Here is a 144,179-nt window from a genome sequence, read left to right as displayed (position 1 = left end):
CCAAGTCAGTGTATTTCAAGATTGATATCAGATTTACCTGACAAAAACTGGTATCTAGTTTCTGGTATAAAACGGACAAATACAGGGTAACAAACTGACAATATCTTAGTTACAACCATTGTATTTTCAGTGTATTACCCTATGACATTTAGACTATTACCAGAATTGTTCAGTTATTGCAAGATATCTGACATCACTCTGGAAATACAATGACATTATATTGGTTTGTCCAAAATTCCTCCTATTGCTAGTGTATTGGTAATTTATTATCAGCTGTTCTGTGTTGTCAGTGTATTACCATATATTCTTCAGTTAAATGCCAGTTTCGCAGTCTGTCTATTGTCATATGAGTCTTAAACTGCGTTGATAAAGTGTACTGAAATAAAAATATTTCATTTATGCATGATTAAATAGTGTTTTGCATATAGTGTGTTTTTAGTTACTTGTCAGTTTAATGCCAGATCATCGTATGCTGTTACCAGGTCTGGTACTACACTGATAATAAACTCAATACACACTGTGATAACTGGTGATAACAGAATAACAAGCTGGAAATTAGCTGGAAAAAAAACTTAAAATACAATTTGGAATACAATAGTAACACACTGACAAAAAAAAAACTGGATTTACAATGTACACAATTTTGGTAAGGCAGTGGACGTCGCTTCAGGTACATGAAGTGACTCAACAATAACGGTACATTGTGTGCTGTCATAATAGAAACTAGGTGTGTGTCCATAGGACAAAGGTCCCCCACCCAACTCCCCAACCCTCGTGCCACTGTAACATGGTTTTATGACTCAGGTTAAATAATTTTTAAGATGCTTGCAACACAAACTTTTAAGAACCTTATGTGTATTTTTCACTTAGTTAGCCATAACTCTGGCCTAGTTTAGTAAAATTTTAAAGAGAACTCTTCACAGGCCATAAAACAATCCTCTAATGTTTTATGATTCTAGGTCAAGTACATTTTAACAATCATGGTTCCCTTTTTTTGAATAAGTCTGGACACGAAGTCTGGTCTCGTGTAATGAAAAAAATAAAAAAAAATAAGTCAGGGGCCATAACCCTACACGACTGAATGAATTCGGACGCAAAACCCCAGGTGCACAACTACACATGCTGACCAATATTTCTGTAAAGTTTTGTGACGCTATGCCAATTACTTTTGGAGCTAGGCGCGACACAACACTAGAATGACCAATTTTTACAGTCAGGGGCCATAACTCCTACACGACAGAATGAATCCGGACGCAAAACCCAGGTGCACAACTACACATGCTGATCAACATTCCTGTAAAGTTTTGTGACTCTACGTCAAATACTTTTGGAGCTAGGCGAGGGGGGGGGGGGGGGGGGAGGGAGGTTTCACAAAAATAAAACGCAAATGGGGCAATTTCAAAAGTTAAGTTGCCAGTTGGTCAACAGAATAAAGCATAATTTCCTTTTAAATATTCTTTTATAACATGCTGTTGGTTTTGTCTTATTTGTTCATATTATAGCTTCATCCATTTCATCATTAGAAATGAAGGTTAAAATTATTTAATTCTTGATCTAAAGATCATAAATCCTCTGATAAATATGTAAAAGCACATTCCTGTTATCTGATCAGCCAATACAAGCTGAGGGCAGGTCATAAATCGGTAAATTAGGTGCAGCTCATTAAATGATGGTTAGCACATGAAACCCCTAGGTAACACGTCACAGTAATAGCAGCTGATTGTCACTGCAAGAAATTTAAATTAATGGGAATTTGTCTCACAAAATTGTGAGACACTGGTTGCCAACTTTCACCAGTCCCTATGTTCGGAGCCAGGGGCAATAAAAATCTCAATGTAGAAACAACCTTCTGGAGTTACTTCCCTCTTAATGAAGAAAACTGACATATGTAAATAAGAACAAACATAGGGACGGGAGCCAGTCTAGATATCCAGCGTCCGTCTGTCGTCTGTTGTATGTCTGTCTGTATGTCTGTAAACATATAGCTTGTGTATGCGACAGTAGCTTTATTTTTCAAAGAATCTTCATGAAATTTTGTCAGAATGATTTTTGATGAAATCTAGACCAAATTCGAAAATGATTTATCTGGGGTCAAAAGGTAGGCCAATAGGACCAATCAATTTATTTATTTTATTTTGTTGGGTTTAACGTCGCACCGACACAATTTTAGGTCATATGGCGACTTTCTAGCTTTAATGGTGGAGGAAGACCCCAGGTGCCCCTCCGTGCACAATTTCATCACGAGCGGGCACCTGGGTAGAACCACCGACCTTCCGTAAGCCAGGTGGATGACTTCTTCACGTGAAGAATTCTACTCCCCAAATGAGGTTTCGAACCCACATCGATGAGGGGCAAATGGTTTGAAGTCAACGACTCTAACCACTCGGCCACGGAGGCCCCCAGGTCCAATCAAACACAAATCTTGTGCATGCATTAGAGGCTGTATTTTTCCATTGATCTTCATAAAATTTGGTCAGTATGATTGCCTTGATAAGATTAAGTTTGAATATGGATCATCTAAGGTAAAAAAAGGTCACTATGTCATATCAAAGCAAACACTTAAACTCAGGGGACAACATTTTTGGTCCAATTCTAATGAAAAATGGCCAGAATATTTGTTTCCATGAACTCATCACCAAACATGTTTACACTGTTGCAGTGTGTTTTTCAGGTGAACGACCTATGGCAATCATAAATCAGTCAGAAAGTCATCTTGAAACTCAGATGTTCTCTTAAATCATTGGCCAATTAGTATAATATGGGCTTATGTAAATACCTTACATAATGTAACTTTACAAGTTTAAATATATTCATTAAAATCTACATCGAGGACATTAGAACATCATCAATAAATATGATTTGATGATAATGTCCTATGAGTGAATTGTAATATTTCAAGAGTCTCACAAAATCAAGTATACTGATACAACCGATATTTTGCTATACTTTCTCAGTACTTTTTTAAATTAAAAATTCCATATGAAGAAAAAAAATCTATGGTAGAAAATATACAATTAGATTACATAATTATGTTTATGAGTAATAAGCCTTTATTTATTATTATACTGTAATCTGGTAACCAAATTTGGTCAGAAATGCAAAACATTTCCTTTTTTTACAAATATTCAAAGACAGCCATGTGTTTATTCAATAAATTATGTTCAAGTGCATATTTTTCAAATTAAATTACATTTTATCAAATTTAAATACCAAAGATTAAATGTAATTCAAATAGTAATCAAACAATATCAGATTTTTAAATTCTAACTTAGTCCGAAGTTAAGATATATTTCAATTATGAGGCCATTGATTAGACGTTTTTAAGAAATGACATTTTTTCCATGAATCTGAAAAAGAAACGTTAAAGGAGACAACATGATTCCATTTTAAGGTGTCCAGTGTGAGTTATTCTATTTATATCAAAGACACCTATGTCATCTTGTCAACACCAAACTACCTGGATCAGACAGTTGTCATTTGATACAGAATCTTGAGAAGGCTGGCTGTTCAGGTGCTATCAGAGGTCTTCTACCAGCATTTATTTTTACCGTGTACTGTCACTGAAAAATAGAGAAGTGAGAGAAGTGAGAGAATAACAATCTGTGTTTTATTTGACTAAATGGGATTAGCTCTCCCGTTAATATATTGTGACATCATGTAAATTGTTAGAACTACTGATCTTCTACAACCTAGCTTGAGGGTTTCCTCTCACAAATTTGAAAGATTGAAATTTACATATACTATTTCAATCATTTAATTAATTTTATGTAAATAAATGTATAACATATATATACATCTTTCATTTATTCTTTTAATGAAAATAATTTATCACATATACCTACACCTCCTTGAAATGATTTTAAAAGGAAAAATTGCATAAAATACATTAAATACTTAAGACGTTATTACACTTAGATTAAAGATACATGAAATTCTAAACAAAGTTCTAATCTAAAATTCTGTCAAAAATAACATTCAATGAAACATTTAAGATTTGAAATCAGACCTGATCAGATAATAAAACAAACTATAAATGAAATGTATATACCTTCGTTTTATTCCAATATAAGGATGATGATAATCATTAATTCTTTGAAGAATTAGTCTGGAATAATCACAAATCAAACTTAAATGGTTGCTACTGTTGTTACATTTTGACGAATACAGGATTTAATGATCCTTTTGAACATTATGCTGACCACTTTAAAGGCAAAATTTGTTTTATATGCACGTGTATTTGGTCCTTTTCTGAAAGGGGTATGTCATATCTTAAGTTTTCAAAACCTTATTTATAGATAATACAATACAATAGAAAAAAGTGGAAACTTCACAGATTGCCCAACACGACAAAAACGAAAATGTTGCAGGCTCGGTTTGATTGAGCCTGTTCATGGACGGTAGTGGAAATGCATGCTACCGTCCACGCCCTCTAGCCCCGGGTTGAGCAGAACTCAACATTTACTCATGCTAAAAGTACAATGAGCAATTTAGAGACATCCGCAGATGTATTCAAACGGCGGTGAACATGGAACCTTCAATGATACACGTGTTGAGGCGTGTAATTCCATGAAGAGCGGCGTTCGGTCCCCAGATATAGTAAAGGGTTTGCCCAAAACGAGGAAACAATGGGCAGAACTAAACAAACTGGAATTTAGAAAGGGGATATGAGGTTATGTATGTCAATCTAAGTTATATAAAGTCCTTCTAGCTATTCTTGCATCATGGATTGGGAGGTCAAGGTTTCATGCTTGTCTGAATATGGGCATGTGGGGTATTTAATTTTTTATTTAAATACATGTAGGCCTCTACGGTGTAAATATTAAACAAAACATAATAACTTGACACAATAAAACCATTTACATTCAGTATGTATTTATAAAACAGTTAAAGAGGCATGTGCAGATTAAAACATGTTGGCTTACGTGTAGCAATGGATACAATTAAATGTTGTTTTATTTCTTATTTTTCAGCATTCAGTGAGTTTCTATTTCAGTAAGTTTATATTTCTACAGGTACTACGGCAAACACCTTACAGTATGGCAAATGACTTCATTATAATTACCTCTCTAGAACATCCACTCACTTCATAGTTGTTTGAAACTTTGTCATCAAGCAGTCATTTAAAAAATAAATCGTTAAAAATGGTAAGGTTAGACTTCTCAGAAGCACAGAGACTAACAAATATTTGAGACGGGTTGCTTCAAACATCCAACAAGCACATATTAATTTATGCTAAATACATATGGAGGGGAAGGAAATGGTAAACGGCCAAATGGGACCGGGAGAGGGGAAAGAACCCCGAAGGCGAAAGTTGAACAAGGACGCATAAGCAAAGGGAAAGCAACGTTCATAATAACAGTTATACTTTAACGTAAACCACAACAGCGCAAACACTCATGTGCCAAAGTAAAACACACAAACACACCCTTCAAAATAACATAGAAAAACGAACAAGATAACATAAGAAATAGTAGAACATTGATTTAGATTCACAAGCATACAAACGCACCCACGCAAGTAGGAAAAACAAACAGATCGTATACCATCTTAAGATTCCGGCAGCATAAAAAAGGGTAGCCACAAAAACTTACATAAAGGAGGAGTGAAGGCAAAAAGTAGCGTAATTGCAAGGAGAAAGGAGAGGGCAATAAGGGGAGTGATGTGTGTGTTTGGGGGGGGGGGGGGACACGTAAACAAACAAGAAAACATACGCAATAGACAACACAAAACAGACAAACAACGTTGAAAATAAGGGCACCGCCTTTGAACGGTCAATAACCAATAAAAAGAAAACTGGGGATTTAAACGCATTTTGGGCATGCCAACCTCGCACTTACCCTATTTTAAACATGTTAGACAAGACAATATTAATAAAAGCCAACATCAATGCTACATACGCAGCACCAAATACAACACGGATAGTTAATAAATGCCAACATCAAACAAGACATAATACACAACACAAAATACGAGACGAAGCAAGTTGGAAATAGGGGCACCGCCTTGGAACGCTCAGTAACCTAAATAAAAGTAACTGGGGGTTTAAACCCGTTTAGGGCATGTCAACCTCGCACTTGCCGTATTTTCAAAAAGTAAGGCAAAACAATGTAAATAAAATCCCCGCTGAGAAAGGCTCTAACATTAGTGTTGTAACAATTTCTTGATGATATGAATATTTCTATCATTAAAATCATCTAACTTTGAGCAAGCACTTACAAAACGAACAAGTTGTGAAAGATAGACACCGTATTATATTACTCAAGGGACATCGTTTATATACTACTATTCACAATTGTTCAATTTAAATCCAAAATGACGCTTTTGAATTGTTAAATTGTAATTCTTTTGGGTAAAAAAATATTTAACCATTTCTGAAAAATACTGGTTGTCCATATTTAAAATATTATCAAGATACGTTGTGGTTTCATTAAAAGCTTCAAAAATTTCAAACAACACAACTCACAGAAATCCATATTAATCTACCTTCCATAAAAGGAGGTAATCCCGAAGAAAAAATGTATGTTTTTCCAAATTTTGAATTTGAAATTCCCAAATGTGTTACCTGATATAAGTTTTTGATGTTTTAGATTAGTTTTGTAACTTTGTATGTATATATAGGTCATTAAATCAACATTTATAGTGTTGATCAATTTCTGAATGTAGTCCATTAATATTTAACACAATAAATATATTTAATAAATTTTGGTAATTTTGAAAATTTATACATTAGACAATTTCTGAGAGCATTTTCCCAATTTCACATGTGTTGGTGCATAGTATCCCCAAAATGATTAAAACAACGCCTGAAAGAGTTATCTTGGTAAAATAATAGAAATGTCTGTCCAATGTTAAAAACACAAAAAAAAACTCTGTATGGTTTTTAAATATGTTATCGGATCTGAGCAAATATCTTGCATATCTTAAAATGTTTACACGTCCGTTAAAACATAGAATATTCTGATACTCACCTGATTTCATTGTAATGTTATCTTTTAACAATTATCGTTCAATCAGTTGATACAAACTTCACTTATAAACAGACATAATTTATTTTCACAGGTTAAACTCTTTTCTGCCAGAGAATTTTTCTCAATATAGCAAATTTTAACCGAGGACTTAGTTTGAAGGGGCACGTTCAAGCATCACATGCCTATTTGTCATAAAATCTCTGACTGTCATTATATTAATATACTAAAACTTTGCAAAATCATAGTAGATTTCAGCATAAAAAAACAAAGACAAATATCAAACAGGGAATGCCACGCACCAAAAACGCAGCCTTCTCAAAACGAAACCCCCAGCACGCATTTTGGTTTCCTAAATAATGAGCATCAATTGGAGGCAATAAAATAGGAAACATACGCAAAATCATAAGTTTTGGCCCAAATCTACAAGAATGTGTCTGAATGGCCCACTAAAATTTATGTTTCTTTTTGAAATATCATCTTCTCTTTATACAAACAAATATACCTTCCTGCTGAGACCTGTGCACGTTTCAAGATGAAGAGTACAATAGTATGATTATGATTAGCTCCATAAATATTTTTTTTTCCTGCATCAGAAAGTCTAGATCATATATACAAGTTCAACTAAATATTTGGAAATATTAGTTTGATATGAAACCTTGTTAATTTGCCTTTAAAATTTACAAATACGAAAAGGGCACTTTCTAGTATTTTCCACATAAGAAAATAGGCATGCACCCTGATTGTTTGAAAATTAAGCAAGTTTTGGATTTGCATCCTGTTTTAAATGGTAACCAGGACATATATTGAAAAAAAATGAAATACAGGATGTTCTTGATATTGCATCCTCTTCAAAGAAAATTCAGTTTTAAGGAAATCATTTACTATGAGTTTTCCTCTTTTTTGTTCTTACAGAGAACAGGTCTTATATTCTTAATGTTTGAAATATACTCAGCGTCACTGAAAGTTACCACCCTAATGGCCCTTATATTATAAAAATCGCATTGGACTGTGTTAAATACATAACACGACTGCATTTTTGACGCAGCTGAAACGTCACTGGTGTAAAGATTTGTCAAATTCGATTAACTCCATTTGAGGCACGTGCTTCACGTGCAAAATGACTTTTTCCAGCAATGTCGACATGTACGAATTTTCTATCGCAAATCATTCATCGCACATGAAAGTTAGTCGACAGACTAAAAGGAATATGTGAAAAAACAACAGAGTATCCTTGCTAAGAATGCCACGTTTAAGGCACGATCAACCTTTGGCATGGTTGACGCCGAACTTTCATGTCACGACATTGCACGTCGTATGTGCTGTTTGCACCAGACAGTCATGAAATGGGATAGGAGACATGATCAGACAGGGTCTATGAGTAATAGAGCACGCACAGGTCATGACAAAGTGACGTGGATATTGTATAAAATAGTAAAGAGGTATATATTAGGTAGTAACTTTTCAGTGACGCTGAGTATATTTACAGGCTTTACATGGACATTTATAATACTGATAAGATTCTTATCAATGGTTAAGAACAGATATATGTGTGTTGTAACTGAACGTTTTAAATGCATATCTGATACATTTTGATAAACATTCACGTGTATGCAAATGAGCTGAAAATCTTTAATTAATATTATTGTAGAACATTATACAAAAATGAAAACAACTTACTATCTCAAAAAATGGGTAATATGTGACATGTGTAAAAATTGTCAGTTTTATAACACGTGTTTCATTAATTATTGATTAATTATTCTGACAGTATTTACTTTTGCAAACAATAATTAATTCTCCAAACAGATAAATATTTGTATAAAATAATGTTTGGAATGTAATTCTGCTTATTGTTGTCTATCTATAAACACAAATAGTGAAGATCAATAAATGGCTAAAGATACAAACTATTTTATGTGAAACACATGAATATATGCACCAAATGACCTTTAACCTCGTTTATTTCACTATAAATGGCCTCTCAAGGGTGACTAAAGGGCAAGTATTTCTTGTGACACCTATTAGAAAACGTTTAACATTGTGGCCATCCATATTCAGAGAATGCCTACGCAAAAAAGAAAAAACCAAGGAAGAATATCCAAGAGGGAAAGCCACGTTCAAAAAATCCAACCTCCCCAAAGACACACACGAACAACACTTGCACACAATACACAAAAATGAACACAAAAGGACAAAACAAACAAATACAGGGACACAGTGGGGCACTGCCTTGGAATGGTCAGTGGCTAAACCACCACTGGGGAGCTTAAACCGGTTTATGGTGCACCTAACATCACTCTTACCCCCACCATGTTCCAAAGTCACAAGACAGTGTAAATAAAAGTAATCCCCGCCAGGCGAAACCCTGACATACGTAAAGGCAACAGAAGGTATGTAATGTTAAACACAAAGGTGCCCTTGTAGATATAATATAAAAAGGCAATCCTTAAGAACCTAAAACGCATGTACTCAATGTCTTTGCAGAAGACAGAGCAACAAGGGAAACACCCTTAAGGGCCCGACGGAACAGGCCAGAAGACGGAATTAGCTCAGTCCTGGTGGGATTTAAGAACTACTAATCATAGATTCATCCACCTGATCCGTCAGACACAATCAAAGAAGAAAGAGTAGCATCCAACTGTAAACGGGTTGAACACCAAACATGCGGTGTGTCTCAAAACAATTGGGTCATAACCTCTTTTTCATAAAACGTTTAATTACTTTACTAAATACAATTGGAAAATTGCCATGACCCAAAATCTTACGAAGTTTGTAAACCACATCCCCATAAAAAGCGGGTTTTGATATACCTTCCCGCAGACGTGATTTTAAATTGCTATTGTATTTTAAAACCAAATCTGAATTACGATAGTAAAATTTAGAAAAGCATTTTCGTAATTTATAACAACGGTAGCCCTGTTGAAGGAGCTTTTTCGTAATAAATAAGTTACGTTCATTGGAATCTCCAACATGACTACACGCTCTTGCAAACCGAATTAACTGAGAAATATATACCCCATAAGATTTAGCCTGGGGTACATCTCCATCCAAATGTGGGAAATTTACAATACTGAAATTAAAATCATCCCTCTTGTCATAAATTTTGGTATGTATGAAGTTGTCGTAAATAGAGAGATGTAATTCTAGAAATGAAGTAGTATTATCCGAGTTGTTTGTTTTATTACCTGCAGTTCCCTGGGATATATATGTTCCACTAACTGATCAAAAAACAAATTATCCATATTAAGTATATCACCCAGATAGCGTGATGTATTATTAAATGCAGTTATAATGTCTGCCTGTGTATCTTGAGAAAGGCTCAACATAAAATCTCTTTCATAACAATATAAATACAAATCTGCAACAAGGGGTGCACAATTTGTTCCCATTGCAATACCAATTACTTGTCAAAAAACCGCATTCCCTAACCTGACGTAAATATTGTTCAATAAAAAGGAAAGGGCTTTACAAACTTCGTCACAGATCCACATAGTAAAATTCTTTACAATGCAACTAGTAAAAAATGCTTTATCGAAAAGTAGCATTTTCCCTGGCAAAAGTCTTTTGAATTAGGGCAGTAAGTTTTTCCTTTATAAGGTTATGAGGTAAAATGGTATAAAGAGTTGAAAAATCGAAAGTACTGACTGAAGACTCTCTATAATTTTTAAATTCTAAATTTACCTAGGATTTCGTCAGAATTTTTTACCGACCAAAATAATTTTTTACCCGAGTTTTCGTATACTTTGTCACAATATCTTTTCGCATGGGCTTTAACAGAAGTAAGGCATGAAGTTAATAACTTGGAAATATTTGTGGTGGTACAGGAGCTTCTATTGGCGATAAAACGAGCTTTATATGGCTATTTATGTAATTTTGGAATCCAGTACATAGTAGGAAGTTTAATTTGCTGGTCATCTATACAAACTTTCAAATAAGAAACTTCAGTGATGTGAACATTGATCAATCGTTTTTCATCAGAATTACTCGGTGCATAAGTTCTGGTACTATTTAGTTCGTTTTGTAAAACATTTATATAATGTAAGCGTCAAATGATGATAATATTGTTAGCCGCCTTGTCTGCTGGAACTAAAACGTAATTAGAATAAAATTCTTGGATTTCTTTTTCATATGTCTTAAAGTGAACTTGAGCTTAGGTGGAAGTAGGTGCACATTTGTTTTATAAAATGTAATACGGGAATCGACAATTTTAAAGATATTTCGTTTGCAAGAGGATAATGCATTTGAATCAGCATTTTCACCTCGGCACCATTTTACACAAAAAGTTTCGATGGATTCTGCAATCTGACCGTAACATGCATCAAAGCCGATATTTGAAGGAAGTTTGTAGTTAGGCCCTTTAAAAAAATACGAATACGTTTGTCTTTGATAATATCAAAATTACCAGTGATGACATGGTCTGCATCTGGATAGCAAAATTTTAAGTGTTTACGATCACAGGAAGTTGGAGTATTAGTATATATTTATCTAGGTCTGAGACAATTTATTGTAATTGAATATAATACTTCTCACAGGTGTTTTATATTTATAACAGATAATCGGTACTTCAGTGTTTCTGAAATATTTTGGCATAGAATCGATGACACGTTTATCCCGAAATATACTAGGTACATCGATGAAGTCAATACCTTTATTTACAAAACATATTTTAAGGAAATGTCTGTCATGGTCAGATTGAGTGTCGATATGTGGACGGAGAATATTCAAGTTACAATTTTGAAAACTCTAGGCATACTAACACTTAAAACTGTGTCTGCGTTTGACATGTAGTCTGCTAATATTTATGAAGTCTATCTTAATGATGATAAGTGTCAAAGTCTTTTAGTACTTTTTAGTCATCAAATTTTAATATATAAGTTCATCAGCGTCGTGTATAAGTTCATATTCTGTTAATGCGGTCCAAGGGAACTAATACTTGAAATGCGAAATAATGGCAGAAATACAATACCAGTAGTTTATCGTTAATTCTCAGTCAATCAAATAGACCTCATAAACGAGTAATGTTTATTTAAATTACATATACAACGATTATCGAACACTAGGAACAAGTGTTAATGGTTTTATTAACCCTTAGCCTGCTGGCTGAAAGTGATTTTGCATTTGCGACCAGTGCAGAGAAAGACCGGCCTGCATTCCCTTGCAGTTGATCATGGTCTGCACTGTTCGCTGTTTAATGAGTGAATTTTTAGTAAACACGCCTTGGAATAATAAGTGGTACTGCCCGAAATGAATTATGGACCAATCCATTCTAGAAATATAACAGGGCAAGGGTTAAATATTAGCCGTTATAATTCCTTTTGAAATGTGTTATTGGTGTTGAATACGTTTCTACTGACGATAAGTTAATGGGAGGATATGTTTTATGCCGATCCGCTGTATTGCTTGCATTACCTCCTTAAAGAACTTAAGGGTTTGTCAGCATTTCGTTTGAATTGATCATACATAGTGTGACAGTTTAACGCAGGTTACGTGGTAGACTGTAAAATTTGCCAATAATTAAAACCGTGGCAATCAAACCTAACCAGATGTAACTGAAAACCCAATAAAAGATAATAGGTAAAGGTAGATTTCTCGGAAGCACAGAGCAGCAAAAGCACAGCCACAGAGCCAGGCATATGTAAAGTAGGCCTACAACAACAAAAAAAGCTGTAATGGAAAAACATATTACAAACGGGTTGCTTCAAACATTTAACGAGTATATATTAGATTATGTCAAATATAAATAGAGTGGAGGAAGTGGTAAAATGGTGGTTGGGGTTGGGGAGTAATTTGAAGTGGAAAGAAGAACAATGATGAATATACAAAAGGATACGTTCCTTCATAACAATCATACTGCACCGTAAACCACAAAAGTGCAGACACTCATGTACCCAAATCAAACGCACAACCACCCACAACTAAATAACATAGAAAAGAGTAGAGCACCGTTAAGCCTCACAATCACACAAACGCACCCATATAAGCAGGAAAAAACAATTCTGTTCCGCCTTAGGATTGCGTCAGCCAGAATAAATGGTAGCCATGAAAACTAACACAAACTACACGGAGATGGATGCGAAAAGTAGCGCAAATGCAAGGAAAAGGAGGGGCAATAGGGGAGTAAGGAGGTGGAAGAAACACTTATAACAAAAAAGAAAACAGACGATACAAAACAGAAAGAAAACGTTTTGAAAATAGGGGCACCGTCTTGGAACGGTCAGTAACCTACAAAAAGAAACTGGTGGTTTAAGCGCATTTAGGGCATGCCATCCTCGCATTTACCTTATTTTCCACAAGTTAGACAACACAATGTAAATAAAATCCAAGCTGAGAAAGTATTTGAGCTAAAGTCACCAAAGTTTACAGGAATGTTGGTCAGCATGTGCAGTTGTGCACCTCGGGTTTCGTGTCCGGATTCATCCAGTCATGTAGGATTTATGGCCCCTGACTTAGTAAAAAATGGTCATTTTAATGTTGTGTCGCCCCTAGCTCCAAAAGTATTTGACCTAGAATCACCAAAGTTTACAGGAATGTTGGTCAGCATATGCAGCTGTGCACCTGGGGTTTCGCGTCCGGATTCATCCAGTTCTGTAGGAGTTATGGCCCCTGACTTAGTAAAAAAATGGTCATTTTAATGTTGTGTCGCGCATAGCTCCAAAAGTATTTGACCTAGAGTCACCAAAGTTTACAGGAATGTTGGTCTGCATGTGTAGTTGTGCACCTCGGGTTTCGTGTCTGGATTTATCCGGTTATGTAGGAGTTATGGCCCCTGACTTAGTAAAAATATGGTCATTTTAATGTTGTGTCGCGCCTAGCTCCAAAAGTATTTGACCTAGAATCACCAAGGTTTACAGGAATGTTGGTCAGCATATGCAGCTGTGCACCTGGGGTTTAGCGTCCGGATTCATTCAGTTATGTAGGAGTTATAGCCACTGACTTAGTTAAAAATGGGTCATTTTAATGTTGTGTCGTGCGTAGCTCCAAAAGTATTTGACCTAGAGTCACCAAAGTTTACAGGAATGTTGGTCAGCATGTGCAGTTGTGCACCTGGGATTTCGCTTCCGGATTCATTCAGTATTGTAGGAGTTGTGGCCCCTGACCTGGGAAAAAATTGTCATTTTAATGACATGTAGTGGGGGCATCTGTGTCCCATGGACACATTTCTAGTTCTGAACTTAACGCTAATAAATACAGACAGACAGACGGACGGACATACAAATTATTGACGTAAACTGTGTTGTTTCTTTTCAAACAATATAAACATAATTATACATTTAAATATTGCCATGTGATTGTGTACAAATAACGTAGAGAGTAAGCATTTTTCAATAAAATATTTCTATTTTCATACTGACTGTATCTGACAACATTTGTATTTAATTAAAAATATTCGGGAATTTGGCTGTTAACATAGACGCAGTGCTTCCGCTGCTATCACCAACACACTAGTCCCCTAATAAAAAGTGTTAATAAGCGATAAACATGCAAAAAGATATTGATTGGTAATAAAGTTCTCTGCTTTCTGCGGCTGTCTCAGGCGCTCCGAAAACAATTTACTCAAAATGTTGCATTATATCAACTCTTTATTGCATCTCCTTAGGACGGCCAGCACATATTTATGCAATCTCGCCAGGCATATATATGTTTTTGACAACATAGAAAATGACGTCACTCGACCTTCAGCTATTTCCGGAAGTAAATAAAATGAAAGTAGAAATGCTAAACTTGAAAACGAAAGCCGCATTTTGATTCATAGATAGTCAGGGGTCACGCGCAGGGATCGCCCCGTCTAAATGTATGCGCGTGGACTTTTTCTTTCTTTTTTTTTCTTTTTTTTTTTTTTGCTATTGGGGAGCCAACGTTCAGCACCTTATTACAAATTGAAATTACCTGGGCTTTAGTATAGCATATCAGCTTTTAATCTATGAAAAAGTATTTGAGCTCTGGTTAAACAGAAATCCCACAGGGGTCCGTAACGGACCAAGGGTACATTGATAATTTTGGAATTTCATCAAATCGCTCAAAATGTCATTTTTAATGTCGCCTGAGAGTGTCAGTATATGCCTCAGATGTAAGATATGACCGTATTTGAGAGCTGCAGACCTAGACATTTCAGAAATATTTTCAAAGTAAGTTTCTTGTAATAAATGTTGTTTCTACGGAAGCGTGAAAGGGCCATCAGACGCTAATACGTTTTAGTACGTTAAGGCTGTCGAAAGGATAAATGGCTAAAATTTTAGGTATATAAATAAAACAAAATTATATAATTATATATAATTGTGTGTCAAAATACGAGACAGCTATATCGTATTTTTATTTAAGAAGAAACAGATATAATCTATAATGGATATAACAGACTAGTTTGGCTATATGGAAAGAAACAGATATTATAATTCACTATGTGTAGCAAAGCTGATTATCAAGTAACTATCTACTTGCAAAGTACATTATATGTTATGAAATATAGCCATTTTTATTTATTAACATGATACGTCAGCAGTGTAATTTTGAAATAGAAAAGATCGATAAAACGTTTTCCGTAAACAACAGACATGTATTTTCAATATTTTAGTAAAACTGACTTAAAGTAAATAGTTTGTATTTCATATATAATTTTTGAAAAGTAGTACTACAAATATTTTACAACGGACAATATTTTGTCCAAACGATTCTCAGGCGAAAATAGTAGACTACTAAATAGGCAGTGTTATCTATGGCGAAACAGGAGCCGTGACGAGGCATCTAGTATTAGGGCGGCATGAGACATTGACAGGGTGGGTATGCGAGGGGTGTCCCCTCCGAGGTTGTGGGATTTTTTTTGCAAATTGCACCATAATTGACACGATTTACTTGCATTTAAATACCTTATAACCAATTATATCAAGACGTTATTTGTGCCAACTTTATCAAGAAGATCTGTTTAAGCAATGCTTGAAATAATTCTGAAAGACACTGAAATTTAAAAACGTTTCATTGTCTATAAACTGTAGAAAATGTAAAACGGCGCAACTGTATCAATGTGTTGGAAGCTTATAACATATTTAATGAGTTTTTCTCGTCAGGTATCAGTCATCGTCAGAAAATATTGAAGCAACGAACCATTCATTTATAAAAGGGTAAAACACAAGAAAGAGTGATGTGAAAGACGAATGTTGCTTGTTTCTTTTTTATCAGATGTTATTGCATATATATTCTGCATCTATATTCTACAGATAATTAACAATTAAAATATTCTTATTAAGCCTTTACCTGCTTTTGGTATAATACCTGCTTCAAAATGTAAAACTGCACAATGCATAAATGTAAGTCTGCATATAAAATCTGAGAGAATAAAATATATGGTCAGACGTAGGACTCGAACCCACACTCCTGATATTAGCAGCTAAACGCTTTGTCCGCACAGCTACTGGCACATGTGACAGTATATCAATTAAGAACGATATATGTAGTATTTAGTTATATCGATATTTATGCTCGGACACCGAAAATCAATTCACGGAAATATACGGAATATTCATGAGTGCCAGGTCAATACTTACGGACAATACTAATAAACTTTGATAATATGGCAGTTGACCTAAATCAAGCGGACACTGTTTATTTTCCAGTACAGGTAAATCCATATTTGTTTTGGAATAGATCAATGACGGATTATCTTTGAACATCCCTGGACTTACTGGACTCAACTGCCACATTATCAAAGTTTATTAGTATATAATGTATCTAGTTGTGTTTTGATTACGCTACGCTGTGCATTTCACTAGGAACTATTCAACCCCCTATTTTCTTTTCATTTTTTCGTTAATTTGTGATAGAACTCTTATGAAAAATTGGTGTAGGAAAAAGTGATGTTCTCTAAAGATATGTAAAGAGGACATGAAGTTGTCTTTTTTGTTATATGAAACAAAGAAGGATTTGAATTACTGACCTTTAACCCATATGTCCCTAATACTTATATAAAATGCTGGCCTAACTTTTACTTAAAAAAATAATATTTTGAATATGATGTTTCTCTTTTTATTTCTTTAAGTATTGTTAAAAGTCGTATTGCATTTAATTCTATACTGTAGATGTATCAAGTCAGATACTGGAATTAATTTGTACCAGTGTTATCATACAACAACAACTGGTATGGAAACATCTCTTTGTGTCGCAGATTTTAAAGATCTTGGTTTTTGGAATATTGAATTCAGGTGTAGACAACTGAGACTGAATCATGTCTATAAGATTTTCCATAACAAGTCTCCCAGTTACATGCATGAACACTTTACAAAATGCAGTGATATCCATTCTTACGGGAGCAGATCACATTTAAATTTTTACACGCCACAAGTCGATGGGTTTACAACAAATTTATTTTATTATAATGCAATTAAGGACTGGAATAAGTTACCAGTTGACATAAAATCAGCAAAGTCCAAAGCTACTTTTAAGAAACTTTTAAAGAAACATCTATTAACAGAAATGGAAAGAGATGAGAAATCTTTATATATATATTTTAACTGGTTTTGTTTTTAACATTTTTATGGTATTTTTATGAAATCAGTGTTTAGTATTTGTGATATCATGTCAATTCGTGTAGAAAGTTATTAGACTCTTAGTTTCTGCATACGTTTGTATCATCGTGTCATTGATTTGTAAGTCCTATATAATATGTTTATGACACATACACCTAAATCTTTAAAGTCACCCATAAGATCATGACTTGTTAACAACTTCGTATTTAAAAAGGAATACTGTTTTAAAATGGAATGTATCTACCACTCTATAATATGACAACGTAAGATCATTAGTAATCAGTCACTTAAGATCTAACTGTGACAGCATGGACCCCGTTGGAAATAAGTTTTTGCATGTAAATGCCAAAGCTTTACGGGCAATTCAGTGCACCATCTTCATTTTGAAATTATACATATTGGTATTACAACTATCAAGAGGTGATATCAATATCTTTTACATTTTTTGTTTCAATAATTATATATTCAAAACAAGAATAACATCCTGTGATAAATTAAAATCAGTATTATATGATAGATGACTTTACTATTACAACTGTGATATCTGTGAAATACTAGCTGTGATAATGTATTATGCTAAGTAGATTCTCTAATTTGTATTGACATGAAGTGCACAAATAAAATTATTATTATGAAATCCACGAATCCGTCCGAAGGCTGTGATATTGGATTATCGGTTTTTATTGATTTTTGTGATAGGCAAAGACGTCTAGCTTTATCGGCTAAGAAATATTAATAAAATTTCGTAATGGCGATTTCACAAAATAGCCTACTTTGGAATATAGATAAGAAATATACACACAACAAATATATGTTTGAGGTCTGCACGTGTTTTATTGCACGGCATCAGAAAAACAAACACTAGCACAAATTATTGATCGGTGAATTTTATAAAGAATCATGTAATATTATACGCTTACTGAATGGAAGTGGCTATGCGCCCGGTAACTCGTACAGGACAGGCTGAGGTCCGGTAATCAATATGAATAGCGAGAGAGCTATATGTTTTATCTTTAATATGCGATTGTACTTTTCCCGGGATTAAAGAATTATAAATACATGTGTTTCCTGTAACTGAACCATTCAAATAATCGAGGAAAGTATGAAAACAAACTTTTTGTATTCATTTTTTATTTGTTTACGTCGCGCTGCGTAGTTATGACTGTTTCCAGTCAAACTAATCAATCGTAGGCCCAGCGAGATTTGAATTTTGAGACCCATCGCCAGATACAGGTCGGTGCCTGGACTGAGTCCAAAGAATTAGATCCATATGATATAGTAAAAGGGGGACCTTAATCCAAGGCCCAGTGTTATTTTTGAAGCATGTCTGGGTCTGGGCTGGAGTATTTATTGTTTTTGCATTGTTTAATTGTTGTATCCCCGTGAATTGTGTCTAAAGTGCCAAAATAATGAATAGATTATGAAATATATGATTAAATTTATTAAATTTTGTCATCCAGGGTAAGAACCGCGATTACCTTTCTTACACTCCTGAAACGCCTGAGAAAAACTGCCACTGACCATGAACTACACCTATACTCTACTGCTTTATTTTATTAACCATAAACTTTAAAAACATTAAAACTTTAAAAACACATATGAGTCGTGCCATGAGAAAACCAACATAGTGGGTTTGCGACCAGCATGGACAAAGACCAGCCTACGCATCCGCACAGTCTAGTCAAAATCCATGCTGGTCGCTAATGGTTTCTCTAATAACAATAGTCTTTGAAAGCGAACAACATGGATTCTGACTGGATTCGGATGCGCAGGCTGTTCTGGATCCATGCTGGTCGCAAACCCACTATGTTGATTTTCTCATGGCACTGCTCATGTTATACAAAACATTTATATACGTCCGATTGTTGTCAGTACACAGGTTATTTATAGATTACACGCCACGCCTACTGCATAATCGTGTCATATCGATAAATATGCTTATTCTATATACTCGTAAACATTCAATGTACTTTACCGATATCTTTTTACTCTATGTTTTTAAATTGCTGTCATTTTGTCATTTTTTTAATGCTTTTCAGATCTGTTCTTTTTGCACTTTATAGTCCAAAGTCTAAATTTAATGATTATATCGGTATTAGTTACTTTACTTATTGTATAGAAAAGATATTTACGATCGCGCTGTATGAAATTTTACGGTTAATTTTATCAAAATTCGACCGTTTCTATGTGTAATTGCTTATTTTAATTATATTATATTACTAAAAATGCTCTAGCATTATAGCTATATATGTCCTTTAGCGATTCTGAAAATTTGAAGATAAACTATGTATTAATAAATGTTATACACGCGAATCCTGTGCACCCGACGTCTAAATTACGCGTGAGAATTTTTACTTAAAATTTACCTTTTTACCCTGTTGTTTGTTTACCATTGTCTGTTTCCGTCGATCCGTTTACTGGTCATCATTACTACTGGATTTTCCTATGGTGTCGTCTTTCTAGTACATGTTTTCTCGGACTGGGTCTTAAATATATTTAAAACTAATTTAGTAAAACCTGGTGACCTTCCTTGCCGAAATGTAAAGTGGCTGCAAGGATATGTCTCTTAGTTTTAAAATCATTGTCTAAAATTAGCCTAATTATGGCTTAAAATTACGTATATGTTTAAAATCAGAACAATTTAAAAGATACTGGTTGGTAAGAAACTATTTGGCCTTTTGATTATAATAAATAGAACAGTAAAAATAAGATATGTATATATACATTTCAACATATTAAAATTTAAATTAATATAATAGAAATTATAATATTAAAAACTCTTATTTCGGGCTTCTATTCATTGATATGCTCCATAAACAGTCGGCTCCTGTTACTACGTTGTTTCTAAAATTATTTCTTGCTATTCATAGTTGTGGCCCGACCCTAGCAACTTTAATAGATAGCGATTTTTACCTTGAGGATATATCGCTTGTATTGACCGCACCAGTGCCGTTAAGCCTTATATGGTACCACCAGACGGGGTGCATATACAAGCTCAACCCCCTGATTATTGACGCCATCTCTTTTGAACGAAGTTTAGGATTTTAATATGTTTATACACGTTTCCCCTGAGATTATATTTTCTCACTTATCGGACAGAAAAATCTCTATTTTTAGAAGTGCTGGAAAATCTTATCTCACATGGGTTATCCCACACTCCTGTGACGGACTACTTCATGCACTGAATATACATATTATTTATGTAAAATGGTTAAAAATCAGGTACCTTTATCTTTTCTCTCCGTTTCTTATAATGTATTTCTCGATTCAAAATTCATTACTTTATGATAAGAACGTACAGTTACGCTACAAACGATAAAACTAAAGCGGAACTTTGTTATTGTGCGTCACTGAAATGGCACGACGTTACTTCTGCTTACGGACGTCAATTTCCCGCGTTTTAAATAGTTTCATATTTTCATACTTATTTTTATTGTTTCTGTTGTGGTAAGTGAGAAATAATACAAGAAAAGTCTCAGTATCTATAAGGATTACTAGATCTCTAGCCTGCCATGTACGGGTTGTCAGAAGGCCAAGTAACCAGACATCTAGGGACTCAGGGTCTAGAGGTCTGGTTACCGGATCCCCAGCCACTACCTTATTGAATGGCATGTCGGCTAACAGTCAAAACTATTACCCGAGGTCCACGCAGAGTGCAAATAGTTTTGACTACTAACATTCAGAAAGCGTTTACTTTACGGCAGCAGAAGTAGTTTTCACATCATTTTACTTCAGGTTTTGTCTTTATTTTAGTACAATATATTATTAAAATATGCGCAAGACAAATACACAAACAATCTAACAGTGGTTTATATGTATTTGGAAGAGTGTAATAATCATTTTATGTTAAGCAATCCTGAAACAGAAAAAAAAAAATAACTGACTAACTTAACGATCATAACCTCGCTTTTATGCGCGACAATATTCGAGAAACAGTCCGTCCGAAACTATGTTAAAGACAAAATTTTAAGTATGAAAGACATGAAAAGCAAAAATGGTCTATTTTCTAAATGGTCTAAATGGTCATATTCTCTACATAACATCAAAAATTGTCTGGTAAATGTCCCGCAAAATTTAAGTGCATGTACAGAAATCGTATATTCAAGAAAACAAACCTGCATAAATCTCTAAGCTCCTTTCTCACTAATTATCCGCTTAAAAGTGACACAAATAACAGTAACGCTGTGATCGCGGCGGGGTATTTTTGACCTGAGGCGCTTGGCATGCGCATTGTAAACGCGAGATTATCTCTTGTTGCCATTCTGTGTATTGTATTAATACGTTAATTGCAGAGCATTCTCATCCATCAGAGGTCCGTCAAAATCCCGAGACGAACATCCGGGGAACCACGGTAGACCTCTGGTATGCGAGAATGATTGCAGAGTGGTAAAAGATAATGTTGAAAGAATTGCTATTATGAACTCATTAAAAAATTGCTGTGATTAGCATGCAATATGGCTGTCTTCATCAAGTGAATACTTTTTATGTTACAATGATTACATATACACATTCTACGGAATATGTCCTTTTTGTATCAGAGATAGACAAAACAACAACAACAACAACAACAACAATAATAATAATAATAATAAAGAAATAACAGAAGGAATATGATTGAACGCACGTCTCCAGCGTTTTTGTATTGATATAGCAAAGCAGGCGGTGCATACTCGTATTGAAATGAAGTAAAATACAGATTACAGTTTTTGTAGTATAACTGATACTTTATAAAGTCAAAGTCAGTGTATCTTTTCATCTTTAAAGATGAGCTTATAACCATGAAGTCACTAATTAGTAACATTTGAAAACATGGAATCCTGGTTATATAGAGCATCTATAAAAATTTTAAATAGTTCATTGCCATTTGAAGAACTTAACGATGGAGCGCATCCCTCTATGTTCTTTTGTATGTATTTAAATACTTCTTCGCCTTTACTGATGTATATTTACTGATTATTTGTACATTTATATGTTTTTAGTTCAAGTTTAATCCCGAATACGTATAATTTACTGTATAAGTTTAAAAACAATAATGATGTAATGTTATTTCACTAATCCGACAACCAACTGGATACTCCTGTTTTACATTCTTATTTTGTTGTTTTTCTTTATTTCTGTAACTCTTTAGCTCTCATTATATCATATGTTTTGAAGAATAATTTAATACTTGACAAACCTCTCATATGACCTAATTTTATGGTCAGGAAGCCTTGATTTCTTGGTACAGGTTTGTATTTATTTACAAAATATCTACCCACAGCATCCATTTGAAAAACTTATTATAACGTTTTAGAGGATAATTATTTTCTTATGTTCAGGTCAAAAAATTTTCACCAACAGAATACCATAAAATTTCGTAAGCATACAAATAATTAATATGTTCTGTACTTTTGAATGATAGTTGACAAGTTAAATCACATTTCATTTCATTTACGATGATCCATAAATAATTGATTGCGTAACTACATTTTAAATAAATAAACTTTCTGGGTACGACAATAGACAATACACAGACTTATTTCCGTTGATTTCTGCCGAATTATAACGGGTTAATTACACCTGTTACGACTTGCCTAGAGGTGTGACTTACTCTTTGTCTTTTGAACCTGATTGGCTGAAATAGACAACTTTATAAGCAGGGGAGTGGCATGCTATATCGGGTCAATCATAAGTATAGCTATTTTGCGTAAGTATTTACCTCGCAGTCATTGATCTTAGCCATTATTTTTCCGGCGTTTTCGTTAGTTTACGCAATATTTGTACCTGTATTACTAAAATAAATACTAGTATATTATAGTTAATTAACCGATGAAGTGGTAAAGTGTCAGACTTCCACGCATGTTATCTCGGGTTCGAAGTCAACTCAAATACATTTTAAAAACTGTAATGTGATGTTATCAATATTGCCTTTACTCTTGCATTATTTTATGTAACATATTTCACAAATTTTAACGATTTCTCGTGTAGTATTTATTTTCTGGGAAAGCTGGTGACCAGTAATTTGTCTTTTTATTTAAGACAGTAAAGACGCTTTTTAATCGGCATGTTTACTGATAAAGTTTGAAAAAAGCAAGATTTAATGCTTGATTAAAAGTTGCAATTATGTATATGTACATACGTAGAATTTAGTAGCCACAGAGATCAGTTATTTTGCTAATGTGTTTATATGTGTTTACTTGGATATATTCAATATTGTCTGAAATTGCATTTATATGTGTAATCTTCATATATATATGGAGGATATTATATAAATAATACGGTAAGACGTAAGTCTCGAATCCATAATCAAGGCAGGTAAAGATTTTGACCACACAGCTAACTGCACATGCAATATGATGTACGTTCTATCCCCCATGTATGAATACGGTTAATGCCACATCAAAGGGCGACACACTACAATGAATGCGACACACGAAACGACACACGAAATTGCAACGCGACGGACAACAAAGTACAACGACACACGACGTTTTAACATTTGAATGTCTCATTGTCGAGCTAGGGTTTGGCAGTAAAATTGAGTGTCGCGACACACGACAATGAACAACGACACTCGACATTATATAGCGCAAATGTAGCGGAATTGTCGCATGTCGAAGTAATTTTATTGAGGGCGAACACGAAAATCAACGCGACACACGACACGACGCATGACATTCAACGTGACGGTCGACAATGTAAATGAACACACGACATTTTAACATTTAAGTGTGTGTTGTCCTGAAAACGCGACACACGGCATTAACCGCGACACACGACAATGTACAACGACACACAACATTTACCACGACACACGACATTCAATGCGACACACGACAACGGGATTCAAGATTGAAGATTCAAAGTTTAACGGGCAATGACACTCGACAGGAATTGTCACATGTCGAGGTAATTCAGGTTAGATGTTGTTAATGTATTCCTTTTTTCAAAAATCGGTCATTTTCAAGTATTTTAAGGTATCTTAATAAAAGTTACATGCATTTGTAGAACTACTATGGAACTATTTCAAAAAAGTATAGCGCAATGCTCTAACGCAACCCTAAGGGTCGTTTGGGCTCGAACATGGGTGTCATGATGTAAAAAAAGAAAAAATGCATGAAAATACACCTTATTTTTCCTACCAATCAATTAATTCTATGGAAATAAATAGCTTAGGTAAGTTTTGTCCGTCTGTACGATCTGCAGACTTGCTATAGGGATTGTATAATGCTAATCTGTTTTCGAAAAAATATTAATTTCATTTTATTGTAAAAAGCGTTAAAAATAAGGCATCAAACTGACAATTCTTTTAATAAGTAGTTGAAAATATTGTCTAATCGAATATGAAAAAAACAATTTTCTTCTCCGACGGACACGCCGTCGGGAACATTTGCTGAACTTTGCCATTTTTGGCTAAAATATTCGCCGTAAAATGAGGAAAAGTGCTTATAAAATATTTATTTATATAAATATATATATAAAATACGAGTGGGAAACGAGGCTAAAAATGGCGGACATGTTGTTTAAGTTTTACAGCGAGCAAAATTATAAGATTATGTAGTCGTAGCCGATCTTTGAATGATGAAAATGTATTGGAGTACTTGCTAATATGTGCCTTTTTAAAATATGATGTGACTTTGAAATTTTGGATTGTGTATGGACATATAAATAAGCTGATACATAATGTATAGTTGGAATGTTACGGTTCGTGAATTCCGTTCAGTGTCAAGATTGAGGACAGGTAATAACTCTGTGCAAGTTCAAACTTTTTCATTATAATCAGAGCGTTATGAGTGTCAGTGTTTCTACACCAGAATCACCTGCAAGCAAAAAGAGAGACTTATCTTCTCCTGAAGATTTATTAGTTCCCAAGAAGAACAAATTAGTTAATCAATCACCAAAAATCATTGATTCTCCAGTGACCACTCCGCCAGTCATGGATACTTCAGTATCGCCTCCAACTACCCTTAGTCTTGATGATGCTGCAATCCAAGCTATTGCCTTAACGTTGAAGGCTTCTATTCAGGACGAATTAAACACTATGTTATCAGCCACAATTGAGTCCGTGGTTAAAAATGTATTAAATGGTCTAAAAGCTCAGATTAATTATCTGCAAGCTGAAAATGAAGCTCTCCGTCATGAGAACTTGGATCTTTCGTACAGGGTCGATATGCTCGAGTTCCAGGCTGACGCGGCTGAGCAGTACAGCAGACGTGATAACGTTAGAATAACAGGTATTGCTGAGTCTGACAAAGAAGACACGGATCAGCATGTTCTTAACATCAGTTCCGCTGTTGGTGTTCAGTTAACGCTCCAGGATATAGCTGTGTCGCACCGAGTCGGTAAACCAAAAGCTTCTGGCAAGCCACGGGATATACTAGTGAAATTTGTGTCCCGTCGATCACGAAATGCATTCTATCAAAAGAGGGTATCGCTAAAATCTAACGGCTACAAAGGTACCTTCATCAATGAAGATCTGACTAAATACAGGTCACAACTTCTATTCGAAGCCAGAGAAATGGTGAAATCCAAGAAAATTATCGGTGCCTGGTCGTCAGATTGAGTTGTGCTTATAAAAGCCTGTAAAAACAGGAAAACCAGCGTCCATAGAATTTTTTGTAAACGTGACCTTGGACCCTTTATTTCGTATAGTGCTGATGAGTCTAATGCCACCTCTGGTGTTGACTGACTTCGAATTGTTCATGCCTTCTGTGTTCCATGTGCGTCTTGTTACACCGTCTGAAATATAAACAAACTTCGTTAAAAGAATCTGACATAGTGACCCACATATTATATTGACATGTTTGCTCACGCGGTATAGACCTGTATTGTGACCGGAGACACACAAATTAACGTTGTTTTTCACGTGCAACCTGTCAAACAGGTTAACGCTTTCCACTGGCGACCTGGAGCTTGGTTCATCCGTGCAATCATTACATTGTATTAAATTGCTATATTTCCCCGGAGTGTTAGATTTCTTTCTTTTTTTTAACACGGAGCTTCCTCATTTAAATACGAAATTATATAAAAGACTATATTTCATTTTCTTAATATAATAAATACAAACACAAAATAACTTTATCCAGGTAACCATCTCACTTTTTTATTGAAGCTTTTATGGAAATAATGTATAGTTTCAATATCGACAGTAAAATGCATATTTTGAACTGACACTTGAAACGATTTTTAATCTGTACATGCACCGTACTTATTATTTATTGTTAATTAATAAATGAATATACGTATATGTACTTGTGTAAGCTTATACGGTGTAGCGCGTTTGAAACGATGTCATTGTCGATTCAGTTTGTAAAATCGTAATTAGCCTATTCTAGTAAAATTTACTTACTGATATTGCGTATTACCAAGCACCATACCATACTAAATGTTTGTATGTTTTGATTCTCTGTTGTTGTTGTTTTTTTTTTCTGCGTGTCGGCTTTTGTAAAAATCCTCATTACTCAAGTAGCATATACTTATATGATTTCGGTTTTAAAACTATGTATGTACTAGAGCTTATATTCTCTTGTAACTTAAATAAACTAATAAATCTTACGTATGCATGATATTACAAAGGCTAAACACAAATATAGATATGTTTGTTAGATTTTCTACTATGCAACTCACGGGTTTTCTTTTTCTCAAATAAATGTATTTTAGCATTTATCTTACAAAAACTGATTAATCTTACCTGTAAGATATAGAATGTAATTTCGTATTTGTTCATTGTTAAACTTTTCTAGAATGTAATTTTCGTATTTGGCCATTGTTAAACACGTCGAATATTGTTCTGTATTTTTGTCTAAAAAGTTGTTCAAGCGCTTGCTGAATCATGCTTATTAATTGGCTATGGATTAATGTACTATTTTTAGCGTATCAAAGCCTAACAGAAATACCAAGCGGTCAAAGTTTACACTCGCCAGGTAAACAAGTAAACAATTGTCAAAATCCTTTTATCTGATCTATTTGGTACTTGTGCTGTGTGACTTTTTCTCTTTTTTCTCTAAGTAGTATTTTACCCATAATCCTTATATCTTATCTAATTGTGATTTCTTTACTAAATAGAACTACACGGTTTGAAATATGTACTATGCGTAAAACTCGTGATATTCGGTGCTATTTTTAGAACGTGAAAACCAAACTGGAAATACCCAGAGGTCAGATTAGTAGGCGTACCGTATTTACACTAAACTGATCAATTGTTTCATATCAGTTGTTTTGGTTTCATTTTCTCTTAAGTAGTACTTCACTTTTGCGTGTAATAGAATTTGAGTTACTATATTGCATATGCACGATCTAGTGATACCCAGTTATTTTTCCTATACATTACAGTCAATGCGACTATATCCACGATCAATAGTGACGAAATTCCAGCAAAATTCTAGTGTCGCTTTACAATTCAAATTATTTATGTAAATTAAATGTACATTCAAAAGACTGCCTGGATTAATTTAGACCTCCTTTTTGTTAAACTACCTAGTTAGAAAACTGCACGTAATGACTTTGTTTTTCTTTCCCTTCCACATTCAGTCTTGACAAGTAATGTATGTAGTTTTAATGTTATTGTTTTCATAAGTTCTGCTTTTAAATGAAGTCATTATATTAAAATTATAACTGAACTTTTAAACACTCCAAAACAATCTATATAAAATTATAAACGAAAAACCTAATAACTAACATTTGCATACAAGTTTGTATTTCAACTATGCTACACACTAATTTGTTACCATTAGGAATATTGACACATTTTAAAATATATGTTTCCTTTAACTAGGTTATATGATAGCAAATGTAAATGTTGATTGTTAGCTACCGTCTTTCTTCACATGAATAAGAATGTTTTCAAGACTGTACGTGGATGTAAATATGTTCACTTTTTTGATTTGTGTGAAACTTTATTTGTACGTTATATATGTTATTTCATAATTTGTCCATAGAATTCTTCTCAATCTAAACGTAGTGCCGAAATAGCATTCACTTTAACAATAACATTGCGACCAGATAATAAGTCTGAACAAAATTGTCCTTACCATTTTACTAAAATGACAAATGACGTTTTCAAGGAGGCCTGCTTTCAATACTAGAGTTTTCCCTCACTGATAACATCTCACCTTCTACTTCTTCATAAATATGCTTCTATTTTTCTGTACACTTTTTCTTACTTGCCTCTGGTACATAACTCCAGTCCCATGCTTCCTTATCCTTTATGTCTCATTCGGGGTTGTAAGCTATAAAAGTTATCCTGATTTCATCCACATTCCTATGACGGCTTTTCTTGTATTCATACTATCTACCCTTTCAATCACATGACCACGAAATCATTGCCAAAACATGCCGTCACGTACACATTTCGATACCACGGTTTCCTACCAGTTTTATCCCATTTCCTTCTATTCGTAAGTATTTATAGTTGTCCGGAGTACGTCCTGTCACTGCACAACTCTTTGCTAGCGAATGCTCTTATCTGCAACGATATAAAATATCCTCGAAGAACCAGGCAGCCGAACATGAACCGACTACATGATAATCGCTTGTTTATTATTCGTATTTTGAGTTCCTTATTTGTTGTCACATTCTCATTATGGCTTGCATGCCTCCTACTTACCGCTGGAGATGTCCACAGGAATCCAGGTCCAGAATCAACTTCTTCTTCTGTATCATCTCAGACAAATACATCACCGTATGCACAAGCGATACCAAACCATCTTTCTTTCATACATTTAAACGTTCAGAGTATACAACACAAACTCGATATCTTATACGCAGAACTTTCTGAATTTGATATCTTAGCCTTTTCTGAGACATGATTAAATCGCTCAACTACTTCTGAAGACTTAGTGCTGCACTCATATCATAAACCTGAACGAAAAGATCGTGATGGTGATTCTCATGGAGGAGTTATTTTGTATGTTAGAGAGAATATACATTACTTGCGTAGATCAGACCTTGAGATCAATCGTCTCGAATGTCTATGGGTGGAAATAGTTCTTTGTAATAATAAACATATACTATTTGGAGTCTTCTACCGACCTCCTAGTTCTGACACCATATACAATAACCTGATTGAGGATTCTATTGGTCTTGCAATTGATACACACATCTCGGATATAATAATCACTGGATATTTCAACTACAATGCTCTATGTCCAACTCCACACAGAAACATTCTTTCCATCACGCAACAATTTAATCTAGAGCAGCTTATTGAAGAACCAACCCATTTCACTGAACACTCGACATCCATTTTAGACCTTATTTTCGTGACAAACAGAAATAACATTCTTCTTTCAGGTGTTGGGGAACACTTTCTTGAACAAGACCAACGGTACCACGTTCCAATCTTAGGGCTTCTCAAATTTAATAAACTGAAACAAAAATGCTTTGACAGACTGATATGGGAATATGATCGGGGTGACTATGACAGCCTAAGAGCAGAAATCGACAATTTCAATTGGAATAGCTGTATCGATCCAGACATCAATATATACGCCTCTAATATAACCAATCAAATCACAGTCATTTCAAAACATAACATTCCTAATAAAAATGTCATAATTAGACCCTCAGACGTCCCTTGGATGAACAATAATATAAGGAAGAACATACGAAAGCGTAAGCGTATCTACAGAAAAGCTAAGAGAACAAACTCACCTCATCACTGGCAAAAATTTCGACAAGTCCGAAATGAAACTGTTTTGCTCATTCGTGAAGCCAAATCACAATACTTCATCAAACTTTCGGACAAACTTAAAAACGGATCACTCTCTTCAAAAGATTGGTGGACTACCTTAAAATCCTTCATCTCTAGAACGAACAACAATGTTATTCCTCCACTATATAACTCCAACACTCAACAAACTACGTCTTCTGATTTTGAAAAAGCTAACCTTTTAAATGATTACTTCCAAGAGCAGACATACATTGATGACGAAAATATAGAGATACCTAATCTTGGTCCAACGAATTCTACCACTATTTTAAACGAAATTCATCTTTCTCCGGCAGAAACTGAAGATGTCTTGAAGTCTCTACCAGTTCACAAGGCCGCAGGTCCTGATGGTATAAGTAACAGAATTCTACGTGAGGCTTCTCATGAACTATCTTTTCCTCTTTGTGACCTTTTCAATGCTTCACTTCAATCTTCTACTGTTCCAGTCACATGGAAAGAAGCTAATGTTAGCGCAATCTTCAAGAAAGATGATGCCACTCTTCCAAATAACTATCGTCCAATATCACTCTTAAACACTATTGAAAAAGTTCTTGAACGCCTTATTTTCAAGCATGTTTATAACCATCTTCATGATTCTCGCTTTCTAACTCCTGTACAGTCTGGTTTCATTCCGGGTGACTCCACAGTTAATCAACTTGTTTTCATATACGATACTCTCTGTAAAGCTCTGGATAACGGTCTAGAGGTTCGTGCGGTATTTTTCGATATAAGTAAGGCCTTTGACAAAGTCTGGCACAAAGGATTACTAAGTAAATTAAAATACGCAGGAAACTCAGGTTCTCTTCATATGTGGTTTCAGGATTATCTCTTACATAGACGTCAACGTGTTGTGCTGCCAGGTGTCAAATCGAATTGGGCTTTTCTCAAAGCTGGAGTTCCACAGGGTTCAATTCTCGGGCCTCTTCTTTTCCTTATCTTTATCAATGACATTGTTGATGAAATCAGATCATGTATCAACCTGTTTGCTGATGATACAAGTCTTTACATTATAGTTCAGCAACCGGACATTGCGGCAAATCTTTTCCAGTCTGACATCCAAACAATTTCATCTTGGGCAGAAAAATGGCTTGTTAAATTTAATCCTTCCAAATCAGAAGCGCTTTTAATTTCAAGAAAACGGAATTTTCAACTACACCCTCCTCTTCGAATGTTTAACCAGATTATTCCAGAGGTACTTGAACATAAACATCTTGGTGTATTCCTGTCAAATGATTGTTGCTGGCATTCTCATATCAACTACATTGTAGCAAAGGCTTGGAAGAGGGTTAATATAATGCGTACATTGAAATTCTCACTTGACCGTCGCTCCCTTGAAACTATTTATATTTCTTTCATAAGGCCAATACTCGAATATGCAGACGTGGTGTGGGGTAACTGTACAAAGTATGAAATGGATCAACTCGACAAAATTCAAAATGAATGTGCTCGAATAGTCTCCGGAGCTACCAAACTTGTTTCCTTGGAAAACCGAAAGAGAGAAGTACCATGGGAGCCACTTTCCGATAGACGTTACAAACATCGACTTCTTATGTTCTTTAAAATGAAATCTAATCTGACTCCAGCATATCTATCCTCTCTAGTTCCTGACTCAGGTGATACTCGTTACAACCTAAGAAACTCTGAAAATATCCATGGTGTACCTGCAAGAACATCTCTATATTTCAATTCTTTTTTGCCTTCCGTTGTACGTGATTGGAATTTATTGAGACCAGATATTCGTAATTCTGAAACACTTTCATCATTTAAAAGTAATCTAAATAAAAACAAGCTGCGTACTCCAGCCTATTACTACACCGGAATCAGAAAACTCCAGGTGCTCCATACGCGACTACGAACTAAGTGCAGTGCATTGAATCAACATCTTTACCTAAAAAGTATTTCTCCTACACCATTATGCCAGTGTGGACAGATGGAAACTAATTTCCATTTCTTTTTTGAATGCAGAAATTTTGATCTTTGTCGCAACGATCTTCTTAATAATCTGCGGAATTTCGAAATTGACTTGGATACTATTCTGTTTGGAAACCCAGACCTATCTGATCAGGATAACATGACTATATTTACTCATGTACAGGCATATATTTCCGAAAGTAAGAGATTTGGTTAGCAACCCTGAGACATTCCCATTTCTTCCCACTTTCTCTCTTCTATTCTACCTTTGACTTGTTCAAATCTCTATATTTATGTGAATACTTTCCTTCTACCATATACATTGTCCCCTTTCCATTTTTTACATTCACAGCGATTTATTATTTCTTTTTTTTCATATTTTTTCATATCATAAAACTATATTCCTAGCCCCATTACAGATTAAAGCTCGATATGCCCACACAGTTATATTTTGTCCGCAAAGGAGAAGAATTCTATAAGACATGTCTTTCATTCTTATCCTTTCCTGTTTTGTCTTCACTACAGTATGTCATATGTATAAATATATGTACTCTATTTTGGGAATAAATATGTTTAAACTAAAATATTGTCTAATCGAATATGAAAAAAACAATTTTCTTCTCCGACGGACACGCCGTCGGGAACATTTGCTGAACTTTGCCATTTTTGGCTAAAATATTAGCCGTAAAATGAGGAAAAGTGCTTATAAAATATTTATTTATATAAATATATATATATAAAATACTGCAAATAAAAAGTTGTTTTGATAGAAAGTGACAAAATCTGAAAATTTATGACAAAAAGACAACATCTGTTCGTCCGTCTGTATGTAATTTAGGATAAAAGCTGTATTTCCGTACTTTTCCGCACGGAAAAGTCCGTATTTTTCACTAACTTCAAATAATTATAGAATGTTCCAAACACAAGTTAATAAAATAACTTTTATGAATTAAACCTTAACATGATCTAAACAGATATGTAATTTTTATATCTCTTTTTACCGTCAACGGTTTTGTTGGAAGACAGTCTCAAAATGTATCATTTTTCGTGAAAATATCCATACCTCTTCATATATTAAATAGAGAGATGGGCCTTGTCAGATAGTCATAATCTTTATAAGTTGATGTCCTATTTTAATGAATGACACTTTGGTGCAAAAGGCAAGCCGGTACCTAGAGAAAACAGGCCACGTCAGGTTCGAATCCGGCGGGCTAGGGGTCAAGGCCATAGTTCAAATTCCAGTAATATTCTCAAAATATGAACTTTTTTTAGAGCAGTCAAGGCACTCCTTTTTTCTCTAGGTACTGGCTTGCCCTTTGCAACAAGTTATCAGTTATTTAAATCGGACTCATCTGACAAGGCATGAAGAAGTATGTTTATATATATTAAGTTAATTACATATTACAATATTACAAGAGGAAGTGTGCATATTTTAACGAAAAGGGGCACATTTTCAGACGGTCCCCCGACGAAACCGTCGGCGGTCATAGTATTCAAATCACATATCTGTTTAGACAATGTTTATATATAATTGATAAAAGTTATTTCATTAAGGTACTTCCGCAAATTGAAATTAGAAATTCAAGTGAAAAAACAGAACTCTCAAAATAGCTTTCGAAATGCAAGGACAAAAAATATATGATAAAAGTTGAAATGATATATCTGTAGGTAAACTTGCGAGCATAAAAGCTACGCTGAACCCTACCTCCACAGTGCTTTGGAAGAAAATGAATGAACATTTTTGGATAATAATTTTGGTCTCGTATGCAACATAAATTGCTATGTAATATTTGTTCTCAAATCATAGAAATGCCAAAATAGTGCATAGGAGCGCTACTGTTTCAAGAAAAGGTCGTTAAACGTTCTAATGCGAAAAACACGTGCAAAGTTTTTCTAACATATGATTGATTTCCTTACTGAAATATATATGTCTCCTTATTCATAGTTAGAGTACAGAATTTATTTCAGGTCGATTGTGAAGGAAGTTTTACAACTGATATTAGAGAGTTTGAGATTTCAACCTTCGCCTTCCCCTTCAACGTCTCTCATATATATTTGGGGTAAAACGTCACCGATATGCGTGTATTTTATTTATATCAGACGTTGCTACTAAAGTTTTCCACGTAATATCAAGTAAGCCTAAGACTTCGCTTTATTACTATGTGAAATAAAAAGCTTAGTTTCAGGATTTCTGCTTATTAAGTTTTTCGATTATCCGTATGTATAATTGGACTAAATTTGATGCGAAACACTATCAATAAGTATAAGAATAATGAAGTTTTGTTTGGCAAATAATTTTAACAAAATACTTTGAATTGAACCTGGAAGTATGAAGTTATCAACTGATTTTGAGAAACTTTGAGATTTTGTTCAAACTTTAACTTCTACGGCATATTTGTGTCCTCAGGCGGTATTTATTATACCAGATGGGCCTTTTTGTCGTAAGAAGTGAAGTTTTGAACGTCCGAAGATGTGATATCACGAAAGTCAAAACTCCAGTCTTTGCACATCTACTCTGTCCCCATACTCGGTATCAAAGACTGAAATCTGGATGGAGGCACATGGTATGGCATTCATTTAACTTGAAAATGAATGATAACACGCGATTATCATTTGGTGGAACATTCTATTTTAACTTTCAAATAAAATCAATCCGTTTCTGTCGGACACCTAATAAGAACATTGCGTTTTAATTATAAACATAAAATGGTACTAGTAAGACGGAAAAAAATTTCTGAAGTATCAGACAATTTCAGATCTATGATATCATGATGCGAGAAGTTTCCTGTTAGCCGTATGGGATAACTCCATTCTCTACATGCACGGACCCAGAGCCTGGCAGAGGGGTATTGTGGGTCAACCTCGCTTTGATTCTTACATTTTACAAAGAAAATCGGTCTTCAAACTCGGTGTGACTACCCCCCCCCCCCCCCCCCCCATGAATGGGTGACCCCTCTTTAAAGTTGGTGTCCCTCTAATCAAAATTCCTTGATCTGCTGCACATGCTTTACTTACTGTCTTATGAAATAGTATATTCAAAGAAATACGTGTATATGCCCACATGTTATTTTGTGCGACAATTTTCGTCTCCAACTAGCAGTTCTTGACTGTTTCCCTAGACACATGGTGACTTGGCACGATTATATTGAGCTGTCTGAGGGTTTGGCATTATACAGAGTCAAACTGAGTGTCATGATGCCAAAACGTATGATATCACGAGAGCATCTTACATTTGTTTCAAATCGCTTGTTAAATGTATTCATAAATTGTGTATATTGGCTCATATTATCAACATATCTTTTAAAAGGTTAGATTTTCAACAGGTACAGTCTAAAGTAAAACGCGTCTTTTAAGGAATTCGATGTACAAAGTATCAATTCAAAGTAAGAAAAACTATGAAATACTAGTCAACAGCCTTTTGTGTTTGCTTTATCTCATATATTTACCTTGACTTCAAAGTATATCGAGAAATGCATTTGTAGAAGTTGGTGTGTCATGTTTTTGTTTAAAAAATATTAAATGTAATATCTTTCAAGAACACCATCAACAATAGAATACGTTGATATGATTATCATTTTTATTTCCTCTCATGTATAATTTACAATCGTGCATTGTATACTGACATCATTTTGTATCAAATGATTTTTTTTGTAATCGCAATAATATCCATGCAATGATTATGTTAACTGAAATGTTTTTATTTAATTTTCATTTTTAAAACCTCTTGTAAAAATCCTGCACTTTGGCCATACCAAATTGATTTGTCGTTCGTCGGAACTACCGCATCAATGATTTCATTCCCGAGAAAAAGAAAAAAAAAATCACCCGCCCCGCACGTACATAAAAATCGCCGAAAATTTTTTTTTTTTCTGATTACGCGGTCCGGAATGATAACGGTAAACAGGTTTTATCGCTGTTTTAATGCGTCAAAGTGATATTGATCGGAATCCATGCGTTCGTAATACATGTAGCTGATGACACAAACTCAAAAAGTCAGGAATTATGGTGTTGTTCATCATTTGTTTTAAATCTGAAGTGTCTGTGCTAGTGCCACACATGGCCTTCGATGTGCCGGTAGGTGATGAAGTAGGCACGTTCTACGATTGTTCAAATTATACAGTGAAAAGAACAAAGCCCGACTTGTAAGACGTGCACGGCCACGGGGATTCAAATTGAAAATATTTGGATTAAACATAGAAATATTGTTCAGATAAAGTTTTCAAACCATTTGTTATCAGTGTGTTTAGTTAAATATTTTAGATCTAGAGCCAAAGCCAGTGCTTTCTTGAAAAAAAGTTTGTTCACAGATCCTGACTGATGGATCCATCACATTAATTGTCTCGGGCCCAAATCGTTTTGAACGTAACTTCTTTAGTACGGCAGTCAGATATTCTATCAAAATGCATATATTCATTTTTAAAAAATGTTCAGCTTTTCAAATAAGTTGTGTAGATATAAAAAATAATTTCTGTCGTATTGTAACCCCAATTTTCCCTGTTTGTATATTAATTGGCTGTGAATTGATTGAAAGAAAGAATCTGAAAAAACAGACTTTCCCAACTCAAAATTTCTTGGTCAATCAAAGCACAACAAATAACACTTTTAAAGAGTGGCCATATTGGGATCATTTTTTGTCCGTCTGTTATCATTTTTGACTGAAATGAACCTCTACCACGAAAACTTAAGCTAAGCTTATCTGTTAAGAAATTATTCCAATGGATTCGAGCCGTGTCGAAGCATTTGTGTGCCCAACTCCGTTTGGTCTCATTGGTCAAGTGATTTATTACTTTCCCCTCACCTCTACCGTTTGGAGTTTCACTAGGGGCACAAAGTTGCTCATGTGTCGAAGCCATCTAACTGGGTTTCAGAAGATATGTTATTCCACTTGGGTGCCTGTTTTGTCTTAAATATTCCTCATCCTCTGCCGTTAAATGGGCACGCCTTCAGATTAATGTAGAACAATCAAAATTAAAAATAAGACACTCATCCCTCAGTAATTATAAATACAGAATAAAAACAAAGTGATTCAGTGAGTTTTAGCAAGAATTTATTTGCAAAACCATTCATGTAGTCTTTAAAACATACAGAAAAGCTATCTACTGTCTTAGTCACACTATAAATGTTTAAGTTCTGTGTTATTCTTAAAGAAATGTTAACTTCATGTATAATCATAACTGCAAAAAAAAAAAATAAATACCCGCTCGCTCCATGTACAGGAGCTACACGCCTCTGAAAAAATCAAAATTGAGAAAAAAAAAAAAAAATTTCGCTCGCTCGCACCCATTTTTTTTTGAAAATTTTCCGAAGAACTATGAATCAATTTGGTATGGCCTTTCGGACAATTGATACGAAAATGCACGAGAAAAACGATCATAATTACAGATAAATTGAATGGGCGGATTAAGAGAAGTAAGGTTCATTCTAAAGTTTGAAATCTCAAGGAATTTTAATCGAACTTCAACTTCATACGTTAACTTCGCAAGAGACGTTGAAGGGGAAGGCGAAGGTTGAAATCTCAAACTCTCTATTAATCACTCTCGACACTTCATTCCTGATGGAATCCATCGCCACGAGGGTATGAGAAAAAAGGCCAGTTTACCTTTTAATGCAGAGCGCCAAGCAAGTGAGGTACTGGTACTATTTTTTACGTCTTTGGTATGATGCCTCGATAGCCTAGTGGTAGAGCGTCCGCTTCGAATACGGGAGGTCTTGGGTTCGACCCCGGTCGCGTTATACCAAATTTTAGGTTGATGCAAGACTTCCAGTTGTGAAACATAAGTGATCGATCTAGGCCATTATAACTCTCCAGTTTAAAGGAAAACGTATCTCTAGGTTGTACATCTCCAGCACATGATATCTGAAATCGAGGGCACGACATCTTATCTCGAGAGCATGACATTTTACCTCGAGCTCGAGACATTTTACTTCGATAAAATGGCATTTTATGTCTCATTTCGAGATGTGAACATCTTTTATTATACCTAGTTTTTATCTACAATGATAAAATCCCATTACTCGAGAAAGAGATATTTTGACTATCAAAAACTTTTTCAACCTTTATAACACGTGACTAAGCGAAAGTGGCCGTTAGGTCATGTGACCGCGCTGGTATTTAGAATCTCATATAAGGGCAATTAACTGCTTCATGGCTATATACCAATAAAAGAAATTATTCTTTGTTACATATAAAATTCAGCTACTTCAGAACAATTTTGTTACAGTTCTAGATTTTCACTCTGTCGTAGACCTATTTTCCACAAGATATCCATATATTTGCTTCGAGAAAACGAAAAGAAAAAAGGATGTTGAATACCTGTAGTATGCAGTGAAATGCAAGTCAACTGAAGTCAGGCACCCTCATTTCGCCGCATTTTAGAAAGCGGTCCGCAGAATAAACACTCTACTTTCCTTTTCAAGTAAACAACTCAAAATCATGCAAATACTTGCATGAAAAGTGTACTATATTGTGTAAAATTCATTTCACAATGCCAATTTGGCCCCTGATTTACGCACAAATGCGCGAAAAACGGGAAAACGAGGATCTATTTATCAGGGACTTCTTTCGGCTACATCATGGAAGCACATTATTGTCCGAATAACTGCTATATAACCTCATCTTTTAGCCATATGATTGCCTCCCTTGTACACATAATTATATTAGTAACGCCACTATTCAGTGTGTACACAGGCAATAACCGCGCTAAAGATAAAACTGTTAAATTAAATTAATTCAAAACATTTTAAAACATCTTGTACAAAAGTTTGTTCGGTATAATAAAACAAATACTATATGGAAGCTTATGTGATACTGGTATTGTCAACCTCGAAACAGAATGTCACCACGCGGCATTCGCCTCTGTTGACATTCTGCCCTCGGGTTGACAAATTCAGTTTCACTCACGCTGCTGTATGATATTTATATACGAGTGTCGACATCTATCTCGACAGTATGACATTATATTTTGAGCGCAAGACATCTTATTTCAATCGCATAACATCCCATCATGAGAGCATGACATTTTATCTCCAGCACTCGATATGTTAATTCGAACGCACGAAATCACGTCTCGATCACTTCACACCTTATATCTACTGAAAAATGTATGATATATGCGTTATAGAAAGACCTTGCCACCGAGGGATCACACTCTAATATGTTGATAGACAACCAATGGCAAACTGATTGACATGCAAGAAGTGTAAACTGCACCGATTTTGAAAACGCCTGTGCCTTTGCACAAATGAGACTTAAATCTGTCCATGAAGTATTCCTGTGTACCAGTGAAGCTGTGGAAAACGAAAGATGTCCTGCCAAGTGATCATGGGTTCTAATTCTGTGTTGAAATTTTAGTAAATGTCATAAGGCGACTATCCAGTTGAAGATCATGTGTTGTCTTCATTGCACTATTTCAAATACCGAGCGGTGTACCTTGATATTTTGCATATCTTTAGTTTCTTGGCATTGCCTCCTAGTATCACAATATCATTCTACCTTTCCAAATTGATCCCTTAGTCACCTACCCTCACCCCACAAAATAATTTCTGTTTTCCTTAAAATTACTTCTTTACTATATTTTAGATTCCTGTATCATTATTAATAATAAAACAATATTATCATTATTCATTCATTTCCTTCCCCATCCCTACCACATGCCTCAAATACACGACATTACCATCCCGTATCATTTAAGTGGAAACTTTAACATCTCCCTGTCAAAAACACTGTCCCTATTTCAAAATAATTTCACTTTTTTCTTGCGTGACCCTCTATCAAAAGAGCCAACTATAAAGGCAAGGTGAGCAAGGTCCTCGTCTTTCAATATGTACAAGAAAGTAGAATATAGATAATTATACATGTTAAGACTGCTGCCTTCAGAAAGTATACATGTAATAGAATGTATAACTTCCATTGGACTTAAAGCTAACACCGCATTATTTTACTATTATTATATTATTGAAGATCCAAGCCTATTACATAATTGATTATAAATACATGTCTTTTAGTTTTCAGTAGGCATTGTCGACATTAAAAGTTCATGTTACGATACATATCTGTGTACAAATTCTTGCGACATTTAATGTCAAAAGTGCAACTTATAGTGGCAGATGATTTAGCGGCAACACGTTTGCTAACGGTGGATGCAAAATTTAATTTCATTCTTGCGACGTTTAACGGTACTTGCGACATTTAACGCTAGTGCGACAGTAAATGGTGCTAAAGTAAGTTAGCGTATGTTTTGGGCCGTATGTTACATGCAGGATACGTCAGTTCCTCAGTGAAAAATCATATATATGTGGGACCGCTGCTTTGTGGAAAATACATAATTCTATCCTATAAATTGACGTAAATACACATGTTTTGATACTTGAAAAATAAAATATGGTCATTAAATGACCTTCACATTCGTTATATAGCACATTCTAACACGACCCGATTTATTTCCATACTAAACAAAGAAGACTGAAACTGTTTATTATTATTCAAAACACACACAGATCGTACGTCAAAACCATTACGCCGAGCGTAACGTCATAACGATGCGATGTTAAAGAAAATCACATGGAGCATGCAAATATTTAGAGAATATCTTGAAAAATGTAGACAGAAATCTTTGATAACTTGTTAAACTCGAAAGTATATTGTCTCACGTTTCTTTAGTAAAGCGCCGTTGAACGTGTTTATCATGATGATAATAATAATAATAATAATAATAATATTACTAATAATGATAATAGTTGTGGCAAACTATTTTTCCTTTTGCCCAAGACTAAATTATTACCCGGTTCAGAATTTTATTTAAATCAAACTAACACTTTGTTCGCTTCAATTTTCTTTCATTTTTATCCAATTTGTATTTGAATTTTTCTACATCACAAACGTACAAAAAACCATCCCCCACAATATCAAAAACTCACATTTATATAACAAGTCTTTACATAACAAGTCACATAAAACATGAAAATTTCGTGAAAACTGTAATCAAATTATATTCCGACGGAGAAGATCCGTCGGACTGACCCAAATTAAACAGACGGACGGATACATTCTTAGACGGAACACAAATTTAAACATTAATATCGTGAAATTCGTGACACTCCAGCCCGGAAGTGATACACTAAAACAAATATACAATATAGAGCATATGAATTTAAATCTCATAGTACTTTATATGATAATTGAAACTGTTACATTTACTTTAATGTGTCTGATGAGTTTTACTGGCCACTTTCTATTGGCAAAACACTAAATATACTTATTTAAATTTCTCAATATTCGTAAAAATCAATGTCCTGTTCCGTATCTTCTATTATTTCAACTCCATCAACATATCTGACTGTTCTTTTCAATGTCAAAGTTATAACTTGTGTTCTCACATCATCACTTGGTATATCCAGTTCCAAACAACCGTTCAAATTTTCGTCATCGCTGTCCAATATTATAACGTCGTTAGGCCCACTGTGTGTACTACTGATACTTTGCGCATCGCTGTCACAGACTACATCGTTATTCTCCACACTTGAAATATCCTCATATTCTATCGCTCCCATACTAGTACTTTCTTCATCCGTATTATCGCCCCTTGTTGTCATGTTCACATCATCTTCGTAATCTAATTCCGTTTCAAAATCTTCTTCACAATTCACTTTATTACTTCCGAACTGATAATTTCCCATTTCACTTACTCCATTTTGCACATTATTAATTTCGTCCTCTGTTGTTTCGTTTTGGACGTCATTGCAATTAACTTCCTTTTCTGAATCATCTCAATTCTGCGAAACAACATCACCGTTGTCATTATTTGGTGTAACATTACTGTTCAGAGCATCCACACATTTACTGTTGATATCATCACCAAATAAAGCCAGGTCAAAGTTGATTATCTTTGAATGGATATCTTTCAAACTGGCTTGTTCACTCACTGGATCTATTTCTTCTAGAATATCCAAAATGGAATCGTCTTCACTGACGTCCTCATAATACGATGTTTCTTGTGGTTTATCTCCCCTTTGTGCTTCCAAAGCTCCCTGCTTAGAATCCAACAAACAGTAACCATGTTTTAAAACTAAATGTCTTGACAAGAAACTGCGTCGAATAAATTTCGATTTACATGAAGATACAATACAATGCCAATACTCTATAAAAGTATGTCTTTCCCTAACATGTCTCACAAGATTCTTTTTATGTTGATAAACTCTACCGCATGTATCACAATGATGCATTTTTTGGTAGAAACTTGTCGTTATAAATCCTAAACACAATCGCAAATAATGTTGAATGACAATACTTTTATAACAGTTCGAATATGACACGAAAATCCCGTGCATAGTGATTTTAATTTAAACACATACTCCGTTGAATTAATTTTACTCCGTTGAAAATATACCTCGGATATCACGTGTAACGGAGACAATGTGTTTTTATAGCATGTAGACTCCGTCAAGTTTTATTCGGATATTACAATTTTAATAACTCGGCTAACAAACCAAATTTTGTTAAAATACTGTTCTAGCTATCTAGCTAGATTGAGCATTAAACCTAACAAATAAATCATTATTTGAGTTGTTGTTCTATCAGCTTTCTTGCGTTTAAAGCAGCCAAACGTTCGGGCCGTTTTTTCATTTCTACAGAAGTAGTTGGTTTTGGCTGAAGCATTTCCGTTTGAGTAAGTTCTCCAGAACTTTCAATGGGATATAACAGGTTCAATGGACGACCTATTACTTTGCCGGATGACAGTTTCACTTTCGCTGACCGTACTTGTCTATCACGACTCAAAACTAAATTCACTATCTTCCCTAATTTCCAACAACCACGTGGCAAGTCCTCCTTTATAAGCACAATATCGCCGATTTTTGGTTTCTTTGGTGACTGAATTCTTCCAGTTTTCAGTTTTGTTTGCGTTCTTTCTCTGAGACTTAACAAATATTCCTCGCGCCAAATTTTCCAGAATGCATTGAGTAGTCTTTGTCCTTTTTTCTAAATGTTAAGTAACTTTTCACTAAAATTTTCACGTGGTACGTAGTCGGTATCCCGATCATCATAATCACTTTCCAGTATTCCCGTGTTAGGATTTAATGTTAGGAAATGATTTGGAGAAAGTGAAATGGTGGAGTTGATATCGTCTCCAACGTAGACAAGTGGCCTGGAATTTATAACAGTTTCTATTTCTTTGAGAAGAGTTTGAAGTTGCATCAACGTAAGTAACTTACGGCCTATGGTTTTTCGAAAAGCTCGTTTAACTATTCCGACAAGTCTCTCGTAGAAACCGCCCATCCATGGTGCCAGTTCTACTATGAAATTCCACTTTATACCTTCCCTTGAAACATAATCCTGTACTTCCGTACTTTTAAGCACATCGTTCCACACTAGGTTTATCGTTTTTGATCCAGCTTTGAATTGTGAAGCATTATCACTTGTAATTTCATCCGGTTTACCCCTAGTGGCGATGAATCTACGCAAGGCTACAAGAAACTCTTCTGTTGTTGCATCAGGCACTATTTCTAGATGTACTGCACGTATAACCATACATGTGAAGAGACACACCCATGATTTTTTCAATCCGGAATCTGAGCGAATGTACAATGGCCCTAAATAATCCAATCCAATTTTTGAAAAAGGTACTGATTCTGACACTCTGGATTTAGGAAGGGGCGGCATAGATGGCATTTTGTAGCTTCCACCTTCATGTCGACGGCATACATTGCATGATCCCAACACTTTTCTAACTGTGGCGCGACCTTGTGGAATCCAGTAATTGCTCCTCAGATTGGACAACGTTTGTGAAACACCACTATGAAGACACTGTTTATGGCACTTTTCTATGATTAACTCTGTAAACCTCTCCTTCTGTGGCAACAGAATCGGACGCCTTGAACCTTCACTCATACTTGCATGCTCCAGTCTACCTCGACATCTCAGAAGCCCTTTACCATCTACGTACAGTCCAAGTTGTCTTTGTAGATTATGCGGCTTCTTCTTTGAGATTGAAGTGAATACTTCTAAGAAGTGGTTGCTTTGTATTTGTTGTAACCATGCAATTTCCGCTTCGCTTATTTCGTAACTTTTTAACGGACCACACTCTGTAGATCTCTTTTGTAATTTTCTCACAAAACGCAAAACAAAGGCAGTAATTCTTAACAACTTTGTCAATGATGAAAAGTTCTCTGAGTCTAAGCCAAACATACCATTTGATCGTGGTTTGTATTGATCTGCTTCCTGTTTCTGATCAGGCGATAATACTCCTAATTCTACTTCTTGCTTCTCTCCCCTTAATTCTGGTTTGAACTCGGGTGTTATGGTGATTTCTGGTAGAATGTTCGGTTGCTTCAAACACACTGGACCATGCCACCACAAATCGCTGGCAATCAAGCTTTGTAACGAACACCCGCGACTTGCTTTATCGGCTGGATTCTCCGCTGACGGAATATAACCAAACTTTATGTTACTCTGTTGTTTTATTTCATTGACCCTGTTCTGAACAAATACTGACAACGGTTTATCTGTAGCAATCCAACTAAGAACGCACTGTGAATCAGACAAACACACTTCATCAATTGGCAAATTCAGTTTGTTCTTCACGAAATTCACACACCGTACACCTATGAGAACACCCATTAATTCCATCCGTGGTATCGACATGCCCTTCGTTGGAGCAAGTCTTGTCTTTGAAAACACAAGGTCTGACCTGAAATCACAGTTATTTTTCTGACGAATATATACAGCATTGGCATATGCAGCCTTTGAAGCGTCACAGAAACACTGTAATGAATAACTTGTTTCTTTACTTCCATCAGTTGTAACACTTCTTGGGATTTCACAGTCAGATATTTGTTGAAGATCTGATTTCACAGTTGCCCATATATTTGCACAATCTTTGTCAATTTCGTCGTCCCAGTCATAAGTTTTGCTCCACATTGTTTGAAGCAGCATTTTTCCACGCAGAATGATCGGAGAAAACAATCCCAACGGGTCATAAACCGATGCAAGCTGTTTCAATACATGACGTTTCGTTACATCAGTGGAATCAGTTTTCAGTACACTTGATGGGTTCACTGATATCAGATCCTTTCCAGCATTCCAATTATATCCAAGCACCTTCAATATTTTACTTTGCGATTTGTGTTTATCTGGAATATATTTGTTGACGTCGTCATTGTTGGAGATCCAGTCCCTCATATTCATCGATGCAGCATCGAACATTGATTTGACTTCACTATAAAGTCTCTTTGCGTCATCAACCGTATTAGCTCCAGTTATGAGATTGTCCACATAAATGTCATTTTTGATTCTCCTAGAAATATCTGTATTGTATGAATCAAGGTGATGATTAATTGTCGCTCCAAGTAGAAAAGGACTGGACACCACTCCAAATGGTACTCGACAAAAGCGATATTCTTGCACATTTTCACTTAATAGGTCAGGTTTTTGACAATCTTTAACCCAGAGGAACCGTGAAACATCTCTCTGGTGTGGTTGCAACCCGACTTGGAGAAACGCCTTTTCAATATCAGAGACTAGGGCTTTATTATGTATTCTAAATCTCATGAGAATTCCGCAGAGGTCGTGAAGGACGACAAGACCTCGGTACAGACAGTCGTTTAAGCTTTGGTATTCACGTCTTGTCTTCGCCGACGCATCGTACACAACTCGTAATTTAGTCGTCGTTATTAGGGATTTATTACAGCATGATGCGATAGGTAATGTTTGAGACCTTCAGCACTGTTTTGGTTCACCTCCTCAATCACTCCACTTTCGAGCTGATCTTTAATCACATTGTTGTACTTGTTCATCAAATCAGGGTTGCCTTTCATTCTTGCTAGGTATATTTTAAACGGCCCATAGCAAGGTCACGGTTTTGTGGCAATCTGGATCATCATCTTTTCACGGCCATGTGACAAAGTATCAGCCGTTTTCAAACGTTTAAGTTTTATTGAAATTATCTATCGCATATTTATTGTTAACACTTAATGGATCATCAGTCAGTCCGATAGACTCCACATTCCAGAAATCCTCGAGATCTGGCTTTATTAACATTGTTTCGTCAACACTTGTAGAAACATTTTCACATTCAGAAATTGTGGTACCATAGGTAAGAATCAACATGTTGACGTCACATTGATTGTCATTATTTTCATTAGTACGGCCTGTCAAAATCCACCCCAGTTTGGAAGAGAGAAAGTAAAGTCCGGGTTGAATTTCAATCCTTTGCGGGAGCACTACATCTAAATAGTAATCATTGCCAAGTAACATTTCGATAGTGGTAGATTCATTTTCCGATGGAATAGTATCCGCTAAATCAAGACTTTTCACTAGAAAATCCAAGTTTTCCGATGAATGTACTTTCAGCGGATTCCTGTGTATTGTTCCGGTTATGCTTGGCACAATATTTGCACATATATGTAAGACACTACCATCTTTTAGCTTGATATCTAATTTCGTTGAAGGTGTCCGGATGACCTTCGGTTTGTTACTTCCAAATGTTGCTAACTTAATCTCAGTTTCTTGCTCCTTCTTCAAGCCAAGTCTGGAAGCTAGATTTTCTGTTAAATATGTTCTCTGAGAACCACAGTCGAGGAGAACTCTCACATGCTCGTTTTTGGAATCGTACGGATGTTTTATTTCTGCTTTAGCGGTCTGCATAAGAACAACTTCTCCATATGAAACAAGCACATTTTCTTCATTAGGTACACTTTCACTTTCTACATCCGTGAATTCCTCTGACATACTCCCTCATTTCTTATCCTTGTAGGAACCTTTTTAGGGCAAAGACTCCTATGGTGTTTGTTATTTGCTCCACAATGTACACACACTTTGTTCCGTTTGCAGTCCTTTGACATATGACCAACTTTTAAGCATCTGTGACAAGAGTCTTTCAAGATTTGTTTTCTTTCTTCCATTGTGGAATACTTTTGACACTCGTCACTATAATGGTGCTTGCCACAATATCTACATTTGTCAGAGTATCCTTTATCTTTTGCTGTTGATTTATTTGTTGCGACAAGTACCTCCGCTGAATTAGTTCCGACGACACCTCTAAATCGACTTTGTCCGAACTTTTTCCTGTCGTTACTTTGGAAACTTCCACGGAATACATGTGACTTCGGCTTTTCTTGCACTTCACATTTTAAATCTTCGTCAGTACGTTCACGCGCTACTATATATGCACACAAACAATCTCGTAATTGTCTCACTGTCCACTCTGAACCAGTTTGTCTGCGTAGTTCTAGTTGCAACAACACATCCTTTGGAAGTTTCGATTTGATCATAGAGATAAAGACGTCTTGATTAACATCCTGCTTTAAAACATCGAGACTTCTTAGGTGTTTTTCAACTGAATCCAAAAAGAGTCGTAGACTTTCAGTCTTGTTACTAGGTGCAGCCAAATTAATGAGGGTGTTATAGTGAAGATTCACAACTTCTTGTATGTTACCAAACCTTTCTTTCATAATAGATATCGCGACATGGTAGTTTGCATTTGAAAGTTCTAGGCCAGCAATAGCTTCCTTTGCCTTCCCGATAGCCTTGTGTTTGTATGAACAGTACTGTTAAAGGTGTCCCAAAACTCCTGCCATTTGAGTTTATTTCTATCAAAAGTCACAATATCTAATTTAGGAAGTTTCACAGAAGAAGTTACCTTACCTTTCTGCTCTTGTCGTTCCATAAATTCAATTTGTTGTTTTACTTGTTCTCTCATAAACGACTGCATTTGTTGCTGCATGGTGACTAGATGTTCACTTACGCTTTTCTCACTGGCATCTTTGCCTTTTATTTCGGTTTCTTTGCTTTTCAATAACTTTCCCTTTACTCCTTTCAAATCAAGATAACACTCCAATGCATCCTCACATAAAGCACCATCAGATTCAATCACCGATTCGAATGATTCCGTTTCACTTTCACTTTCACTAAGAGCGGACGAAAGCTTTTCCGACTGAATATCAACCTTGATCCGATATGAATTGATTTTTTCCATACACCTATCCAATTTTTCAACGTAATCATCTTTGTTAATTTCCAGAATTTCTTGTTCGCTCATCTCCATAAGTAGAGATTTTCCAACATCAATTTCATGATTCAGAACGTTTCTATACCTAGTTCTCACAGCCTTTAAATATTTCACACTTGAAGCCATTTTGTTTAATTTAATTTATTGCACGCTTATTCCCGGGTTCCGGCGCCAAAATCTTGTGGCAAACTATTTTTCCTTTTGCCCAAGATTAAATTATTACCCGGTTCAGAATTTTATTTAAATCAAACTAACACTTTGTTCGCTTCAATTTTCTTTAATTTTTATCCAATTTGTATTTGAATTTTTCTACATCACAAACGTACAAAAAACCATCCCCCACAATATCCAAAACTCACATTTATATAACAAGTCTTTACATAACAAGTCACAAAAAACATGAAAATTTCGTGAAAACTGTAATCAAATTATATTCCGACGGAGAAGACCCAAATTAAACAGACGGACGGATACATTCTTAGACGGAACACAAATTTAATCATTAATATCGTGAAATTCACGACAATAATGATGATGATAATAATAATTATAACAACTTGATCATGCCTAAAAACCAACTTAATCACTAATGATTCCCAGCCGAACGTGTAGGACATAGCTCGATTTGTCAACTAAAGTTTTCCCTTGCCATTCATAAACAACAATTTATGAGCTCTATCTCTCCGCAAAATAGTCTCTGTGTTTAAGTATTGTCATTTGATAATAATGTCATATAAATACAACTAAAATTGCACCGATTGACTTAAAATTTGCTTTCCTGACACGTTAAACTTCCCAACAATTGCTAGCTATCTGCCATCGATACGTATCCCTGAATTAAATGTACGACAGTGACGTAATAATAATGCGGGGTCACTGACGGCGACAAGAACGACATTATAAGCCAGTGGGTGACTTTCTACGGGTATTGCAAAATGCTCATTTAGTAACATAGCAGTAGTATTATAAAATGATGGTGCGAAAACGGTATGACCTCACTTGACCTCTTGTCCATATTTTATAAGTGCACTTTAACCTTACCCTAAACTTAAAATACTAACTCGGTACACTTGTACCCTCTAAATATTTGGTTAAACCAAATGAAAACCTCTGGTTTAACCAAATGAAGAAAACATATATTTAAAAAATGAAAAAAGCCAGAAGGAAACTTTAAGAGAATCAGAGATTATATATTTAAACTCCACACTAAAACAATTTACAATAGTTTTGTCCTTATTAATTAAATTAATTTATAATTGTTTGTTCATTTGCTCTTTGATTGTTAACTTTTAGTATTTTATACAGTAGATCATACAACGGCACTTTCTCTTGTAACATTTTCATGAAAAATAAACAATAATTTCCACAGAGTGTACTTGTTTTGTCTTGATATTGTATGTTGTTATACTTGACTCCGGGTATATATTTAATTACTTCTTTCGGTGGAGGAAGTCCAAATGGATCAAAGTACATGCTATTTACATAACAAACCCAATGTGTTCCAGGTCCAACAGAGTCATCTAAATTGATTATTCCACATTCGGTCTTGATTTTTTTTTGATTTTGGTAAACCTGCGGTCTCCGAGAGTTTCACTCTTGGTAAATTATTTTTACTAAATACACCCCTAAAGTTTTTAATTTTTAATTGTTTAACCCATTGTTCAATTTCAAAGTTAGAAATTGGTTTGTTTATATTTTTTTTTTTTTTTTTACTATAGGAATTCGTCTGTACGACCTCCGTTGAGAATCAATCTGTATACCCCGACCATGTCCCTTACCACTTAACAAAGATGTAATCAAAGGTATCCCTAAACTAGCAGCCAGCATACCAAGGAACCCGCCGTTTTGTTTTTGTTTTTGTGTTAATTTAATCACTCCAGATTCTACTAGTTGCTTTCTTTGATTAGGTGTAAGATATGGTGATATTATATTACTCTTATCATTAGCTACCGAAATCATACCATTTCCAAGTATTTTACTTACACCAGTACTGGCAAGACCAGAAAGGGCCCCAACCCCTAACGGCCCCAATGTTTTTGGAGCTATTTTTGCAGCTACCGGAAGTACTGTTCGGCCTAACAAACCAGCCAAAGCTCCTAAAAATCCACCATTTTGACCTTGACTGGACATTCGTTTTTTTGAAATTGTAATTTCTAATCCCTTATTATTTCTAATAGACTTTTCAATTTGATTAATTTATGTTTTTGTTAACAGTAAAGGGAAGTTTCCACGTAATTGTTCATGTTTTAATCTAAAAGTATGTGGAATTTTATTATTATAAGCTTGTGCTAAATTTTTCTTTTGTCCATCTGTAAGGTTAACTTTATATTCAATATAATTTGTTACCATTATATATTAAATTTATAAAATTTAGTTTTATATTTAAAATTTATTTTATTTAAACAATAACAAGTTCATTTCCAATAGTATTTATTTCAACTGTTTCTTCATACAATACAATTGCGTAAACACGAATATTAGCTGCTGGTCGAACATTCAATTTAGCTGTTAATGTAATATGCTTAGGATCTTCTGTTATTACTTCCTTTTTATATTCCAAGTTAAAATGAACAAATCCAAATAAATTAGAAAAGTTTGATCTATTTAGCAGACTTCCAGTAGTCTTATTATTTTGTTTATAATAATAATTAATTACATCGTCATATATTCTTGATATACTTGTGTATTCTGTTTCTGGATAAAAAAACACCATTACCAACTTCAAGACGACAAGATCTCAATGTACAATCATTATCTGCTGCATTAATTTTAAATGTATCTAATAAATGTGGATTCCGTCTTTGTGTATTACTTTTATCAGACCGCTGCAAATAAACAAATACGTGTTGTGGTTTTGTTACACCAGCTGTTATTCTAAAAGTTATGTTAGTCTCTCGTGTATCTGTCGACTGTGTTATCATTTCCCGGAGGTATGACCACCTTGCTTTTGTAAATCTTCCAGCAACTAGATTAAGTCCAAATTCATTGAAAATTAAACGTGGAACCCATACAATTAATTCTGTTACAATTACCCTATCTGGATCAGCAGCATTAGCTCTAAAAATTAATTCATCATCATCCGTCAACTGCAGTGTTATTTGAATTTGACTTGGGGGTAAAATATTAGTTTCTAAACCCTGAAAAAATGAATAATTATTTAACGGAATCTTAGCATTTATCACATTACCACCTTGGATTAATAACTTCCTAGTAGCAAAACCTTTATTATATCCAGCTTGACAATCCCTACTCTCAGCATCATCAGAAGTATCTAAAGAGATAAATTCATTTGTTCCAGTTGATTCTTCATAATCTTTAGACAATTCAACCAAACTCTTTACATTTACTACCTTATATAAATTATTACAATCATATACACTTTTTCCATTTTGTTTAACAACTAACTGATCAATTAATGAAGCTGCATTATTAATTAAAGCAATCTGATCTCCATCAGCATAATCATTACCATCAGCAAGCTTATTTACTTTAAAACTTACTTCAAAATAACCATTAAACCAATCAAAATATGAGCTTTTATCATTAATTCTAAAGTGATATCCGTTTTTTTGTTGCTTAACATTATTTCCCAAGACAGATATTAAAGCTGTATCTAATTGAATAGGAGTTAGTTCGTATCTATCACAATATTGTTTTGTTCTAAACATGTATATATTATATATTATTTTATTTTTTATAAATTAATCTGTTAATACGTTTTTGTCGAGCTAAAGTCCAAGATCCTAACAATATTCTATTTATTCTCATATTAATATCCTCCTCCTTATTATTTTTACTGTTATTCTTTTCTTGTAATTCCTTAGCAATTAACTTACCAACTGCCGGAGAAGGTTTCTTTTTAAATTTTTCAACAATTTTATCAGCAGCTAAATTTACAACTTCCGTTCCAACCTTTTTTGTTCCACTTTCTAGCGCGGCTTTTCCTGCTGTTTCTAACGCTTTTTTTCCAGCTGTGCTAATTGAAGATGCAACTCCACTTGAAAACAATTTCGTTAAAGTGTCAAAAATACCTGTACCGTGTATAATTTCTTCTCCTGTGTGAGCATCAACATAAATAGCTATTCCTTTATTTTTTTCATAAACTTTCTTGTACATTATATAAAACTAAAATTTATTAATTATTTATTTAATTATTTATTTAATTAATTTCTTTTAAAATTAGTGTAAAACTTGTTTCGACTCCATTAAAATTAATTATTCTACCAAATACATCTGTAATATATATTCTAATTGGATTTATAATATATTTATTAATTTCAGAATATCCAACTCTGTTTGGTTCTTTTATAAATGGATAAGCTCTTGTTAAATCTGCAGTATTTAAGCATAGATAATATCACTAAAATTACCATCAACAAGTGAATTATCAATAAGATCACAATGAATGTAAATTGGTTCCACAGAGTTAGTTATATTTTGTGTTGTAGTTCCCCATTCAGTATTTCCCAATGTTTTTTTCTCAAATCCAAGCAATGTATGAAAATTTGACATTCTTAAATCCAACATAAAATTATCATGAATTGAAATCAAAACCTTAAAACTACTTAAATCAAATTCCAAACTTATTGGAGCAATGTCTGATTTATCAAATTCATAATCACCATTACTTATTATTGTTTCCCTTATATAATTATTAATATCAGTGTAACTGTAAGAACCATTTGTAAATATAGTATCTTTCCATTCTTTACCATTACTATAACGAATTCTCTTATTGTCATATTCATCACTAATATTATGCCAAGAGTATGTCATAGTGTTAATACTATCCAAACCAACAACATAAGTTTTATTTTTATCTAAAATTAAAGAACGACTAAATCTGATTGTAAAATCACTCGGAGTATTTTTATTATCATCTTTAACTGTTTCAGAACTTAATACTATTTTTTGTTCCATTTATATATTCAAGAAAAATATTTTTTATATAACATTTCATGTTGTTTTGGTAACACTTTATTCATTTTTAATAATTGGTCTACTGCCCTAATACCTTCATTTTTTAGTTCTTCATTATTATTTTCAGCATCAATCGAACCACAAATTAACTCCAAATCATTAACCAATTCTTCTGGATTACATGGACAAACGTCATAACCTTCACCTCTAATTACTTTTTTAAATTTCATAGATATTTTATTGATAGGCAATCCTGATTTTTCTGTTAATTCTTTAAATATTTTTCTTGAATGAATTGAATGTTTTTTATTATTGTTATATCTTTTATTAATTAGATCAATCAAATCATTATCTACTTTAGTAAAGTTTATTTAAGTTAATAATTAAATTACCATAATGTCCATTTGGTGAAACTTTATACTTTGTCTTTGGTAAAGTGTAACTTTGTTTTCGATTATGATATTTTATTCCTTATGCCATATACTTTCCTGGATTAAGAATATCTTTAATCGTTTCTCTATATTTTTTTATAATTATCCGACTTGGCTATAATTGCTTCCTTTTGCTTCAGCTCAAGATTTGTGGGGTTATTCTTTCTACTTATTGCACCAGATTCACTACCCAATTTTTTTATTTCATCCGATACAGTTTCTATGATACCCTCTACTTCTTCCCTAGTCATTCTTTCATCAGGATCTTTAGATTTGCTATGAAAATATTCAAATACTTCTTGTGGTGTGTTATATTTTTTTATCTAAAAGTTTTAAATCAATTTCTTTATTTAATGTCTTTGGATCGAATGTATCAATTGGCAATTCTTGTTCTGATTCTTCTAATTCTTCGGTTGTATCATCAGTTGTTTCAGTTATTCCGATCTTTTCTCTTCCATAATCCTCTATTTTTTAAATTCATCTCCCATATCTATCGGTGTATAAGAAGTTGGTTTTAAAGCTTGTTCTTTTCTTATTTTATTTTCATAATCTGCCAATATTTTTTCAATATTTTTAACATGTTCACAGGAGTCCGGTAATGATGGTAGCGGTTCTTGGAATAGCTGTGGTAAACCTTGATATGTTTGTATATCTTTAATTTCATCACCTAGTGACTCTAATTGCTCCTTAATTCCAGGTAATGCTTTTAACTGACTTGATAATTTTTCTTTTTGACTTTCTATTCCTTCAGTAACTGGTTTATAAATTTCAGTGTACATATCCCGATTTGTAGCTTTTCTTATTTTTTCTTTCATTATTTCTTCTCTAAGAGCTCTCATCTTTTGCCCGACTAAGTTTTTTCTTATTCTTATTTCATTAAGTTTTGATTGCATTTATATAATAATGTAAGATAATGTAAAATAATATAAGATAATGTAATATTATATATCAATGGTAATTCCAAATTATGATACAAAAAGTGATAAATCTAATAACTTTAAACAAATTAAGCAATATCCTTTTATGCCGGATTCATGTTTTAGAATGTTAATATGTGGATCTTCTGGATCTGGAAAAACAAATACACCAATGCATATACTTCGAAAACCTCTTATATATTATGATAAATTATACTTATATGCTAAAAACCTAGAACAATCCAAATATCAAGATTTAATAAATGATTTAAGTCAAATTGCAAAACGAATCAAAGTAGATCCAAATGAAATACATTTATATGTTGACAAACCAAGGAAGTTTTTAAGAAAAAACTTTACTGGTAATATATAATAATTATATAATGGGAGTTTTTAATGATGTAAAACAAATTAATCAACCTGACAGTATAAGCAAAGTTAATTTTGATATTGATTTAAGTGATTATGCTACTAAAAAACAATTAAAAAAACTTAAAAAGGAAACGGAATCGTATCTTCACAAAAATAAGGAACTTGATAACACAATGAACAGAGCATTGGATATGGGAGGTAATGAAATAATCAACCTAGGAGATCCAGATAAACCCAACGATGCAGTTTCAAGACGATTTGTGTTTAAAAAATTTCAAAGTGTAATAGACGACTATAATCTTGAAGATATCAAAAGTATAAAACAAACACTAGAAGTAGAAGTAAAAAATATTGAAGAATTAACAAAAGATTTTAAAAAGAGTGAATTATTAATAATTCAATTACAAGATAAAATTGAAGAAGAAATGAAAGCTATGGTTGATTCTATTAAAGAACTTGAAGAGAAATCTGATTTGACAGATGACAACATAAAAGAAGTATTTAAAACAAATATTGAAAAGTTATACACTCAAGTTCAAGAATTAAAAAATAGTATGATTAAACACGAAGAACTAAAAGACAAGATTATTGAAGCTGAGAAAAAGTTACAAAATATGTATCAGTTAGAAATCAGAACAGAAGTAAATAAACTAAATACTGACTTTACAAAAAACACCAAGATTTGTTCGATACATTTACGAATAAATTTGCAGAATATAAATCTGAATTGGAAAAGGCAGCTTCACAAAGAGGTGATGAGCATGACACAGCATTAGAGGACTTTAAAAAACAAATTCGAAATTGGGTAAGTACTATCGATGTATGTCACAATTTACAGTATGCAGACTTAAATAATCTTACAAAATTATTACAAAACGAAGCCAATACTAAAATTAAAAGTAATAAAAATGAACTGGACTTTTTAGTTGAAAAATCAGTTAAACAAGGAGAGTTAATAACTGCTAATACTAAAGCAATAACCGCTAATACTCAATCAATTGCTACTAATTGGGAAAAAATGACAGAAGTAAAAAATGTTTTCTTAAAACAAGAAACACAATTAGGTAGAACAAAGGGTGTTGTTGACAATTTATCTGCTTCTGAAGTTGCTACAACAAAACGACTTGATGATTTAGCTGAAGTAATTCTTAAACTTAAAAAGAAAGACAATAAAATAAAAGAAGAATTGGAAAAAGAAATAGAAAAAGTAAAACGTGAAGTGTTCCTTTTGGAATACAAAAGTAATGAGGATCATGGGATATCACGCTTCGGCACTAAAATATACACTCGCATTGAAGTATCAATGAGAAAGTATTATGATAACCGCGGTGTCTGGATATTATCATTGTATACTTTGTTTGATGATATTGGGGGGAATAGCCTGTTTCATGTGGGTTATTTAGATTTATTTAATTTGGAATCTGGAAATATCGTAGATTATAAAGATTTTATAAACACAAACCAAGAATATAAAATAGCTGTACCGGATGTACCATTAAAAAATGTGCCTTCAGTCAAAATAGCCGGAACTTACATAATAGATATCAGGTTTTATTTAAAGTCAAATATAAGGGGGGAAAACCCAATATCACATTTAGTTTTTAGGTGGTGGGGAGAGGGCTTTATCGGTGAATTTCCCTCTGGGAGTGTAAATATAACACCTGAGGTTAGTGACATCAGTGACATCAGTGACCTTAGCGGCAATGATACGTTAGTAAATATGTTCAGTGCTTATCCGTCAGTATCTGTGTATGAGAAAAAAATCAAAATTTATCTAACAGAAAAGACAATGTTTGACATTAATCCTTATAGCGATTCATCATCCCCCAGAGTAGAATTTTTTCTTTTGCCAGGTAGTTCTACATATTGGAGGAATATATAAATTATAAAGAAAGTAAACTTTTGAATTAAAACCTTAATTAAAGTTTTAATTACTGTGTTTTTATTTAACTGGAATAATTAATATAATGGGAATATTCAATAATATAAATGAAAAAGTAAATAAAATAGAACGACAAGTTATAAGAAAACCTCCATTGTTCTTAACATGTTATACCGAAGATACCGATAGTGGATTATTTCAATGGAAAGTTGTAAATGCTAGCCCTGGTTTAGTTCAAAATGGTAATAATGTAACAATTAATTTTAATTGCATTTTAATTATTCTTATTGATACAATTAAATAAAATAAAGGAGAAGTTAAATTACAACTAAAAAATAAACAAAATGTAATTCTTCAAAGTTACAATACAAAAACAAACAGAAAAAACGAATCTATTTCTATTAATTATGCTAATAAATTTAAAATGAATGATGTTATTTATATTGATTCATTAAACGTTAAGAATATTCAGTTAACAATTTATGGTTATATAATTTAATTTAAGTTTTAATTAATTTAAGAATAAGCTAATGTATCAATACCATTATCAAGAATATATCTTTTATCGTCATAACATGATAAAGATGTTTTATTTATAACATTACTGGAAAGATTATGCTTATCAGAACGAATAACTTTAAAGGTGTGATTACTTTGGGTTGAATTAAACAAAGTATCTTTGTAATTTTTATGAACTATTGTTTTCTTAACAACATGTTTTTTAATTCCTTTACATTTTTTAACATTAACTTCATTTTCTAATAAATATGAATACATTTTACTTCTTAATCCGACAAATTCAACAATGGGAATGCCGGCAGCTTCATCTTTAAATTTTCCAATTACTTTTTTATTATTGTCGAAATAAAATTTTGAATTAATATCGTAATCACTATTATCAAATAAATCTTTGTCCTTATAAAACTCCTCATATGCATCTTCAGTATTTATTTCATAACATAATGAATCAGTGTCAGTGAATAAAAGCTTTGCTGAGTTTTCATACTTTTCCCTAATATAATTATAATGACAATCATACATTAAATATTTTGATAAATCTAGAATGCACATTGCAACATAACAAGGCCTGTTTAATAACAAGCTTTCTTTTATTCTATGAATACCAAATAAATTCTTGTTAAACATCGTTGAACTAACAAATGAAGGTTTGGCTATGTATTTTACCGAATAAAGAATTGTTCATCAACTTAAAAATGTCTTTTCAAATGAATTTTTTGCTTTAGATCTTTTTTGAGTATTAAAATCAATATATTTTTTAACCAAGGACTTCCGTCAAAAGTTAATATTTTGTGTATTTGTCTTACTTTTACCCTAATTGTGCATATAGTTCAAGATTTTTATAATGAACTACATAATTTTGTTTTTTCATTAAAGTTGGAACAATTTTTTTACATTACTTTTTCCTATTTCAAATTCTGTTTCAATATTTTTACTATAATTGGAAAACCATTTGTCTGGTATAATAATTTTTTTTCAGGAACTAAAGGATAATCATTATGTACAGTATGTAATTCTTTTGGATATTCAAGATCACATTCAATTATAAAGTTAGTTTTACCTTTTGCAATTAATTTCTTGAATTGTTTTTCTGATATAAATTTGAAGTTTCCAGAGGGCAAAGGTTGACACATGGCCCAACCGTAAAGGTCATTGGCGTCGAGGTACATAATATATTTAGATTCTAATTCAGGATCATAATTTTTCATATATTTATTGTTTGCTTTACTGTATCTGTTTAAAATATAACTTATTCCCCCTCTTAGTCCCTTTTCAATAAAAAGATACATATCAATATCAGTTATTAAATCTAACTTAATTCCAGTCATTTTTAACATTGCATCCCATGCTAAACCAGGACTACTAAAATAATGGCAAGGATCTAATTTGTAGTATTCTAGACATAGTTTTCTAAATTTTCGAATACATCAGCTAAAAGTAATACGTCAGTTTTTAAATATAGATCATGATATTCCCCCATTGTTTTAATTTTAAATTTATTCCAAACTGTTTATTTGATTTTTTTAAATGAATCCATGTAATCATATGGATAAACACCTTTTGTTTTTAATAAATTAAGTTTATCAAATTCTTGAGATAAGTATTTAAATTCTGGAATATTTTTTACTAAGTTATCCAATGATTGAGACATAAATTGGAATGAATCAATAAAAATTAAATCACTTATCATAAATGCCATATATCTTTCCATATTGTTAGGAATAACATTAATTTCTTTTTTAAATTTTCCTATTTGCTGCATAATAAAATGACCGTCATAACCTATTAAATTATGAAAAATAACAGGAATTTTGTGTGTTAGTCTAAAAATAATATTGCATTCTGAGTGAGCACTTCCTCTGAATTTTCCTGTTATATGACAGTGATCACGGACTGGCACTTCACCTTCTATATATTCTTTTTCACAGATATGACAAAACTTTTGTTTTTTAAATTCGGTTGAATCTTTTTTAGACATTCTTAGTTCTTTGTTAAAGTGCTCTTTAAATATTTATTTACAATATTCCTCTTCCTCAAGCATTTTTTCAATAAACTTATAAACTGCATTAGGGCCTCTATAAATCTGGGTTGGTTTAGTATATTTATCGTCATAACAACAAACAACTTTATAGCCGTAACCACAATCTATATGATTTTGATATGGTTCAGTAAATGAAGATTCGGGTGATGGTAAAGCAGTTAAAACTTTCTTAGTTATTGATTCAAAATCAGCATAAATTACAAAAGGTACTGCTAAAACTTTATGATAATTTTTAAATTGTACTTTACTTCCCTCTTTCGGCATTTTTACAGCTTGAATACCATTAATAGCTAAACAATTTGGTATGTGTTCATTTAATATTCTTTCGTGAGAAAAATGCTGCAGGAAGCTTTTACAGAAGTGTTTTTTATTTGCATGTTTTGTTTTGTTAAAACATTAATCTATTAAAGTCTTTTATCCAAACATAATGTTGGACTACAGTCCTTGAGGACGGTTCCTTGGAACCCTCGGGGGCTTTAGCCCACTTACAGTCATCATCAGTTATTTCTTTATTATTAATTAGCAACATGTCACACCTTTCGGAATATTGATATTTTGATATGTACAATGGATAAATTCACGTAGGTTCTTCATAACCAAATATATTAAATGATATTTCATTTAGAGTTTCAATTTTAGGTATTTGATTTAATGTAACAGGAAACTTTATTCCATTATAATTAAGTTTTTCTATATGTTTTTTTTATATTTTGAAACTCTATGAGGGTTTTCTTTAACAGGAAATTTGTAAGCTAAATGCCACCATCTAAAACATTCGTTATCATCATTCTTTATATTTATTTATCCTTTCATTGAATTTTGTAATGGTTTTGGTAATTCTAAATAACTTGAAGCAGCCAATGGACTATACTTATATCTATTTATATAATGAGCATCAACTGATTCTATTCTCCAGCCACTTCCTTCAGAAATCCAATTACCAATTCTATTTATTATTTCATCAAAAGCTTGACGTAAAGTGTTTTTTATTTCGTTTGTGTTAATAATAATTAAAGCCTTTGATTGAAAAAAAGCTGATTTATATATTGTATCTGTTGCACTCATTTTTACAAAAGTTATTTTTAAAACAACGTTTATTTTTATGCCTTTTAAAGTTTTAAGTTCAGATTTAAGTATTTCATAAGAGTCGTTTATAGTTAAATATAATTGATTCTTTGGATCTTGTCTATATTCAATCTTAATTTCAAATTTCTTAATATATTGATTTTTTGATCTCTCAATTTCCATCTATATATTATATTTAGAAAAAAAATTCGTTATGCAAAAAAGGGTTAAAAATAAAGTTTAATAGAAATAGAATATTTAAATTTATATCTTTTTCCGTTAGTTTTTGATATTCCACTTTTTACTCTGATTTTACCTGGCAGCACATTTTTATTAACCCTGAATTAATATCAAGGTCTTTAAATGCTGCGTAAGTGCTTTTATTTATTTGTTCTTCATTAGTATCACAATCGGTTGAAATAACTCTTTTAGGATTGTTTCGGTGATTATTCCGTTTAGGACAATTACATAACCTTTCGGCATTTTCTTCTTCTAACATTAAACAACCACAGTCCCATTCAAATAAATTATTTTTTAAAAGATAAGGATCTATAACATTTTGTAATTTATCAATGACATGATTTTTATATTCATCGCTAACTATTTGATCAAGTTTTGATTTAATAACATTTCTTCTTTTTTATATGAATTTTTATCTGGATTCATTATATCTCCTAAAGTGCTAGATAATTTTGGCATAATCATTCTATCTACCTTTCTATTAACCATCTATATATAATATACTTATAGAAAAAAATCTTTAAAAACACACGTAAAGAAATTATATTGATTTGAGAAATTTGTTTATATTATCCATATCTTGTGAATAGGTTTTTGAGGCTATTTTATCTAAATTGTTATCAATTGTTAAAATTTTAATACCTTCTTGAGACATTCTGTTTAACCATTTTCGTGTAATTTGTGTAGTTTTTCTAAATAATCTAAACCAACTCTATTTTCTTCCGTTCTGTTTCTTTTTTGAAGTCTTTTAAGGCATATTTTTGGGTCGATTTTAAGATAAACAAATCCATCAATTGGGGTTTTTTCCGTATTTTTTATAATATGATCAGTTAAGAAACGATTATATAACGCCCACGCGGGGTCATTTATAACACCGTTGTCGTGATATTGTTTTGTAAAAACGTTACTGTTGGTTAAATAACATCGTTCGAGGACAGAAACATCATCAAATCGTTTAGCAGAAGATAACATTTTTATATGACTGTTCAAAGTTGCTAGTTGGAAAGAAAATAAATATTTTAGAGGTTCTTGGTCGGCAAGTTCAAAAAGGTTATATGAGTTTCCATAACATTTTGCCATTCATGGATTGGTTCTGGAATTATATTAAAATTAGGATTATATTCTTTAATAATATCTAAAAACGTACTTTTTCCTGATGCAATATTACCTTCAACTGATATAATTTTTCTCATTTATATAAAATACTTATAGAAAAAATCTTTAATATAAATCTTCTTCCTTTTTACTTTTATATCCGTTAAGTTTAAATTCCTTCATATATGTTTCAAAAGGCATTGAATATTTTTTTTCTTTCTGCATTTCTAACAGTATTGTAAAAATATCCTGAATAACTTTATTTGGATCTTCTTTATTTACTTTTCCAATTTTAAAATAGCTTTTTTGTCTCCAACTTTTAATCAATTAATAAATATAGTAACTACTGATGGAACAGCACCAGCAACTGCTACAAATATAGGACTAGCTGGAACAAGTGCTAATGCAGCTGAGCAACCAAAGATACCTGCTGTAATTTGTAATCCTGTATTTACTCTTCCACAAAATTTAAAGCTTTTTCTGTAAGCAGCAGCTAGTTTAGTTAAGTGAATAATTAATTGATCTATTGTTTCTATTCCATTATTAGAAATTAGATATTTATTACTCATTTATATAATATATTTTAAATTTAAATTTCTTTTAATTCACTTAACGGAATCCAACTATTAAATTTTTCACTATAACCTTTCCATTTTACTAAAGCTTGTTTTTTCTTATAGTCTCGTCTAATAACTTTTTTCTGTTCTAAAAACCTCTTGTGTAGTAGGTAAAAGTTCTTGTTCATAAAATGAACCCTGAATTATTTCATCATTTAAATCTTTTATAGTATATGTTCTGGGATTTGTATTATACATTTTATAAATTATAAATATTTCCTCTGTCCAGTTTGGTGTATATCCTTTTTCGAAATGTCTTTTCAGTTTGCTTAAGCGAACACGATCACCAATTTTAAATTTTGCTTTACTCTTCGGTATCTTTAAATTACCATTGTTTATATCTCAGAAAAGTTAAAAGGAAGCGTTGAATTTTTAAAAAGTGTTGAAGACTGCATACTGTGGATAAAATTGGACGGGAATCTGTTTAATATGATAAATGATGTATTTTTATGTCTTTGTTATAATGTACCTACTGGTAGTAGTAGAGAGATGTTTCTTTGACATTATTTCTGATGACATGTACCATTTCGAAAATGTCTTTGAAGGTAAATGCAATTTTCTCATTACAGCATATTTTAATGCAAGAGTAGCGAAAAGCCAGACTTTGTCGAAAATGAATTTTTATTAAATTTAGATTTATTACCCGAGGATTATGTCGAAGACACTGTTTTGCCCAGAAAGAGCCAAGATAAATATGTTAATGAAAATGGCAAATTTTTGCTAAATTTTTGTAAAGCCACGGGCTTAAGAATTTTAAATGGTAGAACTGGTGCAGATAAAAATATAGGCAAATTTACATGTGTAAAAGAGCAAGGTAGTAGTGTGATAGATTTTGTTTTATGTAAGCCCGACATGATGGAATTGGTCACATCGTTTGTTGTTCATGAACCAAACATACTATCGGACCATTGTGTTGTAACTTTTTCGTTATGCTCGAATCCAAATCCAGTATCTAATGAATCCGAGCAAAAGAATATTAGTAGCCCTACGTACATGTTTAAATGGGACAGTTGTAAGAAAAACGATTTCCTCGATGTATTAGAATCAGAGAGTGTATGTAACAAGTTTGCAGGGTTAGGTAACACCATGCGAGAGGCAAAAAATGTTGAAGATGTTGATAATATGTTGTCAGATTTTTATTTAACTGTTGAAGAAGTTTGTACACCCCTGTTCAGGAAAAATGTTGGAAATCGCTCCACATCTTTGAAAGGTAATAGAAGTTTGTGGTATGATGATGAATGTAAAGACAAAAGGACAGTTTTTTATCAGTGTTTAAAAGAATTTAGAAAGAATGATTGTAATAAAAATAGGATAGATATGGTTAAAGCTAGAAGTGAATACAAATATATGGTAAGAAGTAAAAGGTATAATTATGATAAAATACTAACTAAAAAGCTGGAAAATATGAGAATTTCAAACGCATAAGATTATTGGAAATTGCTAAAAAGTTTATGTGTTAAGAATAGTTCCCAGAATATTTCTGCTGATTGTTTTGCTGAATATTTTAAAGCTGTAAATAATCCTGATTCCGCGTTTTTTTCAGCCTGATGACGATATCATTCAGTTTAATGAGAGATACCTTAATAACGAACTTAACGAAATGTTTGCTGAATTGAATGTTAAGATTTCTTCGGCTGAAGTTGTTAAAGCCTGTAGTGAGCTGAAGCTAGGAAAAGCGGCTGGACCAGACTTAGTGTTAAATGAATTTTTTAAGTATCGGGCACAAAATAGATTCTTCTTATCGTTTCTCATAAATTTGTTCAATAAAATTTTTGACCTGGGTTATTTTCCGGAAAAGTGGACAGAGGGATATATCATTCCTATACATAAAAAGGGCGATACAGGCGAACCTGGAAACTATAGGCCAATTACGTTACTTAGCACTATTGGTAAACTTTTTACGAAAGTGCTGAATAATAGATTAGATATGTGGGCTGAACATTACAATGTATACATAGAAGCTCAGGCTGGTTTTAGGAAAAATATGAGCACGGTTGATAATATTTTTATTTTGCATGGCCTTATTAACCATATGCTTAATACAAATAAAAAACTTTTTGTAGCCTTTATTGATTTTACGAAGGCTTTTGATTTTGTTGTACGTGACATAATTTGGTATAAGCTGCTGAAGTTAGGAGTTAGAGGTAAATTGTTAAATGTTATTAGATCAATGTATAGTAATGTTAAGTCTAGAGTTAAGCATATGAATACAATAAGCGAAGAGTTAACATGTATGTTAGGCGTACGCCAAGGAGAGTGTCTTTCACCTTTTTTATTTGCAATGTACTTAAATGACATCGAAGAACATTGCATCTTAAATGGATTCGAGGGGGTAAATTTAGACATGTTTAAACTTTTTCTTTTATTGTACGCTGATGATATTGTTATATTTTCTGAAACGGAATCTAGCTTACAAAAGGGCCTTGATATGTTATTTGATTACTGTATAAAATGGAAGCCAACGGTTAATGTAGCCAAAACTAAGGTGATGGTTTTCAGAAAAGGTGGCACAAACTGGAGAAATTTGAATTTTACATATAATGGTCAAATTGTAGATATTGTTAAACGTTTTACATACTTAGGAGTTACATTTACCACAGGTGGCTCATTTACTGCAACTCACGAGGCACTGGCGGGCCAGGCGTTAAAGGCGATATACAAACTTAAATCCTATTTAGTAAAATTTACTAATATTGGTGTTAGCCATTCTCTAGAATTATTTGACAAATTAATCGTCCCTATTTTATGTTACGGGTGTGAAATATGGGGATTTAGGGAAATTAATGTTATAGGAAGAATACATCTACAGTATTGTAAACAACTTCTTGGTGTACGTACACAGACACAAAATAATTTTGTATATGGAGAGTTAGGTCGTACAAGTTTACTTAATAAAAGGTTGTTATCTATATTAAGATACTGGTTTAAGTTATTAGAATGTGATTCTACAAAATATATAAAAATTGTGTACAATATGATGTTACAAGATTTGGATGTGTATCCTAACAAGAAATCATGGGCATATCACACTAAATATTTACTTGAATCTTTAGGTTTTAACCATGTATGGCTGTTTCAAGGTGTTGCCAATAAAAATATGTTTTTATAAGTATTTAAACAAAGACTGCACGATACTGGAGAGCAGCAATGGAACGCCCAACTAGAAACCTCGACCAGGGCAAGAACATATAGATTATTTTCTTGTTTTAAATATCAATCTTATTTAGACATTGTTAATATTAAAAAGTTCAGAAATGCTTTTACACGACTGAGAGTATCTGCACATCATTTAGAAGTAGAAGCAGGCAGATGGCATAAGCCAAATAAAATAGCGTTTGACCAAAGAAAATGTAAGTTATGCAATACACTGGAAGACGAATTCCATTTCTTATTTGAATGCCCACTGTATCAAGATATTCGACATATGCATATGAAAAAATACTACTGGAAAAAACCAAATACCCTAAAATTTAAAGAATTGTTTCAATCTGATAACATATGGATAGTCAAAAATCTAGCAATGTATATATTTAAAAGTTTCGAAAAAAGAGGTGTTATACTTTACCAACAGTAACCATGTCCCCTCACCATTTAGTAAATTTTATTATAAAAATGTATTTTGATATGTTTATATAATATGTGTATGATATGCCATTGACATGTTTACATATTAATGACTGTATATATATTGTGCACTGATGGGTATATTGCCTTTGTACGAATAAAATCTATCTATCTATAAATTAAAATAAACAGTACCTTTATTTAACTTTTTACTAGCTTCGGTTGGTGTCATTTTTATACTAGAGTGTTTTATTTTGTTATATTTATCAACCATTTCCTGTAAATTATCTAAATAAGTATAAGTATTATTTGCTGTAAAATATTTCCACATTCTTCTTTTTAAACTTCTATTAAATCTTTCTATTACTACAGCCTTTCCTTCATTAAATCTATGGTACATGATAATCTTATTTTTATTCAAAAATGATTCAAACTTTTTATTATAAAATTCTTTTCCTTCATCTACCCATAAGTTTGTTGGTGTTCTACCTTTTAAAATTATTTTTTCAAATGCTTCTGTAACAGATTCTCCAGTTTTATTCTTTAATGGAATAACCCAAGCATATTTACTGAATATATCAATAACAGTTAACAAGTACTTTACTCCTTTATTATATTTTGAAAAAGCTTGCATGTCAACTAAATCAGCTGACCAAGTATCATCAATGTCATGGACAATCACTCTTCGTTTCCTAAATTTTCTTTTAATTGGTTTGTGTAATTCTTCTGCTAATTCATCGCTCCAGCGATAGCTTGGTACATTGATTTCGGGGGTATACTTTACCCCCTTTTCCCGTTTTTTGACTTTCGTTTTTGTCTTAGTGAGCTTCCTGCTCCCGGGGACTTATTTCCCAGTCCAAGTTTGTATTTCGTTTTAATTATAGGTTTCACAACTAAATGTTTTGCAATCTTTTCTCCAAATGTTTTTGATTTAGTGTTATTTTAGTTGGAAAGCATTTGCTTATCGCATTTGGCTTTATCAATACCATTGTCATAGCAAAGGTCATGGGTCATACATACTGCGTCCAGTTCATTGACAGGAGGCCCATTATCTAAAGCGTTTCCAGGCCCACAATAGTTATATCCTGGAAGTGTTAAACCCTTTTTAGGTAATAAAGGTAACATTGCTTTGTGAATATCAATTGCACCTCAAGAACGTTTAACAAACTGTGTTTTTATATTGCCGCAGGATGCACACTGAGCTCTTAACATAAGTCTACCATTTTTTGTTGTAACATATTGAGGATTTATACTATCAGTAAATTTCCTTTCTTTTACACAATATATTTGTTTTTGATTCATTTATATTATATGTATTTAAAATTATTAAAAGAGCATTTTTACTAAAAAAAGTATGGGTTCCGGTAGGACTCGAACCTACACCCTCCTAAACTTGTGATTAACACAGAATAATGATAATACGTAAATACTCTAATACCTTAACGCGGTTTATGTCGTATACGCTATGGCTCTATAACTTATAACTTCATTTTACCGTAAGCATATACACACTAGACTGTTTAGCAGACGAAATTATAATAATTATCGGAAATCAATGCAACGTGAAAGTATTATAATGTTCAACCATGCGTAGGATTATACCATAATCGTACGGTCGAGTGGTTAAAAAAGTAGAAAATTTATTAAAAAAGTGCAAAAGCCGTGTTGCTTACACTAATTTTAACCCCGACGCCAGGTAGAATTTATTACGTGCACACCCGACGCCGGGGTGAACCATTAGTCTTTCCTAAGAGACCTCATCTGTAGGCTCACATACAGCTGGTTTTTCCTAAGTCATCAGACCTGCCCGGTTTTGCAGCAGAATCACCTTTAACCCCATTGTTCGTAGCCTCTCGAAACCTTCGAAACTAGAGACAAGAACGAAGTAAGGCAATTCAGTGCTATCACGACATTGACGGAAGAATTCTTTACGTGCACAACCAGTCAATGTCATAACAGCAAGCTGTAACCGTTAACAGACAAGACGACCCAGTACACAAACTATACTGCAAGCTACCTTTAAACAGACAAGGTAACGTCGGTACAGACCTCCGGAACAAAGTGTAACACAACTCGACTCAAAGATATAAAAGTTGAAACCGTTTTATATATAGCGTATATTCTTTATTATAATAATGTTATGGTTTTGAAATTATCATAATTTTATTTTCCATGTGTTATGATTTATTCAATTAATTTTTGTTTTTAAATAATAACAACTCCTAAAGTAATTTTATGCTTCCAATATTAATTAAAATAATTTGTATGAATTTCAGTTATTGAAGGGAGATATTACTTGTTTTTTTTTTAAATTTCAATTATTAAAGGGAGATAGATTTGTAAATAACCTGACCTTGTTATATTTGTTATATTTAGCATTCGGTTTTCTCGGACATTCTTGTTTTCTTGTTTCACGGATAATTATAAATATATTTATTGGTACTGTGTACATTTTGTGTCATTTCTAATGTCTTTAACAGTTGTTTTATCTATGCAGAAGGATTACAAAACAAGGAAGTACTGTTAAAACAGAAAGGTGATTTAAATAGAAAGTAAACGCGGCCTAAATTCAACCACACTATATTTTACTTCCTGTATGTTATATTAGGCCAAACGTATTCTACATTTTATCTCTCAATGTAGTGTTTAAAGTTTTTAAGTGGAAACTATTTTTAAATAAAAATATATGTTTCTTCATTTAGTTAAACCAAAGGTTTTCATTTGGTTTAACCAAATATTTTGAGGGTACAAGTGTACCAAGTTAGTATTATAAGTTTAGGGTAAGGTTAAAGTGCACTTATAAAATAGGGACAAGAGGTCAAGTGCGGTCATACCGTTTACGCACCATCATTTTATAATACTACTCATAGCATATGTTGCATAAAACTATCTGATACATATTTTTCTTTTCGTTATTATAAATTGTTTTATTTTATGTTTTCCAGTGAATTATAGAGTTTTCTCAGTGAAATAAAAGTGATAATCCACAGTTTTGAAACAGTAGATTATCATTTTTATTTTTCACTGTTTTTGCCGAACTAGTTCCGGTCCTCCGTCGCGATTGAAGTCAAATTGTATACCAAGCGTTATGAATATAGGAGACCATAATGACGATGACGTCGTTAAAATGACGTCATTTGGGTTATGCTTTCTGCTGACCTTTCCCGCGATTTTGGACATTGTATAAATTACCCAACAAAAATAGAGTTTTACACATGAAATAAAAAGAAAATTTGTTTGTGTCATTGAAATATCAAGTAACATAGCATATGTTGCATAAAACTATCTAATACATTTTTTTTTTCGTTATTATAAATTGATGTATTCACAATTATTTCCAGAAAGCTTACGTACCTCAATGTTCGCAATTACATTTAGATAAAGATTGAAAGAAAATTTTAAAGCGCTAAACCTTTTTATTCGGATTTCTTTTTTTTTCTTTCGCGGCTTAGATTATCCAAGCCTGAAAAAATCCTCGAGTCATATATAACATCAAAGATTAAGATACTGTGATAATAACTAATATCGTATTTCATATTAAACGGAAGTAACTTACTTTTTATACATGTAATTCGAGAAATATATGTATTGTTTTAGACAAACAAATATATGTCATATGATCACCGTTATATAATATTAAAATTACATTTCATCAATTTTTATTCATTAAAACAAGGAAGTAAAATACTACTCCTTGCCACTGAAAATCAATTAACATTTATCCCAACAATGGCGAGATAATCTTTGTAGCAAGATTCTGTGCTTGTCGATTTAAATGTGCCAACATAGGAAGTCTAAAATCTTCTCTGTTCCTCTTGTATTGTATTTCATAATCACTAAAATTATCGAACGTTCTTTAAAAAATAACTTAATTGCCATGGCAAAATAAAATAAAACTGAGTTATCGATATGAAACAATATATTCCTATCAATGCATTCGTTTGGAGATAGTTAAAATCACTTTTTATGAAAAAAAAATGTAGCAGTGAGCACAACGCCCAACTTTATAGTGCTGCCTCACTAGAATATCACTCCGTAAACACGTTATATGATACTCCACCAAGTAATCATTATACTGACACCGGACTGAAAAGTCCTAAGACTACCGTCTTGATCGCCAAGTAAGGAAGCTTCTAGTACCATTTATACGTCTTTCGTATGACGCGACCGGGCATTGAACCTATAACAGGTTCCGCTGGTGTGTGACTTTCTACGGGTTTTGCAAAATGCTTGTTTTTGTAACATAGCATATGTTGCACAAACCTATGTGCAAGGGAAAATCTGATACACATTTTTCCTATTCGTCATTAAAATCGCTGTATGATGTTTTGATTGCTTAAGTACCTCAATGCAGAGCAAGAATATAAAAAAAAAACACTTTAAAGCGCTAAACAGTTTCGTTCGGATATTTTTTTTTCTATTTTTGCGCGGCTTAGATTATCCAAGCCTACTAAAATTCTCGAGTCATATATAACTTCAAAGATCAAGATACTAAGATAATAACTAATATCGTATTTCATAAACGAAAGAAACTTACTTATTTGATGAATAGATATGTTCTGTAATTTAAGTGATATTTGTATTGTTCTAAATAGAAAAAAATGGCAAAATCACGAATTTTCTTGCTATTTTGTCACGGAAACACATTTTGCCATGGTAAAAGACCGAGGCAAATGTAATTTTCTTGTACTGATTTACAAAAAAATATAGTGATGATATCATATCAAAACATACTAACTTTAAAATAGGTGGGTTAATGTAACAATTTAAGGCAATTTTCATTTTTGTAAAGCGCGTATAAATATGGGCTAAATTTGCCAAATACCGGCGTGGCAAAAAGAAATCGGCGGCTATTTTAAGCTTTCTGTTATTAAAATTATCTATCTTTGAGCAAGCTCTTGCAAAACGAGTAAGTTGTGAAATATAGACTCGTTATGATGTTACTCGAGGGACATCCCCATGAAGAGGGAGGAAGTTGATAATTTCAAAATTAAAGTCGTCCCTCATATATTTTTGTTTCTTGATTAGTATACACAATTGTAAATTTTAGTAAATTTTAATTCAGAAATGACTCTGAAGTTTTTAAATCTGAAGAATTAGCCAAATTTAACTTGTTTAAGTAAACATTTCTGAAAAAAAAAATTGGTTTTCCATGTTTTAAATATCATCAAGATACCTTACTGTTCCAGTAAAAACTTTAATAATTTCAAATTGTGTCTCAGTGGATGAACTAAACTAAAACTCGTTCATAACGGTATAAGAATGAATCAGCAATGTGTGGGGCACAGTTGGTTTCCATCGTGATACCAATTACTTGCCTGTAAGCTTTATTGCCATGTTTGATAAATATGTTATCTAGCAGAGATTTAGTAGAAAACCTGATCACAACTCAATTGGTTGTATTTCTTAAATGCACTGTTAGAAAACAATGCTCTAGTTTCATTGCAAGCCAGATAATGAACGTTTTCTCTTAAAGATGTTTTCTTAATTAAAAGTCACTAGTTTGTGTTTGATAAGATTATGTGGTAAGTTAGTATCAAGAAGAAAGTAGAAAAGCCATACGTACTTATATTCGAACTTTTAAAGTGTTTGTTTTTAGCTTTTTAATAACATCTCTAGAGTTGTTAATGGACCAAAACAGATTAACACCCGAGTTTTCATATCCCTTGGAGCAATTCTTCCGTACTTAGTCTTTTACTACAGTAAGACAAGAAGTCAAAAGTGTGAAATGTATTTTTTGTTTTCTTTTTGTAGTGCACAAGTTTCAATGTGCGATTAATTGAGCTTTTTATAGAGTTTTGTGAAGTTTTGGGAATCAATAAAGAGTAAGTTGCTTCATTTGACTCTCGTCAAGAGCGACATCAAAATTCATACATTGATTTACATGACTTTTTGCTATAGTTTTCTGATCTTGTTGTGATAACTGGTAAGTTTTTGTATATTTCAGTTTGTTTTGTAATATTTCTGTGTCATATAATAATAATAATAATATAAGTTTTGTTTGTAGGATTAAAAACCAAAATTCGTGTGTACCTTGGATAAAGCTTTTCTTGGGTTAAGGGGGTTATAAGGAAGGGTTTTATGATTTTAAATATATTCTTTTCCAATTCAGTGAGAGCGCTCTTATCTGCATTTTCTTTCCAACACTATTTAATGTAGTTATTTAGGAGAGACATTTTTTTCAAAGTTTAAAGACGAGATAATTCTAAAAGTGCATGATTTGCATGAGATACTATGTACGCAGTCACCTGAACCTACTGTAAAGTTTTAGCGAAGGTGTCTCCATATTTTCACATATTTTAACAAGGATCCTTTTTGTTTCAGCGCAAATATCTCTTTCTTCAGTAAATTATAGAGCTATTTCAAACATTTTTTTTCAGAATGTATGGGTATGCAGTTAGCTACACACATATCTAAAATAGATAGTACTTAGGCAAGTTAAAGTTTGCATTTTAGTTCCAGCGCCGATTGTACATATTAACATACATCAGAGTGTCTGAGTATTCTTGGAAGATCAATTGTTCTGAAGTTGTGAACTATAAAAATGCCCTTTCTGCTGAATTTTTATCATGACAAAAACAAAAAAAAAAACTTTTCTTAGACTTAAGATTTACTTTTTTCATTTCCACTTACTGCTGCAAACTCTACAATATCACAACATTAGTGAAGCGATGTTGTATCGATATTGAAATTGACTGTGACTGACATGTTTTGGAGAATTTTACAAGAGACAGTTGGTGTAATGGATCGGGAATGTCGGTAATGTCACAAACATCTAACAAACTAGCTTACTTTGCATAAATCGTAACAAAAGAAATAACTATTTTCCTATTTACTAATGTATGGGCAATACTAAGGAATGAAACATATATAAATGAAGCTAAAAATCATTACAGAAACAAATCTACAATATGTAATTGACACTCCAAAAAACAATGAGGATATAAATAATATATTTCGTCAAGCAATAAGATTCAATATTAATGATCGAAATAGTGATCTGAATATCAGAGGGACATTAACAAGCTATGCCTCATATAAGAAGAAAACAACAGAAGTAAATAAGCAAGTAAACGTTTTTAAAAAAATGAGAAAATTGAAAAGGAAACAAATATAGACTATGAATTATTTGACAATATAAGAAGAGAACTTGCGGATTTAAGAACAAAAAAACTGGATGGAATTTTCATTCGATCAAAAAGCTAAATTGATACATGAAGGAGAGAAACCTACTAGTTACTTTTGCAGTCTTGAAAACAGAAACTATATTTCAAAACTTATGAAACCTTTAATTTCAGAAAAAATATGATATTTTAAGAACACAAGACGAAATCTTGCTGAAACAAAGTGTCACTATATAAAGTGAAAGAAACTGGAAATATATCTTTAAATGAAACATTAGGTCATTTTGAGGTAGCTAATCAAAAATGATAAGCAATCCATTCAGGGGGCTCTGACATTCAATGAAATGTTGAACTCTCTGAAGCGTATGTCAAACAATAAAAGTCCTGGAAATAATAGTTTTACAGTTGATTTTTTATTTATTTATTTACTTACTTGGAACGATACTGGTACCTTACTAGAAATGAATTATGCATATTCAATAGGAGAAATATCAATAACACAGAAACAATGAGTTACAACATGTAAACCTAAGGGGAATTAAGACAAACTTTATTTTTAAAAAAATAGAGACCAATTTCCTTATTGAATGTTGCTTTAAAAATCGCCTCTGCTTCAATCGCTGTTCGTATCTAAAACATCCTAGAAAATATCATAAATGAAGACCAATCTGGATTTCCACCAAGCAGACTAATGGCAACAAACTTTAGAATGTTATACGTTTGCTTTTCTATACAGAAAAACAAATATTTGACTGGTTTACTGATGTTTACATTAAAATTTTATGCTAGAAGAATTTCAGGCATAAATATTACTGTGAAGAAAACAAAAGTGATTTGGTTTGGAACACAGGAAAATAGTAATAGCACTCTTTGTCCAGAATGTTAGAGATGTACACGCATAGACCGGTGTGATGACGGATAACGGACTAGCGACTAAAACCGGGGGGGGGGGGGGGGGGGGGGGGGGGGGGGGGGGGGGGGGTCTTATACTTATTGTATTACCTATTTGGGCCATTTGTACTTAAAACATTTGGTTTTATTTGTTTGTATGTCACATTGTTACTTTCCATATTTTCTTGGTTTTTGTTACAGGGATCGGAAATTCAGGAGTCATATAGTGTTTTTGACATCAGCACATACGGTGTGTATAGAAACAAAATAACTGTCCGTTTGCCATTCTGCCTATCTGTTGATGTTGAAATAACTCGTAGCCCGACCTCTTTGTGTTGATACCTACTATCGTATATGTCTTTTAGCAGAAGGCAATAAAATATAGAAATTGTATGTCTGTGTGTTACAGCTGTGCTCAATTCGTTCACCAGTTTCAACCCTTTTCAAATGAAATATCATCAACTTGAGAAAGACAAATTGTCATGGAATTTTTTTACTTATTTTTGTTTTGAAATTATGTATAGGCAATTGAAGAAAAAGAAACTGCTTACAGCCGTAAAACCTCATGGGACAATTGCATGTTGTAAAAGTGATACATTTTTCAGTGTGATCGGTAGGTAAAAGTGTAAGGTCACGTTGGCATAGATACTAATTATTAATTTTGCTCAATTAACAAACAGCGTGTTGGTACCAAGCGATCCCTATACAAAAACAATTACAACTTAATGAGCTAAAATGGTCTGGCTGCTAATTTTTGTTGAATGTTTGTCTGTAGTCGGTACTTGGTCCCTGTCATTTGGTCTAAGGTAACCATATATAAAATTGCTTTATGCATATTGTCACAACATATAAAATTGCTTTTCCAAACAGCTCTAGTAAAGTCCCAATTAATTAAGATCTTTGCGCGTGCAGACAGATTACGTCAATATAAAAACATCTATATGTAACTGTTTTAACTATTGACAGATATAGCTGTTACTGGATTCTATTACGTGACTTCGTACATCGTTGGTTCATAGTTTTCGCTATATGACAGGTTTATATTCAACGCTAAATTTTCCAGAGCTAAAATTAAATAAAATCTGTAAAAAAAGATCCTTTGCAAGCAGAGAATGCAACCAAGAAGAATAATAGCAGACTCGGTTTGACTGAGTCTGTTCATGAGAGGTAATGAAATGTGCAACACCTCTCATGCCCCTAGCACCGACGTAAGCGGAACTCTATTACACATATGTTGAATGGACTCTATGATCCCAAAGTACTAGAAAATATAACAACTCTGAATGCAAGTACGGAGGGACTTTTTACAGCCGTCACACGTCACTTAAAGATTGCTGTTGTGATAGTTAATAAAATTTGTAAAAAGATCCTTTGCAAGCAGAAAATGCAACCAAGAATGATAATGGCAGACTCGGTTTGACTGAGTCTGTTCATGAGAGGTAATGAAATGTGCAACACCTCTCACGCCTCTAGCACCGGCTTAAGCGGAACTCTATTACACGTATGTTAAATTGACTCTATGATCCCAAAGGACCATAAAATATAATAACACTGAATCCAAGTACGGGGGGACTTTTTCAGACGCCACAAAGAATTTTTACAGCCGCCACACGCCACTTAATTGCTGTTGTGATAGTTAATAAAAATTGTAGAAAAGATCCTTTGGAAGCAGAGAATTCAACCAAGAATAATACTAGCAGACTTGGTTTGATTGAGTTTTTTCATTAGAGGTAATGAGGTGTTCAACACCTCTCACGCCCGCTAGCACCGGCTTAAGCGGAACTCTATTACACATATGTTAAATTGACTCCCTGATCCAAAAGGACCAGAAAATATAACAACACTGAATCTTTGGGGAAATAAATATGGAAATTAAGTTCTGATATTACATAATGAAGCACCTGTTGGATGGCCTGGTGGGCAACAGTATGATTTATCTGCACTTAGCCGTTTAGACTTGGGGCGATAGTTTTGACTATCGACCGACATGTAAATTATGCACTTTCATATAACGTTAACTTGATATACATCGTACATTTATGAATGTCAATTTTTCATATATAAGCACTCTCTTTTGTTCTTACTTTATCCTCGGGTTAGGGTTGGGTTAGGGTAAGGGTCATTGCCCGTAGCCATTCAATATATCATTCTGTAGGTATGCATCCTGGTTATTCGTTTGCACCAGGTTTGATATTTTATACCATAACTTATTTTCATGGCATCACGCTGATAGCTCCCGTTAGTGCTAATACTTTCAAAATAACACAATGTTCGCATTTCCCTATGTTTTCGACTTACTTCAAGCAATAACGATAACGTCATTTAAAGCGCCATCTTCTCCTGCGATACATGATTGAGTACATGTTGCTCCCTACTATTATTTCGTACCAAGTTCAAAACCGTTCAATAGCACTAAGTGTCAAGGTAGTTAAAAAATATTAGTCTGCCACCTTGGGAAAATGTGACTTCTGAATGCATTTTTTGTTAATGCTCGGAAATTAGTAGTAAAGTGTTCCTTAGATTCGAACATGAAATTTAAAAGGGGCTGTCGCCTTCTAGGGTTCCTCATTACAGTACAATGGGGTCAAAGTCAAATAAGTGCATTTACAAATAAACTATGCCGTTGTGCACTCGTTTTATTTTCATATACCATCTAAATTGGTTTAAATATTGTGTCTCAATGACCTTTACTATTTTGTAAATAAAACTGTTGATAATATATAAAATATATATCTAATATATATAATATTATATAGAATAATATATATCTGGGGAAAGTGGCATACGATGGCAAAGTGTGTTTTACTTATCATGTTTGCTAATCTTTATATGTGGATGAACTAGAGAAATGTTTTTGGAAATGTTGTATCCAAGGGTTATTTCAATATAATGTCAAGGTCACAGACATGTCAAGGTCAAAACTGAACTTTATAGATGACATGACTTCTACGTTATTAACGGTAGCAAAATGGTGCGTATATTAAGAATATACTCAACAACATTTCTGACTCCACACCTGTTTATTTCCCTTTATCGCCAAATTTGAATAAATGTTTTACACAAAGTTGAATGATTATTATATCATAATATTACATAAAAACGATAATAGCCTGATGTAAATTCATTTACCTGTAAGGGTAACAATAAGGTAACACTTAAATTAAAAGTCACATTAGTGAATTCCAAATCACAGTAGTACACTTTGATCCTATTAATTCAAAGATATTAAAATTATTATATTCTGAATGTTCAACTCTGTTTAGTTGTAATGAAACATCTGTTAATATTTTCAATATGTACATATTAATTTTTTATCAGGTTTGTGACGTCATTACTGACACAAAATTAACAAAATTGACAAAATTGTTTAATCTGGCAGATGACAGTACTTGCCGCATACAGACTAGCACCAAGTTGCATTCATTTAGTGACATTTTTTTTGGGAGGGGGTTGGAGCGGTGAACGGGGGTGCCTTAGGCAAATAATGCCGATTGATAAATTATGTCAGGCTAACCCGTCTATAGCTTGTGAAGTATTACGGAGATTATTATTTTTTATATAAGGGTAAGAAGTTATTTCTATATAAGGGTAGTTCATTCAAACATTATGCACTGGATAAAATTGACAATATATTTATTTTTACATGTTTAAGACTACAATAGCATTAGCTCACAATTGTTTATTTTATAACATCAGTAGATTCCTTCGTGATACATTGGTAACTTTGATCCACACGACTCTATCACTTCCCACTTATCCATCCAATCAAGTGCAACCCATTTCCAGCGTTTTATATGCATTCATGAAGAGTTTATTTCCTTAGTAAGCAAACCTGGTAATACTCTATTATCCTGTTTATATGAATTGCAGTTATATTAAGCTAATTTGTAACCTGACAAACAATAGGAACGCCTACTTAAACTCCACTGTGTAAAACATTTCTGCTTCTTCCTGCTTTTATTTAATATAAAAACTGATCTGGGCAACTACTTCATGCCATCTAAGTTGGCAGTAGCTCTAAAATATCTACAAAAGAAACATTGAAGCCAAGTATCATGATTATATTTTTCTATTTTTAGTCGGGTTTAATGTCGCACAGACACAATTTAGGTCATGTAAAAGAACTGGCTTAATGACTGCTAACAAAATTACTGCCTGTAGGCAATTACAATCCCTACTTCCTAAAGACCTATTGCAATGATTTTAAGTGTACAATTACTGACCTCGAATAAAATTTATCTACGGTATTAAATAAACATACACAAAATTAAACTATATGAGCCGCGACAAGCTAAAAAGGTCCCTAATGTTAATGTTGTTTTTTGACGTCACTTAGACGTTTTAACATGACGGTGAGCCTTTTTTAAATTTGAGCAAATGCTATGATACTTCGCTTCAGACAAGTACTTCATTCTATGTTGTTTTTTTATTTTCCCTAATTAATCTTTTCAAAAGCTTTTAACTGAACACTCTTTCAAAATGCTTGCTTTTCCATGTTTATGTCTTGGAATAAATAACGATCAAAGCGTCATCAAGTTCTTTAAATATTACTTAAAATATAGCGATCTATCATAGAAATCTCGTTCTCTACTACCTGATTTAAGTTGAAATCTGAAATTTCTATTTTAAGTGAAGAAATTCATGTACTTATCAAGTATGCAAAAATGTAGAAATGTCATCAAAATACTATAATGTCCCTTTTCTGCTTGATGCGGCTCATATGAAATTATATTTGTATAAGCCGCTCAATACAAGAGAGTAAATTAGAAACTTCAATGTTGACATTTACATCAGATTGTTAATACCTTCTGACCCTAGGCAGTACTGTGATTATATACTGTCAGATCATGACAGATGTAAATGTGGTATATCCATACTAACATTCTTTCAGCCTCTAAAAAGAGTATACCACTAACAATTATTTTAATGAAATTTAAATCCATACATTCCCTGGCAATTACACTGTTATGTTAGTGTATTAAATCATGTTCAACTGTTTAAGCTGGTAACAAGCGTGTGCGAGTTATCTCTCCTGTGGTTACTGTAATATAAACAACAACAATTGTTGAGCAAAAATAACTTTTAATCGATACAAGATATACTTAAGATAGATAATTGCACCTAACATACTTATCTAATGATATAACCCATTATTATCCCACCCCACCTAAGAACAATAATCTACATTTTTTCCAACAGGAATTTACCAATGAGACTCTGCTTGTTTATCTGACTAGCTACCTTTCGGACAGACATATTCGGACAACTCGACTCGAACGACAACTTAGCACATTTTCTCGGGCACGAACATTTACATTTAACAGTATATATTTTGTTTAAATTGTTGTATATAGAATGGTTCTACTGAATGACGTGAGTCACCAATGTAACAAGAGCCATGTCAGACATGGCTAATCCCCCCACCGGGCATATCATAATTGAAGGATGTGGTCCGCATCAGGGGTTTTAAGATGTGGAAGAAAGAATAAGTCAGTAGTGAGGTGGTTTACTGCTAAATTTTATTAATTTTCATGAAGAGTATAGCTATGATGTTTTTCTATATGGCTACTGTAAAAAGAAGGAATGGAAAGCTAACAGGGAACAAGAGTGCCAGAATGTCACAATATATGCCCGTCAAAGCAAATTTCTTTACTCTAGCAGCTGTATTTGCAAATGGAATGTTAATTTTGTGGTTGTTTAGTAATCATTTAAGTCTTTTGTTTTTTAAAGTCCACAAAAAAAACTCCTTACTAGGCAGAGATACCTTATATATAATAAAACTAATAAAATACACCTAAAACTGGAGAGTAACATCTATGCTGTACCACAGAAAAGTGGTCTTGTTTTTTCCCTAGGGTCAATTATACAAATGTTACAATATAAGTTATTTATAGTAACAACTAAGGGAAGTTAATCTTAAAAAAAAAAAAAGAAAATTGCAAGTCCACACAAAAATCTTTATCAGGAAGAGACTGGTCAAAATACACCTCAAAATTGGATTTAGCATGTTTGTTGTACAACAGAAAAGTGGTCTCGATTTTTCCCTACGACTAGTAATGAAAAAGTTACAATAAAAGCTATTTAAAGTAACAACAAAGGGAAGTAATTCTAAAGAAGGGAACTGCGCGTGACACTTCGTCTCATGATGGTGTATAATTGTGCCAAGTTACATCAAAATCCCTCTATGCATGAAGAAGAAATGCTTCGGACAAAGTCATTCTTGTATCTGACCTTTGGCCTCTAAGTGTGACCTTGACCTTAGACCTAGTGACCTGGATCTTGCGCATGACACTGCGTCTCGTGGTGGTGAACATTTGTGCCAAGTTATATCAAAATCCCTCAATGCATGAAGAAGAAATGCTCCGGACAAGGTTTTCATTCTTGTATCCTTTGACCTCTAAGTGTGACCTTGACCTTAGACCTAGGGACCTGGTTCTTGCGTATGACACTCCGCCTCGTGGTGGTAAACATTTGTGCCAAGATATATCAAAATCCCTCCATGCATGAAGAAGATATGCTCCGGACAAATTTTTTTAAGAAAATATGATAAAGGGGAATAACTCAAAAAATAGGCAAGGTAGAGTTATTTTTCTTGCACACTGCACTTCCTCCCAATGTGTTCTATCAGTGTATGAAGTTTGAAGAAAATCCCTCCAGTACTTTTGGGGTTATGCTCCGGACAAAATGTTTTAAGAAAATATGATAAAGGGGAATAACTCAAAAAATAGGCAAGGTAGAGTTATTTTTCTTGCACACTGCACTTCCTCCCAATGTGTTCTATCAGTGTATGAAGTTTGAAGAAAATCCCTCCAGTACTTTTGGAGTTATGCTCCGGACAAATTTTTTTAAGGAAATAAGATAAAGGGGAATAACTCAAAAAATAGGCAAGGTAGAGTTATTGTTCTTGCACACTGCACTTCCTCCCAATGTGTTCTATCAGTGTATGAAGTTTGAAGAAAATCCCTCAAGTACTTTTGGAGTTATGGTCCGGACAAAGATCGTTGCGGACGCACGGACGCACGGACGGATAGCATTTCTAATATCCCCTTCACCTTTGGTGGGGGGATAAATAAATTTGATTACGACCACTGAGAAAATAAGTCCCGTGAAAAATACGAAACATTATTTTAGTTACGTTCATCGTCAATTTCTAAAGTTTACCGAACAGTCAAGCTTAACTCTTATATCAGATGTATGTTTCATATAACTTCGATAATCTTAACGATGCTAATTCTTAGTGCAATGCCATTTTCATAACCTCAATTGTGATTTTACGAATACGAACAAACAATATTTACGAGGTTGAAATTACCTTTGAAATCCTGGTTTCCGCCTCCAGTATCCAGATTCCCGATAATTGAAAGCATTTTATACAAATGCAATACCCAGCTGAACATTATACTTGCAAAATTACGATGTTGACAAATATATTTTGAACCATTACATTTTGTGTTGGTTGTACATGTGCCGTCTAGCGAATGACCAGTGGTCACACGCTAATGATTACTAGCATGGAAAATGCCAAGTGCATTCAAATACCAAACTTCGATTGGCAACCTTGGATACACACCAAGCTTGATTTGCAAAATAAATATTTTTAATAAAAATACTATTTATTTAGCTATAAAACTTCAACAGATGAATTAGCATTAATTTGAATAAAGCTTATTAGATGACAAGCATCTACGAATCTTTTTTCATCATTACGTAAAGCACCATAAAACATGTGATTAAATTATTATTATTGTTTAAATGGATTTCAGTCAACATCTTTTTCAAAGATTCAAACAATTAAATAGTGACATTAGAATATATATATATATATATATATATATATATATATATAACTTAAATGAAAAAGTATTAATTTCATTTTGATGCTTTTCTGCGATTGCCATCCTTTTATGAAATTATATATTGTTTCACAATTGTTAAAACTTAAGAAAAGAATATCAAAATTGTATATCAAAAGCTTAAATCCAAGAAATCCGTAAACGAGTATTTGAGCAAGATTTCGACTATTCTGTTTTATCACTGATGTACTGGATGGGATCGGAATCGTTTCACTCTATTGCCATGGTTGCCAAAATCCATCATGATGTTGAGGGTCTGCCCGCAAATCAACTCCAGGAAGTAGATATGACACTGAACCTCTCTCATAATCCTCAAGCCTTCGAAGCATATGTTGTACTATTTCAGGGAAATGCTCAAACAAATCGATTTGTTCAAATGGATCGCTCTCTATATTGAACAGACAGACGTTTTGGAGATCACTAGACAGCTTCTTTCGTGGACTCTGACCTACAACATAATAAATCTGGCTGCTTGCATCTAATCATTATTGGCATTAATGCAAAAGGATTAAATTACATCATAGTTACATAAAACAAAATTCATACAACAATAAAAGTAAATATAGAATCTTTGCAACTGCTGATCTCTTCAAACTTGTTAATGATAAAATATCAGACGCAATATTTCAAAAACATGCATGTGAGATAAATTTAACGAGAAGTATTCAAACATATCATTGAATATTATGAACTTTACATCCTGAAAGAATGTATGACAATTTTGAAATGTGTGCACTGTACAAAAAATGTTGTATTCGCGTTAATTTGTGAAAATTGCAATAGTTGAGCACTTGGCTATTTAAAACCTACACCTAGACAAATGCAAATATTTGTTTATTTCGTCTGCTTAATTTCAAATGGCCTATTGATATTTTGGTATCATTTTCTTTTAATTTTGGCTTGAAGAGCTTTATCTAACTATGGTATTTACATATTTATAAAACTAACAAATACACCATAAAAAAGCAATTCAGAAAAGCAATAAGTATGCTTATTCCTCCACATTTAATTCCGAAGTACAGTATCGTTTATCCTATTGAATACTTTGTTTTGACGCATTTAAAATGGCTTACGCTGTTCAAGAGGGGGAGGACTTTATGATAAGCATTTTTGAAATCCTACCAGGACTGAACTGTTTTGATATTTGTCTTCAGGCCTGTTTCGTCGGGCTCTTAAGGGTGTTTCTCTTGTTGTTCTGTCTTCTGAGTACATACGTTTTTGGTTCTTGAGGTTTGTTTTTTATATATTTATTCACGAGCATTTTTGTGTTTTACATGCCATGCCTTTTTGTTTCCATTACGTGTGTAAGAGATTCACCTGGAGGGGATTACTATTACTTACATTGTCCCATGTCTTTGGAACATGGTGGGGGTAAGAGTGAGGTTAGGTGCACCATAAACCGGTTTAAGCTCCCTAGTGGTGTTTTTGCCACTGGCCGTTCCAAGGCGGTGCCCCATTGTGTTCCTTTGTTTGTTCGTTCTGTCCTTATGTGTTGGCTTTGAGTGTGTGTGTGTGTGTGTGTGTGTGTGTGTGTGTGTGTGTGTGTGGTGCACGCGTCTGCGTGCTGGGGGTTTCGTTTTGAGGAGGCTGCGTTTGTGGTGCGTGGCATTCCCTGTTTGATATTTTTTTTTGGTTTTTTTTTTACGTTGTTTAAAATTATAAAGAGGAATAATGCAAAGATAATGTAAGAATAGTTTTGCAATATACTTATCATATGATATCTACTGATCATAATCATGTTTGATTATAAGAAAAAAATCCATTGCTACAGTTCATGAGAAATGGCTTTAGAAGTGTATTCTGTTTCAGAAATAGAATCTGACTACAAAGAAAAATATATTGACAATTTTCAGCTTTATTGAAATCCAAGTCCAGCTCGATGATGTTAATAGAGTACGCAGAACATTTCATCATATAATAAAGACGTCATCAGCTTTATGGGCAACCATACACTTTTCATACGAAGTGCTATTGACATAAGAAGACATACAGAGAATAATTTCACACTCAAGAAGAATCTTTTAATTGCTTGTTCTTTATACAACATCACCGCATCAAAAATAGAAACATAGATTACGTTTACGAAAGCCAACAACATTTGGTTTGCTGGATTTGAGTGAATTGAAGTGAAATTACAATTTCCACTATTTGCTTCCTCCGAGATGCATAAAATTAAGAACATTTAGATTTGCCACTTTAACTGAAAACAAATGCGGGAATATTCTTCAAAATTCAGTATTATTTCATTTATCACATGTTTAAGAACATGTATTCAGAGATGAAATATTAAACCTTGTATATATAACTTAAAAGTGAAAATTATATACAAGATAGTGATAAAGGCTGTCGAAACAAAACATTGACAGTAATATATAAATTGAAATCCATTAAAACAACAAATGAGAGACAAACATTAACATGCACGTGACATATACAGAAAAGATATACACTGATTTAGGTAACGGGAATTCTAAGGTTAAAACATCTACAGATAGTTCAATGTAAAAGAAGGTGATGTTAATAATCTATTCCTAAGCACTGATAATAGTCTAAACGAAAAAAAAAACTCTTTCAAGTGAGCCAGTTATGTTAAATGGTAATTCAAACAGTGCTATAGATACATTTGGTTTGACCAATAATGATCCTGATAACAAAAGTCCCGAAAGCAGTAAACGAGGTTAAAAGATCCTTTCAACTTGCAAAATGAAATAAGAAAGAGAAAACATAAAAGTGGTGATGAGTATATTAGCTAAGAAGAAAAACAGAAGCAACAACGGACTATAAAAATCAAAAAGGTCTGTGAAAGAAAATGTCAATTTAGATGTGGACGTTGCTTCACAAGAAGGAAAGAGAGGATACTCACAAACACTTCTGGTGTCTAAATGACAGTCATAAATTTTTTTTTGCAAAAACAACGGAGTGATGTATCAATGTATTAAAAAAAGATGATGCAAAAACGAAATGCACATATGAATATCTCTACATAAAATATGATAAAAAACAGCGTGTGTGTAAAGAATTTTCAAATGTAAATGAAAAGCGTGTTCGAAATTTTTACATGATAGCATCTGAAAAGGAAGATGACAATGAATTCAAAGATATGAGATGCAAATATACAAAAGCAAGAACTTCAGAAACAGACATGAATTTTATTTGTTTTCATATTAAATCGTTTCGAAGAGTGCCCCGCATTACTGTAGAAAATCGACTCAAAGAGAACATCTTTAAGCAGGCTTGTCTGTATCAACAATATAAAAATGCCAAGACAACAGCTTGCATCCGCTAAAAAAAAGCGTGTAGCACCAGTTTTTTACAGGGAATATTATATTGCATTCCATCAGCCGAACAAAGATCTATATGTTTTATGCGAAATAATAAACACAATGAATGAAAATGGAGAGCTTCACGACCAGGAGTTAACTAAGAAATTTGAGACACATCTGGCTGACAAGTTTCTCTCAAAAGCTGAACGTGAAAGGGACAGAATAGACAAAACAACGGCAGTTGTACGAGGGGTGTTCCAATAATAATGTCATTTGCCTTTGTTTTGCTAAACTACAAGTGTTTTCGTCATTTTAAATTTCTCTGGCCCTCAAAATACTCTCCACCTGCCTGAATACACCGTTTGAGTCGCTCAATCCAACTTTGAAAGCAGAGTTCATACTCTTTAATGGGAACACCCATTAGGTACTGATAAACTGCAGACCCAAGGGCATTTCGCTACTTGTATCTCTTTCCAGACAGTTGGAATTTGCGTTTTGGAAACAAGAAAAAGTCACAGGGGGCCAGGTCTGGTGAAAATGGAGGATGCGGAAGGACAATAACTTTTTCTGATGCCATAAACTCGGTCACAAGTCTAGCCTTATGAGCGGGGGCATTATCATGCAAAAGCCGGACGTACCTGAGTCCTTTGCTTGGGCGGCGGCGCTTGTAGCAAGACTTTAATTTTTTCAGAACAACATTTTTGTAGAACTTTGCTGTTACCGTTTTGCCTTTTGGTACCGGGATTTGCATTACTGGTCCCTTATTATCAAAGAAAATCACATACAAAACGTTCTTTACCGTGCGCTTTCGCTTGGCAATACTTGGATGTTTTGCATTTTTAGTGGGCCAAATTCTGTTTGAACATTTCCGCTTTGGCTCAAAATAGTATACCCATGTCTCGTCACCAGTAACGAGGTTGTCGAAAGCTTTTTTGTTATATTCGGGATACATTTTGAGAAGATTTTTAGCATTTGCAACATGGGTTCTCTTCCGTTCGTCTGTTAGCAAATGGGGTATCCATCTTGCATTTAATTTCCTGAGTTGAAGATGTTTCTTTAAAATACCATGAACTCGCTAAAGAAATGTTCGTCAACCGTGCAAAATCCCTCACGGTATATCGGGCATCTTTTTTCAACATATTACTGATTTTTTGTATGTTGCTTTTCGTCGTTGTTGTTGCAGGACGACCTGGACGAGCAGCATCTTTGACTTGCTGCTGACCGGTTTTAAATTTGGCAACCCACTTACAAATAGATCTGTGAGACATTTCACCCTCCCCATAAATGTCGCACACCTCACGATGAATATCCATAGACTTTATGCCCAGTAACGACCGACCTTTTATATAGGCCCTAATTTCAAGCACATTTGTAGCTCTTCTACCAGTCATTTCATGTATAGTGTAATGAATACGCTAAAAAGCAATGTACACTGTATCAATGTTAGTGAAATTGTGAGCGAGATTTTCACCTGTGTAATGCTTCTGTGATTATTCGATCGGCCCGTTGTGGTTTAGAGTACATAGCGCACGATATTCACGAAATAATGCACAAATGACATTATTATTGGAACACACCTCGTATGTTTTTATTTAGAACATGTGATTTCCTTACCAAGAGCGGTTGTCAGCAATTTCTTTTATGAGAACAAATTCTTTCAACTGCAAACTGAACACGTAAAATTTTACCGCACATTCCTAAATTGTCAACATAGCATATAACGCCATTTTGGAATGAAGTTTTAGCCGGTAGGAGTGCAAATGAAATTGTCCTTAAACGATTTATAATCGACTATAATTGTAATGTTTAGGGGCAGAGATTTGAAAACTAAAGTATATTTCCTTGCACCAAATGTGAATAATTTTATTTATTTTTATTTTGTTGGGTTTAACGTCGCACCGACACAATTTTAGGTCATATGGCGACTTTCCAGCTTTAATGGTGGAGGAAGACCCCAGGTGCCCCTCCGTGCACTATTTCATCACGAGCGGGCACCTGGGTAGAACCACCGACCTTCCGTAAGCCAGCTGGATGGCTTCCTCACGTGAAGAATTCTACGCCCCAAATGAGGTTTCGAACCCACATCGATGAGGGGCAAATGGTTTGAAGTCAACGACTCTAACCACTCGGCCACGGAGGCCCCCAAATGTGAATAAAGACTGACAGAACACGTATTTGTAGACATATACTTTTCCCACGGACAGCACATGCAAATCGTTTAAAAGTCCACCATCGCCAGCTATCTTGACTACACCAAGTTGTTATCGTAAAATGGAAGGAATATCAATAGTACACGCTTCGAGCAAAGTATGTTGCAAATTGTAGACGAATACCTCTTTAGGAATTGAAAATTTGAAATTTGCTTTTTGGCTCAAGTTGTTGAAACATAACAATATCCATCAAATGCAAATAGAAACCTAGAAATTATATTGGAATCGAAAGAATTACCATGTTTTTATCTGTTTTCTTATTTAAAAGGGACAATATTACAGTCTAATAACAACCATTAAAATGTATATTTCTAATACGGATCTAACTCTATACAATGTATCTTTTTTGCTCCATTAAGTATATATCAAATAGAATGTTCAAGTCTTGAAAAGTGTATTAAATTTTACTTCAATGCGATTGACTACCTTAAAATGTAATTCATTGTTTACCTTTTTCGAAACGTTTCAAATTTCTTCAGTTATTAGTATGTATCCAAATATGTTTGGGAGATATATTGACTTTGCTCCGTTCACAATACACGGAGTGTCTCCCGGGGTCTTCCTTCAACATTAAAACTTTAACTTTAGCATATGACCTGTAATTGTGTCGGTGCGACGTTAACCCCAGCACAAAAGAACAGACAGTCTGACTGATCATCTTCCCGTCTGTCACAATACGTTTACCGGACTCTGAAACTGCTCTTAGGATTCAAACAGTTCATTGACGGAAGATAATAAAATCTGGAAAGTAGATCCCTCGGAAGCACCGAGAAGAAGGCAAATAGTGAAAATTGCAGACTGTGTTTGATTGAGTCTATTCATGGGCAGTAATGGAAAAAGCAACACTGCCCACGCTCCTAGCACCGGCTTAAGCAGTATTCAATCTTCAAATCTAAATGAGTTGAAATCAATGATCCCAAAGGATCAGAAAATACAACAACACTGAGATGAAGTCGCGGTGACATTTTACGGCCGCCACACAGCACTTAACACCCGCTGTTGTGAAGTAAATTAAATCTGGAAAGTAGATCCCTCGGAAGCACCGAGCAGAAGGCAAATAGTGAAAATTGCAGACTCGGTTTGAACATATAATGTTATATATATGTTGTACATATAAAGTTAGCATTTCACTGTTAAATGCGTTAAGGTCTACATATATCCTTTTTGGAGGACATGTCATGTTAAGTGCAAACAGTACTTTGTTATTGACACTACCATATACTGTTCAAAATCCGGTTATATTTGTGAAATTCTGGGCTGAAGATTTGTGAAATTCTGGGCTGAAGAGGATAGTTTTACTGAAACAGTTTTTAACAGTCTATATTTCCAGGGTAAGGGTAACAATAACGTTAATTTCCTTTGTCTTCACTTGAAGTAAAGATAATATTTTATTAGCAAAACAAATGTTTTCATTTGATATTCTAAAAATGGAGATGAATATAGGTGAATTATTGATTTAAAACGATTTTGATCGTATTAATATAGTATATCAAACTAAACAAATATATTTAAAAGAATCCGCAATTAGAAATGATAAACAAATACCTCAAGCTGCTTCCCTTTTACATTTTTCAAATATTTGACTTTTGTAAACGGTATGCTCTTGAATTTTAAACCTAAGGTTGCCTCTTGGTAATCCAGAAACTGCTTATATTCATTTAAATAAATTTAAACTATTCATTTAAATAAATTTAAACTATTCATTTATATAAATTTAAACCCTGATTCCCGCCAAATGTTTATCAGGACACGATTAGTTAGACTTGCCTGCACACTTCTATACATTTCAACAGTTTCTCAATATGGCTTGGAATGTATCCACTTCTTGAATAGATGAATGCCTAGGGCAACATTGAATATTATGTATTGCTACATGATAGTGGTGACGTGAACTCATACAGAAGTTTACGTAGTAAACTGGAAGCGTGTTTTGATGAACAGGAGCTGCTGCACAATTTCAACAAGCTTGCCAGAGAGATGGTGAGTTGTTGGATGACTATGCAGACCGGCTTTTGACTCTTTCGGCAAAAGCATTTAAGAGTCTGCCAGATTCGCTTGTGACCAGTCAGGTCACAAGTCGTTTCTGTCAGAGCCTACTGGATAAGGAGGCGGGACAGAATGTGTTCATGCTGAGTTCTTTGAGTATCCAACATGCTAAACAAATGGTTTGAAAGTACCAGCAGGGACATTCGGCTTTATACGATAGGCCAAAGCGCGAACCCAAGCGGCGTGAACCAGGCGGTTAAGCACAACAGAGATAGGCCAAAATCTAAAGGTAGGAAAGGGCCTCTCTGGTGTTATGGGTGCGGCAAGGAGGGACATATCCCCAGAGATTGTCCAAAGTCAAGAACCGATCAACAGGATCGGTTAAAATACAAAGGGTCGGACAAGGCTGTGGCACCCCGACCCTAGATAACTAGCACTTGTAATAACCAGGATAATATAGAGGTTGAATCTGATCTTGAGCATGTTGTTATATGCCAGGTAAGGTCGGCCTCTCAGTTTTCCATGGAAATTCAAGTGGGAAATCAACCGGTTAAAGGAATTGTGGACACTGCTGACCAGGTCACTATTATTTCAGACAAGGTCTATAAGTCTTTGCGGCATAAGATCCCTAAGGACAAATAGGTCAAACTTATGACTACAGGGAGGGAGTTATGGATAGCCGGCTACAATGTCGGTCCCGTCCGGTTGAAAATAGGACCGAAATAGTACACTGAGAATGTATATGTTGCCCCAATAGAACAACAGATGTTGTTAGGTTTTGACATTCTTTGAGGTAAAGGCCAATCAATTTTAGACATGCGTAGGGGTAAAATATTCTTTGACGACATGCACATAACTCTTGGTGTTGATAGTATAAACGGTTTTCCTTCAGTGCCCAGAGTTTCTGTTAATTTCAAAGTGATCTGAGATAGGAAGAGCTTATCCAGTGTCTGAAATTATTGAAGTGTGAAAGGAGGATGAAGAGTATAATATAAATCAAATTTCTGACCTGGGTTGGCAACAGGACACTGTTCCTAGGCAGGAGAATGATAGTGCTCTCCCGCCCCACATTCAGCAAATATACTCCGATTCCTGTGAACATTTGAATGAGGAGCAACAGCAGCAGTTGGCTCAGCTTATTGAGTACCAAGATGTGTTTTCTCCAGATGAGTTTGATCTTGGTAATTTTACTGCAATGGAACATGTAATTGAAACGGGTAATGTCGAACCAATTAAGCAACACATGAGGCGCACGCCTGTGTGTTTTACTGATGCGTTTGAGGCCCATCTCAATAAAATGTTAAAGGCAGGGGTTATCAAGGAGTCAATATCTGACTGAGCTTCCGCTCCAGTACTTATCCGGAAGCGGGACGTGACAGTTCGTTGGTGTATTGACTATAGGGCCTTGAATGAAAAATCTAAGAAAGATTTGTTTCTCTTGCTCTTAGTGGATGACTGTTTAGACACTCTGTCAGGGAATGTATGATTTTTAAAGCTTGATGCTAACTCTGCCTACTGGCAGGTTCCCAACAGGAAAGAAGACCGGAAAAAGACTGCTTTCATAACGAAATACAGTCTTTTTGAGCATGTGCGAATGGGATTCGGTCTGTGTGGAGCACCAGCCATATATGCGCGAGTTATGAATTTAGTCTTCAGAGGCCTAACCTGGAAAGCGGTGTTAGCCTTTCTGGACGATATAGTAGTGCTTGGCAAGAGTTTCAGAGACCATATCGTTAATCTGAGAGACGCCTTGCAGTGGTTTCGCACATACGAGTTGAAACTGAAGCCTAAGAAATGTATCTGTTTTCAGAAAGATATAGAATTCTCAGGAAGAAATGTTAGTGGCAATAGCTTAGCTATGTCTAAGACTGACGTTGAAGTAGTCCAACAGTGGCCTGTTCCAACATGTGCAAAGCAAACTACCATAAAGGCTTTGTTAAATAACTTTTCGATGTTAGCTGAACTTCTGTATGCTGTGAAAGGCAAAGGTCAGTTTGTATGGCGAGAAGAGCAGGCTAAAGCTTTTGAAGCTTTGAAAGAGGCTCTGACGCAGCCATCTGCCTGCTTAGCTCAGTAGGTAAGAGCGTTGGTCTACGGATCGCGGGGTCGCGAGTTCGATCCTCGGGCGGGGCGTATGTTCTCCGTGACTATTTGATAAACGACATTGTGTCTAAAACCATTAGTCCTCCACCTCTGATTCATGTGGGGAAGTTGGGAGTTACTTGCGAAGAACAGGTTTGTAAGGTACAGAATCCAGGAACACTGGTAGGTTAACTGCCCGCCGTTATACGACTGAAATACTGTTGGAAAACGGTGTAAAATCCAAAGCAAACAAACAAACCGCCTGTGTTGGCCTTTCTAACCGAATCTGACAAATTCATCCTGGACACGGATGCCTCTAATAATTTTATTTGTAGCAGAATGATTTCAGGTCCAGGATGGCATTGAATATGGTTGTTATGCTCTTACGAAAGAGCAGAACAAATATTGTGTCACCAGAAAGGAGCTGCTTGCTGTAGTTAGATTTACCAGGCAGTTCAAACACTATTTACTTGGCAGACCGTTTATTCTACGGACTGACCACTCGTGTTTAAGGTAATAAATGGGGTTCCGAGAGCCTCAATGTCATTTGGCGAGATGGCTAAAGGAGCTATCTCACTATAATATGGTACTGCAGCACAGGGCAGGTCGTGAGCATGGTAATGCTGACTCTTTGTTTAGAGTGCCGGCTGAGGAGGAGCATTGCGAAGAGTACCATGCTGGACACGACCGGAGCAGTTACCTTGTGGCGGGTGCAAATATTGTAAGAAGGCTCATGAAAGTTGGGAAAACTTTTATGAAGAAAACGACGCAGTGCCGTTGGTAAATAAGGGTAACCCAGACAATACCTCCCTGGGTGGCCATCACGTAACATCTGGGAAGCCTGGGACAAACAAGGGCATGGGTACGACTGTCTACGTGTATCAAGACGGGACCTCCACTAATATTAAAGTGAGAGTTGCAAGCCAGCCCTTGCAAAAAAAGTCTCAGATGCAGAATGCATTTCAGAGAAAGGTAGCCTACCAGATGAAGTAATTTTAACTGGCATGGATGTAGACCACTCTGGGGGAGTCAGTCCCATTGTGGTAGATATGTTCAGGGATGCTGTAGAACACATTCCCTGGGAGGTGTCTGAGCACAGCCGAGGAACTGAAGTTACAATTGTTTTTTTTTACCAATTTGACTTAGCCCCTGGACTGGCACGAAACAGTTCGGACGGTTCCGGATCTGTTCTATCTCGTAACCAATTCAAAACAAACAGCAATTCCCCATCCTGTTTCTGAGCATCTCTCAAATCTACTACAGATAACCCCAAACTACACATCCTAGTTTTATCCCTCAGAGGTCCTTGTTCTGGTACCGAGATCGAACTTCTTCTGTTAGATGGTGTTTTATACCAGAATGACTCAGGACAAGATTATAATCGTGTTGTTATGCCAGAAAGTCTGGAAGAGGAAGCTATAGCACTCAGTCATAGACTTCCATATTCGGGGCATCTGGGAGTGAAACGCACTAAAGAGAGGGTTAAGAAGAAATTTGTCTGGTATGGGCTAGGCAGAGATGTTCGACAGTATGTGCCGCAATGTGAAACCTGTAATCAAAATAAAAAAGCAGATCGGCAAGGAAAGTGACGATTGTCTGAGTAGTTCGCCCATGGAAAGAGTGCATATTGATTTCCTAGGTCCCTTACCTAAAACTCCAGGTGCAATGAGTATGTGCTTATGTTGGTGGACCAGTTCACCAAATGGGTGGGATGTATGTCTTAGGGTAAAATAGTGACACCTGTAAATCCTTAATGTTTTAGTTGTTTTATTTTATATTTATACAAAATGGTTTGCTTCATTTTGCATGTTAAATGTCGGGACGCCATTTTCGAAGCAGGGGGAGTATGTCGTAGGGTAAAAATAGTGACATTTGTAAATCCTTAATGTTTTAGTTGTTTTATTTCATTTTCCCCATTAATGTAATGTCTGGTGTTCTGTACTTTTACCAAAATCCTCCAATATTTATATATAGTCTAAGGGAAGTAAATCGTCGCCTCCTTTACTAATTTTACTAATATTTATGCATGTGACTTATTCCAACCAATCACGATCTGGTCACTTATAAATGGTCAATGTTTTGAAAACGTTTATTCTGTGACACTGTGCAAATAAAACCAAAGATCGTTCGATTTATTCTACATATATTCAGGTAATTAACATTTATATACTTTGTAATCATATTTCTTGATGTAACTTAAATTCTGTATTGATATTTCATGTATTTAATGAATTATTACGAGTTATAAATTACTGTGCCGAGAGCCGTCAGTTACGCGCCACCACACCTATTGTAATGCTCGTGTGTTTACCTTTGAAAGCTGTCATCTGTCAAATGATGTTTGTTTTGTTTTGTTTTTTTATATTTACTATTTGTTGTTTTATATTTTTAGAGTACATTTATATGATAGTAATCATCTCACCATAGATCATTATTATTAAACCCATAATTTAACATTAAAAATTCTTTGTTATCCGACCCACCCCCTCATACAGCCATGTAGACAATTCATCTGCAACTAAAATATTTGAGCTAGTTAGGAGCGAGAGAAGAAGGGTGATATGTATACCACTCCCTAGGTAGTCCGCAGAGGTTACTGCACGGGCAGCTGTGGACGGTGTCTTTACAAGGTTTGGAGTGCCCTTTGAGATATTTTCAGATCAGGGCAGGACTTTGAATCGAAACAGTTTACGGAGGTCTGTAAAATTCTTGAAATACACAAAGCAAGGACTACTATAGACCATCAGCCTACTGTTTTGGTAGTAAACCATGATAGACAAAAACAGTGTAAGGACAGGGCAGTGCCCCGGTGGATTAAGCACTGGGAGCAACATCCAGGTTACATAACTGCTGCTAAGGGCAGCGACCAAGTCTACTGCTTATGTGGAAAGCCATGGCAGGGTAGATTTATGATCCAGTTTGTTTTCTGTAAAGGGTGGTTCCATGGGCCCTGTATGAACATAACCGCTTCTGATGCACTAGACATAATTCAGCACAAAGGTCCAAGTAGGTGACCGAACAGGTTTGAAATCATGTTGGACCAGGTCCGTGAAGCCAAAAGTAGGCATAGGTATAGCTGATTAAGAGATCTGGCAAGGGAGTTAGACGTTCTACAGTGTCACTCCCGTGGATGGATTTTCCAGAATGTGAGCCGTTAGGGGTCAATTCGTAAATCCATGCGGCAGGATGCCCCACGTGGACAAAGTAGGGACATCTGATTAGGGACAGATCTGGCTATTGAACGGACTGGTGAGAACCTCGAGTTGCTTCCTCTAGCAAAGCAACAGTTGCTTGTTAAAGGACAGGCCGACAGCGAGTCAGAATCAGTTTCCTCTGGAACTGCCGAAAAGTTGTTGAGAGGTAACAGCCGAACACTACCCTCAGGCAGTGGGAAGCCGGTTAGTCTGGTTAGAGTAAGGCCCAGCACAGTGCTTCTGGAACAGGGCAGGTTCCACAAGGTCCTGATTTTAGAACGTATAGTCCGGAAGAGTGGGCACCAAGACCTTCTGTTGGGCAAGGCAAGCCTCAGCTAGTCATTACTGTGTCGGGTAAGGTGAAGCAGCCTGCTTGTAAGGGGAAAGGGTCCCATGTTAAAGGCCGTTTTGTTCAGCATTCGCTGAGTGGAGAAACTCTTATAAAGAAGCCCAAGCTGTCTTTTAAGTTGCCCGAAGCTTTTGATAGTTACTGCCACCTTGACATGACTATGAAGGAGTGGGGGATGACTAAATCATCTCTGAAGAAGATGAGTAATCTGAACCAGCTAGAGTCTCATGAGGTTCACCTCGTGGGAATTGTTGTTGTTTTTGTGACCCTGAGACTTACCCTACACAGGAGGGTATTAAATCATGTTCTGAGCAGGGTGTCGTACCGATCGTTGGACTCCATCACCGGAAGGTGCTCACCGAGAAAGTTTTCAGTACGCTGGCGGAAGTTCTCGAATTTCCGGAATTAGCAGGATTTGGGGAGATCGGTCTTGCTCGAACTGAACCTGCTAAAAAATTGACCGAAAAGCTCCGCATAGTTGAGCAAGTCCGGAGCATGTGCTTGTTATTCATTGCAGAAGTTTGACAAACCTTTCAAGTGAGTTTTTGTTAACTATGTTTTATTTGTTAGAGCCATCCCTCAGTCAAGAAGCAGCTGATTCATCTTCACTGCTTTACAGGGTCTCTGGATATGTTACAGAAATGGTTAGAGGTGTTCCCTAACACTTATGTTGGGTTCACAATTATGGTCTATAAGTTTAATGACTATCTCGACATGCTTCGGAAACTAGAGTCTTCCCGTTTGCTCACTGAAGACGGATGCTCCTTATTTCAGCCCGCCACGCTGTAAAAAGTACAATCCCTATATGATTGGATAAGTTGCATCCAGAGTAGCTGAGGACAGAGGCAAATCTTGGGATGACCTCCTCAAGTTGGCAAGTGCTAATGCACAAAGACGGTACATTGAGAAGCTACCCCAAGTCTCAATGTTCGGTGATGAGTCCGCTTAAGTCATAGGGGCTAGCCCCATTGCACTATGGATGTGAAGATCCATGGTCACCGGTAGTTGTGGTATTGTGACTGAAAAGCCACAATACTAGTACTGGTTTTATCCAGGAATCTCTCATATTATTGAGAGTAAGAGACGATGGTTAACTCCCATGGTCTTTGGCTACCTCCTTCTATAGGACGGACAGGAGTGTAGTGCCTGTCCGGTCTAGTTCGGTCTACGTGAGGATAGCCCTACCGGAAGCCGAAAAGAGTGATTTCCTGTGGAGCCTTCCAGCCGGTAAGACGTACGTCCATTACAACCTCTACAATCCAGAATCTGTCTGTATCACATCTAGATACAACATTATCATTCATCTAAAGTTATTGGTAAGTGGTATTGGGCTACTTTGATTTATCACCAATTACAATAGAAGACATTAGGCAGTAATTAACACTAAGTAATGCATTATGATTGGATACTTTACTCAAATGCTATTTGAAATATGAAATGGCATGTTAAGAAAATCCACAAGTGCAAGTCTGCGTTCGCGCGTGAACCCGCCCGCTTAGCTCAGTAGGTAGAGCGTCGGTCTACGGATCGTTGGGTCGCGAGTTCGATCCTCGGGCGGGCGTATGTTCTCCGTGACTATTTGATAAACGACATTGTGTCTGCAATCATTAGTCCTCCACCTCTGATAATTCATGTGGGGAAGTTGGCAGTTACTTGCGGAGAACAGGTTTGTACTGGTACAGAATCCAGGAACACTGGTTAGGTTAACTGCCCGCCGTTGAAATACTGTTGAAAAACGGCGTTAAACCCAACACAAACAAACAAACAAAGCGTTCGCGCGTGCATATGCAAGAATGTATGTTACTATTACAAATCAGAGACTGTTAAGAAACCATGGGTTCACCGCATTATAAAACACTGTAATCTTCCTACGGGTATTGTTCTTTGAATTTGTATCAGCCATACAAATAAGACATATAACAAAATTACTTCATTTCTTGCACATATGCACTGTATTACTTGCATCGTTGTTTTATGCACATGATATTATGTTCTATAGTTACGATATATTTTGATACTGATGCAGATGTTAAGAATCTTGACAGAGCCTGTGTTATTATTACAGTTCAAACAATAATTGATAAACCTAATACCGTGATGATCGAAAAGCTGAGATCAAGTAGATACTGTTTTGCAATAATAATCTTCGGATAAAATGTGTGAACTAGAAAGAGAGAGCGGCAGTTTACGAGTGCGTATGCACCTGTTGACATGCCTGGCAGGGAAGTATGTATTCAGTTATATCCTCCTGCATAATATTCGGTGAATCAACTGTAATGTACCAGTCAAAGTAATGATTAAACGATAAAACATGCTTTTATTATTTTTTTATGTATTAATATCAATGATATTTGTGCATAGTTTACCCAAATTCTTTTACATAATGACCTTCCTTAAAATTATTGTAAGATCAAAAATATAGCATTTGCACAAAGCACTAGCTTCCAACTGAAGTTTCTTTGCGACATTCGAGGTTATTTTTAATGTACTTATTCAAAAGAAGTTATAATACATTAAAAAAAGCATGTAACAAGATACCTTGTTGTCCAATTATAATTTTCCATGCCCCTATCCTTAAAGAGAATCTTCTTGTGTGAAATGTATTATTATACAACGGATCAATGTTATGAAGTATTTCCTGTCGTGGACTTCGAATACCATACCTGTAAACAAACACAACAAATAGAAGCACAATTTGTGATAATATATCATATACTTGTAATCTAATATATATTAAAATGCTATTAAAACGTTAGTTGCATGTCTTTATCCATCAATATGCATGTGTCAAACTTTTGCTCACTTGATGGTTTTCCATTGGTCGTATCCGTCTAACTGTTTTATGTCTTTCAAATCACCACCAGCCAGACTGAGGAGCGTAGGAAACCAGTCAGTAACATGCATGAGCTCATTTGAAATATAGCCATTCCTTTTGTTGCCTATGAGTGAGCTGTGAACAAATCCAACAGCACGTATCCCACCTTCCCATAATGTACTTTTTGTTCCTTTAAGCGGCATGTTACTTCCTCCAACGTTTGGGTTTCCACCATTGTCTGTAAGAGCAAACAAACTAGCAAGCAGTGTGCAAGTGTAATATTCAAATTATAAGCAATTAAAAGCGTAAATTAAACAGGATAATCTACATTCAAAGAAAGAAGCAACCTATGCAGATTTCAACATTGAAAAAGTGATGACACAGCGGCTCAGCACATGTACATTGTTCAACAAACTGACACAGATATAACAAAGAAGTAACAAACAAACACAAAACATGAATGAGAAATGCACACAGTAGGGTACCGCCTAGTAACGGTCATTGACAAAAACACTACTTGGAGTTTAAACTAGTTAACTGGCACCAAGCCGAACTCTTTTAACCCTAACATTTTCCTATATAATCAGAAAGTGTAAATGAAATTACTTCCCGCCAAGTATATCCCTGACGCTAGGAAAAATACCATATGAACATATTCTAAAACACAAAATATGCTAATGTAAAGATACATAAATTAACAAGAAACGTGGTAATTCCATGAAAACTAGATTTTTCAATTACATCAGGCAAACAGGTTATTTTAGGTTTTGGATCCATAAAAGAGTACCTCCTGTTTGAAAAGTATTCAATTACTACCATAAATCTACCCTGACTGCCATTTTCAGGGGAGGAGGGGGGTGGGGTGGTGACGTAGGTTCAAGTCCCACTGGGACCAATTTTTTCATATTTTCTTTTTTTCTAACAAGTTTTTACTTCTTTCAAGACTAATTATGGATGTATTGTACAAAAGTGGAAATTTTTCATTTTATAAGCGATTTCTTGCTGTTCAAAGTGAATTTACCTCTGAATCAGGATGGATAGAGTTAGACAACTTTAAAAAATACTGAGTTACGTTCGGTAAAGGTTCTCTTATTTTGCCTAGGTACGTTCGGTAAAGGTTCTCTTATTTTGCCTTTATTCTTAAGATTACATATTGTGGAATAAATGCAGGTAGGTTATACTTCTGCTCCAAGGTTATTTTTGAATAAAGTGAGCAAAATTTAAAACAGACCTACAGGATTCGACCTTAATTTTTCAATGTTGGAGTTAGAATTCTGTCTCATTAAATGTTTATTTGGGGCACCCTTGAAAAAATAATTTTTTACATCTTTATTCTGTGTTTATAATTATTTAACAATAGTTGGATGTTTCTTTTATCAAAATTAATGCTGGAATGAATTCTCTGCAAACGTTTTAGATAGTGGCCATCAAATTAAAATTTGTCTCTACTTGAACTTGAGGAAATACCATAAATTATACAAAATTTACTAAAAACGGCACGGTAAAAGTTGTTTAAAATTTGCAACACAGTGTAAAACATGGTCAACCTTAAGAATATATCAAGCAAATGCCATTTCTTGAACATTACTATTAGGGGTCCAATACCTTAAAAAGATAATATGCTATTATACAGATATTTTTATTATAACTATGACCATATTTTCATATCATTAGATACCCGATGGAATTAGAATGACCCTTTTGTCACCAAGAGTAAAATGAAAAAAAAATGAATTTGTGAGATTTTAACCGATACCGTTCCATAAAATTGGCATACAGATCTATGTATTATTTCAAATATGACCCGGTATCTCTACTTTTAGCTACAATAACATTGATCCTGATCAAAGTGATTTCAGATACAGTCCCGAATTTTTGTGTTTATAAAAGTTGTCTACACAAGTATATATTGACAATAAGTGTACCAAAACTAAAAATATTGAGTGGAAGCCATTTTCTATTTTAGTAACAGTCATTCAAACCTATTGTTTTTCAGCTAAGCTTGCTGTATAAAACGTGTGTTGGCAGTATGTAAGTCCAAATTGAAATCATAATGTGGAAAACACATATTTAATGATCTTACTGATAAATCTATTTGTAGTTACTGTGACCTTGACCATGACCTTTTTATCACAAAGAAGGAAAAAAAGAGAAAAAAGTCTTTGTAAAATAAAACTTTTATACATTCTGACTGCATTGGTCTTGACTCTGATTATCTAGTCTGGTAAAATCTGGACGGAGCTTGTGATCGGTATCTCATGATAAACCGTTAGCTGACCGATCACAAGTATGGCACACGGCAATAACTTTCTTCTTAATCAGCATTTAGTTTACAGGTGATCAGCACATGAGCTGAGGTTTAGTTTTGTATTTCAGTTGAATCTGACTAGTTTAAATCATACACCAAAAAATCAGAAAGGTCTGAATTTCCCTACGTCTTCAATTATAATCATGTAAAAGCTATAATTCCTAAATGAAAACATTTCAAATAATCTACATATTGGTTACATTAATATATTTGTATAAACTATTTAGCAATGCATTAAGTATTTTTGCATAGGTTCGCTCTTTGTAATCCCACATACCATGGTCATTACATCCACAGAAACATTCGATTTATCTCCACAAGTATTATCCTTAGAAGTCAGCACTGCAGAAATAAGATCCTTTTGTATGTCATAAGTCATAGTTACTTTATCCACGGGAACTCAGTTCTTTTATACCACAAGTTGCAGCCATTTTATTTGCAGAAGTATCATTATTTTAGCCCAGAGATAGCAGAAGTTCTGCACATGTCCTGTCTATTTTACTCGCAAAAATCAGATGTTTATCCCCGAAAAGCAGTTTATCTGTCTGCAGTACGTATGTCTGTAAACCCTAAAGTGATGACTATTTTATCCACAGAAATTTATCCCAATGTTTATGCAGAATTTATGTCCTTTGAAGGTAGACAGGTCATCGCTAAACCCCTACATGCCTTCTTTTATTCTTATCTGTTACAAGGAATTTAACTGTGTGCAGTATCCACGCTAGATGAGCAGACTAGTATTTCTGAATATGGTGAAAATATGAGAGCATTCGACAGTAAGACCTGAATGTACTTTGACATTTTAATCTTGCAGCTTTAACTGGTGGAGGAAAACTACAGGTGTCCAGATATATTTTAGTGTGGATGGGAATTTGAGTAGCACCACCAACCTTTTGCCAGTGATCAAAGTGGGATTAAAAGTCACAGTGGTAAGGACCCTGTGGTTGTTAGTCAGTAAACATAACAATTCAAGAGAAGAGATCTTGCATAAATTATAGCTATAGTTGACGCAGAAATGTGTGTTGGACCTCTCAATATTATGCCAAACAATGATCACTATGATCACTAGTCCCTTAACATTATTAAGAAGCATGAGATCTAGAATATGGATAATGGAACGGCACCAGGGATCTTTCATTAAAAAGGAATGATAACATCTGCTTTTAGTGAAGACTACAAATGAACTGGTATTATCAACACGTACTGACATAAGTTGCTGCAATATTGATTCATATAAAGACGACAATTTCCTCGGAATTTGTATTGCTTCTCACCTCACAGCATAGGCACTTCAGCCCGCAGTGTGGAAACTGAAGGTTGTACCCACAAGTACAATATGTACAGCCTTGCATCCAACGAGTAATCTTCCACACAAATACCCTCTTATGTCCTTATGTCCGTCCGTCCGCATTAAGCTTAAGCTTTAGAAACAAAACATATTCTTGTATTCAGTTCTATTGAAAATAGTTTCTTAAAGGTATGAATATCCAACATAAACCCCGTTCAAACAAAGCCTTTTCAAAACGCAATTCACAGCACCAAGACGTGCACATGCACTTACACGCTCGCACACGCATGTACACACACAACAGAACATATGACAAAATAAAGAAATAGACGAATACATTTGGGCACCGCCTATGGACAGTCAGTAACAAAAACACAATTTTGGAATTTGCACGGATTTACTAAACATTATCCACGTATCCATGTATAAATACAGAATAACAGGCTGCTGTCTTTTGATATCAATGTTATCAGGTCGAGGCTGATATGGGCTGGAAGGGGTGAGGAAACTCATACAAACTGCCTAGAAAAACACATGTCTTCTCTTAACAGTTTTCTGAAGCAAAAAAAATATATTTTAGGGATTTGAAAATTAATCCGCCCCTGAAACTCTGAACGAAACAATACGGCAGACATACTGAAGTCTATTCCTACAATGTTTTTGACTTTCTGATATTCTTGTAAAAAAATAACAATGAAATAATTTCTTACCTGCGTAAAAATAAAAAATCATCATAATCTTGAATAAACCAGAACATGCTTTATTTCCATATTATACAACATACTACATGTCCAAAGCGCTGAAAATTTCACTTCAAGTTTCAGACTTTAAAGTTTTTAAAATCATTAAATTTACACTGATCCACGAAATATACTTAGCTGATTCAAGAATAATAAGTAACACAAACACTTTTGCTGATACTTAATGAAACGTGCATGCCTTAAATAAGGCATAAATTAAGAATAAGTGTATTATACATTGTCAAGTGTATTGTAAACCTTTCCAAGAAATGATCCATGTAAACATTGTGATGTCACGTTTCACAATGACGTCATTCAGTGCTATTGTCTGTGTGATAAAATTGGAGACAACCATATTAAAGGAAATTTGTTGAGATTACAAAATATATTTAGAAAAATAGTTGTTCAACATTGAAACTGGACTCTGTAATAAAATTCAGTCTGGAAGGAAACTGATGTAAAAACTAGTCCGACAATATGGGAGGAGTTTAATTTTGATATCAGGTCAATGACCTGAAAACAAAATAAAATATCAGGCAAGTGATATCAGGCACTTTGCATAGTAGGTGCATGATAAATATGTATATATTACCTGTTGTAAAGATAAGCAATGTGTTGTCCCACAATCCACGATCCTTCATAATATCCACTATTTCACCGATGGACTCATCCATACATGACACCATTCCTGTAACAATTTAGAAAATTAGCAATTGCATTCACACGGCTTAACACACACACACACACACACACACACACACACACACACACACACATCCGAAATATATCAAAATTGCGAAATCAACATATAATAATTCTCTTTGTGAATATTTCCTTATGACCGTGGATTTAAGATGGACATTGTAGTTAATCATGTTTAAATCTTTCCGACATTAATGGAGTTTGGTTGGATTTTACGTCGCACCGACACATGATAGGTGATATGGCGACTTTCCAGCTTTTAATGTGGAGGAAGACCCCAGGTGCCCCTCCGTGCATTATTTCTAACGAGCGGGCACCTGGGTAGAACCACCGACCTTCCGTAAGCCAGCTGGATGGCTTCCTCACGTAATGGAGATTGGGATGATATCCAGGCTTACTAATATTTTACAGATTAGAAATTAAAACGTGTTTTATGGATTGAATTCCTGCCATTTCTTTTTTAATTCAATTGACAAAATTTAGTTAATGTTCATTTTTGGGTACATATTTTCCTAACCTGTGACATCCTAAACTTTTTTAAAAAACTAATGTTTACACTTGTGCCTTTAAATCATTTAATTAAAGTAGTAGCACACTGATTAATCCATATATATTGGTAACAACCGATTACTTATTCTAATAATGATTATATCAGGGTAGCAGTTGGTGATGTGTAATGTCGTCAGTACCATGTTGCAATATAGTGCGATTAGATTATTATCAAAAAATGATTTGCATTCTGCACATTTTGATGCTACGTTAAGTTTATGAAATATAAATAGCTCTAAATGTTAAGATAAAGTAATTAAGTTTACCTGCATAATGCCTCCTGTTTGTGTCCTTTATATGACTGTACTGTTTTACGTATTTTTCTGGAACTTGCAAAGGAGCATGGACCGCTTGGAATGATATGTAGATGAACATCGGCTATGACAGGATATTTTGTATTTTAATGAAACGTATCAACAAATATCTAAAATAGTTACTTGTCCAGTGCCTAAATCCGGACACTTTTGGTGGTTTTATGACGATAACTTTGCATTTCGGAACTGTATCATATTTCAAATATATAATTTTAGGTTCTTTATAAATCTCTATGCAAAACAACAAAATCGTATTGCTGATTTTATCATAAAAAAGTCATCCGAAGTGGGCCAGTTAAAGCTGTCAAAATAGACCTTCAGAGTGCTTAAATATCACTGCGAAAAAAAAAGAGTTAATATACGGGAGTGTACGGGATCCCGTATATTACCCGTATACGGGAAGAAATACGGGAAAACTAAAATACGGGCGTGTATGGGGCTTGTATATTTAAAAGTCCGTATACTTATAAAATACGGATTTCCGTATACTATGAAATAAGGAATTCTTAGTATACGATACCCCGTATAACTGGAAATTCTAAAAAAGGTTATTCAGATCGTATACAACACTGTATATTTCCGTATATGTCTGGTGTACGGGAATACATAAATCCGTATATTACGAAAATACGAGACGTATCTTTCCCGTATATGTTTCATATACAACCCCGTATATTTCCCGTATATTCTGGATATACGGGATATGTATAGTTTGTATATTTCGAAAATACAGGGATTAAAGTTCCCGTATATTCTTCGTATACAATTCCGTATATTTTCCGTATATTCCGGAAATACGGGATTTAAATAATTTGTATATGTCGAAAATACGGGACTTATATGTCCCGTATACGCTTGGTATACAACTCAGTATTATTCCCGTTTATGCCAGAAATACGGGATTTAAATAGTTTGTATATTTAAAAAATACGGGACTTACATTTCCCGTATATTCTTTGTATACAACTCCGTATATTTCCCGTATATTCTGGATATACGGGATATGTATAGTTTGTATATTTCGAAAATACAGGGATTAAATTTCCCGTTTATTCTTCGTATACAACTCCGTATATTTCCCGTATATGCCGGAAATACGGATTTAAATAATTTGTATATTTCGAAAATACGGGATGTATATGTCCTGTATATGCTTGGTATAAAACTCCGTATTATTCCCGTATATGTCAAAAATACGGGATTTAAATAATTTGTATATTTTGAAAATACGGGACTTACATTTCCCGTATATTCTTTGTATTCAACTCCGTATATTTTCCGTATATTCTGGATATACGGTATATGTATAGTTTGTATATTTCATAAAAATACAGGGATTAAATTTCCCGTATATTCTTCGTATACAACTCCGTATATTTCCCGTATATGCCGGAAATACGGGATTCAAATAATTTGTATATTTCGAAAATACCGGACGTATATGTCCGTATATGCTTGGTATACATCTCCGTATATTTCCCGTATATGCCGGAAATACGGGATTTAAATAATTTATATATTTCAAAAATACGGGATGCAATCAATATGTGTAGTGAAAATGATATTCTCCGGCCATTTCAAAGGTCTAACGTTTTGCATGTTTTCAAACTTGTAGGTGTATGTAGAATGGATGCCAATATTGAAAGAAAGAAATGTTTAACACTAATATGACATGAACTGAAAAAAAAAAAAGCATTCACGGATCAAAACAGGTATAAAATCAAACATGAATGAACCCATCATTTCATCTAGTGCTTCCCGATTTATTTTAATATTTAATCTAAATAGCCGATTGAGAAAAGAAAAAGATCAATTCATCCCTATTTACGAGGGATGTTCGAAATGAATTGCTTATTTCTATCTGGAGACTTCAAATTTCAAGTTAGCCCAAAAGGGCTCATTTCATGCCCTCGAAGTACTCCCTATGGCTAGAAATGTGAAGTTTCAGCCGATGTATCCACTTCTTGAAGGCGTCACGGTACGCTGATTTGGGCAGGTGATAAGGTACTGATGAATGGCAGATCCAAGTGCCTGTCGGGACTGGTATTTCCGCCCAGCAAGGAATGATTTCAATTTCGGAAACAAAAAGAAATCACATGGGGCAAGGTCTGGGGAATACGGGGGGTGAGGCAAAACAGTTACTTTTTCTTTTTTCAAAAACGCCGTAACTATTGCGGAGGTATGAGCGGGGGCATTGTCATGTAGAAGACGGACATGTTTAAAACCAGTGGCAGGGCGTCGTTTCTGATAATACTTTTTCTGTTTCTTCAGTACTACGTCTTTGTAGTACTTTCCGGTGATGCTTTTGCCCTTTTTCACCGGCACTTTTATGGCGACTCCTTCACCAGAGAAGAAGATTGCATACAAAACCTTCTTTGCACTCAAAGAACGTTTGGCAATTATTGGGCGTTTGCTGTGTTTAGTGGCCCAGATCTTATTGTTAACCTTTCTGACGAGCTCAAAATAATGGACCCAGGTTTTATCACCTGTGACGACATTGGCAAACTGCTATTTGTCATATTTTGGAAACATTTGAAGCAGCTTTTTGGCCACTTTAACCCGTTGCCTCTTTTGCTCATCAGTCAACAGATATGGCACCCATCTAGCAGAAATCTTTCTGACTTTCAAATGCTTCTTCAAAATAAGGTGAACCGTTGATAGTGATATGCCTACCCTTCGTGCAATATCACGAACTGTAAATCTGGCATCTCCTTTAATGATTTCCTTTATTTTGGAAACGATTTCTGTACGAGATGCAGATTTTGGCCTACCTGATTTCGGTGCATTTTTGATGGACTCTACACCAGACTCAAATTTCTTTTTCCACCGCCGAACTGTGTCATAAGACACACAAGAAGGTCCATAAGCAGTAGAAAGTTCAGTCATCAGCTGCTTCAAAGAACAACCAAGTTTTGAGCGAGCTTTGATGTAAGCCCGTATTTCATCTTTCTTGTCGACGCTTCTACCAACCATTTTTACTACAGTGGTCAATGACTGTGTGTATTCAAATGGCAAATTTTATGTCTTACACTTAGTCTAACATGTACATTTATACACCGTTGTGTAGGTATTGAATAAACCTATAAAGGTAGGTATTGGTTTTTATCGTGCCCCACGTGGATATCGAGCTAGTGGACAATAAGCAATTCATATCAAACACTCCTCGTATTTGTAGTGATAAATACATCCGTGGATCATCGCCATTGTAAAAATCAAATGCAAGCATACATTAACCCCTTTTAGGCACATTTCCAACGATTGTGCATACAATGCAAATACATATAGAAAAAAGAGGAACTATATAATTAATTTATATTTTGTACTGAAAAAGTATATAAGACATGTATTGATACTTTACTTATGAAATCAATTCTAATATTTTTACAGACGCAAATTAATCGATATAATGCGTCTGCGTCCAAAGATTCGAACAAACGCCTTTCGTTCTCTTTTAATACATTACACAACCGTTCTATTGTTCTCTGCAGGTTAATAACCAAAATGAATACTACATACCACACCTGCGCACGTGCACAGGTATCATACCATACCTGCGCTCGTGCACAGGTATTATACCATACATGAGCACGTGAAAAGAAAGATGAGTTATAATGTAATGTTTATTTAATTAATGTCATGTTATTGTCTGTAAGGAATGATCTGACACTGAAGAATATTCCCTATATTTTCAGTAAATTAATTTTTGGTGTCTGGAGTTAAATAGCGATATAAATATTTCTTTACTGTATAATTTTTACAATGTCAAATGTGCAAATAGCTGTGTGGACAAAACGTTTAGCTGCTTAACTGTATTTACGGTTCAACTACTGCGTACGTACCCCAAATTCCATCGGTAGAAATATTTCTATACTTGTCTGAACAAACCTTATGGTCTATTTATAAACGTTATGGAAAATATTAAATAAAACATATTTAAAAGTATCTTAGATAGACAGACAAAGTATTTCGCACCAGCGTTTCCTGAAAATAAATACTAGAGCTACAAGAGAAAACAATCAGATTTCGTGAAATATGTTACACAGATAATGTAAAAGTAACATCAATAACAACATTACATTGAATTTAAAGAATGGTCTGAGGTGATTTTGAACTCGTGGTATCGTGCGTGGCAGTCAGACAGTTACCACTATGCCACCGTGCCATTGGCTATTGATATTGGTTATTTTAGGATACAAATATTTCGTAAAATAATGGAAACCCCCGAAAATACTGGTGAAGATTAATGACTGCCAGGTCAATACAATAAAATAGACATTACCTTCGTCAAGAAGCATTTACAAATGTATACTTCTTTTTGAAATATTGTATATTTTGATCTTTGAATCACGATTGTCATGTTTTCATCTACAAGATACATTCACGGCTTAGTACTTAACAGGGAGAAGTAGAAGAAGATAATCATCTTCATTATTGTTGTTAGATGATGATGATGATGATGATGATAATCACCACAACGAAACTGTTAATGCAGAGTCCGAAACTAAGTTTAACGTGATAAATGTTTTATAAACATGCAACCGAAGTGTAAAGTTGTGCATTAAAAACAAACTCCCAACAAATAATTGATGAAAAAAATGCATTTACACTGGCGATTAGCAGAACTTTCATAAACATTTTTAGAGTAGGTTGGCCTTTTGTGTTTTTGTTGGGATTAACGTTGCGCTGACACACTAATAGGTCCTTTAGCGACTTTCCAGTTTTCTTGGTGGAGGAATACCCCAGGTGCCCTAACGTGCATTATTTCATCACGGGCGAGCACCTGCTTAATGTCGTCCTCACATGGAGAATTCAACACTCTGCGTGAGTCCTGAACCCGCATCGGTGATGGGCAACTGGTTTGAAGTCATCGATCTAAACCACGGACACCCACTCCGGGTAGGTCGGACCTTTAAACAAACATGTAGATAACATAGCATTTGGTAATAAAGAAAACACATAATTAACCGAAGTCATTCAGTTTAATAGAATTCAAAGCGCTATAAAATATGTATTTTATACCTTTTTGTTCAATGTTCACTTTCAGCTGTTACTTAATTATAAATATAAAGCAAAAAATATTTTCATACCCGTTGACTTTTGTTTCAAAGTAATTCTGCAGATGTTCTATGTATAGTACGGTGGCATAACGAGGACATAAGAAATATTTTATTTTTTCTTTCCGTACATGTTAGCTACCACGTGCGTATGTGGTAATTCACACGTGCACGGGTGATAACAATCACGTGCGCAAGTGACAGCTATAACGTTCGCACGTTATACTACCATGTGCGCATGTGATAACTAACACGTGCGCACGTGTTAGCTGATCAATGAAAAAGCGTGAAAGATCTGCAATATTTCTAAATGGATGTCTTTCATAAGGAAGTGTTATTTATAGTTAGCTGTAATTTACGAAGTAAATGTTTCTTTTTTTTTTTTTTTTAAAAAAAAAACAAAACAAAAACAAACTGATATCTCAATTAGTTTCGTTGGTAATTTTTCACATTCGCACGTGTCAGCTAACAACTGCGAATGTGATAGCTATCACGTGTTAGCGAAGATAGTTATTACGTGCGCACGTATTAATCAACACATTCGCACGTGGTATCTAACATGTTCGAATGTGGTGCTTACACGTGCGCACGTGATGAATAAAATGTTTCCTAAGTCCCCTCTATTCCACCGTAGTATTCACTGTTCCAAGACTATTTTATTTCTCGTGGATGTGGTGTCCTTTAGTTTTGATCTAGCACATGTGAATATTTCGTATATTTCCGACAATTCATTTTCAATGTCTAAACATATATAGCGTTGCAAATATTACATTTATAATTCTTAGTTGATATTATACTGTAGCATTGGGGCCTCTGTGGTCGAGTGGTTAAGGTCGCTGACTTCAAATCACTTGCTCCTCATCGATGTGGATTCGAGCCTCACTCGGGGCGTTGAATTCTTCATGTGAGGAAACCATCCAGCTTGCTTACGGTAGGTCGGTGGCTCTACCCAGGTGCCTGCTCGTGATGAAATAATGCACGGAGGGGCACCCGGGGTCTTCCTCCACCATCAAAGCTGGAAAATTGCCATATAACCTATAATTGTGTCGGTGCGACGTTAAATTTAAAAAAAAACTGTAGCATGTGCATTTATTTATTTATTTATTTTGTTGGGTTTAACGTCGCACCGACACAATTTTAGGTCATATGGCGACTTTCCAGCTTTAATGGTGGAGGAAGACCCCAGGTGCCCCTCCGTGCATAATTTCATCACGAGCGGGCACCTGGGTAGAACCACCGACCTTCCGTAAGCCAGCTGGGTGGCTTCCTCACGTGAAGAATTCTACGCCCCAAATGAGGTTTCGAACCCGCATCGATGAGGGGCAAATGGTTTAAAGTCAACGACTCTAACCACTCGGCCATGGAGGCCCCTTGTAGCATGTGCAGGTAGCTGAGCGGCAAAGCGTTTAGCTGCCAATATCAGGGTAGTGGGTTCGAGTTTTGGCCATACCTTTTCCCCGAAATTTTATTTGCAAACTTTTCACTTATTTTTCAAACACATCGTGATATTTATGGTCCATTTATTAAAAGTTACCATATTCACCCATTGTAAAAAAGTCGATTATTTAAAATATTCTAGACAAAAAGACACATTACCTGTCACAAGCGTACTAGAAAATAAATACTTTAAGAGAAAATAATTAAAATTCATAAAGATAAAACAGGTAGCGATAACATCACATTACTTTACGTTAAAGAAATGATAACCGTGGTACCGTTGATGACGTGGCACTGATCGATTAACTGTATAAAATATAAATATTGCTTAAAATTAACGAAAACGCTCGAAAACTAATGACAAAGATTAATGAGTGCCTTTCATTAAATGAAATGATATAAGCATTTACACTGATTTACCCTTCTCCACCAAAATAAACTGTACATATAATTTCTGCGAACAGTTTTACTGCAACATTAATTGATAATAGTTGTATGCATATTAACTAAATCAGATAGATAGCCCATGTACCCTAAGCCTGGTAATTCAGTCTGACAATTTCTCTACCTGCAAACTGACAATATCAGAAACTCGATGAATGCCAATAGCACACTCCCGTGTTCCATAAATAGAACATACAATAGTTATACCATAATGCAATGCGCGCATTGCGGATAAGGGAGCGTTTTCTATATATAACGAGTCATTAAATATCTCAGTAAACTTCGAAGGGAATTTACAAAAAAGTAACATGCCAAATTGTAAAACTGTCGCACGTGTTAACAGAGTAAATAGAAGAGATGAAACAATAACTAATTAAAGAAATGTATTAGAAATAAAAGGAATATACTAAACATACCAACATGATTTTAACAAGAGGATTCAAAACGAGCCGACTAAGCCAAAAAAGAAAGTGCACTGTTCAAAAGCATGTTACATACACATTAACCCATATTCTGCAATAATACTATTAAAATTTTGCATCAGAAGAACGGTTTACAGTCTAAATAAAAAAAATACAATATTTTCGAATGCGACACACCAAAGGGTACTTGTGGTTAAAACTTTTAATGCTAAATCGTTTTGATTCATGACGTCCAGCACAGTTATAAATCACAGCTACAATAACTACATGTATTCTGGAACAACTGACACGTATTAGACCTTCCTGGTGTATCTCATTTTAAACAATTGATTCGCACAACACAAGACGCAAACATGATGATGATCCCCGATATTCTTTTTCAAAACTGAATGTTTCACAAAATGAACAGAATGACATAATAACATCATCCATTCATCGACATCGTCCTTTCATACATTGGTGAAAAGGCGGTATGTTATTTCTACCATGAATATAAAAATAAATAGTTTGTTGGCTAGTTTATTGAAATTAAAAGTAGAAAAAATATTTGTTTGCGATATGTATGCTAGAAACATGATCAAAAATAACGAAATTAATGCAAAATCTATGATTTACTTATGCTATTGCACAGTGAATACACTGATTGTTTGTCCGCAAATTGAGTCCTGCGCTATTTTTAGATAGCAGACCTTAATCGGTGACGTCACAGATCCTTACATACGGGAGTGTGCTATTAATACAAATTAGCACAAATTAAGTGGGATCTTTAATGCATGATTTCTTCCGTCCAATCAGTTGAGAACACGCTTCGCACGTTCGTTTCCCGAGGCGATAACATCTGGCTCAACTCTTTCACAACTCATCATTTAACTATTATTTCATTCATTCTTTCATCCAATAGTCTACAGGATGTCAGTCACCGAAAGTTATGTTGCAAGTGTTTGAAAATATCGTGCAAAAGCCATTTACGAATACCACTGGGGTTAAACGAGATTAAAATTGCAAGGACAAAAACAACTCCTGATAGAAGTTTATTTCGTAGAAGCTAGGTAGCTGAATAAGGAGGCACGCACATTCATTCATTTGATCAAAACTGGAATCTCGGAAAAGCATTAACGAAGTTAATAATTACAATCATTTATATTTAGAAAATGGGTACCGGTAATCTGACAAAATAACGTTTTTTTCAAGATGGCACTTTTGAAAAAAATTACAACATCTCTTGCCTCTGTCTAGAGAGAAAATATCAGTGTCAGTATGAAGAAATGCGTATTATTGTTTTCAAGTATTATATCAAAAAAGTAGGTAATAATAAAAATTCGTATTATGTAGAATTTGATTATTAATCTGAAGGTTTTAAGAATTTTATAATGACCTAAAAATGCATACACAATATAGATCTTTTGCACGTCGAGTTTCACCCAAAATTTTGAGTAAAGATGCCCGTATTTATTGAAACTGCCCAATTGTTTTTTTAACAATTTTGAAAAAGCGTACATGATTTCATTCACTATCGATTCCAAAAATAAAAAAGGAGAAAAATGGAAGGGGGGGGGGGGAGGGGGGGGGGGGGGTGGGGTCACCATTTAAGAATTCGATCTATTTACCATTGCGCTTCCCCTACCCCAGTAAAAATAATGATACCTTAAGTGTTTTCGTGAAATTTGGGCCATGATCTTTACTGTTCAATATTCACTCAGTATATGCAAGTCTATTAACATGTTCATTACGATATCTTATTACTGTCAATTCTAAGGCTGGGTAATAGTTTGTACTGATTCCTCCGTCTGTCATAAGATTTCTGACATAAGTGCAAAAATCATGAAAGCTAAATCCCCGAGAGAAAGAAAAAAGACGATATAAAGACAGAAGAAGGAAAGTGATATGTATATTACAATGCAAAACGCATAAAACCATAAAAAGTACCTATCACTTGTAGAAAGTGGGTTAACATATTTTTATAACCTAGCTTGAAACAACACTGACCGGATATTTCTTATCCCCAGGCAATATAGTAATACAAAATGAAATTTAAAGGGTGACTAAAGATTTGACACAATTAAATTATTTTATTTTTAATGTAACTATATGCAATCTTGGGGCTAAAATAAATTTAAAAAATAACGCAATTTTTAAACGAATATTTGAAAAAGGCACTGGCTTCCAGATCGTCCGACAAGAACAAAAAATATAAGTGAGCCGTGCCATGAGAAAACCAACATAGTGTGGGTTTTCGACCAGCATAGATCGAGACCAACCTGCGCATCCGCGCAATCTACTCAGGATCCATGCTGTTTGCTAACAGTTTCTCTAATTCCAATAGGCTTTGAAAGCGAACAGCATGGATTCTGACCAGACTGCACGGATGCGCAGGCTGGTCTCGATCCATGCTGCTCGCAAACCCACTTTGTTGGTTTTCTCATGGCACGACATTATATTTTTTAAGATATATTGAAATTAATGGTGTATATGCTACGTATACTGACAGACTATAATGTTGCGGAAACACATGAGAATTAGATGTTTTAACTAATTTTTACGGCATTAAACACTAAACCCTTCATTGCGGGTAACGACAGCGGAAAACTTCTATATTGCCGCTGCGGTCAGGGTTCGATTTCCGGCGCGACCATCTTTTTTCTATATATGACATTTTAAAATAGCCTTTATAGAAACGAAAATTCCTATTTTAAGTTTCATAATGTGACAACTTCAGCTTAAAAGGTATCCTTGACGTACTGATAATTCTGCTTTTTAATCGAACCGAATTTGTAGAATTTTATCGTAAAGTATATCTTGCGCATTTAAGGACTATTGATTAAGGAATATTAAAGCCGGTTTGCGTAGGGTCTATATATTTGGAGAAAAAAAGGAAAACTGTGAGAACATTAAACATCTCGCAGGAAGGTCTATCTTTGCATGTCTACCGTTTTTCTGTTACTTTAGCCAGGCCTGTTCACGTGCACGAATAGACATGCGCTTGTGCAAAACCAATCATTCTGAAAACAAAGCGGTCATTTGTTAAGAATGAAATCGAGTATGTCTGTAAATTCGATCTTCAAACATTCGATCAAACTAGTACTATTTCTTTCATTTTACCACAGATTAGACATGTAAATAAACTAGTGGCTAGAAATGAGTCAAAACAATAAATATCAATATCATTATATATAATACATATATTATGTCTTTGTCGGCCTGAACGGACAATACTGAATCCAGCTCTTCTTATAATGTTTAACAACTCATTTCAAACAGAGTTCATGATGCGTAAATGTACAACATACATATACTGTGTAGTATGGACAGTGTACTGGTTCACTAAATAATAATATCACAACTATTTACATAATGAAGTATTCTAAGCAATCATTATACAATGAATAAAAGGAATAGTTCCGTCTTATACTCCGGGTTCACCAGTGCTGCTCAAATGCCTTTTTACATGAATGACTGATCAAAAAATACAATAGTTATTACAATAACAACTTCTCAATAGATATAATATAATTGTTTACCTTCATCAAAGAGATGAATGTCTTCACTTTAATTATTTATTTATTAACTTTTAATAAAATTGTAATATTAAAAAGCATAATAATCTCCTACATCCTACGTGTAAGAAAACAACTCTTATGCACCAAGTCCACTTTGCCTATAAACTTTCAAACTTCTGAATTCCGGAAACTTCCAAAAACCGAACTTTTAGGCTGGTCCGGAGGTTGTTCGGTTTTCGGAAGTTACACTGTATACACTGTTACATAATTATTATCGAATATTCGGCAACTCTAATATGAAATAATGTAAATTATATTGATACTCTGATATTATTTGAGCTGCGCCATGAGAAAATCAACTTAGCGGCTTTGCGACCAGCATGGATCAAGACCAGCCTGCGCATCTGCGCAGTCTGATCAGGATCCATGCTGTTCGCTTACAGTTTCTCCAATTCCAATAGGATTTATTAGCGGATGCGCTGACAGGTCTGGATCCATGCTGGTCGCAAACCCACTATGTTGGTTTTCTCATGGCACGGCTCATTTATTATATTCTAGTTAGGTTAAGGGGACGCATATTGCTACATTCACAGTTCATACAGCAATGCGGAAGGGGTGCATATTCAAGAAATCGATGGAAAAATAAAAAACATATTCCTAAACTGATATAATACTGATGGACACCTGTAATATTCAGTATTTTGTGGATAAGGATGTGGTACTATGAATGTAATAGGAAAACAGAGGTCTTTGTGAAAGTACATTCAACACAAAATATTAAGCTTTTGTATAAGGAAAATACAGGTTTTTTACAATAACAGTGTTCCAAATAATGTTGAAGGGATGAGATTTTCTTTCTAACACACCAGGTTTGCTTAAACATGTAAAAATTTAACGCCACGTCTGTTCATCTCGGGATGGACGCCATATTTCTCATTGATAAAAAATGTAAACAAAAAAATCAGAGTGGGATTAGCATTGCAAGGGCATAACATGACATTCTACACAATGAATACCTTAGAACAGATATCTAAGATGCTACACAGGTCAGGCGGGTTAAATGCATAATGTCGATCACTTGAAATTCATCTTGAAAAGTTGGTTAATTTTAGTTTGTTTACATGGTTTTTAATTTTCCCACGACTTCTCGGCGATTCACTGCAAATGTATTACTGCGCCGGACGAAAGGTAACTCTAATAAACAACGGGAGACAATTTAGGTGTCGGCACGTGTAAGATTTTTAAAAAAACATGTCGATGATTATAATTTCTTATCAAATAATGAATCCTATTCAGATATTCGTCTTTAATATTAGAAAATTATTAATTTCTGTGGACATTTGTCAAATAATATTACTTACAGTGGACTACTTTGCACATCAAACTGGTTTCCGCTTCAGTTGTGAGGCACTTCCGTCATACTTTTTGACAACAATAACAAAACACAAAATGAATCAATAAAGTCACTTATAAACCGACTGCTACTTAAATCAGTGTAAGTAAAGTTGTTGTTACAACATTATACATGTTCGTTACGTTATGAGATAAAGTTTATCTTGAACTGCATAATCCATTAATTACGTTTAGATGATATTGCATATACAGTCGAGACTGTTTTAAGAGACCGACTTTGGGAAGCAGCGAAAAAGGTCACATATGACAGGGAGTCTCTTAAAACAGTCTCACTTAACAGGATGACGCTGGTTTCATATATTTTTCCAATTAAAGTACATGAATATCGGATACTTATATATTGGCCTCTTTTAAGGTAGGAGTGGAAAATGATTAAATACTATTTCTTTAATTGCATATTGATAAAATATAAATTTCAAATAATTTGCATCATTCGTATGATGTTGATAAAACAAATTAAAGCTCATGATCTGGCAAGAAAATAAAGGAGAGCAGTAAAATATAAATGTTCCATTTGAACTATTTACACACTGCTCATGAGGTTTATGATATTTATATTTTTGTGTACTAATTGTTCATTGACATTTATTCGATTATTGACTGCATCTTTAATCTGTGTTTACTTCGTCGTTTCCTGTTAAATACCGCCATATTTTTGTTTCACCAGGAATAAAGTTAATTTATGCACCGACTCCGAATTCTTCAGCGACTTTATACGCTGGTTTTCCCTAATCGAGCAATTCAAGTGCCTTAACACGCTGTTCTAATGTCAAAACAGTTCTTTTTTATGTTTTTCATTAGCCATTTTTTGTAAACAAAAAGTTCTCGTCTCAAACAACTTCACGCGAGATAAAGAACGGTAACTCTATCGTGTAAAGTCTTGCGAGGGAGCGTCTCAAAGTCGCTTAAAACGGTCTAAATATCGATTCGGGAGCCTGATTTCACAGTCGCTTGTCGCGTAAGGCAGGGGGTTGCTTAATTCAGACTCTTTTAATAGTAAATTGCGTCCGGAGCATAAAATACGGTCGCATATGACAGGGAGTCGCTAAATTCAGGGGGTCGTTAAGGCAGTCTCGACTGTACAACTTATTTGACCCCGTTTTTTTACGTGAATGACAGCATTCTCGTGCAACTCGTGCAAACAGAGTTATGAAAAGTATGGTGGAGAATTCAAGGACAAATTATAAATGACATTAAAGTGAGGATAACTGTATATTCGTCCAGTTTTGATCATTGACATTCCTGCTGTTTATTAGTAACTTTTGTGAACAAGATTAGAATGTTGCTTTTGCACATATACACATTGATTGGACCTCTCAACCAAATTTCATGCCTTATTTTAGGGATTTTTAAGACAATACATTTTCAAAAGTTTGTTGAATGTGTTTTGATATTTAAGTGCATTGTAGTTCATGAATACAAAGTTAAAAATTAATAATGGCAACATTTCTAGGCCTTTATTGTAAGCCACTAGACTTCTGTAACGATAAATGTTTAATGTATTAAGGGGAATATACTCTTTTAGTTTTGTAATGTGGCATTCCTTGACCACCGTATCTTTTCTTATGCACTACTTTGTAAACAAACTAAATAATGTGTTTTAGCTCACATATGCGAAATGAAAAGCAAGACAGTGAACTTATTTCACATTCTTTCTTTAAATTAGAATCTGTAGGACATTGATAAATGTTTGGACAAAGTGAAGCACTATTATTTTTGCAACAAAAAGTCTTAATTGTTGACTTTGAATGTACATAAGAAGTCTTATGTAATTCAACAATAACTTTCTTGTTTCAGTTTTTCTCATTTTTATTTTAGTGAGCAATCCTTTGTGTACTTATAACAGTTGAAACAGTATTCATTTCATTTACCAAAACCTTGTACTTTTTTGCAGGTAAATTTTATAATACCCCACCCACTTTTTTCTAATTTCAAAGTATACGTCCCCTTAATCTATGAGATTTGGATAATTTTAAATCCAGATTTACAATAAGTTTTCTATTTTGATACTTTAATACAGGATTGCTGAATAAAAAACCGAGATGCATTACATTTATTTGAACATAAAGAGATTAGACGTTTATGATGAATATTTTACTTGTCTAAGAATATTACACTGACCGCGAAATTGGAAATTCTGGAAACTCTTCAGATTGTTTAACCAAATATTAAAACGTTTAGAGGCAAATATATCGTTCAGAACTTGTTCAGTCACAAAGTTTAAAGAGATGTTTGAAAAATTAAATTTAAAAAAGCTTAACAACGCGACTGTTATGTCAATCTGATATATTTGATCAAAACTGTACAAAAGATTTATTGTGCATTTTGAATAAGTTCTAACACGGAGGGTTGCGTAATGGCGGACAGGTTGAGGAACACTAATTTAGCGTAGTTTACGTTAACGCTAGCGTTGGTTTAAATTATACCGTGGCTATATTTTTGACATTTTGGTCGGAATAAAATGGGGAGGTGTTATTTAGATCCCATTATGTACACTTTATGTACTTCTGAAGTTTTGTGAGAGGTAAAATCTCTCTTAAAAAAGTCTCTCCCGTACTTATGTTATTACCGTATGTCAGTTTGAAGACAATCCATCAAAATGAGGTGAAGATTGGCCGGACAGCCTGTGACGGCACTATGAACACCATGCATTTTATATTAAATATAATTTGGGAGATAGATTTTAACGTGATATAACCATAAAATGCAAAATAAAAAACACTGTAGAAAACTTGTATTAAATATCAACAGGCACATTTAATGATATGTAATTTCTTTTCGCGACGAAATGAGTATGGTGCGTTCTGACACTTAAATGATGTCGTCATCCCTGCCCACATGTCATTTTATTCGTCATAATTTTCACATCATTTAATAGATATAATTATCGTTATCTATGAATCGCAAGAGTCCATTTTTACAACTTTTAATGCGTCCATTTTTTGTTTACTGGAATCAGATAACGGGAAGACTATTTATTTTCACAATAGAGAATATACACTTATGTGTGAAGATTCTACTAGTTTGATCAATTGATGCAGACAGACAGTCCGGATGAGCCATTCTTTCTCAATGACATTCGCAACAACAGATAAAGCTTGTACTTATTGAGATCAGAAAACTGAATATTTCCATGGGTTTCATCATTTGTAACATGCTTACATATCGTGTTCCTGCACAGAACCAACATGCGTCTTTTTAAAGCGCTCGTTTTGAATACATCTTCAGACATTAGAAGGGGTATATTGCTCTTCTTAGCAAACGGCAAATCGAAACGCCTATAGCGGTAATCAACATTCATGGGAATAACGAAAACATGTACAGACAGTAGTGCGAATGGCTAGCTTTTCAATAAGAAATGAACATAACTGAGCCGTGCCATGAGATAACCAACATAGTGGGTTTGCGACCAGCATGGATTCAGACCAGCCTGTGCATCCGCGCAGTCTGGTCAGGATCCATGCTGTTTGCTTTCAAAGTCTATTGTAATTACAGTAACTTTTAGCGATCCTGATCAGACTGCGCGAATGTACACTATGTTGGTTTTCTCATGGCGCGACTCATATTAAGAAATGCTTGATGTTATTGATTACTCATATTTTAATTCTGCTTATTTCATTTGGACAAGAAATGAAAATGATTCATAATCGTTTGAAAAACTGATTTAAAAAGTATTTAAGTTGAATAAAATGTTAATTTAATCTGACATGTCTCCAATTAATAACAATATGAATTTTTTCTCATACCCTGTCTTTGTCTTGCTTTTTTCTAACATACCGTATTCTGCTGTAGGTATGACTGACATTCATTCTGTCATCTTTCAGTGTGTGCGAAATCAGTTCACATAAATGAAAAATACGGGATTTGTATACTACACATGGTGCATGTACGGGAAAAGTCTGGTAAATGTATCTTTTAGAAATACTGGTCCGTGAATTCCCCAAAAACCAAAATTCAGTGTGAGACAAATATGGAATCTGTATACTCTGCATATCTTGCATAAATGGGTAAAAAACAAAAACCTGGCCCGTATATCAAAGGCTACAGGTTCGTATTTCCCCGTATATCAGATGCAAATACATTCCGTATATGACACAAGTACGGGATCCGTATATTGCGTATACCATGCATATACGGGACTAGTCTGTAGCCCATATAGTAAAAAAAATACAGTTTCGTATATTCCCCGTATATGAGAAGTACGGGATCCGTATAATGCGTATACCATGCATATATGGGATTGTTCCGTAGCCCGTATATCAAAAAGTACAGTTTCGTATATGCCCCGTATATGACAAAAGTACGGGATCCGTATACTTAGTATCTCATGCGTATACGGAAAAATCCGAAGCCCGTACATTAGAAAATACAAGTCCGTATATGTCCCGTATATTAGATGCAATCACAGTCCATATATGACAAAAATACGGGATCCGTATACTACGTATATTCGGAATATACAGGCTCGTATACGTGTTCCGTATATTATAAAATACGGAAAGTATACGGGAAAAAATTCTCAAGACCCTTCGAATACATGAAAATGAAATTTATGTTAAAGCAGGACACGAATAAACACCATTTCTAGGGATTTATTTTTAAAGTTCGTATATTGCATATATATGGGAAATATACATTTGTGTATATTCGGCGTATACGGGATCCCGTATATGCTAGACAAATATACGGACTTCCCGTATACTAGATGTTCCGAATACGGGATCGTATATTAGGTCCGTATATTTGTAATATACATCCCGTATACTCCCGTATTTTCGAAATATACCGGACCGTACACTCCCGTATATTGACTCTTTTTTCGCAGTGTATTCAGACATTATTTCAGTATTAAATGCAACGAATCAGTGCACCAAAATATAACAATGAACACGACTTTGTTTAAAGCAAAGAAGTCAGTTTCAGTCCTGTAATGTATTCAGACATCTCCGTTCGATTGAAGTTTTATTACCTGTTAATCACGTGATCATGTGGACAAGTCTCTGATTTAATGTATAACTTCCAAATATAACAATAATTTACGCAATAAAATCTATCTTAGCGAAAATTATTGTTTGCAACTATTTTTACCCACATGCAGAATCTGTTGTTGTCGTTATACCTTTTGACGCAACTGTTCACTATAATAACGCCGCGCCGATTTTATCATATGAATTGCTTCCTTGACTCTATTGAATTAATTATTATGTAACAGAAATCGGCTGGATTTCTTAAATAAATACTGAGGGTATTACGGATTTGTTTAACATGTTTTTACGTCAGTTTTGATCAGCTAAGAAAAAGAGTCGTCTGTAACAGGCAGAATTGTTTTCTCATTAAAATGAGTACCTCGCCGCACCTCAAACAACTAGCGTGCGCTGTATGACGTCATCCCCCACGACACACAATATTTACTTTTAGCGGTGCGGATATTTGAAGGTAATTTTCTCTGGAAATACTTACATTTACACACTGTTGTTGACAACTGGTCATTAAAGCGTTCGTCTGCGTCGATTATGTTCATTCCAGTAACAAATCACGATCGTAAAGCGTTTTAAAGGTGTCCGAATTATTAAGCACCGTCCGGATTTAGGCACTGGACCAGTATACCTTGACTATGCGACATTCCTTACTTATTCACGCTGAACCGTGATAAAGTTAAACCTCCCACGCAGTAGAATCCCTCGCGTTATTTTTTCGGTTTCCAACTAAAAGTTGCTTATCGTTCGTAATTGAAGAGCGCAGGATACGAACAAAAGGAGGAGGACTGTGTCACAATGAAGAATAATTATTTGTTCTCTTCTAGAGATGATGAGCTTAACAGGGTTCGAATGAATGTAAATAACAATGAAAATAATAGATCATAAATTTAGTTACAATACAGCGGTAGCTTCTGACAAAGACGTAATTCTGCGAATTAGAGAGGAAGGGTTCAGCGATCAAGGAAATACGCGGTGAAAAATACAGACAGTTTGATTGGAGCCATTTTGACCTGACATTTTGGATTGTTCACACCCGGTCCGACACATGTATTGACCGAAGAACTGTTGCATTAATTTTGTTCTTTGTAAACGTTGACAATAATTTGTTTGATAATGTCAGAATAATTTGTATAATTGATATATTGATTACTTAACATAAAAGCACAGATAGTGCTCGACTCCCTTTTCATGATATCTTTGCTATAATTATTGTTGAATTGCTGTTAATAATAGACTTTGGGTCATTTGTGGCTGATTTAGGTTCATTATGTTGATCCCAGCATCACACATCTTGTCATATACAAAAGTTAAAGGGAACCAGATAGTTGATAGAGCAGGTACTCGTTGCAAAACGCTATGTTTAAATTTGGACCAATCAGAAACAAGTTCTAAAAATAGCACGTCTAAAAATAGCACGTCTGCTGGGGTATAAATAGGTAGATTTATGACAGAGAATTCATTCGGTATCCAGCGGTCGAAGAAGATACATCGAGGATTCAACTAATAATTTATCCAAGTACCTTGATAAGGAAGTTATAGCAACTACACTGTCAGGGCGGATAAATCATTAAAAGGAAAAACATAGCAGTTCGTAGACTAAAGAAGAGTAGCAGAATTTCGATAAGGTTTCGAGCTATTGGGCCAGCGCATAGGAGTTTAACCTTAAGGGTAGTTGAATGCTATAGACGATAGCATATATAGGCTGAGCATCGGGAAGCTGAGACAGAGACCCAGAGTTTGGTAATCTACTGCGATAGTAAGAGAGTTCCAGCTTATAGACGGTTCAGCATTATTGGCGAAGTACAGCCAAGGCATCGGGGATATACCTATATGGTAGCTGAATGCTAGTTGATAGCATATAGGCGCTGAGCATCCAGGAGTCAGGGCAATCATATAGCGTTGAGAAGACAGAGGCCGAGCATCTATGCGATAGGACTCGTATGTTGTTGATTCAAAGACATTGTCTGACGGAAACTTCAACAAAAAGACCAGTCTCCAGAGAACGCAGGCGCCCATATAGCACTCCTTTAGAAATACGGGTCTAATTATACAAACATACACATTGGCTGAACACATATACCCATTAACACTTTCGAATGAATAAAAGCAATGTAGACAGAAACACATATAACAAAGGACTGCAGTAGACACCGCCTAGGATCGGTTGGTGTCATAACATGGGGAGTGTTTCAGCTTAATCAGACCATGGAATAGTGTTTGCCTTTTCTTGTTCCGGAAAAAAAACATCATAGGGGCCCTATGACATAACGTTAAACTCGCGGGCCGATTTGTAGAACATGTTCCTACACGTCCAGATAAATCTTGGCCGGATGCATTGGCCATTTTATTGTTCCAATGATAACCAATATCATATGAGGCATCAGCTAAACCATATGATCCTTTATCGCCTAATATTTCTACTGACAACAGCACAATACACTGCAACAGGCAATAGGTCTATGATTAGAATGTACTCTAGGAACAGTTACTAGTAAGCATGAAATTTAGTTACATAATTATCAAGTAAGAGTTGATATAAATGTACATTTAGTTTTATTCAACCTGTATTTTCTTGGTTATTCACGTAGATAGACGTACAAGATTTACAAACGAAGTGGGAATGCGGTACTTATCCAAAGTTTACAGGAATTCGTAAACGCTAGATGAATATCAAGGCTAAGCAGAGCCGTACAAATACATGTTTTTCCTTATGTCCAAAATTACAATCAAAACGTAAGTACTTTGTGGAGGTGCTGGTTGCTAGTATAAATCTACTTTATTTTTTTCGCAATTAATGAAATTGAACTATATCTTGAACGTATCTACGGATATAAATTTGAATAGTAAAGAACAAACACTTGCCAAATTATTAACAATTATATAAACTTCAAACAGATTACTTGAAATAATTGATACAATACATATCCCTATATCTAAAAAAAATCTGCGGTGGCAGCCTTGTAGCACTCATTGTCTATAAGAAGGTTTAAACATCTGGAAACGAATTCTAATCATTAGTTATCGTTCATGTCGGATATGTTCGAACGGAATTAAAATTGACGATTTGACAGTAAAATTGCAGAGAATGTCATATATTATTAGGTTTAAAGTTTAGATATTTCTAATAAGATTTAAAATATCTACAGTTTTTGTTGCTTCTATATCATTGCTTATAACAGTTGACTTAAATATTAATAAAGCATCATTACGTTGTAACAATATTATACTATATACCAACTGCGAATTAACAGCATACATGTACCTGAACAAATACCAAAGACACAATGTAATGTACTTGATACAATAATCCGTATTCGAAGTCACGTAATACATTAGGCTAGTTTAGACGGAAAATTATAAACAATGTTCGTAGGAGAACGTCATACTGTCTGATGCATAGACTTTATGGTCTATTCTGTACAACGTATTTACGTATTTATGCATTTTTCAGACACAAGCTGCCACCTGGGTAAAACCACTTACCTCCCGTATGTCTGATGCATTTACTCATATCATTTTACACCCACTGCGAGGTTTTGAATAGAAAGAGACACGGGCAAGTGATTTATAGGCAGCGATCTTATCTACTCCTCCACTGAGGTACCGGTTTGACTTACTGACACCTACCTAACTACTTACACCTATGTTGGACCATCATAATCGTACGTAAAACTTTGCAACGATTTAAAAAGTCAAGACGTATATGGCCTTTTACTATCTAAAATTATAAAGCACTGAATATTTATCTGTTTCCCTGCAGTCCTACACATTACTCTTTACAGCTATCTGCATTTGACTACACAGACTGTTCGGCAAAGTAAGCAGTCATATACGCATAGACGGGCATGAAATTGCACGGCTGTAGTGAAATCATTCATAAAGTGTAGACGTAGAACCACAAAATAAAGCTTTTGGGAAGCACAGACATGATGACAGCAATGTTTGAAATGGTGATTTTCCAAGAAATGACTTTATTCCTGAGATAGCATGAGCGGTAATGCCGTGATGTGAATTTTATGTAGAAACTTACCATGCAGACCATATCGAATACCTTACTAATGATATATAACATAATATGTAACATATATCTGACCTATTTTTATGCTGATTCTATTGTTGCGTATGAAACTAACACGTAGAGTTTAGTCTGGTGGTTTTAGCCCCTGAAAAAAGTTTATGAGGGCCGGAATGTTAATGCTTGGAGATAAAGACCTTATTAAAGTTTAAACATCCCTGGTTCATCTGGGTGCTGTCTCCAAAAAATATATGACCACTATATGCAAATTATAGAAGTCAAAAGGTCATGCATTAAAAGTGATTTTTACACATAATTTTTGGCACTCATGCAATGATTCATGAATAATTTCTCATTATACAGGATTTGATTTACAATATTAGGATTAAATAAACCATACACTAGTATCCAATTAATGAATTATGACTCGCACCCGAAAACGTTTTGTATGCCCATATATAAAGGTTAAAGTTCTCAGGGTATATATGCAGAACAAAATAGCTAACCGCATTTGCTAATTTTCCAATATCTTTGTAGATTCTGTAAATACAAATTTGAAATTTAGCATACTTTTAGAACAAACTGTTGTTAATAACATAATAAAATTTCAAAAGTATTAAGTGACGCCAACATATATATCTTATGCAATTTACTAACTCACCCCATTTGTAAAAAAAGTCACAAAAACATATAAAAGCTGTGTTTTAGTGAACAAGTGAATACTATTTGCAAGAATAAGAACTGTTCCTATTAACATTTTTTGTAGCGAATGGTTAAATATGACACGAATGGTGAATGCTGTTTTTAAAAAAAAGCAAGTTAACGAAGTTATTTTATTATCTTCCCAAAATACGTTTTCGTTTCTAGTATGTACATACACATTATTAACAGGTTTGTTTACTTTTTGTGACCTGTCAAAAATTGGTTTAAATTTTAAAATGAATGAATATTATTTCTGAAGACGTGTTTTGGTTTTGTTGTAAGCTCGGCAATTTATCAGTTGCATATTGTTCTGAGTGTACATTACATTTCAAAAAGTATTTTATGTTATTTGAAGATATTGGCAAATAAATATGAAGGACACTTAGCTATTTTGTTCAGTATATATTAGTTATATACAGTTTTAGGAAAGCTTTTATTTTACAGATTAAAAACGTCCCAATAAATCTTTATGTAATATTTGCATATATTTTATCATGAAATACTGTTAAAGTTCACCTTCCGGCAGGACATATTGTAAAGTTTTAAATGTTTCATTTCGTTGCTTTGCTTAGCTCGGTTTTTCGAAGAAAAAGTAAAGCTATTGCTCTCTCCCCACTAGCATCGGAGTCGGCATCGCCATTGGTTAAAAGTTTTGGTTAAGTCAAATACATTTGTCACTATCAAAGCTATCTACTTGAAACTTAAAATGGTTATTTACTATCAAAGTCTACACCAGCAAAAAACAATTCCCGTAACTCTGATTTGAATTTTGATGGAGTTATGCCCCTTTTTGACTAAGAATTTTGGTTAAAGTTTTTGATAAAGTCAAATATCTATGTTACTATCAAAGCTATTGAGTTGAAACATTAAATAGTATTTTACTATCAAAGTCTGCACCAGGAGAAATAAACTCTCTAACTCTGATTTGAATTTTTACAGAGTTATACCTCTTGTTAACTTAGTTTTTTGGTTAAAGTTTTATAAAGTTTTTACTGGCAACGTTCTAATTTAGAGTCAGGCAATGAGAAAATGTCGAGTGTGCTGTCTTACGGACAGCTCTGACTTGTTTTAATTCGGGTTGAGACTGCTTAATCAATTATTTCTGATTTCTTGTTAAGTTAATTTTCTTTTATCTAACTAATGCAGTCAGTTTGATCATGCAGATTCTTCTCAGGTTAAATGTCAGAAATATATGTTAAAGATCTAAAGGTCGCAGTAAGTGCTATGAAGTATAAATAAACATGATCATATTGCCTACTGAAAACATATAAAAGGGTATTATTTATCAATTACATCAAATGTTTTAATAATAAAACATTCCATTACGTTAATATTAAAATTTTGAAAAATAACTTATCCAAAAAATATTCTTCCAATAAAGTTTTGACTTGCGTCTGTGTTCATATTCTGGAAATGTAATATTGTTAATAGCATTTTTATATATCTATCAGAACCAATCGTAATTTCATTTTTGAATTAGTTCTAAAACTGACGAAAAACACATTTATTATACTATATGATATAAAAGGGAAGTAATTTCATCTACAAACAAAAAGGAAACTTAATTTGGGTGCATGTGACCTTGACCTTTGCACATGTCATATTGTTTATAATGGTGAATATTTAAGTGGCATCGTTGGAATATATGTATCTTATAAGGATGATGTCGGCTGTATGTGGGAGTCGCTAAAACATGTACATGTACCAATACTTGTAAACTCATGATTACAGTACAATATTCAGTATTGTTAAATTATTCGTTTATGTGAAATCAGCAGAATAGCAGCATAAAGCAATGAGTTCATATAAAAATTCGGAAATATTTCACTGCTTTCCTATATGAAAACTCATCTAGTTTATCGTTATATAACACATTTACTTGGTTTGATATAAAACTTTTTAAAAAGGTAAAATGTCTTGTTTAAAGTGGGTAGTGGACGAAATTCCCCACCTGTAATGGATGGATCAACTTATTTTCAGCGGAGTCCACGGTAGGTGTGATATTTATCTTCCCAGCATACATTCTAGACCGACAGTGCTGAAAAAGTACCAGTACTGAACACTGGTCGGGATATCAGCCGCAACCTTGAATCAAACCCGGATCGCTTTAGCCCAGTCTGCTAACTTCTGCGCCACTCACTCTCTATCAATAGAGAGTTTAAATGCACAAAGGACATACTCTAATTAAGTAACGTATGTACCAATAAGCTGCATCTGGCAAAAGAATGTAATATAAAATAATTTACATAAAGAATTATTCAAAAGTCATTTTAAGATGCTTGTTAACTAAGCACTATAACCTAATACTCATTGTGTAACTTTGAAAAATTTGTCAATCTTAAGTGTTAATGTAACGTAGATTTTGGTGAAATAAATGGTACGCCAAACAAAGTATGGTATACTAGTACTCGGTGAGAGACAGTCAACATGTGGTAAATTGTGGGAGAAGGCATTTTATTCATTAAAATTATGTAAAAGCGACTTGTTAGGATCATTTTACAGATTTTATTGTAATAAGAACTCACAAATATAATTTCAATCGAATTATACATGTGTTATGCAGTTACATTGTTTCAAAAGTAAATATAAGTATCGGTACATAAATTACCATGAAAGCATGCTGAAATAAAACAAGAGGACTGCCCTACGGGTGCAGATGCTCGTCTGATTTTTTTTTGTCTCTGTATAATAGAAATACTGTCATACCCATGATATTTTAAGTTCAAAAGGGGTCGTAATTCTTGCAAAAATGTAGAGTTACTGTACTTGCAACTTTAAACGGCGAATAACTGCTCCAAGTTTTAAAGCAATGACTTTGACCATTAATGAGAAAAATTGACCTAAACGCAAACTTTAAGCAAGAAATCTGATATTTTCTAAGCCCAAAAGGGGTCATAACTCTTGCAAAAAAAAGGAGTGAGTTATGTTTCTTGCTTCACAGAGTCCGTCTCTGATCGTCGCAAGTTTTAGAGCAATAGCTTTGATAGTTTAGTAGAAAAAATGACCTAAACACAAAACTTGAACAAGAAATCTGATATTTTCTATGTTCAAAAGAGGTCATAATTCTTGCTAGAAAGCAGGATGGAGTTATGTTTCTTGTTATACAAAGTCAGCTTTTAATGTTTAACAAGTGCTGCATGTTTTAAAGCAATAGCTTTGATAGTTTAGGAGATAATTAACCTGACCATAAAACTTAAATAAGAAATTTGATATATTTAGTTCAAAAGGGGCCATAATTCTTGCAAAATAGCAGAATGGAGTAATATTTCTTGCTGTGCAGAGTCAGCCATTAATGGTGAACAAGTGTTGCAAGTTTTAAAGTAAAAGCTTTGATAGTTTAGGAGAAAAGCTGACCTAAACATAAAACTTAACCAGGCAACGCCGAAGCAGACGCCAACGCCGATGACGATCAAGTGATGACAATAATTTTTAAACAAGAGCTGTCACAGATCCAGCGCGTTCATCTATTTCGACGCTGGATATTAAAACTTGGCATATCTGAGGAAACTGGAGCTGTCACAAGAGTGATTCCAATGGTAAATGAATGAAGATATTGCACAACAGCCTGGGACAAAAATATTAAGTAATAAGAGAGATAAAGTGTATCATACACTATATAAGTATATTCTAAGCAAAAAGGGGGCATAATTCATTTAAGATTGGTGCAAAAGTTATGCACCTTGTGTCATAGGATGTGGGTGATGATGTGGAACAACTTCTTCGAGTTTGAATTAAATATACATTTCCAAATTATAACTGAGATATAGTGAAAATGCATCAAAATTAACCTTAAATTCTAAGTAAAAGGGACATAATTCATTAAAAAATGTACTAGAGTTATGCACCTTGTGTCATATGATGTGGATAACAATTATTTTAAGTTTGGATCAGATCCATTCAGCACTAACAGAGATAGAGTGAAAGTGCTTTAAAACTTTAACCCGAAATTCTAAGTAAAAAGGGGGGAATAATTCATGACAAAATTGTGCCAGAGCTATGCACCTTTCTTCATATGATGAGGGTGATGATGTTGAACAGTTATTTTAAGTTTGAATCGGATCCATTCAGTAATAACACAGACAGACTGAAAGTGCATCAAAACTCTAACTTGGAAATCTAAGTGAAAAGGGGGACAAATCATGAAATATTGGTACCAGAGTTATGGCACTTAGGTCAGATGATGTAGGTGATGATGAGGAAAAATATCTTTAGTTTGAATCAAATTCATTAAAAGTAATTACAAAGATAAATAGAAATAAAGAGAAAGTGTAAAAATAAACTTTGACCAAAGTTGGGACGCGGAAAGACGCCGACGCCTGGTCGAGTAGGATAGCTCTCCTTATACTTCGTATATTCAAGCAAAAATTCAGATGAGCCAAAAAGAAACCCCATATTCTATAACAATGCTAAAGATATCTGTGTTCAATTATATACAAACACATATACAAAGGGAATATACAACTATCAAAGATCATATGTTGTTCTGTGCAAGATATATATTGATGATAACATAAGTGCTAACGAGCTGAGGTCTGATTTAACAATTATTAATCTTTATGTCTAAAGTATTGGTTATGACCATCTGCTGATATATTTTCTATATAATTTAACAATCCCTTACGCAAGTAGGGTACAACAAACCTTTAGACAAAAGCTTGTAACGATCAATTGATGCCAGTAATATAAGTACTATTTAGATCACTGAATAGAAAGTAATGTCATTTAGTGTTTAACAATATGGTTCAGACACCTACATTCTATAAAGGGAGATAATTAAAAAAATTTGCGAGATAGACTCATCATTTAATAAACTTCAGTTTCTTTCAGTAGTCTTTATCGTTGTGTAAAATTTCAACAAAAAAGATTGGTTAAATTTGAAGTTATTCTTTGGAAAAGAACTGTTATACATGTATGTAAGTTTAATAAATGGAGATAATTCAAAAAGTTAGCTTGATAGATTTATTGTACTTGTACAAAGCACTCTTCCTTAATGTCCTTAATCTTTGTATGAAGTTTGAATGAATTCCATTTATTACTTCTGAATAACATATTAATAGTATATATAGATGACATTGTCTCAACGTAAATAGATAAAGTGAACAAACTTTGACCCTAATTTCAGTCATTGTTTCTATTTGTCATGTTCTCTTTTAGCTTTGCATCAATTCTAAGTGACTACAATAGTTGCATAATACATTTAGGGTACACATTTCCAGAAAAAAATTGCCAGTACATAATCATTGAAAAAAAAGGCTACACAAAAATGTTGCAAAATCATGACCTTTTGACCCCTCTGATTTACATAAAACATTGTTATATTTTTTTGGAGACAGCTATCAAAGTAACCGGTAAGATTCAAGCTTCAACAAATATGTTGTCTTCGGGCATTAACATGCCGGCCCTCATAAAATGATTTCTAGAGCACTTTTGTCACTAAAACCACCAGACTAGTTTGTCAGCACCTAAGAGCTAGAAAACAATTCGAACAGGGAGTAAAATGCTTACTAGTTATATATGCTCAACAAGTTAACCTACTGTAAAGGAGATAAAGGCATATCTTTACTGGCCCTGGCATTTTCATCCATTTAAATATTGTTGATACTTAAGACTGATTAAAGTTAAGCTGTACAGCAACATCTCCTAGGTGATTAATATAAAGAGCATATTCATTTCAGAAAAGCGGGTTTAATGCATTTTCATTAGCAACTTTGTGTCAATTTTATGTATCTATTCTCAATTTGTACGTATGTTGTCTATCCTTAAGTATGCTTTAGTTGATTTAATTTTGTTAGAAAGTTTTAAATTTATTTTATGACAGAGCTTCTCTTATTATCTTCATGATTTGCTGAATTTCACAAGGGCATGTGTTGTATTCTAATACAAGGGCATGTGTTGTATTCTAATACAAGTTTGCAGGGAATGTGCGTTGCAGTGTGGTCGTTTACTATTGTTATTTAAGAAAATTTGTGTCAAACCGAATTACGGTAGGTTTCACATTAAGGTAAATCCAGGAAGAAATGAAAAAACATGATCTTTGAAACATGGACTCACTTCTATTGTCTCAACTGTAAAGGGATTTGAACATAATATTAAACAGGTATTTGTTGTTTCAGTTTTCTTAATCGGTTCTTCTATTTGTTTGGTGAGCTAATTCTAATTTTTTTCTTATTTTTTCAATATGAGAAGCCATATACTCTTGGTTGAACACAAGGTAATATACGAAGGATACTTAACGTTTCAAAAGAATTGTTACTTTCAAGGTCAGATAGGTTATTACAGAACAAGGGAATGAAGCATGCTTTGCATTTCAAATCCCCTGCTGGAAAGCAACTCATTTTCTCTATTGCAGTATAACATAACGATCTGTATCTGTCAAACATGTATAAAAAGTATTGTACAATATGATATAACACAAAGTTTAGATTAAATCTAATACATCTAAAAATCTACAGTTGTTTATAGGATGCATGAAAGTATCTAACAGTGCCACCTATGTAGAGCAACACCCTTTGGGAGATACAAATATTGATTGTTATTTAGATGTTGTTGGAGAGGTAAATTTGATGGTATATTCCAGCTTAGGGAAAATTTGATGATATTGTTATAGAGAGGCTTTTCCTTAAGAGAGGGACACTACGGAGAGGTTGTACTGTATTTTCAACTTGCGGGAAAATATGAGAAAATTATGCGAAATTATCATAATAAGGATAATCATTCTGAAGGAAACAAGCATATTCATTTTTAATTTGGGTTTATATGACGAGTGAAATTATATTATGATATTTTACAAACTGGAGAGGAAATTTAAAGTACAATAATGACGTTTGACCCTCAAATGACCTTGACATTTAACCTAAGGCCTGGGTATTGCACATGACGCAATGTCTCATTAAGGGGAACGTTTGTGTCAAATAATATAAAATCTCTTGTCTGTCAGATATATGAGCCAGAGAGGAAAATAAAAAAAATACCTTTAAACTCTGATTGTGAACTTGACCATTGCGTTAGGGATACTATTGTTACGTAAGAAATCTGGAAAGTAGATCCCTCGGAAGCACCGAGAACAATGCAAAAAGTGAAAATTGCAGACTCGGTTTTATTGAGTCTGTTCATGAGCAGTAATGGAAAATGCAACACTGCCCACGCCCCCTAGCACCGGCTTAAGCGGTATTCAATCTAAATGAGTTGAAACCATGTTTCATAATAGATTTATTTTTTACTTAGTTATGTTAAAATTCCTATGTACATGACCTGATATTAACCGAACAGGATAGTTTTAAATTAAAATCCGATCACCAACTGTCACCTTGACCTTTAAGATAGTGTCTGGTGATATTAGAATCCCTCTATGGATTGTTTTTTTTTCAGACCAGACCGAAAAACAGCCAGGAAATATTTATACCCACTAATATCTGAAACTGTATTCCATGACAAGTTATGTACCGGTCAGGAAAATAATGACTTTGACCTTGGCCTCTGAACTTTTGCCTTGAGTGTTACACATAAAACGTCATGTGATTAAAAAGCACATTAATTTCAAATATTATGTAATCCCTTGATTATTGTCAGAGGTCTTGACCGGACACAAAACAGTCCCTGTTCCTGCCATATATACGTTTTGGGGTACATTTGTGTTATGTAATACCGGAATTCCTTCATTGATTGTACGTCTTCAGCCCGCACCGCCATGATAAAAATTGACCTCTAGGTGTGACCAGGACCTTTGATTAGTTGTCCGGGTTTTTCGAATGATAGTCGAACTTGACGGAATAGCGCAATATTATAGTCCCCTAGTGTTCAACAGCTTTACAAACGAAAAGACCAGGTGCACCTCCAGGCATTATTTCACATCAGTAGAACCAATGATCTTCCCTTAGCCATTTGAATGGCTTCCTGACAAAGTAAATTATATCCAAGTGCGGCTCGAGCCCTGACTGGTTAGGGGCAAATGATTTGAACCTTAACTACTCAGTTACAGAGCCCCCCGTAGGAAATGTTAAGTTGTTTGTAGAACTCAACTTTTTCTATTTCCATATATCAACCTGCTGATACACGACGTTGCTACATATCCACACTTAGACATTTCATGATTTTTTAAGATAAAAATCACAATATTTATTTCCGAACATCTGTATGCAAAGAAGAATCAGTGATAAATGTATCATTTGTTCTAGTTTTGATTTAATTTGGAAGTTTAAACAAACCAATGGCTATGTTTTTACCGTTAGTGGTAAACAGTGTGTACGATAGCAATGTCCGCATACTGTTTCTTTGTAGCAAGTTTTCATAAATCTTTTTTCTACACGTTTTTGACTCAGAAAGTTCTGATTTAGTTTCGTATGTAAGTTTGTTTCTAAGTATCAATCAATGGGAATTTACAAAATTTCACACACGATTTCATTGTTATGATTGGACGTGCTGGGCCCAGTTTCAATAATAAGTCTATTTTGCATTTTCACAAATGTATGGCTTTTTTTTTGACTATGTAATTTTTGAAAAGTTTTGTGTGTAAGCTAATGTCCACTTATTATGATGATCTGACATGCAGTCCACAGGTATAATATATCTACTATGTATTCTATTCCATGTCATGACAAAGCAATGTTTAGTATCTCAGTATCAGAAGAATAATTCATTTAACTTTCATGGAAAAATATTTCATGTGAATGAAAACATGTCGTGTGATGTCAAAAGTGCAATTTATGTTATGACATGTTATGGCTGCCATGAGTATTGCATAGGTCAAACCGGTGACAAATTAAGAACTAGAAGAACAATTCATTCTAAACAAATTAGAGACCCATCGGTAAGACAATTACCTGTAAGTAGCCAGATAGATTTTTGCTGTACAACAGAGCCAAAATTTACTTTATCTCAATTTTATAAAATGAAAACGAACAGTTTATCAGCTAATTTAAACAAAAGAAAAATACGTTATTGACTGTTTTAAACCGAAATTAAACAAGCGGAACATTTCACATTATACGGATTGATTACGTTATAACATCATTAACTCCCCTGTTTGACGTCGAAATTACGTCCCTTGTTTCCTTGACGTCAGCGTCATAACTATTGAATTTATTCCCTTTTCTCTTATTGTTATATATTAAGACATACTGATGAGCCATTCACGGCGAAACTAGTTTGTGACTTTTCTGTTAAAATCTAAGCGAGCGTCATTTCATAACTTTACGATATTTTGTTTCCGTTCCGTGTTCATTTTTCTTCGTTTTTTTAATCCCCCTTTAATCTCCTATTTCGTATTTTATTTTATGCTTTACAACCCGTTCAATACTTAGTTAAACCATGTCCTGTTTTACTATAGAAAACATCAGTGTGTCTCAATGACTGCTGCACGTAACATTTATCTCTCTGTGCTTTTGTTTTAATGCATCTTTGGCAAACAAATGCGCATGTACAGCTTTGTCAAAGGTGAATAAAAAGTGTAAGATGTATCGTTTTGGCATTATGTTCTTTCATGTATTGTTTGCGTTTGCAGGCAGGCATTAAAGTCTTTATTTATGGCACAGATTCATTGAAAAACAAGGTAGGGCACCACATCTTGTAACAACACATTGTCACATTGTAAACAAAGGCGTCAAGCTGTAAGTCAGTAAGGGAGTCAGACAAAGTTCTAGTTCCTTAGGAACACACAACTTTGGAATAACTAAACTACCACATGTTCACGTTTCTAATAAGCCCACAAAACGATTGAGTAACGATGTCATGTTTCGGGAGAGACGTTATGACATACTACGAAATACATAATAATACTACATAGTTGGTATCCTTTATCATATATAAAGTTGAAAAAATTAAAATGGCTGCAGCACCCTAGCGGAACCCGTTTTAAAGTGTGTAGTTTACAATTTGAAGCATTTTGTGACCAAAAAATCAAGAGAAAAGTGAGTTAATAATTTTCATTCTAACACACAAACTGGAAGCGATATGGTAAAACAGATCAGTTTGAGTCGTATAAAAAGTAAGAAATTAATACAATTTTGAAATCAAACGTCAAAAGAGAAACACACTTAGTGAAACGCTAAAGGTGATTCTAAGACTCTATATGGTATCTGAGCTATCTGTTACAAAATCTGAAAACCCACTACATAAAGAAGAATCTAATAATTCATTGGCTGAAAAATTTGCTGACCTTTTCATGGCAAAATCACAAAAATACGTCAATCCCTAAGTGAATACCAAAATTTTAAACCTCAAGTAAAGGATAAACATTATTTAACAAAGTACTGAATTGACTCAATGTGTAGTGAAAAATCACATCAATAAACTGAATACTACGTTTTCAGATTTTAATATTTGGTCAACACGTATTCCGAAATCAAATGTAGATGAATTTCTCTCTAAATTGGCGAATCTCTCGTTAACACAAGGTGATTCCCTGTGAAATACAAACAAGCAGTTGTTAAGCCTCTGCTCAAAAAAGCCGGTCTTGAACTAGAGGTTTCCAATTATCGTCCTGTGAGTAATTTATCATTTCTAACAAAACTTATTGAGAAAGCAGTTCTTTACAGATTAAACAAACATGTAAATCAAAACAGTATTTTGCCTAAGAACCAGTTTGCATACAGAAACTACCATTCCTGTGAATCTGTGCTTCTTCGGTTAGTCAATGATCTTCTAAGTGGTATGGAGAAAAAGGAAGTCACTGCCCTTGCGGCAATTGACTTAAGTGCAGCATTTGACACTGTCGACCATGACATTCCTAAAAGCACAATACGGCATCTGTGATACAGCTCTTTAATGCATAGACTCCTTTTTAAGGCCTCGTACCTGTAAGATTATTATCAACAATGTATACTCATCAGACCGCCATATTGTATGCGGTGTGCCCCAGGGCAGTCGCCAGGGCTGTATCTTATCTATGCTGGAACTCTTTTTGATGTCATTTCAAAATCCATATCAGTCTACGGTTTTGCTGATAATCATTTAGCCGGCAAATAAAAGCTTTCGTCCTACATCTGTTTCCGTATAATCACAAGCGATCGGAGACCTTGAAAGTTGCGCATTTATAATCAATGACTGGATGAATAGAAACGAACTGAAAATGAACACTTCCAAACCTGAATTTATTATGTTTGGTAGCAGACCTCAATTGCACAATGTTTTACAAATTCCATTAACATTGCTGGTGAAACGTGAAAGCACAATTAGATATCTTTGTGCATTTCTTGACGGAACCTTGAATTTTAAAGATCATATGAATCGCAAATGTCGTAGAACGATGTTGATTTACCTACGAATTAAGAACATCCGAAAATACTTAACAAAAGCAGCCACTCCAGTTATTTCACATATGGATTATTGCAATGTCATACTGTATGGTGTAGATAACTTTGAAGTGCGTAAGATGCGGCGTATGCACAAAACTTGTCCTTAACAGGAGACCATTTGACAGTTCTAAACAAGCATTGTACCACTTACATTGGTTGCCGGTGAAAGCAAGAAATGAATTCAAAATATTCTCTTTCATGTGTAGCTGTCACACTGGAAGAACACCTCTGTACATAACAGAATCGCTTACAGTGTATATTCCTATTAGACAAGGTTTGAGATCGTCTGAAAATTCTGAATGTCGTTATGTTGTTCCATACGACAAGTGCTAAACATTCAATGAACTATTGGTCCAAAACTTTGGAATATGAACTGCCGTTAGAAATACGAAAAAGTAAATTACTTGCACATTCAAAACAAAAAATCTGAAGAAACTGTATTTCAGTGACTTCGCGGCATTGTACTAAATTTTTAATAACCTTTTATCATTCAGAAACAGCAGGTGATAGTTCTAAAATTTTTGTAAAAGGTTTTACATTTTCAACATTTATATCTTTTTTATATATTTGTTTAATAAACGCACTTGTTGGTATGGCTCTATGGGTAGGGAAGTGTGTAGTATTTCTTTCTTAAATAGTATATGATGGCACTATTAACCGGGGTGTTTAAACTCTATATTCAGCCCGTCTGGGCGTACTAGATGCCTTAAGCACTGGTATTAGCAATACGGGTAAAATGACCTCAAGGGGAGGTGTGCGATCAGGACTGTTTATTACAATAAGGCTGTTATTATTATTTTTGTCATTATTTATATTCTTATAATAACTATTATTATCATTATTATGTACAACGCCATTGAATATATCATTGTATAAAAATAGGCGTTTGATTAAATTATCTAGTTTCAGTTTCAAAATCAGCAAAAAATGAGACCCCAAGTTGTAGTAGTGGTGTATGATCTAAGTTTCCACGATAAATTCTGTCATGTTATTATATCATTATGAAAATTCCACCTAGTTGGCATTGATAGATCTGTTATGTGATTTCAGAAAGTAATTGCAAAGGATGAAGAAAAACTCTAAAGAGCTAAAATGGAAAACTATTTAAATCAGCCTTGCTGCAACTACCATGTTTTTTTTTCGTGCCGTTTTTATTTCTGGTTTTCTTATGCCTTAACTGTGACCCTAGCATTGCTCAAACCTGTTGGATTGACCAGTAATGTCACTTGAATTCCATTACGATTTACCTTTATACAACCAATCAATTACCAGTGCAAAACGGCGTTAAACCCAAAAACAAAGTGCAATAACACAGTCATGGAAAGGGAATAGAAGTTTTTCAAACATATGTATCAGTAGGGGAAACTTCGGGAAAGTCAACTACCGGGTTTTCCCTACCTCCTGAACAGGAAACATGATTGCTGTATAAGTATGAATATGGTATCGTTAAAGACTATAAGTGTAAACTTGAGAAATATGACTAAATTTCTGTCGTTCATTTTTTTTTAATTATCTTAATTCAAATTATATTCAACTTCAAAATTACTTATAAGTAGAAACTTAACTTGCCGATCGAGAAGCTCATTATATAGATTTATATTAAATTACATGTGTTATTGTCACAAACGGTTCCAGTTCACGTAATGTAATCGGTGCACTTAAACTGCTTAGCTATAGCTATTGCTGATATAGGGAAGTGGTAGAGTGTCTGCCTCAGGTGTGAGAGGTCCTGAGTTCGTGTCCCAGTTACTGCTTAACAATTTTCATTCTGCTACAGTATCTTTTTGCAGTTAAAGGACTGTTCCAGTTTATTCTATATTTTAGCACACAGTATCATGGATCAGTATTTAGCAATCCAGATCACAGTTGAATGTTGAACCAAATGCACCCAAGAAGAAAATATTTGCTATATTATGTCCCTTTGATGTTTCTGCTCTCCAGGTTCAAGAAGGGTTACATTTCCTTGATTACAAAATTTTCTTTTATATGAAAATATTAAATGCTCATAACTTAAAATATTGTCAATATATCTATTTTTGAGAAATATATGCACATTTGTCTTTTCAAAGCTTTTTAACTTCATACCTATGATTTGAAAAACTTAGGTACTATCTCTACATGATGAGACGACATGTCATGAAAACCCGTACTCCTAGCTGAAAGGTCAAGGTCACAATTCAAGGTCAAAGGTCAACAGGGCTTTTTTCCTGTCCGGTCCATAACTCTGCCATCAATGAAAGGATGTTATTATTACTTGGCAAAAATGTACCTCATAATTAGACGATGTGTCATGCACAATTTTCAGAACCCTAGTTCAAACGTCAGTAAGGGTTTTTTCCTGTCCGGTCCAGAACTCTGGCATCCATCAAGGGATTTTAACATAAATGTTCCCCATGATGAGGCAACGTGTTAGGTACAACACCCAGAACCCTAGCTTAAAGGTCAAGCTCACACTTCGAGATCAAAGGTCAATGAAACATTTCTCCTTTCTAGGGTATAACTTTGTCATGCAAAATAGGATTTTAATATTACTTGGCGCAAATGTACAGCTTTATGACATGGAGTGTCATGCGCAAGAACTTAGTCCGAAGGTCGAAAGTCAAGGTCACATATAGACGCAAAATGTCATTTTTAACAATTTCGTCTGAGCCATGTTTATTGAAGGTGTGTAAAGGGTAATTTAAAGAAAAAATGGAGGGTAATAATTTATTAAGTTCATGAAATAACCTTTCGGAAATTGTATTTGGTTGAAATAAACAGGACGTAGTTCCCACTTGGGACCACTGTTTGGTTGATTAAAGCCAAGAAATTGAATATATTTTCTGTTTTGATTCAGTATGATTTATAATATCTAAATGCAAAGTGTCATGCTTTTTCAATAAGAAACATCTTTTCACATTTAGTCTTAAAATTCAATGTACAAAACATATCTGATTACGTCCCTTTCTAGCATGTATCTTGAGAATAAGTAGAGTTTTCGTAGTAAACTTTGTATATTTGTCAATATGAAATGCTTGTCTGTCCCTGTCAGTGATACGTTTCTATGTTAAGATCATATAAAACACACACACATATATATAGATTAATTTCAAAATAATTTAAAGGTATTTTTTCAAGACATTTCACCTTTAAAATTTATTTAAAAAGAAGTTCCATGGCAGATAGAGCTTGTCTCCCTTGAAGGATTTGTAATAGTTTAAAGTATTTTCATGCAAAACGGTGTGCTTTCTTCACAAACGGGAACATCTTTGTCATTTATTTTATTCTCTATTGTGTGGAATGGGATCGAGTTCCTTACACCAACATATACTATCTTTGATAGGCCAGAATCATCAGAGAGATTTTCTCTCCTGATCGTCTGTACTGTTTCAGCTGTTTAATGTACCCTGAGTACTATGAAACTATCTGTCTACAGAGAATACAGTGAAATCAATAATATTTGTGGGGGACTAATTTTCGCGGATGTCGTGTGTCAGGATACTGGTTATATGACCCAGGGAAGTGCCTACGCCTTTAGTATCTTGAACAATGGTTTGGGTCCAATCGCTTAGGTGACTATGTCTTAGACTAGCTGACAAACGAAATAGAATGTCCTTTGTTAAAACGTATAGCTGGTGAGACCAAATATTCCATATATATAGAATTTTCCTCTGGCTACCTTGCCTACATGATTCGTGTACCAATGATTCGTAAATGATTTTAATTATGAGCTAGACAATTTCAGGGATCAGGCAAATCACTAAATGTTTCAAACTAACAATTTTCAATCAACTCAAACTCCTATAGGCTGGAGAATCTATACTTGACTGGTCTTTTTGTTGAAGTTCCCGTCAGACAATGTCTTTGAATCAGCAACATACGAGTCCTATCGCATAGATGCTCGGTCCCTGTCTTCTCAGCTCTATATGATTTGCCCTGACTCCTTGATGCTCAGCGCCTATATGCTATCACATGTAGCATTTAACTACCATATAGGTATATCCCCGATGCCTTGGCTGTACTTCGCCAGTAATGCTGAACCGTCTATCAGCTGGAACTCTCCTACTATCTCAGTAGATTCCCAAACACTGGGTCTCTGTCTCAGCTTCCCAAAGCTCAGTCTATATATGCTATCGTCTATAGCATTCAACTACCCTTAAGGTAAAACTCCTACGCGCTGGCCCTATAGCTCGAAACCTTGTTGAAATTCTGCAATTCTTCTTTAGCCTACGAACTTCTATTTTTTTTTCTTTTATATAATTTATCCGCCCTGACAGTGTAGTTGCAATAACTTCCTTATCAAGGTACTGGGATAAATTATTAGTTGAATCCACGATGTGTCTTCTTCGACCGCTGGATACCGAATGAGCTCTCTGTCATCCATCTATCTATTTATACCCCAGCAGACGTGCTATTTTTAGAACGTGTTTCTGATTGATCCAAATTTAAACAAAACGTTTTACAACGAGTACTTGCTCTATCAAATATCTGGTTCCCTTTAACTTTTGTATATAATGTGTGATGCTGGGATTCGGCTATTCACATAATGAACCCAAATAAGCAGCAAATGACTCAAATTCTATTAATTACAGGAATTTAACAAAAAATATAACAAAGATAGCATGAAAAGGGAGTCGAGCACTATCTGTGCTTATATGTTACGTTAACAATACATTAATTATACAAATTATTCTGACATCGTGGCTTAGGCAATCTATGAATTTTAATCTTAGCGAACAATAAAATTCCCATTTATTTTATGTTCAACATTTGAAATCAACGAATTCATATCCCTACGAAATTGCAATTTAGAGCAAAACCCCGAAATGTCATGTCTACGAAATTAAATGATTTTGCAGTAGGACATTTCTTCAGAAATGTCATGTTTCTGAACATTGTCTGACACCTATCTCCGTTTTTGTGTGTTTAACTTAAATGTATTTCATTCTTACATGAGAATGATATTTGCATTTTAGAAATATTTAAATTATGTACATATTTATATTAAAACATTGCAAAATATTTCTGGTATGATTTTAGTATAATCTGAAAAGTAGATCCCTCGGAAGCACCGAGAACAAGACAAATAGTGAAATTATGATATTTATATTTTTATGCTAAAATTATTGAAGATCAGCTTTTATATTAAAAACCATTTACACTTTTTGAGCTTCTTCAGTTATATGCTGAAGTTTACTATCACATATTGTTTATTTTAGTTTTTATGCCAAATACGATAATGAATGTTTCAAACTGTAAGAAGTTAAATTGTTTTCATTTTTGCTGCTGGATCTAGTATTCCAGATATTGTACGAAAAACTATTGGTTCCTACCTTTTCAAGATCATGTCCATGGATGATATCTGTCACTTTTGAGCCAAATAAATGTGTTGAGTAGGTACCATTGTATTTCGATATGTTTGCTGGTCGGTCATTTTCCATAAGGTCGTATCCGATCATCAGCTTGTCTTTGTAGTTTCCTGTCACATGCGTGTAGTAGTCGGAATGACCACTAAGAAAGCCTTAAAAAGATATCAAAATTTACTAGTATCATACCATCAAAGAATATTCATTATTAAATTTGTTTGCAATATAATAAAGATAAAGCAATAACAGTAGTTTAAATTATCGCGCTTCCAGCATTTTCTGACTTCTAGAGTCAGTCCTCTTTGACCCCTCTGGCTTCCACTGAACCAAGCAAAAAATCAGAGGTTTTGGCTCAGTAAATACAACAAGGAAAGCGAATATTATGAAACAGGATTACAGTAAAACAAACTATATAATATTATGAGTAATCAAAAACTGATAATGGACTAGACGCTGTATGCTCATGATTACTATTATGATAGCGGTGTAAATAGAATTAAATGTTTCAAGAGGAAATGTTTCATCATTTAAAAAACACTCAATCAAAATCAAATGGAGATGAAATAATACACTGAGTTGTAAAATTAGCAATTGATATAAACAAACATAAACTTGTACTCGGACAAGTACGGTCGTCCTCGAGAGTCCCAAGCTCTAGATTTAAAGGAGAGAAAAAAAACCTGTAAATGGGAAGCTTTTAAATAACATTAATGGCTGAGTCCCCCAAAATAGACTATATTTATGCAAGAGTAAAATAGAGAAAAATGGAAACTTCACAGGTCGCTCAACACGACAAAAACGAAAATGTTGCAGGCTCGGTTTGATTGAGCCTGTTCATGGACGGAAGTGGAAATGCATGAAACCGTCCACGCCCTCTAGCCCCGGGTTGGGCAGAACTCAACATTTACACAAGTACTGTGAATAAATACCACTTCTAAAGACAACAGTGATCTTGGCGCCCACAACTGCCCACCCGTCATTCTAGAATGTTCGAAATTTCAAGACTAGCTCAAAAACCTGAAAGTAATAATTATAACTAATAATGAAACCCTTATCCTAAACAATACAGATGTCACCATTAATGAGTTATATGCAATTATTATTTTTCCTTATTATGATACAAACAATGCACATATAATTACTTATATTATAACTTATAATAAAACCCAGAAATTTAAGTACTAAACAAATTAATCATCAATGTGCTAGGGTAGTAGATACACTGCTAAGGTGTAATAGAAAAATAATGAACAACTTGAATAATTATCTCCTTAGTGTCCGCATACTTTATGACCCTTATGGCCACCGGATATAAAATTATATTAGAAACAAAATTTGGTCAAAATATCCGAGTAGTTTATGAGGAGATACGATAATGAGAAAGTGCAAACGGACGGACTGACTGACTAACTGACGGACGGATGGACCACCATGCAAAGTGATTTGAATACCACACATTGACACTCCCAATAGTAAGCGTTATAGAAATGTTTGACTGTAAATCTATTGCCGTAATTAATACAGATATTTAGGTTAACCTGCGGACCTTAACATGTAAATATTTTTTACTTGTTTGCTATTTTATACATAAGATCCATAGATTATGTTTCATTAAGTTAAGTTCAGTAATATATTTTAGCAATTGAAATAAATAAATTTGCCCTAAAAACGTAATTTTTACGAATTTCCCCTTTAAGGACTTCATATTATATTCATGAGTCATATATATTAATGTGTATAAAATGTAATTGAATAAATTTTGTGTCAAGGGTAAAAATTGTTTATGGGAATGAATTAACAATTTTGATATTGTTCTAGATATATTTTATTGAAATAAATAAAAGGTAGTTCTCATCTGGGGCCTCATGTTCTAGTCTATTAAAGCCAGCAAATCATATATGTAGCCAATTTCTGATCTAGTATGCATTATATTACTTAAATACAAACTTTCAACTTTCTACATAAGAAACATCTTTTCACACACAGTTTTGAAATTAAACATGCATTAACATCTGATTACCTCCCTTTTTAGTATGCATTTTGAGAAGTAAGAGTATTTTGTAGTGCATTTTGTATATTTATCAATATCAAATGTTTTTTTTTTGTCTATCCTAGTGATATGTTATCCATTTTAGATCATATGAAACATTATTTTATAGATAAATTT

The 144,179-nt window shown here is 34.2% G+C and overlaps 3 protein-coding genes across 5 annotated transcripts; all 3 read right to left on the bottom strand.

The window, feature by feature from the left end:
* Window positions 1-43,056: 43,056 nt before the first annotated feature.
* LOC123543362 (uncharacterized) lies at window positions 43,057-45,624 on the bottom strand. Its single transcript, XM_045329440.2, has one exon. The coding sequence runs from the start codon at window positions 45,622-45,624 to the stop codon at window positions 43,057-43,059; it is 2,568 nt and encodes an 855-aa protein (XP_045185375.2).
* Window positions 45,625-46,778: 1,154 nt separating this feature from the next.
* LOC123543363 (uncharacterized) lies at window positions 46,779-47,525 on the bottom strand. The gene has a single exon (XM_045329441.2). It carries the CDS (start codon window positions 47,523-47,525, stop codon window positions 46,779-46,781), a length of 747 nt encoding a protein of 248 aa, XP_045185376.2.
* Window positions 47,526-78,708: 31,183 nt separating this feature from the next.
* LOC123543335 (arylsulfatase J-like) lies at window positions 78,709-143,880 on the bottom strand. Of its 3 annotated transcripts, XM_053548845.1 has the most exons (7): window positions 141,980-143,874; window positions 103,366-103,477; window positions 102,441-102,536; window positions 97,501-97,750; window positions 97,236-97,360; window positions 84,477-84,491; window positions 78,709-82,061 (listed from the first exon to the last, which is right to left on the bottom strand). In XM_053548845.1, the coding sequence occupies exons 1-7, from the start codon at window positions 142,103-142,105 to the stop codon at window positions 81,829-81,831; spliced, it is 957 nt and encodes a 318-aa protein (XP_053404820.1). In that variant the 5' UTR covers window positions 142,106-143,874; the 3' UTR covers window positions 78,709-81,828. The 3 variants fall into 3 exon arrangements, with proteins under 3 accessions (XP_053404820.1, XP_053404821.1, XP_053404823.1); XM_053548846.1 differs by lacking the exon at window positions 84,477-84,491 and having other exon boundaries at window positions 78,713-82,061; window positions 141,980-142,951; XM_053548848.1 differs by lacking the exons at window positions 78,709-82,061; window positions 84,477-84,491 and adding an exon at window positions 96,147-96,968 and having other exon boundaries at window positions 141,980-143,880.
* Window positions 143,881-144,179: the final 299 nt, after the last annotated feature.

This window comes from Mercenaria mercenaria, chromosome 7 (genome assembly GCF_021730395.1).
Source record: "Mercenaria mercenaria strain notata chromosome 7, MADL_Memer_1, whole genome shotgun sequence".
NCBI classification, from domain to species: Eukaryota; Metazoa; Mollusca; class Bivalvia; order Venerida; family Veneridae; genus Mercenaria; species Mercenaria mercenaria.
Note: the sequence above shows the minus strand (reverse complement) of the source record. Positions and strands in the feature narration are given on the sequence as shown.

Excerpts from the sequence above, each read along its gene's own strand:
- LOC123543362 (XM_045329440.2), bottom strand. The coding sequence starts at position 45,624 with ATGAGATTTAGAATACATAATAAAGCCCTAGTCTCTGATATTGAAAAG.
- LOC123543363 (XM_045329441.2), bottom strand. The coding sequence starts at position 47,525 with ATGAAAGAAAGGTTTGGTAACATACAAGAAGTTGTGAATCTTCACTAT.
- LOC123543335 (XM_053548845.1), bottom strand. The coding sequence starts at position 142,105 with ATGATCGGATACGACCTTATGGAAAATGACCGACCAGCAAACATATCG. Across the intron at positions 103,478-141,979 it reads ATGGACATGATCTTGAAAAG|CCGATGTTCATCTACATATC; the intron begins GTAGGAACCAAT and ends ATCCTGTCATAG. Across the intron at positions 102,537-103,365 it reads AAACAGGAGGCATTATGCAG|GAATGGTGTCATGTATGGAT; the intron begins GTAAACTTAATT and ends AAATTGTTACAG.